Source organism: Cervus elaphus, chromosome 18, assembly GCF_910594005.1.
Source record: "Cervus elaphus chromosome 18, mCerEla1.1, whole genome shotgun sequence".
Lineage (NCBI taxonomy): Eukaryota > Metazoa > Chordata > Mammalia > Artiodactyla > Cervidae > Cervus > Cervus elaphus.
This window is the reverse complement of record NC_057832.1, coordinates 99,835,801-99,979,979: the sequence shown is the minus strand read 5'-3', so window position 1 is coordinate 99,979,979 and position 144,179 is coordinate 99,835,801. Positions and strand designations below refer to the sequence as shown.

The 144,179-nt window shown below is 41.1% G+C and overlaps 1 protein-coding gene and 1 long non-coding RNA gene across 3 annotated transcripts; one reads left to right on the top strand and one right to left on the bottom strand.

The window, feature by feature from the left end:
• Positions 1-40,319: 40,319 nt before the first annotated feature.
• UBE2H (ubiquitin conjugating enzyme E2 H) lies at positions 40,320-140,537 on the top strand. Its single transcript, XM_043873494.1, has 7 exons — positions 40,320-40,821; positions 95,831-95,907; positions 96,704-96,778; positions 113,978-114,017; positions 115,398-115,450; positions 131,796-131,924; positions 136,215-140,537. The coding sequence occupies exons 1-7, from the start codon at positions 40,769-40,771 to the stop codon at positions 136,337-136,339; spliced, it is 552 nt and encodes a 183-aa protein (XP_043729429.1). The 5' UTR covers positions 40,320-40,768; the 3' UTR covers positions 136,340-140,537.
• Positions 108,766-135,743, bottom strand: LOC122674887. Of its 2 annotated transcripts, none has more exons than XR_006335073.1 (3): positions 135,191-135,743; positions 115,894-115,997; positions 108,766-108,869 (listed from the first exon to the last, which is right to left on the bottom strand). It is a non-coding gene; the product is annotated as an uncharacterized LOC122674887 (long non-coding RNA). The 2 variants fall into 2 exon arrangements; XR_006335072.1 differs by lacking the exon at positions 135,191-135,743 and adding an exon at positions 116,522-116,625.
• Positions 140,538-144,179: the final 3,642 nt, after the last annotated feature.

The following is a 144,179-nucleotide window of genomic DNA, read 5'->3' as shown; positions in this document are numbered from 1 at the left end:
TTGCTCATGCTTAGGAAAATCGACTCCTTAAGTCAATTCCCTGGAAACTCAACTAGACTTCAGATGCACATGCTCAGAAAGCCTCCTTGAAAAACAATCTCCCTGGGATCCTTCACTAGAGATCACACCAACTAGTTTTTTGCCCTTCAGCTGCCTTTTTTTTCCAAATGGCAGGTGGACTTCCCCACACCTGCACTCTGTTGGACAGCCTGTCTTTAGCCAAGTTATCATTGTTCTTTAGTTGCTAAGTCATGTCTGACTCTCGTGTGACCCCATGGACTGTAGTGCACCAGGCTCCTCTGTCCATGACATTTCCCAGGCAAGAGTACTGGAGTGGGTTGCTGCTTTCTTCTCCAGGGGATCTTTCTGACCCAGGGATCAAACCTACATTTCCTGCATTGCATGGGAGGTCTTTACCACTGAGCCACCTGGGAAGCCCTTAGCCAAATTACAAAACCATTTAATTCACTTAAAAGCCCTTTTAGTTCTAAATCAGACTGTACACCCTTGAATGGCCCTCAGGGCTTCCCGAGTCTTCATCAGCAACACACTGAACCCCTGAAGCCACTTTGAGGGGAAATACTTTTGCATCTAGCAAATGTGTTCTTTTTCATTTCCCTGGGAAGGTAACCATCTCCAAATTCTGATGATACCCCACAGACATACACTGCCTACCGTCTTCCTTTGCTGGTTACAGCTCCTATTATTACTTGGTGCATCATTTCATTCATTCATCTAACAAGCATTTATTGAGCATCTCCTGTACATCAGGCATTGTGCTAGGTGCTGGAACAACAATAGTGGGCAAAATGGACATGTGCCTCCAGAGCAGACAACCTAGTCCGCTAGGAGTGGATGAAAGAGGACCATAAGGCAGTGAGATTGATTTTCTAACCAGCAAGGGTAATTGAGGCATCCAGCTCTCCTCCAATGGTCCAACAGGAGATGATACCTTCCCACCCACCTCTAACCAAGCTGCCACTGCTCAGAGGGTTTGATTTTGTTTAACTTGTCCCATGAAATAGCTTTTAGAGCCTCTGGTGTATTCTTTTGAGTAATCTCAGTGGTGGCAAAGCCCTGAACAGTTTACTGCAGATAAACAGATACTGCAGATCTGACTTTCAGAAATAGTTAAAAGGTATTCAGAGTTAAGTCTGGGAAATAACTTGTATGATAAAGTAGGGAATAACACTGTGTTTAGAAAAAAAAAAGTTTGTTTTTTTTTTTTGTTTAATGTAAGTCTCTGGAGACTTCTTGTCGTGCTCAAAAACTGCCTCTGGAAGCAACTCCAAAACGGGAAAGCCAAGAATGTTTGGAGCCATGGCAGCATCACTATTTGGCCTTCCAAAGGTGAAAGGGTGACACTTATTTGGATGTGAAGTTCCAGAAAATGGCTGGGTTGTTCACTCCACAACATTTGAGTTCCCTTTAAACTTGAGAGCCTATGGCTCTATTTTTATACCAAAAACAATCTCATTACTTCATCGTTATGAACTCCCAGGAGGAGGAAGGGGCCTTAGGTAGCATCTTCTTAGCCCCTGGGCTGTGGCAACCACCTTGAGGATCGTTTAGTGCCAGGGTGATGGCCCAGCCCCAGGTGCCGATTCAAATCCCAGCTCAGTCCCTTGCAAGTTGTGACCCAGGGCAAATAGCTTAGTCTCTCTCTGCCCCACTGTCATCTTTAGAATAGGAATAGTAATAATTGGGACTACCTTGTAACCACTGCATAGATAGCTGTGAAAAAGAAATGAGTTAGGACATTGTAAGGAATTGAGAATGGTGCCTGGCACACAGTCAGTCTCAGTAAGTGAAGGAGTGATTTCTATTGTTAGTTCTTCAGGAGCAGGGACCAGGCATGCCCTTTTGGGACTCAAATGGTTCCTAGAATGGAACTATCAACATCGTGCGTGCGTGCTCAGTCGTGTCCAACTCTTCGAAACCCCATGGACCGTAGCCCGTCAGGCTCCTTTGTCCATGGGATTTTCCAGGCAAGAATACTGGAATGGATTGCCATTTCCTCCTCATCAACATGGTACATGCTCAATAAAAACTTATTCCAGGATAAAGTGCGTGTATGCGTGCGTGCACACACACAGTCATGCCTCCAGGAGCTCTGTTTTCTGACATACACGTATATTTAAGCTCCCTTCATCTTGGATACTTTCACTGCAGTAATGTCTCCCCTTCTGCCCAGGTACAGTCAGTCCTCTGCTCCCTGGCAGACGGACAGCAGGTGGGGCTGAAAGCAGGGTGAGCCGGGGCAGGGTGGGAGCTGGAAACAGGACCCTCTGTCTTAAGCACTTGCTTCAGCTATTCCATAGGGCCCATCCTATTAGGACTGAAAACAAAGCCCTCCTGGAGTGCCAGGGTACCCTCTCAAGGACCACTGGGGCCCAGCTCATGGCAGTGAGGCTGAACCCTGCCAGCCTGACTGGCTGCTCTGGAGAAGAGTGGCTTTTTCTTGGGGTCAAGTGGTGTAGCTGCCTGACGCGGTGGGTGCTGCCAGAGGCAGCGCTGGAAAGGAAGCTGTGACTTACAGAGGACTCCAATGCCTCTGTGGCCTCTCTGTTGTCTCTGCAATGCCTCAGAGGCCTCTCCATCACCTGGAAGGGCCTCTGGGTCCCTAACCAGGTGGCTTCTCGCTGGCTTGGCTCTATTTTTAGACACTTGCAGTAGGCCAGACAATCTCCTGTTCTGAACATTCTCCCCAGCCACAGCAGAACTTACAGCAAGCAACTCAGGCCATGTCCATCTTTTCTCCCAGAAATGACCAGAAACCAGAAACCATAAAGGTCACACTACAGGGTGAAAGATCAAATGTCTGGCTGCCTCTTGGAGGGTGCGGGTCCTAAACAGTGGTGGTGGTTTGCTCTTTTTTTTTTTTCTTTTAATAATTGTATTTATTTTTTGCTATGCTGGGTCTTCGTTGCTGCCCAAGTGCTTTACCCTAGTTGCAGGAGAGCGGGGGCTCCTCTTCATTGAAGTTCAGGGGCTTCTCATTGCGGTGGTTTCTCTTGTTGCAGAGCATGGGCTCTAGGAGATGAGGTTTCAGAAGTCACGGCACATGGGCTCAGTAGTTGCGGCTCCCGGGCTCTAGAGCACTGACTCAGGAGTTGTGGTGCTCGGGCTTAGTTGCTCCGAGGCCTGTGGGATCTTTCCAGATCAGGGATGGAATCCATGTCTCCTGCAGTGGGAGGTGGATTCTTTACCACTGAGCCACCAGCAAAGCCTGACTGCTTGCTCTTCATGCTTGATCTGGTGCAACTGTACCCAAACAGAGATTGGCCACCATCTCCCAGGCCTCTGCCCCTTCCGGGCCCAGGCCTCAGGGCAGCTGAATCCAGCTGTTTTCCTCAATTCAGACTCCTCCCGCAGGCCCTAGGCAGGTTGTTCTCAAAACACAGGTGGCTTGTTAAAATCACCTGGGTGGCTTGTTAACAATTCAGAGGCCTGGGCCCCATTGTTAACCCATTAAATCAGAGTCTCTGCGGTGGAGCCAGGCGTCTGAATTATTGAAACAAGGTTCCAGGTGATTCTGATTCACGCCAAACTCAGAGTCAGTGCTCGCATCTGTCAGGTTCTCTTTGATCCTCACTTCCTTGTTTGACTGAAACTGGAAACAGGCTCTGACTGGACCCACATATGATTTCCACCTCTCTAAAAAGTAAGGTTTTCTGTTGAAATTAGGCAGACACCAGGTCTCCAACATGAAGAACTTCCTGACTGCCTAGGATTGGCATTTCCCGCATACCAGACTCTACTTTTTAAATATAAAACATGAGGGTGATTAGCAAGAGTGACAGAGTCAGGAGAGATGGCCTTGTCTGATTCACGTATACCAGAAGTGTAGCTTGAGCGGCTGTTCTAAGCCAGACATGATTCTATGCACGAGGGATCCAGCATTGAACAGGCCAGGCTGGGTCCCTATCCTCATGAGGCTGACATCCTAGTGAGAGACAGAGTCAATAAATGAGCAAATAAGTAAGCAAGATAATGTCAGGCATTATTGAATCAGGTTGTTCTCCAGCACAAGTAACGGAAGATCCCAAAGCACCGGGCTTAAATGATAAGGGTGATTTCTAAAACTTCCCTGGAGGTCCAGTGGTAAAGAATTCACCTTCCAACGCAGAGGGTGGGGCTTGATCCCTGTTGAAGGGCTAAGATCCCACATGCCTCAGAGCCAAAAAACCAAAAACATAAAATAGAAACAGTATTGTAACCAATTCGATAAAGACTTTAAAAATGATCCACATTAAAAAAAAAATCTTAAAAAAAAATAAGGGTGCTTTCTTACCCCACTGTTAGGGACTGAATTGGCCCCTGCCCCAAATCCTAACCCTCAGCACCTCAGAATATGACTGTATTTGGAGGTAGGGCCTTTAAAGTGATGACTGACTGAGCTAAAATGAGGTCTTTGGGGCAGGCCCTGATCCCGTGTGACTGGTGTCTTTATCAGCAGAGGAGATTGGGACAGACAAGTGCAGGGGAAGACCACGTGAGGACACGGAGACAGGGCGCTGTCTGCAAGTCAAGGAGAGAGGCCTCAGAAGGACCAACCCTGCTGACACTTTGATCTCAGGCTTCAAGCCTCCAGAGCTGTGAGAAAATAAATTCCCATTTGTTTAAGCCACCCAGTCTGTGTTACTTTATTATGGCAGCCCTGACAGACTAATACACCCACCCAACAAGAGCTTCTGAGGTCAGACAGTACAGGCTTGAAAAATGCAGGGGCTCGGAGCCTTCATCCCTTTCATCCTTTGGCTCTGCCTCTCTGCCTGGCCCTCAGCTCCTCACAGGGTTGTAAGCTGGCTGATAAATTTCCAGGCATCACACTCAGACAGGGCAACACTTCCCGGAAGCAAGGAGTGACTCTTCCAAGCCATGTGTCTCCCCTGCAGAAAAATAAAGCATTTTCCAGCAGCCCCCCAGTAGTCTCCCCTCACATTTCATTGGCCAGAATGTCATCCTGTGCTCAGTCCCAAACTGAGCATCAGCAATGGGATGGGAAGCAGTGTAATTGGCTTAGATGAATTAGGATTTACTCCTGAGATGAGAGGGCTTCCTAAGTGGCTCAATGGTAAAGAATCTGCATGCGGATGCAGAAGACTCAGGTTCAATCCTTGGATCGTGAATATCCCCTAGAGAAGGAAATGGCAACCCACTCCAATATCCTTGCCTAGAAAATCTCATGAACAGAGGAGCCTGGCAGGCTACAGTCCATGGGGTCTCAAAGAGTTGGATGTGACTGAACACACATGCACACAAGCCTGAGATGAGGGCGAGGGCAGAAATTATCACCTGAACAAGTCAGAGTTCTGTGGGCAAGGTGGAAGGAGAAATAGGCGTTGGGGAGGCAGTTAACAGTGCCTGCTATGAAGTGCTCTGCAGAAAAGGAAAGCAGACTTTCCCAACATTTTTATTCCTTCATTATTTACTTGGCTTCATCGAGCCTTAGTGGTGACACTCAGGATCTTGTGTTATGTGGGATTTTTTGTTTTGGCACTCGGAGTCTCTAGTTTTGGTGCACGGGCTTAGTTACTGCTCTACAGCATGTGAGATCCTAGTTCCCCCCACCAGGGATCAAACCCACGTCCCCTGAATTGCAAGGTGGGTTCTCAACCACTGGACCATCAGGAAAGTCCCCAAAGCAGCCTGATGTGATAAAGAGAGATGGAGGTAAGGGTTGAAGGTGACAGGGTTAGACCAGGAGGTCGGGCAAGGCCTCTCTGAGAAGATGCATCAGTTGATTTCCCGTTGAAAGGAAGGAGCCAGCAGCAAAAACCAGGGCTCAGAGCATCCAGGCAGTGGGACTGCAGAGGCCCGGGAGTGTAAACAAGCTGGCTGTGTTCCAGCGGCGGTAAGAAGTCACATTGCACTACCTCCAACAAGACCTTCCATTCCCTCCTCTCCTCCCTTTCAGCCTTAGTCCATCTACCTGAAGAGGGGGTTGAATGAAGATTATCACCACGTGCCTGGGTCATCACTGGGGTGGACTCCACTCTGGCTGTTGTCTCAGTGATTTCACAAGAGCAGAAAGCCCAGCAAAAACCACGTGGGTGTTTTCTTCCAAGGAGGATGGGAAAACTCCAAAAATGGAAGCCAGTCCAAGGATCCTTATGAGTGAGGACCTGGAGTTTTGAGCTTTCTTACTGGGGGAGAATTTGCAGAGTTTGATGAAGAAAAAGGCATATGCTTGGGTCCTTTGAGAAATGTGTGTGCGGGTCCTCCAGGAAGGTAAATTTCATGTGCCAGCTGTTCACATCCCCCTCTGTCTCGTTCACATCACTTCTGCCTAGGCAGGGAGCAGGAGAAAGCGTGGGGAGCAGACCACAGTGTCTCAGAACTCAGGGCTGTGCATCCAGCATCCGGGAAAAGGTATGGCCCTACCAGATATCAGGCTGGAAGGGATGTCTGGGGTCATCTCTCTGCCTGCTTCATCTGCTGTTTTTCTTTTTTTCACCAATAGTATGTCTTTATATTCTCACTCTTAAACAGTGAGCGTAAAGTAGTCATACAGAGTAAAAAAGGTAAAGTCCCATTGGCACATTGCTATGGCCACTTTGGAAGTTAACCTTACTTCATCAGGTTGGGTATGTCCATATCCTGTGGCCCAGCAATCCCTCTCCTAGGTGTGTGCACCCAGAGGCACTCATGTGCTTGCAGAAGATGTGTGCAAGGATGTTTGTGGCAGCATTGTTGGTAGGAGCGCAAAACTGGCCACCATACACTATACATGCCAAGTCACTTCGGTCATGTCTGACTCTTTGTGACCCTATGGACTGTAGCCTGCCAGGCTCCTCTGCCCATGGGAATTGTCCAGGCAAGAATACTGGAGTGGGTTGCCATGCCCTCCTCCAGGGGATCTTCCTGACCCAGGGATTGAACCCAGGTCTCCTGCATATATGGGAAACTAAAGAAAGTAGAGGAAAGAGGTTCTCACTGGGTGGAGGAAAAGGGGCACAAAGCCATGTGTGGTGTGCCCTTTGGTAGGTGGGGTGGAAGGTGTATTGGTAGTCATTTTGTAAAATTGTTCTCCCCCCCCCCCCCTTTTTGGCCACACCATGCAACATGTGGAATCTTAGTTCCCAGACCAGGGATTGAACCCATGCCCGCTGTGGTGGAAACTCAGAGTCTTAGCTTGGGATCACCAGGGAAGTCCCTAAAATTGTTCTTTAAGGAACTTCTGCTTCTGGCAAGATGGAGTAGACAAAATTTTATCCATTCCTTCCACCACTATAACTAAAAAGTCTGGACATTAAATAAAAAGAAATATAAAAAGACTTTGAAAGGTAGAGAAAAGAAGGCCAGCTTCATGGGAACATCAGGCCCCAAAGAAGGACACACCAGCATGCTCTCTGAATCTTTCACTACTTCCTGTATCCAAGACCAAGCTGAAGGAGCCAGCAACCAGCAGTGAGAATGGGCCCAGAGAAAGAAACTCCAGCAGATTCTGCTCTCCCTTGCTGCCCTTGGTTCAGTATCTAGCTCCAGTCCAATTAACTGTGGGCATGGGTATCATGGCTCCTTCAAAAACTATAATTCAAAAAGATACATGCACCCCAATGTTCATAGCAGCACTATTTATAATAGCCAAGACATGGAAGCAATCTAAATGTCCATTGACAGAAGAATGGATAAAGAAAATACAGTGGAATATTACTCAGCCATAAGAAAGAATTAAATAATGCCATGTGCCGTACCATGGATGGACCTAGAGATTATCATATTAAGTGGAGTAAAAGTCAGAAAGAGAAAAACACATATCATATGATATCACTTATATGTGGATCCAAAATATGATACAAATGAACTTATTTACAAATCAGAAATAGGCTCACAGACATAGAAAACAAGCTTACAGTTACCAAAGGGGAAAGGGGTAGGGGGAGGGATAAAAGAGGAGTTTGGGATTAACGTATATAAAATAGATAAACAACAAGGTCCTACCATATAGCACAAGGAACTATATTCACTGTAGTCAATATCCTGTAATAAACCATAATGGAAAAGAATATTAAAAAGTATATATACATACGTGTATGTGTGTGTGTGTGTGCTAAGTCACTTTAGTGCCCAACTCTGTGTGACCCCATGGACTGTAGCCCACCAGGCTCCTCTGTCCATGGGATTCTTCAGTCAAGAATACTGGAGTAGAAAAAAAAAAAAAGAATACTGGAGTGGGTTGCCATGCCCTCCTCCAGGAGATCTTCCCCACCCAGGGATTGAACCCGCATCTCTTATGTCTCCTGCTTTGGCAGGCAGGTTCTTTACCACTAGCACAACCTGGGAAGCCCACGTATATATGTATACATGTGTACATATATATATACATATATATATATATATATATACATGTGTGTGTATATATATATACACATGTATACACAAACACACACACATGTCTGAATCACTTTGCCATATACCAGAAACTAACACAACACTGTAAATCAGCCATATTTCAATTAAAAAAAAAAACAAAGTATGGCTCCTTCTCAGAGTTGGTGATGGACAGGGAGGCCTGGCATGCTGCAGTCCACGGAGTCGCAAAGAGTTGGACATGACTGAGTGACTGAACTGAACTGAACTGATGACTCCTTCAGCGCCTGTGAGAGCAGGCATGTTCCCAGAAGGGGCCAAGGGAGGGTGAGTCCTTAAAATATGCTAAGTGCAGAGGGAAACAAGTAAGCATGTAAATTATAGTTGACTACAGTTGGTACCAATGAGCCAAGGTCTAGGTGCACCCAGGCCAGGGAGTCAGGGAAAGTTTCCCAGAGGAAAAGGTCATCTGAAGGAGGAGTAGGTGTTTGCCAGGGAAATATGGGAAGCGGGCATTCCAGGAGAGGACTGTGTGGGCAAGTGGAGACGTCGTCAGAGGTCATGGCCTGCTCAGAGCATGGAGATGAGGGCAGGGAGACTAGAGTGAGCCTGGGGCGGCAGAGATGGGATGGAGGCTAGGCAGGATCAGACAGCAAATGACTTTGTGGAGCTGGGCTTTATCCCACAGGCAACGGGAGCCAGGCTGCATTTATTAAGCAGGGAGGTAACATGAACCATTGTTTTCTGGACTCAGGCTCCATGTTGCTCATAGGATCACCACTTCCTGCCATTGTTGGGCTCTGATACAGTACCAGGACTCCTGCATGGAGTTCTTTTTCCTATGGGGGAATGGTCTTTTTTTGGGGTGGGGGCCTTCTGTCCCCCTATTTCCAAACTCACCAGAAATATGTCTCCAGTTGTGAGTGGGGGTTCAAGTAGATACCCGGGAGTTTCCTGGGACTTCTGACCCAAGGAATGGGCACCCCGTCTTTAGGATGATGGTAACTAGCTAGGGCTTTCAGGTGGCACTAGTGGTAAAGTAACTACCTGCTAATGTAGGAGACCCATGTTCAATCCTGGGTCAGGAAGATCCCCTGGAGGAGGAAATGGCAACTTACTCCAGTACTCTTGCCTGGAAAATTCCATGGACAGAGGAGCCTGGCAGGCTGTGGTCCATGGGGTGGCAAAGAGTTGGACAAAACTGAACACAGCACAGCTATAGCTAAGCTAAAGGTTAGATTAGAGGAGAGCTCAGAAGAGGGGTCTATTAGGCAGCTGTCCTAATCAGCAAGGGTGAGATCTAATCAGAGGTTAGGAAGACCTGATCCAGGCTAGCAGGAGATGGAGGTGGGGGCGTTGTGAGAGACATCCTCTGGTGGGATCATCCACGGCACTTGATAATCTCTGGGGTGAGGGTGAGGCAGAGAGAGGAGACATCTAACCTGGGTGGGTGGGAAGAGAAGGGGCATAGACCACACCAGCAGGCTTGCAAGGTAGTCGCTGGATAAGGTTTTGAGCCTGCTATCTGGAGATTTCAAGTAGGCAGCTGGAAATGTGGACCTGGAGCTCAAGAGAAAAGTTTTTTGCCTTCACACTTCCTCCCCACTTCAATCTATTCTACGTGTTTAGCAAAGATGTTGTAAGTCATCTGTTCCATCAGTGTAACCACTGGCTGGTTTTGACGTCACTTCGGATCCTTCACTCAAGCTGATGTCTGGACCTGAAACTGTGGTCTCTGCCCAGACAGGGTTTGGTTCTGTAACTTATCTTTCAAAATCTGCCCCCATCTTTGAGTCTTTTCCGTTCAGTCAGCTCAGAGCACATCCTCCCAAATTGCCTCGGTACCTCTCTTTCCTGTGACCCTCTTCTTCAATAACAGTCTTGCAGCCCCGGTGAGGAGACCAGAGAATCAGTCTCACTCAATCCTGGGAAAAAGGAAAGGAAGGAGCTGATGGAGAGGGCGGCAGCGGGAGTGGCTGGAGCTCTGGTTTTCTGTCCCTCTGGATGGTCTTGCAACCTGTGTGTGGGTTCCCTTGCCTTCCTTAAACCCATGGTGGGGATGTCTCTGAGCTTAAGCATAAGTTCCACCTTGAAAGGCTTTACTCTACCACCTCTCCTGCCCCCAAGGGATTCACACACACACACACACACACACACACACACACACACACACACACACACACACACACACACCACCCTGGAAGGAGATGTTGCACCTCTTAGATCAGGTTCTCCAGTCAAGTTTGGGAGATGGAAATGAGCACTGCTCTCACCCTGCCCCCAGCTAACTATTAAATCTCTTGCTTCTATGACTTCTGCCTCTGGGGCCTCCCTGTGGCAGAGACAGTCTCCATTGTCCTGTCCTCTCCTCTTTCCTTGCCCTCTCTAAGTGTCTTCTAATCCTAGAGCACTACACCACACAACTGAAAAGCCTGGATGTCTTAGCTCAGGCTGCTGTAACAAGAAAATAAATGAGATGGCTTAAACAACATTCATTTCTCACAGTTGGGGAGGCTGTGAAGTCCAAGATCAAGGCACTGGTAGATTAAGGTGTCTGGTGAGAGCTGTCTTCCTGGACACCTTCTTGCTGTGTCCTCACAAAATTGGGAGAGAATGTTCTGGTTTCTCTATTTGCTTACAAGGGCACTAATCCCAACATGGAGTTAGTAGGCTCTATCCTCATGACCTCATCTAAACCTAGTTACCACCCAAAGGTCCTGCCTCCAGATACTATCACTTTAGGGGTGAGGTCTTCAACATGGCCTTGTGATGGACACAAGCTTTCAGCTTCTAGTACCCAGGCTCTCAGGTTGAGCATGGGAGAAAAGTAGGGTTGCAAATACTTGTGCTCTATTGTTTTTGACAATAACAAAAACACATTCTGTCACATTCTGCTTCTGAAATTTATCTCTGAATTTTATGTTTCTAAAACCATACCATAACCTGCCTTCCTTTGTCACCACTAGATTGCAAACTCCTTGAGCACAGGTAATACCTCTAAATTAAATACATTTGAAGAGCCTGGTATACAATCATCTCTCTTCGGGAGCCCTGACACCTAAGTGGATGGAAATCTGGGTCATGGTTTTGCTTGCCTCACTGAGTCAGAGGTGGTCTGCAGTGAGCAAACAGAGGTTCAAATCAGCTCTCCCACTCACTCTATGTGGTGAGCAATCCACTTCTCTCTTCTAAAAAATGAGAATAAATAACACCCGGCATGCCTTTTTTTTTTTTTTTTTACAGGATTCCTGTGAAAATCAAATATGGAAACACTTGCAAAAGCCCTATGTGAAGTGTGGAAAAATCCTATACAGTGTGAAATATTGTGATTATGTGGGGCACTGGAAAGGTGAGAACTCTGTAGATAGATACGGGGTTCTATATAGGTAGGATTGTATAGCTATCCTGTGTGACTTAGTCCTGACTCTGTCCAGCGTGTCTGTTTGCCTATTTTCTCAGCTTACTAGTGATCCAAAGCCATACCAGCTTGGCTAGTGTTTGACTGGGAGGCTAAGAGAAACAAGAGACAGGGAGGATGAATGACGCTGGAAACAGAGGTAAATGGGCAGACCTCACCTGGCTTCAGGACTGGCTGGGATTTTCCAGGGTGTGTATCACAAGACTTTCTTTTTTTTTTTTTTTTTTTACATTTTCTTTTTTTCACAAGACTTTCTTACCCTTCTTCATTCAACAAAGAATGACTGTCAGGGTTTGGGTCTGAGTTCACACAGAGAGAGCTCATAGCAAACTGGCATGCCTGCAGACTCTGTGGAATATGGGCTGTGGAACCTCTCTCTCTCCTCCTTCCCCGTACTCCAGCCATATTAAACTATCAGGAGCTCATTTAACAGAACTTCCCTGGCAGTCAAGGGTTAAGACTCTACCCTTCCAATGCAGGAAGTATGAGTTCAACCCCTGGTTGGGGAACTAAGATCCCATATGTCCCTTGACCAAAAAAAAAAAAAAAACAAACCGGAATTCTTCTAACATCCTGAGCTCTTTAGGTTTTGACACTACTATCTCCTTCCTGCTCTTGCTTTTTAAATATACACATTTTTAATTTTAAAAATTATTTTTAGGAGAAGGAAATGGCAACCCACTCCAGTATTCTTGCCTGGGAAATCCCATGGACAGAGGAGCCTGGCAGGCTATAGTCCATGGGGTCGCAAAAAAAGAGTCGGACATACTTAACAATTAAACAACAACAATGTCAACCAAAAAAATAAATAAATAAAGAGGGTGTGGTAAAAGAAAAAAAAATTATTTTTATTGGAGTATAGTTTACAGTGTGGTGTTAGTTTCTGTTGTACCGCAAAGTAAATGTTCCACCTATACATAGATCTACTCTTTTTTAGATTTTTTTTTTGCCCATATAGGTCATTACAGAGTATTGAGTAGAATTCCCTGTGCCATACAGTAGGTCCTTATTAGTTATCTATTATATATACACAGTGAAGCTTCCCAGGTGGCTCAGTGATAAAGAATCCACCTGTCAATGTAAGAAGCACAAGATACTTGGTTTCAATCCCTGGCTAGGGAAGATCCCCTGGAGAAGAAAATGGCAACTCCAATACTCCAGTATTCTTGCCTAGAATAACCCATGGACAGAGGAGCCTGGTGGACTACAGTCCGCAAAAGAGTCAGACACAGCTGGGCACAGCACAGTACCATATATACATATATATATAGCAGTGTGTATATGTCAGTCCCAGTCTCCCAATTTATCCCTCTCCCCTCTCCTGCCCTTTAATTGGGTTTCTTCTCCTTCTTCCCTAAATACTTCTTCCCATGCCCCAAATCCTGCCTTAACCTGGATCACTTGCCTGTTGTTAGGCTTTGGCCAAAGCGTCACCTCCTCCAGGAAGCCTCCCTGAATTCCTCACTTTGGGGTAGGGGTCCAGACTGAGCATCCCACACAGGTAGCAGATATGAACTGTTCAACAATGAGTCACCAATTATATTACTTTAAAAATGTTCTTGACATTAACTAGAACTACCTCAAACCCACACACCTAAATTGAAGAGAAATTCAATACCAGTTGTTCCAGAGATGGGTTCCAACTCCCTTGGCTCATTGGTCAACCCTGGAGTGCTTAGAAGGGGTCCCCCAGACTCCCCATGCTCCAGCTGGAAGAGGCTGGAGCTGCTCTGCTGCTTCAGGCCTGTCCTCACTGGCTGTCTGTCACTGCTGTCCCATGGATCCTACAGCCTCCTGCTCCATCTCCTGCTCAGACCTTAAGGATGTCCCCCATGGAGGCTGGCTCCACAGCATCTCCACCCTCCTCTAGACTCTGAGACCTCTCCCACGCAGTTCTTCCTAGTGCCTGAGGCTCTCCTCAGAGATGGGCACAATAAAGGACAGAAATTGTGTGGACCTAACAGAAACAGAAGATATTAAGAAGAGGTGGCAAGAATACACAGAAGAACTATACAAAAAAGATCTTCATGACCCATATAACCACGATGGTGTGATCACTCACCTAGAGCCAGACATCCTGGAATGCCAAGTCAAGTGGGCCTGAGGAAGCATCGCTACGAACAAAGCTAGTGGAGGTGATGGAATTCCAGTTGAGCTGTTTCAAATCCTAAAAGATGATGCTGTGAAAGTGATGTACTCAATATGCCAGCAAATTTAGAAAACTCAGCAATGGCCACAGGACTGGAAAAGGTCAGTTTTCATTCCAATCCCAAAGAAAGGCAATGCCAAAGAATGTTCAAACTACCTCAAAATTGCATTCATCTCACATGATAGCAAAGTAATGCTCAAAATTCTCCAAGCCAGGCTTTAACAGTATGTGAACTGTGAACTTCCAGATGTTCAAGCTGGATTTATAAAAGGCAGAGGAACCAGAGATAAAACTGCCAACATCCGTTGGATCATTGAAAAAGCAAGAGAGTTCCAGAGAAACATCTACTTCTGCTTTGTTGACTACACCAAAGTCTTTGACTGTGTGGATGACAACAAACTGTGGAAAATTCTTAAGGAGATGGGAATACCAGACCACTTTACCTGCCTCCTGAGAAATCTGTATGCAGGTCAGGAAGCAATATTAGAACTGGGCATGGACGTTAAAAAGAATTCATTTGAATCAGTTCTAATGAGATGGATGAAACTGGAGCCCATTAGACAGAGTGAAGTAAGCCAGAAAGATAAAGAACATTACAGCATACTAACACATATATATGGAATTTAGAAAGATGGTAACGATAACCCTATATGCAAAACAGAAAAAGAGACACAGAAGTACAGAACAGACTTTTGAACTCTGTGGGAGAAGGTGAGGGTGGGATGTTTCAAAAGAACAGCATGTATACTATCTATGGTGAAACAGATCACCAGCCCAGGTGGGATGCATGAGACAAGTGCTCGGGCCTGTTGCACTGGGAAGACCCAGAGGAATCGGGTGGAGAGGGAGGTGGGAGGGGGGATCCGGATGGGGAATGCGTGTAACTCTATGGCTGATTCATATCAATGTATGACAAAACCCACTGAAATGTTCTGAAGTAATTAGCCTCCAACTAATAAAAAATAAAAAAATAAATAAATAAAACTGCAAAAAAAAAAAAGGAACTGGGCATGGAACAACAGACTGGTTCCAAATAAGGAAAGGAGTACGTCAAGGCTGTGTATTGTCACCCTGCTTATTTAACTTATGCAGAGTACATCATGTGAAATGCCAGACTGGGTGAAACACAAGCTGGAATGAAGATTGCCGGTAGAAATATCAATAACCTCAGATATGCAGATGACACCACTCTTATGGCAGAAAACGAAGAAGAGCTAAAGAGCCTCTTGATGAACGTGAAAGAGGAGAGTGAAAATGTTGGCTTAAAGTTCAACATTCAGAAAATGAAGATCATGGCATCCAGCCCCATCACTTCATGGCAAATAGGTGGGGAAAAAATGGAAACAGTGACAAAGTTTATTTTCTTGGGCTCCAAAATCACTGCAGATGCTGACTGCAAGCCATGAAATTAAAAGACACTTGCTCCTTGGAAGAAAAGCTATGACAAATCTAGACAGCATATTAAAAAGCAGAGACACTATTTTGCCAACAAAGGTCCATCTAATCAAAGCTATGGTTTTTCCAGTAGTCATGTATGGATGTGAGAGTAGGACTATAAAGAAAGCTGAGTGTCAAAGAATTGATGCTTTTGAACTGTGGTGTTGGGGAAGACTCTTGAGAGTCCCTTGGATTGCAAGATCCAACCAGTCCATCCTAAAGAAAAGCAGTCCTGAACTGAGTTATTGGAAAAGACCCTGATGTTGAGAAAGATTGAAGGCAGAACGAGGAGGGGATGACAGAGGATGAGATTGTTGGATGGCATCTCCAACTCAATGGACATGAGTTTGAGTAAGCTCTAGGCGTTGGTGATGGACAGGGAAGCTTGGCGTGCTGTGGTCCATGGAATCGAAAAGAGTCGGACACGACTGAGAGACTGAACTGAACTGAACTGAGGCTCTCCTGGGGTCTGGCTGCTGCTGCTTTCCTACCCCCTGAACCTCTACCCTTTTCTTAGACAACGAAATCTAATTTCACTCATAGCTGATTACACAAATGACCCTCACCACCTCCTGTGGTCACCTTCTGGAGTTAAAGATTTCTCAGGAATCTGGATGGATTGCATGTGTGCTCAGTTGTCCGACTCTTTGTGACCCCACAGGCTGTAGTTCGTAGGCTCCTCTGTCCATGGGATTTCCCAGGCAAGAATACTGGAGTGGGTTGCCATTTCTTCCTCCAGGGGATCTTCCCAATCCAGGGATCGAAACTGTGTCCCCTGCGTCTTCTGCATTGTAGGCAGATTCTTTACCACTGAGCCACCAAGGAATCTGAATAGAGGCCTGCTTACCATCCTGAAAGGGGGAAATGTCTTCCATTCTCTTCTAGGGCATCCACAGAGGCAAAACCCAATTCTTAAGAGATTACTCTGTTTCATATGTCGCACATTTACATCTTATCCAAACCAAAAAGAAAAGAAAACAAGAAAAAGAAGGTTCACTTGTACTGTAATTATGTGTTTCAGTCTCCCTAAAAATAGCTTTATAACTATCTTGAGGACAGATACTCCAAATCTTTCTATTCTCAAGATGAGTACTTAATAAATAAATGTTGGGTGAACAAATGAATTGCCTGTGAAATTCAGAACTCAGTGCAATCTTGTACTCACCAGCCATGTTAAAAGCCTCAAACATCAAGGGCGATTTGGCATTCTCTTTTACTGACAGAGAACTCCTGCTTTTCAGAGCTTGAGAACAGCTTGTCTCCTAGACTAGGGAACAAGTTTGTCTGAGACAGAACACTTGTACAAGAATTTTATATCATGTGTGGCCAAGTCTTTGCCAGCTTGTGAACATCAGTTCCATGGTCAGTCAATAGACTTGACCTTCCTGATTCCAGGCAGTTAATAGCCAGTGTCAACAGTTCAGCAAATTACTTAGCAAAACTTGAGAACAGTTTCATCGGAGGAAAGCACTGGAAGGCCATTCATGTGCTTGGGCAAGTTTTTTGTTTGTTCATGTGTTTGTGTAAGTGTATTGGGGGGGGGCAGTTGTTTTGTTTTTGTTGTGCTTTGTTTTGGACTTGCTCCATCAAAACCTTGGCTTAGGGTGTTAATAAAACAGACCAAATATTAATAATAAACAGCTGAATCAGCAGTGCCCCAGAAACTAAGGTGCCAAGAAACCAAATGTTTCCACCTGTGCTGAAAAAGAACATAATAAGCCCAAATGACCACAGCAAGCAGAGTTTTCATTCCAGAAGGTAGGCAGCCTAAGGAGGGCTCCTTGGCACACTTTTCTCGGCACCTGTGACTCAAGACCTCCACCCTCCCCCTGGAAACAGAGAAGGGCTCTGGAAGGCACTTAGTTATCTCAATAACAGGCAAACTGTTATCCCTCAGTGAGAGAAATTTAATTCCAGTGATTTGTGTGTAAGAGCTCAAGGGATACCAATCAAAACCCAGCTGGTTTGGGAAAGTAAGGTATCTAGTAACCAACAAACAAGTTGGTTATTTCTCCAAAACAAGGCATACCAAACACATTTATAGACTCTTTTCTTTTCTCCTTGACTTAATTACTGATCTGGTAGATAGCTGGAATGCAGTGGGAAGCAAACCCTCCAACTATAATCAGAAACACTCCCTCCTCGATGCTAAAGCAGCCACACTCAGGTTGGCCGTGAGATTGTTGTACCTGGGTGACAGCAGGTAGGTGGTTGGGGGGGGGGGCAGCACCAGAGCACCAGCTGGGGCAAGTGGAGGGCTCCTCGCGGGAGGGGGCCCGTGGGAAACCCGTGCCCAGTGGGGACCCTGTGTATCTGCCACACACCGAATCCAACGAAGAGGGGGTTTCTCTGCAGGTCCAGTGGTTGAGGCTTCGCTTTCCAATGGGTGCAAGTTCTATCCTTGGTTGGGGAGCTAGACATGCCTTTTGGCCAAAAATCCAAAACATAAAACAGATGCAATGTAACAAATTCAACAAAGGCTTTAAAAATGGTCCCTATCAAAAAACAAACAAACAAAATCTTTAAAAAAAAAAAGAATCCAACGAGGAGTGCACAGAGCAGAATGGGGAAATGAAGAGGATGGGGAGTCACTGGTGGATTGAACGCCTCTCTGCTACGGGAATCCCCAAGGGTTTCCTTAGATGGTGAGGAAGTTGGGGAGGAAAATTCTCCGCGTCAACCCGGGCAGCGGCCACCTGAGAGAACTGGGGAAAAGGGCCTGGTGAAATAAAAAGGAAGGTGAAGGACTCCATCTAAGCATCAGTTAACAACAAATTATTGAGCACATGATTATACAGGCCAGTGACTCTGATGGGCGCCAAGAATAGATTGTAGGAGAGATCTGGTTACACCCTCATGGAGCTTCCTGTACTGTGAGAGAGCTGGACATCAGTTAATTAATTCCACAGAGACAGTCATGAACTTTGACATTCCACAAATAATTCTAGTCTCCTGGTACTGGCCACTTGCCACCAGCTGCTTTCTCTAATTATGACCAAAGACAGATTCAGCTCAAACACAACATTCTGAAGATACCACAGGATATCTCCTTTCTTCTTTCAACGCCCCAGAGAGGCAAAGTGTTCATGAACAAAATTAAGCTCATTTGGGATGGAGGGGGATGTCAATTATTTGTATAAATGTTATTGCTGGTGGCTGTAAATCAGCCACTTGATTTCTGAAAATCAAGACTCTCCCTGGTGGCTCAGATGGTAAAGAATCTGCCTATGATGCAGGAGATCCGGGTTTGATCCCTGGGTTGAGAAGATCCCCTGGAGAAGGGAATGGCAACCCACTCCAGTGTTTTTGCCTGGGAAATCCCATGGACAGAGGAGCCTATTGGGCTGCAGTCCATGGGATCACAAAGAGTTGGATACTACTGAGCAACTAACACACACACACACACATACACACACATAGAGTTTTGCCCAGGGGCTCCACTTTATTTGAAATGTAACTTAAATTCTTAAGAATTAGTTGTATGCATAAGCATGCAGTGCTAATTACAATTTTTTGTTGTTGTTGTTCAGTCACTAAGTCATGTCCAACTCTTTATGACCCCATGAACTGCAGCACGCCAGGCTTCCCTGTCTATCACCATCTCCCAGAGTTTGCTCAAACTCTCATCCATTGAGTCGGTGATGCCATACAACCATTTCACCCTCTGTTGTCCCCTTCTCCTCCTGCCCTCAGTCTTTCCCAGCATCAGGGTCTTTTTCAACGAGTTGGCTCTTCACATCAGGTGGCCAAAGTATTGGAGCTTCAGCATCAGTGCTTCCAATGAATATGCAGCGTTGACTTCCCTTAGGATTGACTGGTTTGATCTCCTTGATCTCCTTTTTGTAATAATAATAACAACAATAACAAAGCATACCAGTGCCCAGGAACCTCTCAACAGTTAAATACATCAACTTGATGGAATAGTTTGCAATAGCTAAAAACAACTGGAGCAGACAGTCATGATCTAGTAAGTGAAAAAAACTGAAACAAACTCATAAAAACAATATACTTCAACTATGTAAAAATATGTGAACATAAAAATGAAAATATGCCAAATAAAGGAAGTTTGCTCTGGGAAGTGAGATTACAGATGACTGCTATTTTTTTCCCCACATGTTCTAAGCTTTCCCCACTGGGAGGAAATCACTTTTAAAATCAGAAAAGGGTTATTACCAATGAAAAAGAATCATTTCAGGCCTATAAGCAGCTGTAGTTGAATTTGGAATTCTAAGTTTTTCTTCCGTTTTTCTGCTGCCTCCCTCTTTGCTTTGTTTCCATTTGAGGAACTAAGGGCCTGCAAGGTGGGGGTGAGTATTTGGTTTAGTAAGTTTGAGGGACCTCCTGGCACCCCTGGAAAACAGCCACTCCCCAGGGCTTGGCCACCCTCTGTGGGAGGAGAGCAGGTGACTCCACACACCACTGGTGGGGGAGGAGGAGAGGGAGGGGGAAGGAAGGGAAGGGGGAGAGGGAGTGGAAGGCAGAGGGGGAGGGGGCAGGGCAGCTGGGGCTGGGCAATTAAGTGTCTGGGGTGAAAGAGGCAGAGACTGCTCTGGGGACTTTGTCTAGCACCTTTGTGGCTCAGCCGGTAAAGAATGTGCCTGAAATGCGGGAGACCTGGGTTCGAGCCCTGGGTTGGGAAGATCCCCTGGAGAAGGGAAAGGCTACCCACTCCAGTATTCTGGCCTGGAGAATTCCATGGACTATACAGTCCATGGGGTTGCAAAGAGTCCGACACAACTGAGCGACTTTCACTTCACTTCACTTCCTTACACTAAAGACAAGCATTCCCAGCAGCTACTGACTGTGTTCATTTTCCTCCTTTTCAAGCTGAGAAAGGAACATTTGCGAATTTGAGGTAAAACCTAGAAATCAGGAGTGAAACAAGGGAAGTGTCAAGTATGATAGATAAATCCTAGCTGAGTCTGGGCTGGGCGAACTGTTGTACCCAACTGGAGAAAATGTTAGTCGCTCTGTCGTGTCCAACTCTTTGCGACCCCACGGAGCCCGCTAGGCTCCTCTTGTCCATGGAATTCTCCAGGTAAGGAATGGCTACTCACTCCAGTACCCTTACCTGGAGAATTCCATGGGCAGAGGAGCCTGGCGGGCTGCAATCCATGGGGTCACAAAGTGTCGGACACAACTGAGTGACTAACAATTTCACCCAAATGGTAAGCATTGGTAAACCAGTAACCAGCCTTCTCAGTAGAAGAAGCCAGGCCGGTGATTCTGAGACCTTCAGTGTGTTTCAGAAGCTCCTGGGTACTGGATGAGGGAGCTTTTTCCCCTGTTTATGCGCTGGTGGAAAATCCTGGATGAGGAGACAGTTTAGACAATGCAGCACATACTGGGATCCTTCCACAGTGCAAGAGTGTTTCCTGTCCTTAATCAGTGCCAGTGAATACCAGAAGGTTTTCTATTCAGGAGTTCAAAATTGAAGCAGCCCAGGGATGAACAGGGCTGCAAACAAAGGCACAGCCAACCACTGAGGGGAGGAGGAGGAGAAAGGTGAGCACCAGGGCCTCCTGGGGACACTGGGATAATCTATTTAGAGGTAGGAGGGAAAAGACGCTGGCCTCAGGGGACCAGAAAGTCTACCATCAACTTCAAGGGAGATGGAGTCAGAGCCTCTATTTGCGTCCAGAGGTGCAAATAAGGAAGGAAGGAAAGAGAGATCTCTTAGGGCTGGAGTGGAAAGACTTGAGGGGGAAACTCCAGACGGCCTTCCCCCCTTCCTCCTGCACGTCCCCCAGTTCCACCCACCCCACTGCGGCACCCTTTTCCAAATCATCTCTCTGTGCAGGTTAATCGGGTTTGTTTCCCCAGAGGGGATCATAAGAAGACACAGTTGTCTTCATTTTGTGTCACTGCCTCTCTGATTCATTCAGCAACTATTCCTCTGACCTGCTTCTTATATCAAAAATACCCAAACATTTTCAATTAGCAGGCCACTTCAGGAAAGGCAAAATAGCCCCTATGGAAGTGTGATTTATCTCAGTGCTGGCCAGATTTTTCCGTGTCACAGCACACGTCATGGTAAACTTTAATATTTATATGACAGGAACGATAAATTGATTGTGTAAGGCTGGAAGCTGTCACCAGGAGCCAGCTGCTCCAGGGCTGCAAGGGTTCATCTCCTCCACATGCCTGTAAGCCACATCTTGGCACACTATTGGGAATCCCCAGTCTAACACTTAGAGCCTGGCCACTAAAAAATAAAACCCTTAGAATTAATAAGTGGAAGACATGTCTGTCAGAGACACAATGGCCTAAACTATATGTCTTAAGTATTGAGTGTGTGAGTGCTCAGTTGTGTCTGACTCTTTGCAACTCCATGGACTGTAGCCCACCAGGCTCCTCTGCCCATGGGATTCTCCAGGGAAGGATACTGGAATGGATTGCCATTTCCAACTCCAGGGGAATCTTCCCAATCTTGAGATCAAACCCAAGTCTCCTGAGTCTCTTGCATTGGCAGGCAAATTCTTTAGTGCTGCGTCACCTGGGCACACATTTTCAATTTATGCCCAAAAGAAAACAAGGACATTTTAATAGGATGCTGAAGTCCCCACTTGTAGGCTATGCCTGGACTATGTTGGGAGGGCCCTGGTGGTCTAGATATCTGTTCTAACCTGCGGGGAGAACTAAGGGCTCATCATTATTATTGTAATATTCATAGCAGTATCTTTTTTAACCACTACTGGTTCTGAACCAAATGAGAACAAACCTTAGGAAAGAGAAAAACTGAAATGAAAATATAACTTTCTTTCTGATAAAGCTTGATTGGAAAAATGTGGCTGATCCCTCCATCCAAACGGGCTTCCTACTTTTTCCACTCAGATTTAAACTCACCCACACAAGTCTTCCGCCAAGCAGCTGTATCACCACAGGGCAAACAACCCCCCATCCTTCCTGCCAGGATTGGCTGCTTACCCCATGGAGTGCGGGAGGTCTCGAGAATTCAAGTTATTTTTCCAATACCATTCCCTCCCAGAGAAACCAGCAGAAGTTTCTATTTAATGGGGCAAGATAGGAATGCAGGGTGATGAAAACAGCCCAAAGAGCCCTTTGAGGGTTTATAAACCCTTTACCCTCAAGTACATGCTGAGTGTGACTTGGCTTCCTGGAAAACAAAGCTTGGGCAAAGCTGAAGGGTTAATGTTTCAGTGCAGAGGTTGTCAGCCCTGAGCAGCAGGAGTGAGGAAGAGAGGTGAGGTCGGGAAGGAGGGGAAGCAAACACAAGGTCATTCGTTATCTAACTGGCAGCGGCCTCACAAGAAAATACACTGAGCCGCTCACTCCTTCACTTGGGACGGCTCAGGGATTGGAAGAGTCAGCTGGGGAGAAAGAAGCCGGGCGAGCAACGGCCAGCCTCTCCTAGTCTCCTCTCCCCTTCTGGTCCAAGTTGGCCCCCTGGCTGTTAACTCCCCACATCTGGGTGGTATAAGCCCTCTGAACAGCAGCTGGGCAGCCAGAGGCCCTGGTGGCCAGCTGGGTCGGACTTGGATCTTGTGCCCTGGCTCCTGCGGGGCGGCTGAGGTCACACCTGACAGGAAGCTCAAGGACAGCAGCTGTGACTGCAGGGCCACAGAAAGAAGCCAGCCCTTCTCTGGCTGGGAGGCAGGGCAAGATGAGACAGAAGGAAACAAAAAGGTGGGGCTTAGCCAGTCTGGGAAGGTACATAAACTGGGTCCAGACAGTCCCTTAGGAAAAAACTGATTGTGAATTCGTTCAGGCCCCTGATGCTCTGGGAGGTCAGATGTCTTTTGACGGCAGCTTTGGAAAGCACCAGCTGAAAAAAAAAAAAGCTGTGCTCTCTCCTCATGATGAAATGATGCAACTGTCTGCAAGGACCGAGAGCCTTGCACATTTGAGCCCAAAACAACACAGGAGCCTGGACCATGGGTCCAACTGCTGAGCAAGTAGCCAAAAACACGGCATTGGTATGGCAGCATTTTTTTTTTTAAGTGGAAGGAGAATCTGCTTTATTGTGTCATCAGAATACGATGATTTTTTTTTTTTTAGAGGATCATTGCTTTATGATGCTGTGTTGGTTTCTGCCATAGAGTAGTGTGAATCTGCCAGAACTATACATATGTCCCCTCTCTCCCGAACCTTCCTCTTCCCCTCCACCATCCCACCCCTCTAGGTTGTTACCGACCACTGGGTTGAGCTCCCCGTGTCACACAGCAACTTCTCACTGAGTTTAGTCGTCTAGTCGTTCCGACTCTTTGCGACCCCATGGACTGTAGCCCACCAGGCTCCTCTGTCCGTGGGATTCTCCAGGCAAGAATACTGGAGTGGGGTGCCATTTCCTTCTCCAGAGGATCTTCCTGACCCAGTGATCAAACTTGCACCTCCTGAATTGGCAGGCAGATTCTTTACCATCTAGCCACCTGGGCTTCCCAACTACCCATTCGCTATCTATTTTACATATGGGTACAGCATCATTTTAAGTTACTTATTTACTTCAAGCTGTGTATGGTTTATTGTTTTTTTAGATAGAATTCTCATAGCTTAAAATTAATTCTTTTAAAATATACAGTTCAGTTGTTTTAGATCATTCACAAGATTGTGCAACCAGCAACACAATTAATTTTAGAACATTATCATTAACCCAAAAAGAAATCCCATACCCATCAGCCGTCTCTTTCCATTTCCCTTTCCCCCCCAGGAAATCACTAGTTGACTTTCTTTTTCTGTGAATTTGCCTATTTTGGACGTTTCATATGAGTAGAATCATACAGTATGTGGCCTGTTGTGACTGACTTCTTTATTTAGTCTGTTTTCAATGTTCATGCATGTTGTGGCATGTATCAGAACTTCAGTACTTTTCAATGCCTGATTAATAGTCTGTCATGGGCTTCCCAGGTGGTGCAGTGGTAAAGAACCACCTGCCAATGCAGGAGACATAAGAGACACAGTTTTGACCCCTGGGTCAAGAAGATCCCCTGGAGGAGGGCATGGCAACCCACTCCAGTATTCTTGTCTGGAGAGTTCCATGGACAGAGGAGCCTGGCAGGCTCCAGGGGATCATTCCAACTCAGGGATCAAAACTTCGTCTCTTATGTCTCCTGCAAGTTTTTTGTGTTTTGATTTCTCTTGGGTACATACCTAAAAACGGAACTGCTGGGTCATACACTAACTACATGTTTAACTTTTTGAGGAACTGCCAGACTGTTTTCCAAGTGGTTGCCCCATTTTACTTTCCCACCGGCAATCTATGAGGCTTCTAATTTCTATATATCCTCACCAACACTTATTGTCTGTATCTTTATTATAGCCATCCAAGTGCGTGAGAAGTGTTTGCTGTTGTTGTTCAGTTGCTAAGTCATGTCCGATTCTTTGCAATCCCATGGACTGCACCACCCTAGGCTCTTTTGTCCTCCACTATCTCCTGGAGTAGGCTCAAATTCATGTCCATTTAGTCAGTGCTGCTATCTAACCATCTCATCCTCTGCTGCCCTCTTTTCCTTTTGCCTTCGATGTTTTCCAGCATCAGGTCTTTTCCGGTGAGTTGGCTCTTCGTATCAGGTGGCCAAAATATTGGAGCTTCAGCTTCAGCATCAGTCCTTCCAATGAATATTCAGAGTTAATTTCCTTTAGGATTGACTGGGTTGATCTCCTTGCAGTCCAAGGGGCTCTCAAGAATCTTCTCCAGGACCACAATTCAAAAGCATCAATTCTTTGGTGCTCAGCCTTCTTTATGGTCCAGCTCTCACATGTGTACACAACTACTGGAAAAACCATAGCTTTGACTATACGAAACTTTGTAGGCAAAGTGATTTCTCTGCTTTTTAATATGCTGTCTAGGTTTGTCATAGCTTTCCTTCCAAGGAGCAAGTGTCTTTTAATTTCAAGGCTGCAGTCACCATCTGCAGTGATTTTGGAGCCCAAGAAAATAAAATCTGTCACTGCTTCCACTTTTCCCCCTTCTATTTTCTATGAAGTAATGGGACCAGATGCCATGATCTTTGGTTTTTGAATGTTGAGTTTTAAGCCAGCTTTCTTCACTCTCCTCTTTCACCCTCATCAAGAGGGTCTTTAGTTCCTTTTCAATTTCTGCCATCAGAATGGTATCATCTGCCTAGCTGAGGTTGTTGATATTTCTCCTGGCAATCTTGATTCCAGCTTGTGATTCAGCCAGCATGGCATTTCACATGATGTACTCTGCATATATGTTAAATAAGCAGGGTGACAATATACAGCCTTGACACACTCCTTTCCCAATTTTGAACCAGTCTGTTTTTCCACATCTGGTTCTAAGTGTTGCTTCATGACCCGCATACATGTTTCTTCAGTTCAGTTCAGTTCAGCCACTCAGTCATCTCTGACTCTTTGCAACCCCATGGACTGTAGCACGCCAGGCCTCCCTGTCCATCACCAGCTCCTATAGTTTACTCAAACTCATGTCCATTGAGTCGGTGATGCCATCCAACCATCTCATCCTCTGTCGTCCGCTTCTCTTCCCGCCCTCAATCTTTCCCAGCATCAGGGTCTTTCAAATGAGTCAGTTCTTTGCATCAGGTGGCCCAAGTATTGGAGTTTCAGCTTCAGCATCAGTCCTTCCAATGAATATTCAGGACTGATTTCCTTTAGGATGGACTGGTTGGATCTCCTTGCTATCCAAGGGACTCTCAAGAGTCTTCTCCAACACCACAGCTCAAAACCACTAATTCTTCGGCGCTCAGCTTTCTTTATAGTCCAACTCTCACATCCATACATGACTTCTGGAAAAACCATAGCATTGACTAGACGGACATCTGTTGGCAAAGTAATGTCTCTGCTTTTCAATATGCTGTCCAGGTTGGTCATGACTTTTCTTCCAAGGAACAAATGTCTTTCAATTTCATGGCTGCAGTCACCCTCTGCAGTGATTTTGGAGCCCCCCCACAAATAAAGTCTGTCACTGTTTCCACTGTTTCCCCATCTATTTGCCATGAAGTGATGGGACCAGATGCCATGATCTTACTTTTCTGATTGTTGAGTTTTAAGCCAGCTTTCTTCATTCTCCTCTTTCACCCTCACCAAGAGGCTCTTTAGTTCTTCTTTACTTGCTGCCATAAGGGTGGTGTTATCTGCATGTCTGAGGTTATTGATATTTCTCCCGGCAATCTTCATTCCAGCTTGTGCTTCCTCCAGCCCAGTGTTTCTCAAGATGTACTCTGCATAAAAGTTAAATAAGCAGGGTGACAATATACAGCCTTTCCTTATTTGAAACCAGTCTGTTGTTCCGTGTCCAGTTCTAACTGTTGCTTCCTGATCTGCATACAGATTTCTCTAGAGGCAGGTCAGGAGGTCTGGTATTCCCATCTCTTTAAGAATTTTCCACAGTTTGTTGGGATTCACACAAGTCAAAGGCTTTGGCATAGTCAATAAAGCAGAAGTAGATGTTTTTCTGGAACTCTCTTACTTTTTCGATGATCCAGCTGATATTGACAATTTGATCTCTGGTTCCTCTGCCTTTTCTAAAACCAGCTGGAACATCTAGAAGTTCACAGTTCATGTACTGTTGAAACCTGGTTTGGAGAATTTTGAGCATTACTTTACTAGCAGGTGAGATAAGTGCAATTGTGCGGTAGTTTGAGCACTCTTTGGCATTGGCTTTCTTTGGGATTGGAATGAAAACTGACCTTTTCCAGTCCTGTGGCCACTGCTGAGTTTTCCAAATTTGCTGACATATTCCAGGTTTCTTAGGAGACAGGTAAAGTGGTCTGGTATTCTCACCTTTTTAAGAATTTTCTAGTTTGTTGTGATCCACACAGACAAAGGCTTTAATGTAGTCAATGAAACAGAGGTAGATGTTTTTCTGGAAACCCTTGCTTTCTCTATGATCCAGTGAATGCTGGCAATTTGATCTCTGGTTCCTCTGCCTTTTCTAAACCCAGCTAGTACATCTGGAAATTATTGGTTCATGTATTGGTGAAGCCTAGTTTGAAGGATTTTGAGCATTACCTTACTAGCATGTGAAGTGAGAACAATTGTGCAGTAGTTTAAGCATTCTTTGGCATTGCCCTTCTTTGGAATTGGAATGAAAACTGACCTTTTCCAGTCCTGTGGCCACTGCTGAGTTTTCCAAATTTGCTGACATATTGAACGCAGCACTTTAACAGCATTATCTTTTAGGATTTTAGATAGCTCAGCTGGAATTCCATGGTGGCTCAGTCAATAAAGAATCTGCCTGCAATGCAGGAGACATGAGACCCAGTTTCAACCTCTGGGTTGGGAAGATTCCCTTGAGAAGGAAACAACAATCCATTCCAACATTCTTGCCTGGGAAATCCCATGGACAGAGGAGCCTGGTGGTTTACAGTCCATGGGGTCACAAAGAGTCAAATATGATTTACTGATTAAACCACAGCCACCACCAATTCCATCCTTATGCAAAATTCAAGAAAGGCATTTACATAGATTTTGTCAGATATGTGTTTGCAAATTCTTTCTCCACTCTCTGGATTCTCCTCCTGCTGTCTTGATATGTCCTTTGAAATACAAAACTTTGAAATTAAAAAATATTTTGAGGCACATTTTTATTACTTTATGTATGCATATATCAATGTGTACTGTATAAAACTCAGTTATAACTAACATAAGATTATATTCACTTCAGATGTACAACATAGTGATTTGATATATGTACATATTTCAATATGATCATTTTTAACCAAGAAGAATGTTGATTGAATCAAAGCTATCATACTAGAGTTTGGTAACATTCCCCTCACCTCTACCCCCCAACACACACCACCATCTGCCTTTGTGGGCCAGTCAGCTGAGGGCACCCCTTTGCCACGTGACCACTGGAATAAGACCCAAGCAACCAGAGTGCCTGGGGAAAACCAAACTGCCTCTTGAGACATTGGGAGAAAGTCAGAGGAGGAAAATTTAGGAAGGAGAAGGAACCAGGAGTCCTATTTTCTCACTTTTTGCCTTTTCTCTGCTCAACTCAGGAGATTCTTACGTCTCACTTTCCCCCAAGACAATTCCATTTCTCCTCTTGTATAGCAAAAGAGACTTGGCTGGCATTGAGAGGAATAAGAAAAATTTGGTTAAGTCCTTTCAGACTTAAAATTTTAAAGGTCCTAACTCAAAGTATGTGTAACCTTCCTGGTATTAGGCCATCTTCCCCTGGTCTATCAGGGTCCAGCAGATGAATTCCCAAGGTGCCCTGTGACAGCTGGGACTGGAATTCAGAAGCTCAGATTTTGAAACCATCTGCCTCAGGCCTGGGCTTCCCAGGTGGCGCAGTGGTAAAGAATCCACCTGCCAATGCAGGAGACACAGGAGATATGGGTTTGATCCCTGGGTTGGGAAGATCCCCTGAAGGAAAAAATGGCAATCCACTCTGGTATTCTTGCCTGGAAAATTCCATGTACAGCAGAGCCTGGCGGGCTACAATCCATGAGGTTGCAGAGTCAGACATGACTGGGTGACTGAGCACACACACACACACACACGTGCGAGCGCACACACACACACTCACACACATGCACACACACACACACTCACACTCGCACACATGTGCACACACACACACTCACACATACACCTCGGAACCAGAGCCTCTTCCTCCCTTCCCAGAGAGCCAGGTCAGGGCACCGGGTGGGGAAGCCTTGTCTCCACATGTTCTGCCTTTTAAGTGCAAATGTTTGTTTTAGGCACAGAAAATATAAAGAGGAATAAGACAACTCCTGCTCACAGGGCAGCAGGGAAGCTGCACCAGAAACAAGTAGCTATGCCAACCATGTGTCACCCACAAGCTAGAAGTGCTGGGCACACGGAACCTGGCAAGCTGCCTGTGATTCCAGTAGATGGTCTCAGATGGGCAGCTGTGTGTGCCCTTGCAGGGGACCTGTGCCTCCCACAGCCCCACAAACTGGAGGAAAGGGTAAGCCCCACATTTGGCAGGACAAAAATGGGGAGTTCTACCCCAGAGAGGGCAAAGTAGGACATTCAGTGAAAAGAAAAGTTGTGGCTCTTTAAGTAAAGCAGAGAACAGAGGATAGGAGAAGTTGAGAGAGGAGGGAAGAGGATGTTCGGTCAATAGTTGTTTCTGCTGTAACCCAGAGCAACAAGGAAGAGTAGGGTTTGGGTTTTGTTTTGTTTTTAAAGTAATACCTTTGTTGAGCTGTAAGTCACATACCATATCATCCACTCAAAGTGTGAAATTCAATGTTGTTTAGTATATTTACAGAGTTTTACAATCATGACCACATTTTTAGAACATTTTCATCACCTTGAAAAGACACCTCTTCCCATCAGTGGTCATTCCTCCCATGCTTCCTATTTCCCCAGCACTAGGCAACTATCAATCTACTTTCTGTCTCTGTACATAGTTCTGTTCTGACATCTGTTATAAAAGAAATTTTACAATGTTTTTGTGACTGGCTTATCTCTCTTTGCATCATATCTTTGAGGCTCAACCAGGGTGAGTTAGTATTTCATTTCTCTTCACTGCTGAATAATATCCCATTGTATGGTTATACCACATTTTATTTATCCATTCATCAGTTGATTGACATTTGGGTTGTTTCCACCATTAAGAATAATGGTGCTTATAAACATTCATGGACAAGATTTATATGAAAGAGTAGGACTTTTCAATTAGTCCTTATCAATTATTTACTGACTGCCTCTGTGTACATAGCATAGTGATAGCTGTAGGGGTGAGAGAAAGGATGTAGGAGGGTTGAAACCCAAAGAACTATGTTTTATTTTATTTATTAAAAAATTTTTTTTTCCTTATTCTTTGGCCATGTTACACTGCATGTGGGATCTTATTTCCCTGACTAGAGATCATACCTGCACCCCCTACAGTGGAAGTGTGGAGTCTTAACCACTGGACCACCACAGAAGTCCCCCAAGAACTATAAATATAAATATAATTCCCCAAATGTCCTCTGACTAAAGAGATATAAAATCAAAATACATCATATGACTCTTCAATGGATTCTGCCCCCCCCCCAAAAAAAAAAGCTATAGAGGGAACGGTTAGGAACATCTGATTATGAACTGGAAATTAGACAATATTAGAGGCAGTGAATAAAAGCATCCCAAAGAAAAGGAAAAGCAAGAAGGCAAAGTGGTTATCTGAGGAGGCTTCGTAAATAGCAGAAGAACGAAGAGAAGCAAAAAGCAAGGGAGAGAGAGAAAGGTACATCACATTAAATGCAGAGTTCCAAAGAATAGCTAGGAGAGACAAAAAGGCCTTCTTCAGTGAACAGTGCTTAATAATAGAAGAAAACAACAAAAGGGGAAAAACTAGAGATCTGTTTAGGAAAATCAGAAACATCAAGGGCATCCTGCCCCAAAATGGGCACAATAAAGGATAAAAATGGTAGAGACCTAGTAGACACTGAAAAGATTAAGAAGAGATGGAAAGGATACACAGAAGAACTGTATAAAAAAGATCTTAATGAACCAGATTACTATGATAGTGTGGTTATTCACCTAGAACCAGATATTCTGGAGTGTGAAGTCAAGTGGACCTTAAGAAGTACTGCTGTTAATAAAGCTAGTGGATGCGATGAAATTCCGGCAGAACTATTCAAATCCCTAAAGGATGATGCCATCAAGATTTTGCATTCATTATGTCAGTAAATCTGGAAGGCCCAGCTGTGGTCACAGGACTGGAAAAGGTCAATCCTCATCCCAGTTCCCAAGAAGGGTAGTACCAAAGAATGTGCTAACCATCGAAGTTGCACTCATCTCCACATGCTCATAAGGTCATGTTTAAAATCTTGCATGTTAGGCTTCCGCATTACGTGAACCACAATTTCCAGATGTCCAAGCTGGGCTTAGAAAAGGAAGAGGAACTAAAGTTCAAATTGCCAACATTCTCTGGATTAGAGAGAAAGCAAGGGAATTTCAGAAAAAGATCTCTCTCTGTTTCATCGACTACAATAACGCCTTTGACTGTGTGGATCACGACAACCTGTGGAAATACCAGACCATCTTACCTGTCTCCTGAGAAACCTGTATGCGGGTCAAGAAGCAACAGTTAGAACTCTGTATGGAACACGTGATTGGTTCAAGATCGAGAAACCAGTACAACAGGGCTGTCTGCTGTAACCTTGTTTGTTTAACCTATACCCTGAGCACATCATGAGAAATGCCAGGCTGAAAGAGTTACAAGCTGGAATCAAGATAGACAGGAGAAAGATCAACAATCTCAGATACTCAGATATGCAGATGATACCACTCTAATGGCAGAAAACAAAGAAGAACAAAAGAGCCTCTTGATGAGGGTGAAGGGGTAAAGTGAAAGAGCCAGCTTAAGAGTATTTAAAAAAACTGAGATCAAGGCATCCAGCCCCACCGAAGTGAAGTCGCTCAGCTGTGTCTGACTCTTTGCAACCCCATGGACTGTAGCCCACCAGGCCCCTCTGTCCATGGGATTTTCCAGGTAAGAGTACTGGAGTGGGTTGCAATTTCCTTCTCCAGGGGATCTTCCCGACCCAGGGATCAAACCTGGGTCTCCTGCCTTGCAGGCGGACGCTTTACTGTCTGAGCCACCAGGGAAGCCCTACTACTGCATGGCAAATAGAAGGGGAAAAGGTGGATGCAATGACAGATTTCCTCTTCTTGGGCTCTAAAATCACTGCACAGCTGGAATGAAGATTGCCAGGAGAAATATCAATAACCTCAGATATGCTGATGACACCACCTTTATGGCAGAAAGTGAAGAAGAACTAAAGAGTCTCTTGATGAAAGTGAAAGAGGAGAGTGAAAAAGTTGGCTTAAAACTCAACATTCAGAAAAGTAAGATCATGGCATCCGGTCCCATCACTTCATGGAGAATTGATGGGGAAACAGTGGAAACAGTGACAGACTTTATTTTGGGGGGCTCCAAAATCACTGCAGAGGGTGACTGCAGCCATGAAGTTAAAAGATGCTTGCTCCTTGGAAGAAAAGTTATGACCAACCTAGATAGCATATTAAAAAGCAGAGACATTACTTTGCCAACAAAAGTCTGTCTAGTCAATGTTATGGTTTTTCCAGAAGTCATGTATGGATGTGAGAGTTGGACTATAAAGAAAGCTGAGCACCGAAGAATTGATGGTTTTGAACTGTGGTGTTGGAGAAGACTCTTGAGAGTCCCTTGGATAGCAAGGAGATCCAACCAGTCCATCCTAAAGGAAATCAGTCCTGAATATTCATTGGAAGGACTGATGCTGAAGCTGAAACTCCAATACTTGGGCCAGCTGATGCAAAGAACTGACTCATTTGAAAGACCCTGGTGCTGGGAAAGATTGAAGGCAGGAGGAGAGGGGACGACAGAGGATGAGATGGTTGGATGGCATCACCGACTCAATGGACATGAGTTTGAGTAAACTATAGGAGCTGGTGATGGACAGGGAGGCCTGGCGTGCTACAGTCCATGGGGTCGCAAAGAGTTGGACACAACTGAGTGGCTGAACTGAACTGAACTGAAAATCACTGTGGACAGTGACTGCAGCCATAAAACCAGAAGACGATTGCTTCTTGGCAGGAAAACGATGACAAACCTAGACAGTGTGTTGAAAAGTAGAGACATCATTCTGCTGACAAAGGTCCATATAGTGATCACGTATGGTTTTGAGAGCTGGACTGTAAGGAAGGCAGAACACCAAAGAATTGATGCCTTTGAACCGTGGTGCTGGAGAAAACTCCCGAAAGTCCCTTGGACAGTAAGGAGATCAAACCAGTCAATCTTAACGGAGATCAATCCTGAATATTCACCGGAAGGACTGATGCTGAAGGTGAAAATCTGGTATTTTGGTCATCTGATGCAAACAGATGACTCATTAGACGTCTCTGATGCTGGAAAAGATTGAGGGCAGAAGGAGAAGGATATGTCAGAGGATGAGATGGCTGGATGGCATCACCAATGCAATGGACATGAACTTGGGCAAACTCTGGGAGATGGTGAGGGACAGGGAGGCCTGGCATGCTGCAGTCCATGGGTTGCAAAGAATCATGTATGACTGGGTGACTGAACAACAACAACAGAGAATCATTGCTTATTTTGTTATGTGTGATAATGATATGGTTAAAAAGGAAAATGTCCTTGTTTGCAACGTATGCATGCTGATGTGTGCAGGGCTGAAGTGTCATGGTGTCTGAAGATTAGTTTCAAAAAGTTTAGCCAAAAAACATACATATACATACATGCCTACATGCAAGTAAAACAAATATGGCAAAATGTTAACAGTTGTTAAATGTGGATGGTGGGTATTTGGGTGGTCATTGTTGTGTTTTCTCATATTTTCAGCATATTTGAACATTTCCAAAATAAAAATCCAAAAGAATTACAAAGCAAAAAAAACTAAAGCAAGGTAAGGAGATAAAATTTAGGGGTGTATCTTTTTTAAATTTATTTTTTATATATTTGGCCGTGCCAGGTCTTGATTGCACTGGACCTTCATTGGGGCATGCAGACCATGTGGGATCTATTATAGTTCCCTGACTAGGGATAGAACCTGCACACCCAGAACCCGGGCCTCCTGCACTGGGTGCATGGAGTCTTAATCCCTGGATTAGCAGGGAAATCCCAGGGGTATATCTTTTTACAAAAGGGGGTCAGAGAAGGCCTCTCTGAAGACAGACATTGACTAAATGCAGGAAGGAGGGAGTTGGCCACAAGGATCCAGGAAAGGGCACTCCAGCAAGAAGGAACAGCCAGCTCAGAGGCCCTGACGTGGAAACAGGCTTGGTGTGTCCCTGGACACAAGCACTAAGAGAGGCTGAGGGTGTGTCATCGAGGTAGGAAATGAGGTTGAAAAGGTAGCCTAAATCCAGATTATATAGCTTCACAGAATTGAGATTTCAGTCTACATTTAAGGATGACCTACTAATGAACCATGAGTGAGGAGTTCTTTGGGTCAAACTATATTTTAAAACATCTCTCTGGTTCCTGGGTGGTGAGTGTGGTGGTCAGAAGGGACAAGAGAGGAAGCAGAGAGGCTGATGAGTAGGATTTATTGCAGAGTATGGTGTCTCAGATTAGGTGATGGTACAGGGCGAAGGACTTAGTTTTGCCAAGTATGTCCCAGAAGGGGAGTTCTTATGGAGTTTGCTGATGGGCATGGGAATGAAGGGAAGAAACAGTTAAGGGAGACTCCAAGGACAGTCTGAGCCTCTGGCCAAATGGTGGTGCCGTCTGCTGAGATAGGGAACTCTGGACGGGAGGCACAGACTCTTCCTTCACAGAGGAACATTAGTTGGGTTTAGAATGGCCTGGAAGTCTTCATGGTCATGGAGGAAGTGGAATTGGGGTTGGACCTTCAGAATAAGGAGTTCATCAATACAGCAAATGAAGATTTTCATGTGAGTTAACAAACAGGGTTGCCCAGCTGATCTGAATCCTGGTGCTGACATTTACTGGCTACGTGACTGTGGGCCAATCACTTCTTTGAACTTGAGGTTCTTCATCTATAAAATAGGCAAAGTCACATCTGTCCTTTCAGGTGTCAGGCTGTAACACACCTTGGCACAGTGCCTGGCACAGACAAGGTGCTCAACATGCAGGGTTTCCTGTTACTCTGTAGAGAGCATTAGGAAGGACTAACTTTGTGAGCATCCAAGGGACTGCTTTAAGCTGCTTATTTTTGGTTGCCTTTTCAGCCAGAGTCATCCTTTCTTCCTTTTATTTATATGATATTTGAACACCGTGTGCCACATGCAGTTCTAGGCATTGCATGAATTGCAGTGAATGAAACAGACAAAATCCCTGCCTTCTTGGAGCTTACATTCTGGTGGAGGGAGAAGACAAACATAACTAAGTAATAGACAGAATGTAATGTATATATGAGATGGTGCTGAGTCCTAGGGAGAAAACAACACAGGGAGGGGGAAGAGGAGACGCTGGGGTGGAGCTGGGACTGTAATGTTAAATAGGATGCCCCGAGAAGACTCTACCGAGAAGGTGACATCTCTGCAAAGCCCTAAAGGAGAGAAGGGAGGGAGCCATGGTTTTTAAACTAAATGTAGAATGTTTTAGACCAAAAGTGGCAAGTGCAAAGGCCCCAAGGCAGGAGCATACTTGGTATGTCTAAGGAACAGCTAGAAGGCCAGTATGGCTAGAAAAGTGTGAGTGAGGGAAGAAGGTAGGAGCAGCTCCTATATGGCATGGGAAGCCTACAATGGTTTTGGCTTTAGCATGGAGTTAAATGGGAAGTCCTCAGAGGATTTTGAACAGTGGGGATCTGGTTTATGGTTTAAAAGGATCACTGGTTTCTATCTGTGTGAATTCAGTGGTTAAAGAGAGGAGGCCTGTTGGAAAGCAATTCTAGTAATGACAGTTTCAGTATTAGAAGGAGAGGTCAAGGATTGTAAAGTCCATGGCCTTATACCTCAGCACTGGAAGGATGTATTTGGTTGAACCAAATGAAGTTGCTGATATTTGATTGTTCTTGGCCTTAAAAAGTGACCATTTCATGTATTCCAACTTAATAATGGCCATTTACTGAGAAGGGAAAAACTATGTGAGGAGGTGGTGGGGAGAGTATCAGCAATTTATTTTTGGACACGAAAAGATGTTGAACAGGCAGCCATATATACATGTCTGGAGTTCAGGAGCGAGGTCCCAATCAGAAATGTACATTAGGGAGTCAGAGCACAGAGGGTAGTTACAGCTCTGAGACTGGCTGAAGTCACATAGGGATTAAACGTAGACAAAGGAGAACAGAGGCCTCTGCTCCCCAGAGGCCTGGGGAGCAGGCCAGGGGCCTCTAACATTTCCAGATCAGAGAGATGAGGAAGCAGCAAAGGAAACACAGGAAGCCACGACTGGCAAAACAAGGGTTCCAAACAGGGAACTGGCCTCAATGAAAAATGTAGGTGTGAATCATTTCCAACCTTGCTCTCTCTTTGAGCCTTGGCATTACAGAGTGTGTGTGTGTGTGTGTGTGTGTGTGTGTGTGTAAGAGGGACATGGCAATAGCTTATCCATGGCTAGATCTTTAGAGATTACAACATCTCTTCTTCTGTTTGATCCAGGCAAGGGTAATGCAGGTGCTATCATCCCATTTTACAGATGAGTAAACTGGGACATAAAGATTAGGTTTCTTGCGCAAGTTACATCAAGGTATCTGTCTCCAAGTTCCACATTCTCATTGAATCATGCTTGTTTGGTGCAGGTGGGGGGAATGTTGGTCTTTCCCTAGGGGGCCTGCTGTCAGAGGGAGTATGCAGAGAATCCCAAGGGAATGACAGCAGTGTAGGAGATGCAATTTTTCCATCCTGGCCACTGCTGGCTATTCGAGCCCTACTGACTGCTTCTGTGGGGACAAGTTGTAACAGGGTTACATGGAGGAGACTTGAAATGAGTTTTAAGCTTTTATTTCCTGGCAGCAAGAAAACTGCTGATATTATTGCCCTCTTGAGGGCTCTGGATCTGTGATCTCTGATACCAAGAGCTCAGGACTAAAAATGAGACTATTTCTCAATAGAAATGGTCAAACAGAATCAGAAGGCCTTATCTAGGGGACTTTCATATCTGGCGGGGACAGTGATAAATTCACTTTAGTTTTAGGGCCATTGTGTTAGTAGGGAACCTTCGGAGATAGAGAAGCTTCTGGGCTAGATTCTTTTACTCACTCCACCGAATGATGGGTTCATCTCTACTCTGTCTGAATGTCTTGCTCAAAGCAGTATATTCTCTGCAAACTTGTTTTCTTGCCTTTGAGAAGTTGCTCCTGAGATCAGAGGCTCCTTTGGTCAAGCTTGGCCCTGCCCTGGGGAGAGATAAACAGGCCTGAATACATTTCCCAGATTGCAACACTGGCGAGTCAGTCAGGGCGGAACAGCTGTGCCCTCCTAGTGCCACTGGCTGTCCCCGATAAGGAAGAACACGGCCCATTCTAGCGTACTGCCGTGAGCGCACACATATAAACAGACACTCCCAGGCCCTGGTGTTGTTTTAGAGTAAATTATTGACATTCTGAATAGCTGAAACCTAGGGGGAAAAGGTGAGCACAAACTTACTCTGCTCAAGAGGAGCTCCAGGTCCAGAAGCCAAAAAGACGACAAACCAGAGCCGTCACGTGGCACCCCTTTGGACCCACCTTTTGAACCTACCTGGTCAAGGGTGGGTTCAGAAGCCCTCTGAAGCTCCAGAAAGAGGAGGGAATGGAAAAGAAGTCAGAAAGGGGGCGGTGGGTTTATGAAGGAGCAGATGGCAAAATGCCTAGAGAGAAACTTGGTAAAAATGTGAACATTCCTTTACCGCAAAGATGGACCCTATGACATCCTTAAAAAAAATACCAGAAAAGGGAATTCCCTGGCGATCCAGTGGTTAAAACTCCATGCTTCCACTGCAGGGGCCACAGTTTTGATCACTGGTTGGGGAACTAAGATCCTGCATGCCATGCCTGACCAAATAAATAAATAAATATTGATAAAATTAAAAATATCCCCTAAAAGTGAATGCTTTTCTTCTTTTATGACTTACAGCATATAAGGAGTGGGGCAATGGGGGACTGATATTAATAATACCACCAGTAATATTGTCACACTTATAATCATGAAAAGCAATTTATAGTTTACGAGGGGCTTTCACATTCATCTTTTCCATTGACTCCACCAACCCACTCAAGTGGGTAGGGCATTATGAGCCACATTTTACAGATGAGAAAACTGAGGCTCAGGGAGGATATAAGCAATTAACTGAAGCATAATTGTGGTCTGCGGAGAGGCAGGTTTGTCCTAAGTAACCCAGAGCTAAGATGCTTACTAGGAAGGGTGATTCCTTTTCAAGGATTGCTCAGAGGCTAAATGCATTCTTAGGTAGAGCAGCTCCGCCTTCTCCAGAGTGATCCAGAGCAAGCCTCTCTAATCACTCCCCTGATGATTTTTGCTTAGTACTTAGATCACAGCAGCATAACATCTGTGAAGATTAAAGCATCCGGGGAAAATGTCTAGATCCACCCTATGCCCTTCTTTCTCAAGTGTTCCACCCTTGACCAGCTCTTAGGAAAAAATACCTTCGGGTCCTCTAAGCTTGCTACCTTCCTCTCAGGTGGGGAAGGAAACATCCTTATTTACATAGGACATTACGGAAGCGCAGGACCCACCTAGAGGGTCAGGCAGGTGTTTTGATAGTGCTGATGCCTATCGGAATCTTCCAGCAGTGGTTCTCAAACTTTGGCCTGCATCAGCATCATCTGGGGAGATTGTTAAAGACTTGGATGTCCAAGCCCCATCCCAGACCTTTGGAATCAGAATCCCCATGGGTGGGCTCTGGACATTTGTGAGCTTAACAAGCTCCCCAGGTGATTCTGAAGCACACCAAAGCTTGGGAATCACTCAGGTGAAGGGAAACGGGGAACCAGGCTGGGAGGGGGGGGGAGCAGCAACGGGAGCCTGGAGAGGCTAAAGGAGACACAGTCATGAACAATTCCCTGCTCTGGCCTTATCTCCCTTTAACAAAGTGGTCAAATAAAGGGGGTTAGCAATCTCGTCATTCAAACACGTGTTCCTTCTGACAGAAATGCTATGTGCAATAGGAAAGAGCAATACAGCCCTTTTAGAAGCAGTTAAAATAGCCTGTATTTGTCAGACAGAATAGAGGTGACTAGGTACTGCGGAGAGTGAGAAATAAGTAAGAAAAGATTGTTTGATGGGTACAGAGTTTCTGTTTAGAGTGATGAAAAAGTTCTGGAAATAGGTAGTAATGATGGTTGTAGAACACTGTGAATGTAGTTAATACCACTGAATTTTACATTTTAAAATGGTTAAAATGGCAAATTTTGTGTTATATATAATTAACACACACACACAACAATAACGGGTCTTTTGGGGGATGAAATGATAGGCGCAAACAACATTCAATTTTAGCTGATTGCTGCTGCTCCAGGTTCACGTGTGTGTGTGTGTGTTTGTGTATGTTTATGTGTATGTGCATGCGAGTGTGCATAGGAGGTTACATAAGGGGACCCAACTCACAGCACGTGGTTTGACAGACTACAAGTGTATTCATGGGGACAAAGGAATAGATAAAAATTTTGAAAATAGATGGCAGCGAAAATATGATATAAATACAGGAGTTGCCTGGAACACTCCTTCCTGCCCCCTTTGCCTGGTTGACTCCTGGATTCCACATCACTTCTTTTTGAGTGCTTTGTAGAGCAGTGTCTCTCAAACTTTACTGCACAAAGGAATCACCTGGGGACCTTGTTAAACTGCAAATTCTAATTCAGTAGGCCTGAGGTGAAGCTCTAGCCTGTGTTTCTAACAAGTTCCCAGGTGATGCTGACAGTCTAGATCTAGACCACATCGGGAGGGCTGTGTAAATTTAAAGTCTTTCTTAGCTCACCATGTCCAGCAGAATGATTACCACACAATGGATGATCAATAAATGCTTACTGAATGAATGATGAAGTTATAGGTTTACTCTAGGAGTTTGGAAGGCAGAACAAACTTTGTCCTAAACAACAGCATATTTGGAGTACTTCTGCTTCTTTCAGTCATTCACTTTGTGAAATCACCTCATACTGTGTAGATTAAAGATGTTACAACCAAATTGCCGCCAGGCTGTCTCAACTCTAATCCTTGAAAAAATGACCCTATCTATACACATGAGGGATAGCAAACCCTGATTTGCAAGCTTGAAGAAGCCTGGCTATTCTCTCCATTCAAGGTGGGAGCAGAGGGCAGGGAACCTGCTGGTGTAGGAATTTCTAGATTTTGGTGCCTGTCTGGGTTAATTGCCACCTTGGCTTCCCTAAATCAAATAAACACACTTTTTAACAGTGTATGTGGGAAGGAGGTTCATTACCCTAAAACACATGAATATGATGATTCTGCCATTATTTAACCATTATCGTTTTTGATGATGACAACGACGCTGACAGTTGAGCGATTAAGTGTGTGAGGAAGTTGGGGGAGGGGGCAGAAAGCTGGGCGGGCAGGAGAAAGAGAAACTACAACTCCCAGAATCCCCTGCTAAACCCCCACGCCGCTGCCGCGGCACCCCACCCCTTTCGCCAACTGGGCCCGCCCCGCCGATGACGTCACAGAGGTGACGTCACGGCGCCCAGAGCGAGGCTGGGGTAGAGAGGCCGATTGAGCAGGAGTCGTCCGCTTGTCGTGGAGGCGGCTTGGGAGCCGGCGAGAGGGTGAGCGGGCGAGCAGGCGAGAGAGCTAGAGCAGGCAGGAGGGAGCGACGCACGGCGCAGAGGAGCGCCAGGTCCGGGCCGCGGCGGAACCCACAGCCGGAGAGGGGCAGCCCGAGCCGTGCGCCGCGGGGTCCCCACCCCCACTCGGCCGGACAGTGCCCGGTGTTCCCCCCCGTGCGGGGGGCGGCGGCGGCGGCTGACGGGACCAAACAGGACCGCGGGGGTGTTGCCACCTCCATCGAGGAGCCGGGGCGGCCGCGGGCTCCTCAGAGCCGGGGCCCGGGGCCCGTGACAGGCGGGCCGAGGAAGGGCGAGAGGCGGCGGCGGCGCAGGCGACGGGGAGGCAGCGGCGACACCATGTCATCCCCTAGTCCGGGCAAGAGGCGGATGGACACGGACGTGGTCAAGCTGTATCCTTCATGGAGGGGGAGGAATTCGGGTTCTACGTGGGGGACGATATGGGGATGCCCGGGGCACCCCCTAAAACCTAAGCAGGGGCCCAGGGGCACTCCAGCCCACTGTCCAAGGCTTCCTCCCACCCCTCCCTCCTCCCAGTGCCTACGGAGGCTCCTTGGCACCTCCCAGGAGCCGAGATCCTTCTCAGCTCCCCCTTTATCTGCAGCACCTCGAAATGTGCGTTGTTCCACGCTCTTTCTGCACCTCCAGTCCCCGTGACTTTTCTCCACGACGTTTGGACTCCCAAATGGGCCTTTTTTTTTTTTTTTTTTTTTGCAGTACCAGCCCTCTCTCTCTTCACCACCAAGCCCACCTTCTTTTTCCTGTTTGCTCGCTCTGAATTTGGGGACTCGAGATAGAAATTCCCTAGAGCGAAGCCTTTCTCCTTTTCTTGAGATGCCTCCATTCCCTCCTCTCACAGTGCTTCTTGAACTGGGGTAACTCAAGTGACCTCCTTTATCCCTAATTCCTTTCTATATTAGGAAGAGAGAAGTCTGCTCAGTGCCCCCCTCTTGTATTAAAGAGCTCTGAGTATTTTAGATCAGCTACCTTTATTAAGCTTGCTGGTCCTTAGAAGAACCCCACTCTTTTCTTCCTACTGACAAAGCCTGTCCCACCCACAGTATGTGGTGAGGACCCCCAGGCCCTCCAGCAAGCCACCCTCCATATTGTGGCTATGACAGCTGAGGGGGAAGGAGAAAAAGAGGATCTCCTTGACCAAATAGCCCCTGCACTAGCCACTTAAGCAAACTCCCCGTATGAGAATAAGGTGCTCATAAAAACTGCCCTGTTCTTGCCAAGTGACACCCTTTATTTTCCTACTCCCCCCACCCCAACTTTATGTACTTTGGAGGTAGCAGTGGGAAAGCTCTAACTGATAAGAGTCCTTCAGGCAGTGGTTTTGGTTGGAGTCCAGACCGATTATTTCATGACCAGCTAGAGAAATTCGCGAAGGTTCCTGTGACAAATCGAGACATTTTTTGAGGGGTAACTTAGAGAGTGATGGGAGAGAGGAGCCCAGGGTTCCGAAAGACTAAATCCCTGGGGAGAGGGGGAACTCGGGGCTAGAGAGTGGTAGTGTGTGAAACGCAGTTTAAAAAGTCCTGTGTCCTGCTTCTGTTTCTCCTTCACCCCCATCCCCCCACCATTTCCCCCTGTTGCAGGGTTTTGTTTATATAACTCAAGTTGTTTGGCTAGATTCTTCAGGTGAATTCCTTCTTTCTTCCTTTTATTGTTACTGTTTTTGATTGGATGTTTTACCTGTTTGTAGAGATCGATGATTATTGTTGAACATTCACTTAAAGAATTCGCTGAAGTTTTAAAAAAGTAGTTTTTTCCATTTGGTTTAGAAGTGGGGGATGGAAGGGAAGTTGCCTGGGCAAGTGATTCTTTCCCCCCCCCCCCCCCCCCCCCCCCCCATAATCTTTTCAGGAATAAGATGTTTAAACTTCACTCAGGAAAACTTGATTAGAAATTAGGAACAGTACATGAACGTCTCAGTTTAGGGTTAGGAGTTTAGAATTTGGGAGAGGCGGGAGTGGGAATTAGAGAAGCAAGTAAAATAAAGTATATATTATGTACCAAATATATGTTTAGGCACAAGTGAAATTGACTTTATGAGCTGTTTGTGGCTGTGATTGAGTTTTGTAAATGTGTGAATGATACCAGTAATGTTGGCTTTTCGTAAGGTGGCAGGAAAACTTGTAACTATGGCTGTGTGTACATTTTACACAAAGCAGTTTCGGGTTTTATTTTTGTTTAGGAAATGACATGGTGGCAGAATCTTGAGTTATTTTTATCTTGAATTGAGACTTACTGTCACACCTAATGCAAATTTCTACCTAATGTTTAATTGGGATGGGGGTGAGAGAGAGAATTCCAGCTGTCTTTGATCAATGTCAGATTCTCAAATTATATACTTACATATATTTTTTTAGAAGGCTGAGGATAAAGAGGGTGAGGCCTTACTTGACCTGATGCCTTTTCCATACAGTGCCTTTTGTTCATTAGTAGTTGTGGCATCTAGAATGATTACCGTATTTAGGAGTCGGGGTGTGGGGGGGGTGGAGAGGGGGAAGAAAACAGACAAAGAACAGCAGGGTGTCTTTCTTTTTTTTCTTCCCCTAAGTGGCTTATTTCATAGCTTATTTTTAGTAGAAGATGAAGAAAGGCAAAGATGCATTGGCCTTCTGTTCTTTCCCCACCTTCCTCCTTTCTGACAAAAGAAAGCAGAGGCGCTTTAAAATTGTACATGTCTGAGATAGGAGGACAACAGTCTCGGGATTTAAAAGCCAGAGGTTATCTTTGTTTCATGTTTGTTATTTTCTGGTCTGAGTTAAATTTTTTGTATTTCCTTTTGTTGTGCATGTGTGTTGGGGCGGGTGTGTGAGAGATTTTGTGGCCTCTTTTCTCTGTTGAATTCACATTAGTAGGCCCAAATGGAGACAACAGTTTTTGAGCAAGGTATATTTACCATGAAATTTAAGCAAGGTATATTTACCAGGACACTGCTAAAATGAATACAATTGTGTGAAACAGTCGAGGGTTGAAAATGAAAGATGGTGTGGAGGAAGTAGGAAAGGTCTGGAGGAATGTACTTGCTTTTTGCCCCTCAGTGCCCCCTTGATTTCTTTGGTGTGTAGGCTGATAGCTGGTTTTGTTGAAATCTCCTGTTTCAGCCCATTTTTGGATGTCTCCTGAGTGTAATTATGCCACCAGGATTTACAGCCTGGCAGGGAATCTATATAGTAGGAAAGTAGTGCGTGGGGGTAGGGAAAGAAGAGGATGTGTAACTAATTGGCCACTGCCTTCCAGCACCTCGTTAGGTCCTTTCAGAGACACCGTCTCTGGTTGTTGTTTGGAGTCGGTGATATTTCTTTTGTGACGGGTTGGTAGGAGGAGAGCTGACTTCCAAGTTATGGAGGGAGTGAGTGTTTTGCACCAATGCACTTAATAGTCTGCTGGGCGATTATGTTCTGAAACTCTGACTCATTCATTGTTTCTCTTCTGATCCTTTGCTGAGGGTTGTGCAAACCTCTCCAGGAGCCTAGAAACTGATGTACATGACTTGGGCCCTATAGGAATGTGTCCCAATCAAAAAACTTGCAAAAAGCCCAAATCCTTTGGAATGGTGGTTGAATAATAGTGTTGCCATTTGTTTGCAAAGTGAGGTGGGTGGGTAATACTGTGCCGTTCTCAGCCTGGCAAGCTTTGAGGTTTCTATCTCAAACCGGCTGATTATTTAGATTGTCTGAGAACTGGGACTCTGGTGACCTTAAAGCGTGATTTGCCCTAAAGGAATATCGGTTTAAGTTCTCCTGGGTGGAGGAACAAACAAGCTCAGATTACACGGGTTTCCTTGTTGGTGGGGGTTACTCGTCTCACCCTGTTGCACAGCCTGGTGATCCTTTTATCTGTGAACCAGTGGCCCCTGCTGAAGGCTGGAGCTGCTTGTTTTGGAAAAGCCTATGCAGGCAAAAGGCCGTAGGCACAGCTCCTCACAGCTTATTGGCTGCTCTGTTACTACCCGGAAAAGGAGGAGGGGCGGAGCTACCAAACAGCTGATGGGAATGTGTGACCAGCGTGTTTATATACAAAAGAAGTTGGGGTTGGGGAGGCCTTGTGAGTGCTGTCACAGGATCAAGTGTATTTTCAAGGGGTAAAAGAGGAGAGGAAAACCTGACCTGTTAAGAGTACAAGAAATATTCAGGGTTAAATCAGAAAAGTGTATCTGATGCTAAGGAGAACTTGGCAAGCACTGTGTTTGTTATTGGTGTGAAATTTTGGAACTTAATTTTATAATACCAAGAGTTTTCAAAGAGTCCCTTTTTTCAGAGGGAGTGTGGTAGCTTAAAACCGGGTAGCCACCACTTTAAATTTATTTAACCGACTCCTGCAGGGATTCAAAAGTATGGTGGAAAAGTAAGCTTCCCTTATAAAAGCTTTAAGAGCAGTGATCAGAAAGGGCCAATGTCTTATACTAAATTCGTTGTCTGCATTAGTGAATCTTATAGGATCCTAGTTGTCTGCCTTAGGGTTTCAGAAGCTTTCAGTAACAAGTTCATCCCCTCAGCGATTTCTGCACCCTTCTCTTCCCAGGCTTGGGGCTAGATGCTGGGGGTTTAGTAGTGAAAAATTTGGTGTGTGCTTATGTAACTAAAACAAAAAAAAAATCAAAGTACGTGTTGTGTTATATCAAGTGAGGACTGTATGTATCACCTTTTTTTTTTAAAAATAACTCATATTTACTTTCAGAATTGACTTTTAAAGGAATAGAAAGTTTAAAGTGAATTTTATGTTATGGGATATATGGGGATCTCTCTTCCTGTTATTTAAAAGATTGATGTTAAAAACTGAAACAAAAACAAATATTAAAATGTGTAGCCATTTGTCATCAACTTTGGTGTTTTGCTGTTGATCTGTAGTTATTCTTTCCCTAAGTTAGTAGTGTTTGTTGCTCTTTTATTTGTGCTCAAAGTGTGGACGGTGCTTTTATCTTTTAACTAACTCCAGTGTCATTGGGAAAGTGTGGTTTGCCTGTGATCTCTGTTTTAGTGAGATGAAAAGATGGAAGGTGGAACAGTTTTATGGTCTTAAAGCTAAAAGTTAAAGCTTTGGCAACTCTCAGTGTTCTGAATTTGTCTTCTCTGCCTAGATTTTGGTGACAAATATAACATACTGGCACTTATTTTGGTTAAGCAGGAACCTACATGAGTAAGCATTCACAGCTTCAGAACATCTGATTCCTGCAGTGCAATTCTAGTAAATTACACACAAGCCTAAAAATTCAGCTTTTAGGGGAAAACAGTCTTTGCAGATGTGACCCATAAAAATCCCTTACCTGTTTTCGTGTGTGTGTGTGTGTGTGTATGTGTGTGTTAAAGGAACCTGGATTTGTTGGTTTTCTAGTATGCAGTTTCCCCAGCACCTTGACCTGTACATATCTACATACATTATAGATATATAATTATATGTAATTTAGTATCTTGTTTCAGTCTTACAAGATTTTAATGGTTCCAAGAATCACTGGATTTTTTGGCATATGATTCAGACCTGCGAAAGTGCTTATAGTAAAATAGTTTTTTAACTGTAGACCTGCAGTGCACATTTTAGTAAAATACCTAAATGAAAAAACTTTAATTGAATTATACAAGTAGTAAGATAATTGAGGAAAATATAGGTTACAAAAAGGGAGAGAAAACCATCTCCCATAAGCCTTTCCTTTTAAATACTGGTTCTCAAACTTCAGTGTGATCTTAACTACTTGGTGGTGGTAGTGGTTTAGTCGCTAGGTCGTGTCCGACTCTTGCGACCCCATGGATTGTAGCCTGCCAGACTCCTCTGTTCATGGGATTCTCCAGTCAAGAAAACAGGAGTGTGTTGCCATTTCCTTCTCCAGGGGATCTTCCTGACCCAGGAATCAAACCCCGGTCTCCTGCACTGCAGGCAGATTCTTTACCAACTGAGCCATGGGGGAAGCCTACTTGGAGGGTTTGTTAAAATGGGTTGCTGGGTCCCACCCCTGAAATAGTGTGATTCACTCAGTCTAGAGTGGGGCCTGTGAACATGCATTTCTGACAAGTTCCCAGATGATGGTGATGCTGTTCTGTCCAGCAACCACAGTTTGAGAACCATTGTCCTGAAATGTTAACATAAAGCTTTTTCTTATCAGTACTTCCCCCCGCCCCAGGATACATTATTTTCAATCTGTTGATCATACTGTATGTGCCGTGTTTTTGCTTAATATTTTTGCAACTGTTTTTCCCACTTATAAATATCGGATATAATAGCTCATGTAATAGGCTATTACATGAGCTAAACCATGACCTAAAGCATACCTGTGCCATTGATTTAATTCTTTGCCTTTTTTCTGTGATAAGATTGAAATTAACGTCTTATGCATAAGGCTTTTCTTACATTTTTGGATTATTTCTCTTTTCTAGAAATGATATTCTAGATCAGAGAAGGTAAGCTTTTGAATTAAAATATTTAATTAAAAATCTTGGGGTCCCACATGCAGTGGACTCTTACTTTGTTATATTCACTGAAGCAGTCAGCCTGGCATAGTAATGAAAAATGAGTTCTGATCTCTTTGTTTAAACTTTATGTTTTTGTGTGTGTGTTTGAAAATAGTGATTCTTACATTAGGGATACTTTTGTACTTCTCAAAGTGCCTTCTCTGAGTTGGTAGGTTGCACATAATATACTCATGAGCTATCTGATTGGTAAGAGTTTTAGTGACTTGATTATTTTTCCTTTTGTTATTTATTGAGGTATAATTGACATAAAATAACTATACTTGTTTAAAGTGATAGATTTTGTAGGTTTTCACATAAGTATCACTCATGAAGCCTATTGCCACAGTCAAGATAGTGAACATACTCATTTTCCCAAAGTTTCTCTTGTCACTGTAGATTATTTTGCATTTTATAGAATTTTATGTGAATGGAATCATATACTGTGTACTCTTCTGTGTGAATTCTTTCCTCATATTTTTTAGATCCACTCTTGTTATCATGTAGTTCTTCCCTTTTTTTTTTTTTTTTTAAGAAAACCACTGAGTAGTATTTCATTTTATGGCTCTACCATAATTTGTTTATGCCTTCCCCCTTTGTGGACATTTGGGTTGTTTTCTCTTTGGGGTTATTACAAGTAAAACTGCTATGGATGTACACTTCCTTTTCTTTTGGGTAAATATATTGGAGTGGAATAGCTGTATCATGTGGTAGATACAGATTTAACTTTATAATAGGTTGCTCGAATTTAAAAAGTTAAATGATGATGGTTGTGGCATTGAACTTTTGTTTCAGTTGTGTGTTTTTTAAAGGAGTCCCATTAAATAACATAAGCCTAAACACTGATTTCTAACCTAACTCTGTCAAAGCTAGTTCTGTGGCTGCCCTTCCCTTCCCCTATTCAAAGTTAGTTAAATTTTCGTTGTGAAATATTTTTTTTTTGTGGCCCTTTGAAATCGTACTTCAAGAAATATGGTCACAAATAACTTTTATTTTTGCATTTGCTAACAAGACTGTATTTTTGTGAGATGGTAAGCACCATCTTTGTTGATGGTACCCTTTTCTTGCTTTTTGTAAAGTATTGATAAGAAGTTTTTTAACATTAGTTTTACTTAGCACCTCCAGTTTACAAATAATTATGTAGGACTCTGTTAAGGTCTAAATTGCCATATGGACTGTGTATGCGTTTAGTCGCTCAGTGGCATCCGACTCTTTGTGGCTGCATGGACTGTAGCCCACCAGGCTCCTCTGTCCATGAACTTTTCCAGGCAAGAATACCGGCGTGGGTTGCCATTTCCTACTCCAGGAGACCTTCTCGACCCAGGGATCGAACCTGCATCTCCTGCATTGGCAGGTGGATTCTTTACCACTAGGGCCACCTGGGAAGCCCCTTCCTATGGACTAAATTCAGATAAAAAGAACCAATAGGAACCCAGTGGCAGAACTGGAAACAGATCCTAAGAGGGTATCCCTTAATATGTTTTCCTGGAATCTTTTTTAAAAAGTTAATATTTAGCAAAATAGTGGGTTTTTTTGTTTTGCTTTTTAACTTTTGGCATCCTCTATAAGTGATTTGATAAGTTAATTAATAGACATTGCCATAATAAAAAATTAGATGTTGCTTTACTATCACATTTTTACACATCACAAACATTTGAATGTATACTAGTTTATATGCGTGTTGCTCAAAAAATTAACATCTTAACTACTGACAACTGGAATTTTTAGCTTGGCTACCAAGAATAAAGACAACCTGTTTTATGTTGGAGTCAGTGACAGTTCATTCACTGGGTGGACTTTGGTTCAATCCTCAAACATGAGGATGGTGCCCTGAGCATATATATTAGTATTATTTCCAGATTGCCAAAGTGTAATTTAAATGCAGTGTAGAAATCTTTGGAAACACAGGCAAGTCAGTCTGTACTTTTGATAGGCTGTTGTTACCTTGGTAATTCTCAGGTGGGGTATGAGAAGAATTGTTATATTTTTATGGGGGTGCTATGGTTATTATAATTTTTTCTCTGTACCTCATCGGATGCTTTGGAAGCTGGCAGTTGTTTGCAGGCTGGTGCTTGTGGTGGCACCTGCCCATGCCCGACAGAACCCAAATCCTTAAGACCCAGGTGGTGGAAAGTCCCACGGGGCAGTTATATGTTCATGAGGGGTGAAGGATCCTTTTCGCCTTACCCTGCCTTTTAGGTATCTAGGGCATCAAGTGGGTGGTTTGAATAGGTGCTTACTGATCTTTTGACCTGTCCCTCAGAGCAGCCAGGAAGGCATAGGAAAGCCATGTGACGTGGAGAGGCTTGGCTGCACTTTTTCAGGAGGACAGGGATGATTGGTGGGTCTGTCTTTGGGCTCTCAAAAGGTACCTGGGCTGTTGCACTTGGAGAAACCATATTTAGGGATTCAGAATATTATTTAATTGATAGGAAATGGAATCTTTATGACTTTTGTTCAACTTCCTGGTTTCCAACTTGTAAACTACTTTTAAGAAGGCATTATGTATCAGAGTAAGAGATACTCCCTATATGAGAAGTTGTTATTAATATTGTAAATTGTGCATTTTGGTTTTAGTATTAGGCAAAATGTTTCTTTTTCTGTGTATTATGTTTTTATCATGCATGCTTTTCAAGGCTTCTTGGATGATAACATCTTAGTTGATGTAATATAAATAGAAAATTAGATACAGTGTGTGCCTGGTTCATGTTACTTCAGAAGCAATTGGGTTACTACTCAGCTTAGTGATTTAGTTGTTTCATTCAGATGGTTCAGTATAACTTTGGTTATCTGAATTTTGCTTTTTAATCAGTTGACTTTCTGTTGTATAAACAGTTTTGAAAGATTGATTAATTCAAAGATTTGAGTAAACATTTCCATTGTAGTGTCTGTCTGTAGAAAGTTGACTTGGTTAGAACTGTGTTCATAACAGATCACTAGGTGTAATATAGTTACCTACATTGTTTTATGGTTTTACAGACTACTGAATGTTTAGTACCCTTTGCTAATCAATTAATATAAATCTGTAAATAAATTAATAAGTCTCCTTGGCAACAAAGCTTGAAACTAGGTCATACTTTTTATTTCATTCCAAAGGAAAGAGACTGAATTTGCTTTTTTCACTAACAAATGGTCACCTTGAGAGTCCTACAAGTGGGATTTGGAACTTGGTCACATCATTAATGCAGATTAAGGCTCCTACAATGAAATCATCCCATGAATTTCTTAGACATTTTGGGTCTTTATTGCAAACTTATATTGAAATGTAACACAGAAGGGAAATGTATTTTAAATGCTTGTGGTGTTTTCTGGTGAGAGGAGTTTTAACTGTTTATCTTAATTTGGTGACCCATCTCAATGTTGCTTTTGAGTATATTTAAGTATATTAAAATGTAGAACATAATGTGTATTTGATAACAGAATCACTGATCTTGACAACTCGATTTTGGCATTATTAGCATCTGTTGATTTTACCAGTTAATTCATTCAGTTCACCAGAGCCACCATCTTAATAATAAGAAAAAAACAAACCCTGTATTTTGCTTTTCTATTCATTTGTATCTTCAGAAATTAAAACAAAAAACAAAATACTTTTCTTTTAAGTCAGGTTTATTTTATGAATGGAAGGGGGAGAGGAAGTAGACCTTTAAGTGTGTTCTTTAGTCTCATTACCTGGATTGCTGCCCATTTCTTCTGGTAGTGAAGAAAGGCCACCCTTGAATGCTGCCTTTGATTATCAAATGATGTATATTTGAGTATACCTGTATTGAGTCTTTCACCTCCTTGTGAACATTTACTTGCTTTTTTCTTTCTATAGGCTCTTAAACTAGAATAGACAGATTCTATCAGTCTTTGAGTAATTAATGTGGCTTTTCCTTTGAGTTTTAGCTAAGAGTTTTATACTATGTTAACAGTGACATAAGGAAGACTATTGGTGACTGAAAAAGACTAAATTCTTTTCATATATTTCATTTTGTATGTCTGTTTTCTATTAGTGTGCCTCTCTTATATTGTGACTGATTTCTAGAAATCAGACAAAAGAGCTGAATTTACTGGCAGGAAAGTACACAAATAAGCCTTTGGAGAGAAGGTATTTCCTTAATTAAAAGTAGAAGTAAAGTCAGATTCTTTTTTCTAGAAGTTGGAAAATCAGAATATAATTGGCCTATTTCACTTTGTGCAATTTGGCATTTATTTATCAAACTTGAACTTACTTATGCTAAAAACATATAGTAGTTTACAACTTTGATAGCCGTTCTCCGGTAAAAATAGGCTGTGCCTTAGATTTGCCCTAACTCTGTTCAGTGAAGTGAGACATGGTGGAACTTGGCACCTTAATCTTGAGTTCTTATACTTTAAAGATCTTCATCTCTCATCGGTGTAGAGAGTTTGGTTTTTCTAACTGGTTTTATGCAATCTGGCCCGTGTTTCTGAGATTCAGGAGCTGCTAACTATTTAAGTCCTCAAGGTAGGAAGTCTAGAGGTCTCTCTCAGCATCCTCCTGTACTCTTCAGGCAAGGTAAATGGGGGTCTCCTGCCCCTTGGGAGCTTACTCCCAGGATTAAATTTTAGCGCTTTTACATCTTTTCTTTTTTGACCACACCACATGGACATGCAGGACCTTAGTTCCCCAACCAGGGATCAAACCCATGCCCCATGCAGTGAAAGCATGGAATCCTAACCACTGAACCTCCAGGGGGTTGCCCCCTTTGCATCTTGTAACTCAAAGAATGACTAAGAAAATACCATATCTGCTTGTGCTTATTCTCCGTTTTGGGGGTTGGTCTGATCTGTGTGCTTAAGCCTGTGAACTGGATTATCTTAACTGACAAGAGATACATGTCTTATTTTTCTGCTTAATGGGAAATAGAAATCTTTTTTATAGAATCAAAAATTAGTGTATGATTTATGCTTTTAAATTGGGGCTTATTATTTGAAAGAATTGAGTAAAATGTAACAATGTTAGTCTGTCAGTTCGGGCTGTTTTAGTTCTCAAATGTCATTCTTAGGGTGTTTTGTCAGCTCTGATGAAGTTCTGATGGCATTTTATTATTTGAAGTTAAATTTTAGTAGATGTTACACTTTCATAGATATTTTAACCTGTTTTTCTACTTGGAGAAAACTTGGAATGCAGATAATAGTATCCAAAGCCCTTTTTAAATATGAGGGCTCCTTGTAATTGAAAGTTGAAAGTAATAATTGTATTCTTTTTAGGCAATATCATTTGTGGCCTTAGGTAACACTTTGAGAAATACTAATGCTTGGCTATACTTCTTTAGACTAGGAGAGTAAATTTGGGTAACTTTGTTTTTGTTATTGATAGAAAAAATAGAAGCCAAAGTTGACATAAGGAATCTGCTTTTCATCTGTGACTTATAAAATCAGTTTTGCTACTTATAGTCACATTTATTACATGAAAAATAGATTTAAAGCAGTATATATAGCCCAATGCCTCAGTTAATCCTATTTATGAGTATATCATAAAGAAAAAATTGACTTAAATAGGTTTTAATATAAATGTTCTGATACCTCTTTACAACGGTAGAGTAGATGGCGTTGTATTTGGTATTCTTGAAATGTCTGAATTGTATGTGCCCTGTCAATAATTTTAGAAGAAAGTAAGCCTTGTAAAAAGTACCTGATTTATGGAAGCTTTTATCAAGATAGAAAGGCAGCATGCTGTTCCTTTCAAAATTTTATGTATTTAATTACCTAAATTATATTTCAGATTTTAAAAGGTAAACTTAGGGAATGTGGGTATAATTGAGTAAAAGAATATGCCCAGAGCCACAATAGGATCCCATAAGAGTTTGAGACAGGTCAGTATTTAAGCATTTAAATATCTTTTTACCTTTGTCCTTTATTTATTTATTTTTTTCAGATCATAGTTTAAATTTTGACATAGAGATATTTCTGTTATAATGCCACAAATGCATTACTGAAATACCTTGCATTCTGCAAAATCATGAAGTGGAAATAATAGTGCTTATAGACACCTTTATGTCTTAATACTCTCCAGGTATTGAAGATATGTCTATTGAAGAAAATTTAGTTGCCAACATTTTTATTGATACTTAAACTGAGTGTCTGTAGTCATTCAGTTTTGCTTTGTGTTATGGTAATTTTAATTATTAGTCTCAAGACGGTCAAGGATGTACAAACACTTTAGATGCTTAGTTTTTTTATAAGTTGGGGTGATTTTAACAGAAGACTTGGGATATAAGCTGCCCTTCTTATTTTCTACTGATTTGCCTTAATGTTTTGATAGCTTTTTTATTTTTAAAGATAAACTTATAATTTTAGATCTACAGAGAAGTTGCAAAGATCAGAGAGTTCTTAGGCCCCACCCAATTCTAGTTACCCCTGTGTTATTTATATTACTGAGGCACGTGTTTCAAAACTAAGAAATCAATGTTGGTATGTTACTATAAACTAAACTCCAGGCTTTATTCAGATTTCACCAGTTTTTCCATGAACATATTTTTTTCTGTTGCAGGTTTTCTGTATTAGTGGTCACATCTCCTTAGCCTTCTCTAGTCTGTGACAGTTTCTCTTTGTTTTGCATGAACCTGACTGTTTTGGAGCACTGGTCAGGCAGTTTTTGGAATGTCCAATTCCAGTCTATCTGATTTTTTTCTCCTCATGATTAGACTTCATAATACTGAGGTATTAAAATTTAGCCAAACTTCTTGTGGGGTTTGGAAAGAATACGGCAGAAGTGAAGGGCCCTTTTTATCACAGTGGGGTGTGTATGTGGGGTACCTGTGTCCTCGTGACCTCACTGGTGGTGTTAACTTTGATCCTTAGGTTGCACTTGCCAAGTTTCTCCACTATAAAGTTACTGTTTTCCCCTTCTGTATTCTATTCTTCAGAAGCTAGTCACCAATGTGAAAGTGAAAGTCGCTCGGCCGTGTCCAACTTTTTGTGACCCCATGGAGTATGCAATCCATGGAATTCTCCAGGCCAGAATACTGGAGTGGGCAGCCTTTCCCCTCTCCAGGGGATCTTCCCAACCCAGGGATTGAACCCAGGTCTCTTGCATTGCAGGTGGATTCTTTACCAAGTGTTAGCTGACTGTCAAGGAGGCCAGAGGAGTTAGGCTTCACCTCCTAGAGGGAGTAATTGTTTTTGACTTTTGATTGTAACACAATAGTGCATTAATCTCAGTTATTGGTGGATTTTGTACAGAACTTACTCTTGAGTGGAGTATAAGTGGTACTGCCTTTTTCAAAAAATAAAATGGGATATAGATATATGAGAATGTGGTCTTGGAGCACACAGATTTAGTGGGTTTGGTTATTTAGCAATTTGCATGGCAAATTTATCTTTCAACATTTGGCTGTTTTTAGATCTAGAATAACATGTGGAAATGAAGATAAACTTAGGATGAATTGCAAAGGTGTTAAAAACCTTATAACTCAAGAAATTCTATCATCTTGAGTTTTAGATCAGAAAGAGAACTTGGGTGTAAGATAGTGATAAAATGTTATTACATTCTGTATATCTTTTTGTTGTTAACTAGTTATATAGTTAACTTAGAAAAAAATATGTTATTAGCTGTGAATTCTAGCAAAGGGTCCTTATTTTGACCCATTGAAACATTTTATTCTCTCTGAAAGGGGTGTATTTTTCACCATTTCGATCTTTTTCTCTTGTTTTTGGCACTTCTATTTGTAGTTTCAATGAAAACTTTGATATAATTATAGTTGGCAGTTTTAACCCAGAAATTAAATTATTATGGAAAGATAAACTGCATAGAACTTCTTGAGAATTTTCAAAGCAATCGAAGCTTTACTTCTTTAATTAAGAGAACTTGTTTACTTTGACAGTTTTTGGTGTATTTTGACTGTTTTCTTTTTTGTTGTTGCTGTTTTCTCCTTTTCCCCTAGGAATAACACTGATTTTCATGTGATAAAAGTCTTAAAGTATTTACAATACATTGTTTTCTTGAGCAGAGTATATTTATAGTTGAGGTTATTGGGTAGGTGACTTCTGAAAAAGTAATAATGAGATATTAAAATTTGACCAAACCCATTTGATTTCTAGGCTCAAAAGTTAAGCTAAAGTATTTAGCTCTCAGGGGCTTCCTTTGAAGATAGTGAGGAAGAATGGTAGAAACTGAATGTTAATGGTAAATATCTTGCTAGTTATAAATATTGTAATATTTGTAGTGGTAAGAAATTATTTTAAGACTGTAGAAAATAGTTCAGAATTTATGTTTCAACTCATGAGGACGCCTGGGTTTTTGGCATGTAAGTCAGAAGTGTTTGTAACCAGCTGCTTATTGTTTCAGTAACTCTGGTGGTGCATTTTTAGACCTTTGACCTTAACGCCAGCACCTGCTTGTCATGTCAGTGCTAAGAGTCAGTGGTGTAGCACTTAGTGACATCTTACTGGTTTGATGACTCTGGGCAGATGTTCAGCTGGTTCTTTCTTTTGTACTCCTTTTTTCTTTGCTCACTTTCTTAAGTTTGAGTACCCTGGAAGGCCTTTTTTTTTTTTTTTTTTTAAGTTTCTTTGTTTGTTTATTCATTCATTTTGGTCATGCTGAGTGGCTTGTGGGATCTTAGTTCCCTGACCAGGAATTGAACCATCACCCTTGGCAGTGAAAGTGCAGAGTCCTAACCACTGGACCAGCAGGGAATTCCCAAGAATATTTTTTTAGACCAGTTTTAGGTTCACCGCAAAATTGAAGGGAAAGGTACAAAGATTTCCTGTATCCCCTTGCCCAACTCATAAACAGCCTCCCCTCCTATCAGTATCCCCTCCCAGAGTGGGGCATTTGTTACAGTTGATGAACCTACACTGACACATCATTATCACTCAGAGTCCAAAGTTTATACTAGGGTGCACTCAGTGTTGTGCATCTGTGGGTTTGGACACGTGTATAACAACATGTATCTGTCACTGTGGTATCATACAGAGTATTTTCACTGTCCTGAAAATCCTCTGTGCTCTTCCTGTTCACTCTTCCTTCCCTATCCCAGCCCCTGGCAAGTCCTCATCTTTTTACAGTCTTAGTTTTATCTTCTCCAGAATCATACAGTAGGTAGGCTTTTCAGATTGGCTTATTTCACTTAACAATTTGCATTTAAGTTTCCTTCATGTCTCTTTTTGACCCAATTCTTTTTAGAGGTGAATAATAATCTGTTGTCTAGATGTACCACAGTTTATCCATTCACCTTGGTGAGCCATTTTTTTGTGACCAGAGCTAATAATAACTTAATTGTTTTTCCAGTTTCGCTTTTGTACTTTAAAAAAAAAAAAAAAAAACTCTTAGTAGCAAGTAGCTGAATTTTATACAGCTGCCCTGTTCTATCCTCAGTTCTACCTGTCTTATCCCCTGATACTTGTTTTATAACGCGTTACTTCTCATTCTAATATATTTCACATTTATTCTGTTAGAAGCATTGCGTTGAGATGTTATGACCCACTTTTTATGAGCTGCACAGATTGGTTGAAAGTGCTGAGATGATAGCATTAAGTCCTTCTAGTGACAGGTCTGGAGCCCATGAAAGTTTCTCATGCTTTCGTCCCTTCTAGCACGTATTCAGCCTTGCATATGAAGTAGATGCTCAGGAAACACCTGTTCAATGAATTCTGATAAGTAATATACCACAGGTTTCCACCAAGTCCTTGCTTAGATCAGTTTTAGACTAAACATTGTTTCTATATAGAAACAATATGGAAATCTCAGAGGAGAGAGGCAGATCTCCTTCACATGATGAGGACTGAAGTTCTTTTATGTGCAGGTGCCATCTGCCATTTCTGTACACTGTTCATTTTTCCACATATAATATGTATTTGTGTCCTGAAATTGTCCCAAATGGTAATACTTTAGTTTATTAAATGGCATTTTCCGAGGAGTTCTTTTTAAAAATTCTTTGATTGCTGGTTTTATTTAAGATCAAAGGAAATTTTTAAGATTGGGAAAAGAAACAGCTGAAACTTTGGTTTCTCCATTTGTAAAATAGAATACCTTAAACTCATCATATCCTTTAGCTTATTAGTACTCTTATTTTGTACTTTATAAACTGTCTCAAGTTCTCCCTTACAAATTAGTAGTTCTAGAGATGACTTTTACTGTCTTAATATTTGATACCATGAACTTGTTGGTCTGTTCAGGATTTCGTTGAGGACCTTTATTTTGTATTTATTTTTACCTTTTACCCATACTCTGTGAGGAAAGAGAAGATTTTAAGAAGTGCTTTAACAGCTCACGCCTGCTGTAAAAGTTATATGTGGCCTATTTTTAGTTAGGCAGGATCATGGAAGGAATACTTTGTAATAGTTGGATTTAAAAAAAATCCTTTTTATTGAGGTATAGTTGATTTAAAATGTTGTGTTAGTTTCTGTTATACAGCAAAGTGATTCAGTTACATATGTGTGTGTGTACTTTTTCATATTCTTTTCCATTATGGTTTATCCCAAGATAGTTTTCTATGCTATAAAGTAGAACTTTGTTGTTTATCCATGCTATATATTGATATGGCAGTTTGTATCTGCTAATCCCAAACTCCTAGTTTATCCCTCTCTCACACCTTTTCCCCTTTGGTAACCTTGTTTTCTATGCCTATGAGTCTGTTTCTGTTCTGGAAATAAGTTCATTTGTGTCATATTTTAGATTCCACCTGTTAAGTGATATCATGTGTGAGTACATGTATTAGTATCATTGTTTTGTATGATGATCTCTAGATCCATCCATGTTGTTGCAGATGTCATTTCATTCTTTTCTGTGGCTGAGTAGTATTGTGTTATGTATGCCACATCTTCATCCATTCATTTGCTGGGCATTTGCTTCTATGTCTTTGTTATAATGAGATATTTAAAAGCTCATTTTACAAATGCAGAACTTGAGGTTTAATGGTATGTTTAAACTGTATATACACATGAGTATACTTTTTTTTCTTTCTGTGTGCACGCACAGGCTCTTAGGGAAGAACAAATTTTTGTTTCTTAAGTTTTTGGTAAGTTCTGCAGTCGTTTGAATTCTCTAATACAGAGGTTCCAGAGTTGCCTGCCTGGGGATCCCCAGGATACTTTCAGGGAGATAATAAAGCAAAAACTTGTTTCATAGTTACATTAATTAATTTTTTTGCCTTTTTCTGTTTTTTTCAGTAGTGGTGTTTTATACTGATGATGCAAGGCCAAAACCAATAATGGATTAAACTATGAAAGGCTTGGAACTTCTCTAGCAATCCAGTGGGGTGCAGATTCAGTCCCTGGTGGAGAAACTAAGATCCTGCAGGTCACATGACACCACCACCCCGCCCCCACCATCGAACCCGTAGCACACCAGAACTGTATTAGTGGTTGGCATATTTTTCGCCGCCATACATCTACAGTTTTTAAAAAAGGCATTTTCACTTGAACATGCTCTTGATAAGGAGTAACTTATCAAAACAGGTACTCGAAATTTTGACAATTACTCAGATTTTTTAACTCTCAAGTACCTGTCTCTCTAGGTGGTGTATTCTGTTGTGTTATGGGGAGCACTTTTCCTGCATACTGAAAGTATGGTGGTGGTTTCCAGAAAAAGCACATAGGTGACTTGCCAGCCAAACTACCTGCTTTTTTTTTTTTTTTTTTTAATGGAACACCATTTGAACTTGAAAGTGTGACTGACTGACAAACTGGTTATTCAGACTTGAATGTGTGGCATATGTTTTCTCAGAAAGGAACAAAGTGAGCCCATCACTTTAAGCAAAGCTGATAATGTATGTTGCCAGTGATAATAATATAGGCTTTAAAGTGAATATCAGAATTTGGAAAAACTTGTATCTGCACCACATGCTTGACAGTTGTCGAATACTTAGACATTTCTGATGAGATCAGTGGTGATAGTAACGTGATTTTTTTTGATGTTGTGTGATGAAATGTGTCAATGTTGAGAAGATTTATAGAAGTCAGTAAACCAGTATTTTCTAAATGGCCAGTGCATGATAGAAAGTCATGTGTTGGGTAAAAGATTTGTTTCAAATGCAAAGTAGAGCAGTGGATTTTAATGTAACTGAAAATTTCATTTGTACTCTTTCAGATTCCACATTGCAGGTAGCCTTTAGGAATCTACCACTTGTCAAGTTTAGGTGTAATACCAGAAGAATGTTCAGAATTTTCTGAAAAATCTGTTAAACTACTCTTCTGTCTCCTAACTACATTTGAAACATACTGTACCAAGTTGAATGCAGAAGCAAATTTGAGAATCCAGCTCACTTCTATTAAGCTAGACATTAAAGAGATCTGCTAAATTGTTATTTTTTTTGAAATTTTTTTCCATAAAAATGATGTTAACATCCATAAGATTTATTAGTAGTTTTAAATGAATTAATGTTTAAAAATTTTTTAAATGATAAATATCAGTAGATATACCAAAAAAGCTCTTTGGGGTCATCAGTTTTTTTTTTTTAATTTTTAAAAAATTTTTCAATTTTTTTGCCTGCGCTGAGTCTTTGTTGCTGTACAGAGGCCTTTTCGAGTTGTGTTACGTGGGCTTCTCCTGTGGGAGCTTCTCACTGCAGAGCATGGGCTCTAGGCCGCACAGACGTTAGTATTTGCATCAGGCAGGCTCAGTATTGGTGGCACACAGGCTTAGTTGCTCTGTGGCATGTGAGATTTTCTGGGACCAGGAATCAAACCTGTATCCCCTGCTTTGGCAGGCAGATTCTTGACACTGAACCACCAGGGTAGTCCAGGGTCATCAATTTTATAAGTGAAAAGGGTGCTGAGAACAAAAAGTTAAGAGAACTGCTACGCTAACAGATGTGTGTCAATAGAGAAGTTGTCATGTTGTTGTAAAGCCTAGGATGCGTTTTATTTGTACCTAGTATAGCGTTGGCAAAATAGTAGGTTCTTTAATAACATATTTGAATCAGATTGAATTGAATTATACAGTAAACCATGTAAATACACATTTACCCAAGAAGGAAAATAGGTGTGTGAAGATGGCAAGTGTTTTTATATTAGCAAAGAATGTCAGGTTTACACCGTACTTCATAGATTCTAAGGCATTTTTTTCCCCTTAACATCTTTGAGATGCCTTAGAATTGGTTGTGAGTCAGTTTGTCAGCTCTTTCCTTTCTTGGTGTCTCATAGATGTCATGAAGTAAGATAGTGCTTGTGTGGAGATGAGGAAACACATTGGGTAGCAGTTTACTTCTTGGGCTTCAGGGTATGATGCATTAAATGTTTTTATCGGGCAGAGTTGACTATGGGCAGTTGACAATGGGTCCATTGTCAGAATATTCCATTTGTAAAGCAGGTATCTTTATTCCAAGCTGGAAGACTATAATCCTAGAATTCAGGCTTTTAAAATAAAATGTAAGACATGGTGCTAATTTTGTTTTTTATATATAAAGCTTTTTGTTTTTCTATTTAATCATAATGTTGGACCACAGTGGTGAGTATTGAGTTATTTTCATTTCTGTTGTAAAGCAGGCTTTGGAAGGTTTTACTGTGTAGCTCTTAAAAATGACTGAAGGAGAGTAGCAGAATTAAGGTTTTTTAAAAAATTTTTTCAATTAAAAATTTCTTAATCTATTTCATGAAGCTTGAGGAAGTTTACAAGTTTACTTTTGGCATCTGTATTTTTTTAATCTACATATTTATTTATTTATTGGCCGTGCTGGGTCTTTGTTGCTGCGTGGGCCTTCTCTGGTTGCCGTGAGCAAGGGCGACTCTAGTTGCCATGCACAGCCGTCTCATTTCTGTGGCTTCTCTTGTTGCAGAGCACAGGCTCTGGAGTGTGGGCGTCAGTAGTCGTGGCGCACAGACTTAGCTGCTCCTCAGCATGTGGAATTTTCCTGGACCAGGGATTGAACCAATGTCCCCAACATTGCAAGGCAGATTCTTAGCCACTGGACCACAAGGAAAGCCCTGGCATCTGTTACTCTAAGTCTGAAGACTGTTAATATGTATTCTGCATGATTTCATGAGGACCTGTGAGGTACAGATACTCATTTCTTCATCTTTAGAGCATTTTCTGTTCTGTTAAATAATTCTAGTAAAAGATAAATTACTAGGTTCTGTTATTAACCTTGTGCCTCTGTTTGTGCTGGTTTCGTTGCTAAGTTGTCTGTGACTCTGCGACCCCATGGACTGCAGCCGGCTAGACTTGTGTCCGTGGGCTTTCTCAGGCAAGAATACTGAAGTAGGTTGCCATTTCCTTCTCCAGTGCCTCTGTTTAATTCTAGGTCTATAAATAATGAATAGGACCATGATATGAAGATATAAAGGTATTTAGAAATAGGTATTCTTACAAATAAGTGTAAAAAGAGAGTTAGAGCCTAGAAAAGTGAGGAGTTAAGTCTGTTAGAGAAGGAGGAAGCTGAATGTCATAGAGACCGGAGGTAAATAAGCAAAAAGGCGCCTGTGAGGATGGCAGGTGGTTGGTGGCTTAGATTGATGAAAGGATCAGAGGCTGTACATTTGTCACTATAAATATGTATATATTAGAGTGCAGTGTGTGTGATCAGGATTATATGAGTTGCTATAAGGTGAATTCAGTTCAGTTCAGTCGCTCAGTCATGTCCAACTCTTTGCTACCCCATGAACCGCAGCACGCCAGGCCTCCCTGTCCATCACCAGCTCCCAGAGTCCACCCAAACCCATGTCCATCGAGTCGGTGATGCCATCCAGCCATCTCATCCTCTGTTGTCCCCCTCCTCCTGCCCTCAATCTTTCCCAGCATCACGGTCTTTTCCAGTGAATCAGCTCTTCCCAATCAGGTGGCCAAAGTATTGGAGTTTCAGCTTCAACATCAGTCCTTCCAATGTACACCCAGGACTGATCTCCTTTACGATGGACTGGTTGGATCTCCTTGCAGTCCAAGGGACTCTCAAGAGTCTTCTCCAACACCACAGTTCAAAAGCATCAATTCTTCGGTGCTCAGCTTTCTTTATAGTCCAGCTCTCACATCCATACATGACTTCTGGAAAAACCATAGCCTTGACTAGACGGACTTTTGTTGGCAACATAATGTCTCTGCTTTTTAGTATGCTGTCTAGGTTGGTCATAACTTTTCTTCCAAGGAGTAAGCATCTTTTAATTTCATGGCTGCAATCACCATCTGCAGTGATGTTGGAGCCCAAAAAAATAAAGTCAGCCACTGTTTCCACTGTTTCCCCATCTATTTGCCATGAAGTGATGGGACTGGATGCCATGATCTTAGTTTTCTGAATGTTGAACTTTAAGCCAACTTTTTCACTCCCCTCTTTCACTTTCATCAAGAGGCTCTTTAGTTCTTCACTTTCTGCCATAAGGGTGGTGTCATCTGCATATCTGAGGTTATTGATATTTCTCCTGGCAATCTTGATTCCAGCTTTTGCTTCCTCCAGCTCAGCGTTTCTCATGATGTACTCTGCATATAAGTTAAATAAGCAGGGTGACAATATAAGCCTTGACGTACTCCTTTCTTGATTTGGAACCAGTCTGTTGGTCCATGTCCAGTTCTAACTGTTGCTTCCTGACCTGCATACAGGTTTCTCAAGAGGCAGGTCAGGTAGTCTGGTATTCCCATATCTTTGGCTGAGCTTTTTTTTTTTTTTTACCTTTTATCATCTAATGGACACTATGGAACCAGTAGGGTACACCTGATATTTGCTAGAGGTATGATCTCTCATCTTTAGTCAACCCAAGAAGGACTCTTGGTAAAAAGAATTTACACACATAGGTTGTTGAAATCTGATCATGAATTGGCAGGATTTTAATGGTGTTAGAAGGGAATGCATGGATTTTATGGCATGTTATATGAGAATGATTAAGGTAATGTTTTGAAATGCATATACTTTTCCAGATATGTACTACTTTTGAAAAATTACAGTGGGATGACTGTAGGTTTCAGTGACATACTTAGATTTGCATCTGCATTTGGTTTCCTTATCCAAAAAGTGAAGAAAATACCACATTATAGAATTGCATGAAGGATTATTTGAAATAATGTTTGTAAATGTGTTTACTGTGTATTTGCTTAGTTAACTCAGGAATTGTAATTGTCTAAGGTGGCGCTAGTGGTAAAGAACCCGCCTGCCAGTGCAGGAGACATAAGAGATGCAGGTTCGATCCCTGGGTCTGGAAGATTCCCTGGAGAAGCGCATGGTAACCCACTCCAGTATTCTTACCTGGAGAATCCCATGGACAGAGGAGCCTGGCAAGCTACATTCCCTAGGATTGCACAGAGTCAGACATGACTAAAGCGATGTCGCATGCATGCACGCTAGTAAAAGATCTAAAATAATGTATCTGTAACATAGAGTTAGCAGGTTGGCAGATAAGGACAGGGTTGATGTTGGCAAGGATCCAGCTTCCTTCTGTTTTTTTTCCCCCAGCCGTCTTTGTGTGTGGCTCACTTCCTTAAGGGGTCTTTCCTATTGTCACATTAATGTTTCATGCAAGAGGAGGAAGAAAGGGGTGAACAAGGTGAAAGGGATATGAACTAGGTAAGACAGCTCTTCCCTTCCCTCGACCTCCAAGGAGATCTTCTGAACATCCTTTCCTACAAATTGTACTTCTTATATCCCAGGCACAACGTGTCAACTGACCAACCTTAGCTGCAAGGGAGGCTGGGAAACACTGCTTTTTGACTGCTTTTTTTTTTTTTACTACACTTTAATTAAGTCAGAATTTTATTAGTAAGAAAGAAGGGGAGAATAGGTATTGGGTTGGGAAACCAGCAGTGGTTGGCACAGTAAATGCTAAGTTTTTTTTCTTTCATACATATTTGAGAGCATTATCATTTTAGGCTTGGTTTTCCATACCTTGAATTTTGGTTCACAAAAATTGATCTTTTAACCCTTATTCCATGTCTTCTAGGTTCTGCTTTGTTGGGGGACTGGGATTGTATGATAAATTATTTACTTGGGCATTAAAGGAGAAGAAAAGCCATTCACTTGACACTTTTCATTTATAATTTAGCTGGTATCTTCAAACTTTCACTCAGAGGACCTAATTTGGGAGTGTGGTCACGGGAGGTTGGTGGAGGAGATGCAGCACGTTAGTGTGAAGGATGACTGCCTGAAAGGCTCTTGCCCTTGGCTCCGCTGCTTCTTGCTGTGAAATGTACCTTTCGTGCTCTTCTGGGGTATATCTGTTTCCTCACCTATCAAATAAGGAGTTGGCTTAGACATTTTGAGTCTTTGCAACTTGAATACTTTGATTTTATCTGAAGGCATTTTGTGTATAACTCTTACTGTGTGTGTATGTATGTATGTATATATATGTATATATATGTATGTATGTATATATATGTGAAAGACCTTCACAGCCGTATGTATACCTGGCATTGCCTTTTAGGGACTAGAGAGTTGAAAATAGCTTTACAGCATAAATTTAAAATCTTATTTTGAATCTTACTATTTTTGCAGATATGGGTAGCAAAAATAAGTAAGTTTTTTCAGTTTAGTACTTTCTTGGTATGAATTTTTACTAGGGCTTTTAGAAGTATGAATTAGGAAACCCTGACATCTTCATTTCTGACTTTGAAATACGGTAGTAAAATGTTGCTTCATATTTAGAAACCTGCATTTAATGTTAAGTTTGTGTAGGAAAAGCCTGTTAAATGCTCTTTCATTTCTAGAAATGGATCCTTGGAATTAGTTGAAGTATTATGAAAATGTAATTATTCAGACTCTCTTCAGTGTTAACTCATCACCTATTTACCTGAGAATACAAGTGCTTTGTTTACCATTTTTAGGTCAAATTTTGACCAACTCTGTGAATGAAGCAGCTGTTATCATTATTGTAGATGATGAAATTGAGGCAAGAGGTTATGCTCCTTCATTGACGATGGGCGCAGCCAAGTTAAGAGAACACTCATTTTGTCCAGGGGGTGAGTGTGTCTTTCATTGTATGTTTTAGGAGAGAAGCTTGTGGTCACCTCATGTCTTGTTTCAGTTTTGTTTTTTGTGTAGAGTATATTTTGAGAGGTGATACGGTGTAGCAGATGGGAGAAGGCCTGTGTTAGAATTTCTTGAAATAGTTAATGTAGTTTCAATCAGTAAATTTCTTTCATCTTTGTTCTCTGATCCTTGGTGTTATGAACAATATTTAAGAATGCAGCCGTGTTTTAGAACCAGTCCTATCTAATATAAATCAACTCATATCTGTAATTGCTTTTAGGAATATTTTCACTGATAGGTGAAACCAAGGTATTAAATTATAGATCCTTTTACCAAATTTTGGCTTATTGGAAATGTGATTGAGAAAATTGGTTGTCAGTTTTATGATTTTTCTAAATTGCTACATAACTTCTAATCACATAAAAAGAGTCTAAGCTTGTCCATGCTGCCTTAAATAATGACTAGTAATACTATGGAACCAATTCTAGGTTGTCAGTAATACTTACTGGTTAAAATAGACTGGTATGCCTTGAATTTAGCTACATTGTAGATATTTTTTCTTTCAGCTATACATTTTTGTGAATAAAACTACAAAAGCAGGTAAAACTTCATTATATTCTGGTTGTTAATTGATAACGGGTAATTCAGATAGAATTGCATGATGTTGGCAGGATTAAGTTTGCACAGCAGGTATTGACTGGAAATTTTTCATTGTAGTTTACTATGAAAAATCTCAGATAAACAAGAGTGGAAGAATATAAATAAATTCTGTATACCTTCCCACTAGACTCAACAATAAGTGTTTTGCCATATTTGCTTAATTATATATTTATAACTAATAAATATATAATTATATGTTTAATATAGATATATAGCATATTTTATAAAAATATATTTATATATAAATATGTAATTATTGGAGAAGGAAATGGCAACCCACTCCAGTGTTCTTGCCTGGAGAATCCCAGGGACGGGGGATCCTGGTGGGCTGCCATCTATGGGGTTGCACAGTCAGAGACGACTGACGTGACTTAGCAGCAGCGGCAGCAGCATGTAATTATGTATATTTGGTTGAATCATTTCTAAGTTGCAAAAATAATGGCATTTGAGCTTAACTACTTTTAACATACATCTTCAAAGAGTCATGACTTTTCCTATATAACCATAGAACCATTATCACATCAAATAATTTTAACAGTAATTGCACTTAAATCATGTAACTTCCATGGAGGAAATATTCAAGTAATGAGACTGTTTATTCATTTTCAGAGTAAGAAGGCATATTTTTTTTCTTTAAATAATTTAACAGTATTAAAAAGACAAAGTGCCAAAAGATTACTTTAAAACCAATGCTATCCTAGTAAGGAAAATACTTTTCAGACATTCTAATAATTTATAAATTCAACATTTAAATTAGAATTTAAATTGGCTGTTACTGCTGCTTATCTTCTAAACATTTAGCAATTTACATAGAATGAACTTGACGTGTACCTATATTCATTGAATTGATTTTTTAAAGCAAAGCAACCAAATGGAACCTAGATTAGCATTCATTCATTGTACATATATTTATTTTTTACAAAAAACTGCAAAGGTAGGATACATTTTAGTAAATTTTCGGTTGTGTATGATTTTGAAGTAGATTCTTTGAATTAACTGAAAGTTGAGCAGAAGGAACCCTTTTGATTTGTTATATATTAAAATCTTTAAGAAATAGATTAATCCATTTTTCTGCCCTCAGAAAATGTGGAATGGTAAGTACAGTTGGACCCTCAAGATTAAAGGCCAGAGGCAGTGATGCGGTCATCCTAATAAAAATTAATAGTGACTGCCGCAGAGGCCATTGCATTAGTTAAGTGAGGCTGTACTTAAGGCTTAATGCAGTGTCTGATCTGTAAGCATTCAAATGCTAGCTTTAAGGAAAAATGTGGAATGTGTATTGATTTGAAGCTGTAAACACCAGGACATTTACAAGATTGCCTTTTTTTTTTCCTTTTGATGTATTCTATTTATTTGCTCATTTAAGAATGTTTTTAAAATGATGAAATCTTTTGAGTACCATAACAAATATGAGGAATAAGAGAATGATAGTAAAAGAGGATCTGTTACCCAGTTTTGTCTGATCTTAACATTTTGCCTTACTGCTTCAGAAGGTTGATTGATAACTTGGAGGTTCTTAGTTTCCCTGACCAGGGATTGAACTTGTGCCCTTGCATTGGAAGTACAGAGTCCTAACCATTGGACTGCCAGGTAATTCCCCAGAAAATTTATTTTTTAAAAAGAAATAAGATCTGATTACTTTCACTCCCCCTTGGAATCCTCCTGGATTTCGCTTCCCTGTCTCCATGAAATAGAGGTAGCAACTTTCTTGAATTATCTTTCCAGTCATTTTAAAAGACTTTCTAATATATGTCTATGTCCATAAATATGTAGCATTATCTTGCATGTTTAAATAAGTGATATCAGTACTTACTACTTTTGAGATTTGGTGTTGACAGGAGTAGGTCTACTTCATTCGTAACTCACTTTTTTTCCATTATGATATTTACTACTAATCATCATTCTCATTGTTGGTACTTTTACTGCTGTTGCAGTGGTCAGGGAGAGGCATGCGTCTTTGGTGGTCTCTGGTAACTCATTTGTAAAAGTTGCATGCATTTACCATATTTTACTTATCCATTTTGTTAATGTACATTTAGGTTATTTCCAGTTTCTCACCACTATATATAGTGCTGTAAAGAACATTTGTGAGAATCTTTTTGACCACATATGTTTCTCTAGGGCACTATCAGGCTTTTTTGTTTATTGAACACAGTAAGAAATGTACTTTGCAATGAGATGCAGCATGTATATAAATAAATGTATATATATATATATATATATATATACACACACATATATAAAACAGAAACTTTCCTTTTGTAATAATATTTACCCTGAAAAAGTGATTACTCACAAAACCTTGAGATACCTCTCTTAAAAAATGCTAATCAGGCTCTACATTTGACAGATAATGGCTCAGTGTGTATAACTTGAAGCAGAATTGCTGCTCTTAGTGGTGTACATCTTCAGCTTTGATAGAGATGAAAAAATTGCTCTTGGAAGTGGTTGTACCAAACTTTACATCTCAGCAGCCTGTGAGACTTCCTGTTTATTCATACCCACACCAGCACTTGTCTGGCTTTCTAACGTTTGCCAGTCTACTGGATGTGAAAGGGTATCCCAGGGTTTTCTCAGCCTGTTTTCTAATCAAATATTTTGAGTTCCTTTTCTGTCAGACCCTTTGCAAAGGCAGTAGAGATGCTACCAAGAGAAGAGACATGGCCTCTCTGTTCTAGGGGAGAGAGGTGAGCTTTGCCAGCCTGTGAGTGGCAGAGGCGCGCAGAGGAAGGAGCAGCATGCAGCCCACTGGCTGCTGTTGCAGTACAGCAGTCTGCATGGTCTTGAAGAAGTTTGACCTTGGTCTTGAAAGATGAGCAGGCATTTTCAGACAGCACGTGAAAGTTGAAGGACATTCCAGGTGGAGAGGAGGGAACTCGGCAAAGACATAAGAGGTGTAAAACCAGTCATTCAGAGAATTGACTGAGTGTTCATGACAGTGGAGAGTCCCAGGATTAGGCGGCCGAGGGAGAGGAGAAGCTGTGGACACGTGGGCAGGCTGAAGGGGCTGAGCACTGCCTGCATTCACAGGCGTCAGTGAAAGTTTTAAGTAGGGTATTAAATAGGAGATTTTTTTTTTTAAGTCTAAAATGAATTTTTTGTATTTTAAAAGTTAATCTGGTTTTTGCTTTTAATTTCAGTTTCAGGCTCGTTAGCTTGGCTCTTTATTTATTACTGCCTTTTGAAACAGATGATAGAAAGTGGTATTTTTCCTCCGAACTGGAATAGGTCATTTGCTTTCCAAAATAGAAATATTTGTAGCCTAGCATGTGATGCATTTGCTCTCAACCACGCTGCTTGGTTTTAAGTGGGACAGCAAACGGTCTTCATGGTATTTTCTTTCTATCGTCAAATGGGTATAGGTTTGCATAGAATTGGTAGCTTTAGGAATTTGTGGTTCTGGACAATCTTTCATGGTGATATTTTCAGTCTTCATTGCGCTCGCTACTTCATAGCAAATACGAGTACAGTTGAAAGAACTTCCTTAAGAAAGCTTGAGTGCTTTCTGTCAATCAACTCTGTGCGTGTATAGATGATATGAGAGGTCTTTCTGAGGTCCTGTCTGCTTTTGGCATCCCTCAGCTGCCAGTTCTTTTTCATAGTAGCATTTCATAGGAGCATTTGTCTTGCTTTAAGGCGTGAAAGTTGAGGCCTGCCAGCACCTAGTTTAAATAGGACAATTTTAGAGACCAGGTTGGAGAGAGCAACTGTATTTTAAAGTTCTCCATCCCTTAAAAGAATAAATGTTAAATATCTAGCATAGAACAGTTAGCACTCGTAATAAATGTCACACTTGTGTTTGTTTTAAGTAGAGGTATGTTCTTTGAGATGCTGGGTCAACACTGACTACTGCGTAGATGTTATTTTTAATTTAGGAAAATCATATGCAAGTAGATACCTAAAATAACTTTTCTAAACTTTACAGTGCAAAGTCTTTGTTGTTTTTCCTAGCTACTTGATACTCTAAAAATACCCATTTCCCTCCATGAGATCTCTAAAAAAGGCTTTTTATTAGTTTAGGACTTAATCCAAGGAGAGCTCTAATTGAGGGAATCATACCTGGGACTAAAAGAACTAGACAGAAGTTTGTGTTGCCGGGTTATCCTGCCTGTGTCTTTCGTCTCAGAACCCCCCAGTGTTGATTCTCTCAGCCTCATCCTCCTATCACCCACCCAGCCTGTAACATGCGCGTGCATGCGCGGACACACACACAAACACACACACACACACAGTTTAATGGGTGAGGGAAGAGAGGGGTGTGAGGGTCTGTCCTCAGGATGGGGGCTGGGCCTATCCTATTTACTTACTGCCTTTAGCAAGTGTAATACATGTTAATACCTTGGCAGCAGAAATAGGCTGGATCAGTTGGATACAAGGTGACTGTTCTAAAATAAACAAAATGAAACAGTGTAATGTTGAATTTGTGGGCAACATGTGAGAGTGAGCAAAGGAGACTTTTGCAGATGGTTTGGCAATTAACTCTAAGCATGCTAGGAGTATGTTAGGCAAGTGGACAGGATGTACTCTGTGTGTACTGTATAACCTTGAAATCTTGCATCTATTTCCATTCCCCCAGGAATGAAATCTAAAACAGAAAAGCTACTTCCCTTTAGCTTTCAAAACAAAAGTCAGGTTAATAATCTGAATTAGACTGTTTGCTTAGTGCTGGAGATGATGGCTCTGGTCCTAGGTTTGATTTTGGTGAGGATTTCTCTTTTTAAAAAATTCTGTTGAAACTTGAGCACAGATGAATGGTTTTGGAAGAGTGAGATGAAAGTCCAGGACTTAATCACTGTTCTTATTCTGTAGGAATGGCTGAGAAATTTAAACCAAATCTTTTGAGAGCTGTAAAGGCTGAGCTTGTTGATTTCTTTGTTAGATAAAGCCAGTGCTATATCTGAAGACTGTTTTCCCAATTTTCTTAGATGCATTTGGAGTTGGATATATTTAATGGCAGAGGATTTCTATGTTAAGCCAGTTATAGTGCCCATTGAAACTTTATGTTTAGAGTATGAGAGTCCTGGACTAAATAAATGTGATTATCTGCCTATTTAAAAAAACAGAAGTCATTTGAAGAGAAATGAACAGGTGCAGCACTATAAGCCATTTGAAAATGTAAAGTGCATATGAGAAAGCCTTCTGAGAGTCAGAATGTTTTATGGATTTCTTCTGTCTTGTCATTAATAATTGAACTTGGTGTGAAAGACATATTTTAGCTGGATGGACTTACAAGACTGGTAAAGGACAAGGAATTTTTTAAAATTATAGATTATCTTTGCAGTTCCTTTGATCTGCTTCTGTATCCTGAGCTAATGATTGAAAGAAAAATCTGTGGAACTGAGTATTTTTATGGCTTTAGAGATGGGGTGGGGCCTGAAAGGGACTGCGTGTCGGGGCGGGGGGTTCTGGGCGGGGCCGTGGCCCACTTAGCCTGTGCTTCTGCTCTGCCCACAGGTGCACGCAGACTGTTTTACAAAGAGTTAAAGTTCTGCTTCTAACAGATGCCTTTCCAGTGTTTCTTCCCGGTGCTCTGAAAACCATATGTGGGGGAAGAGAGTCTTGTTCTGTTTAAAGGTTAAGGGCGTTGGCCTGCCTGAAAGCACCAGTAGTATTATTTAATATTTATTTTTAAGGTTTGAGGCAAGAGATGAAGAAAACTTCCCAATATTTAACAAAATGGAGCCAAGCCATCTTTTGGTTTTTTTGGGGGGTGGGGGGCAGTGGCAGTGTTTTTTCTATGACTCCTTTAAAGCTATAAAAGTTAATGTCATATCCTCAGGGAAAGATGTTGCCTCCCTTAGAGATCTGTTCTAGGAGGGTTGGAAGCTGACTTGTCATTTGGTAAGTTAAAGTGATAAAAAGTGGGTTTGGGGTTTTTTTTTTTTTGAGTGTTTACTACATGCCAGGCATTGTGCCTTTGGCACTTTGGATATCTTAGTCCTCAAAATAACCCCCAGAAGGAAATCCTGTTGTCAGTTTTCCTGTTACACAGCTAAGAAACCTGAGGTTTAGGCTCCAGGCTCCCCTGGTGGCTCAGTGGGAAAGAATCTACGTGCAATGCAATATATGCAGGTTTGATCCTCTGGAGAAGGAAATGGCAGCCCACTCCAGTGTTCTTGCCTGGAGAACCCCACGGACAGAGGAGCCTGGTGGGCTGTAGTCCATGAGGTCTCAAAAGAGTCGGACATGACTTAGCGACTAAACAACTCACGCCAAGTTAAGCTGCAGAGCTGGGTGATAAACCCAGTCTCTGACTCTGAGCCACTCAACTCTATAGTACCGGTATTACCCAGACCACATGGAGAGATGGATGGTCTTTTTCCCGGAGGGAGTCAACTCAGAAAAGATAAGTAGTTTACTGTCATGAGGCTGGTGTTCAAACCAGAATTCAAACCTGGGTCAGTTTAAAGGGAACACCCATGTTCTTTCCATTAAGTGTATTGTATTACTTCTTAGAGTACATTGGTGGCTCAGACGGTAAAGCGTCTGCCTGTGATGCGGGCGACCCGGGTTCGATCCCTGGCTTGGGAAGAACCCCTGGAGAAGGAAATGGCGACCCACTCCAGTACTTTTGCCTGGAAAATTCCATGGACTGAGGAGCCTTGTAGGCTACAGTCCATGGGGTCGCAAAGAGTCGGACACGACTGAGTGACTTCACTGTAGTATCTGATTTACTGAGATCTTTTTATTTCTTGTGTTGGCTGCCCTAAGTATATAGAGAGAGTTGTTTAAAAAGTTCATTTGTGAGATGGTGGTTTGGAACTCAGTATGTTGTTTTCTGGCAACAAGTGTTGTATCTGGTTGTCGTTCAAGGCCATAGCCCCTTAGGGCAGTCGATACATTTCACCTTCTTATGCCTGTGATACCAACCTGGGTTCCAAGATCTTTTGAGTTTCAAGAGAATAAGAGAAGCAGATAGGTATGTGTTCCTGGTTGTTTCCAGGTTCCGTTTGTCCCTTCACAGATTTTATCTCCCTTGGTGTGGTTAACAAACTGAAATGAATGGGTTTTAGGATAAGTCCAGAGCCTCTGAGGTCAGACCTGGTTCTGAATGTGGCTGCACTAGTTACCAGTTCCACCCACTCTCCACTCGGTGACTGAGATGAGGCTTTTAACCTTTCTCAGGCTGAGTTTCCTCATCTGTAAGATGGATAGGGACCATCACTAGCACTGGAATGAGAGACAAACAGGCATTGGGTGCTCAGCATAGTATCTGAACATGAAAGGTGTTCTGGAAATGACGGCAGTGGTGATGGAGATGGTGGTGTTTTATTCTGCTTCTGTTAGCATCTCTTCTGTTACCAAAGGTTTTTGTAGCGGTGAATGCTTTCTGGAGTAGACTGTGCTATAACCTTCTGAATTGGATTTAAGGTACAGTCTGGGATTCCGTTTATTTTGTAGTCATGGAAATCAGTAAATTGCTTTGTAATTTAAATACTGTGTTCTTAAATTATGTTATAAATTTTTATATACTTTAAAACCTTGATTTTAACTGGAAATACATTGGTTGATGAAAGGCTTTGATATTAACAACTTGCATGAGCCTTTTAAATTTTTGCTGCATTTAAAAACATAATGTACTTTTTTCAAATGGAGAAACTGAGGTAGGAAGTAGGGATGGACTCTTGCCCAAGGGCTATTAACTAAAACAGGGATGATCCAAATAGTAAATATTTTAGGCTTTGTCAACCAACAGTCTTTTTTTGCAACTCTGCTCAACTCTGCTGTTGCAGCACGGAAGCCACCATCAGCTATTTATAAGTGGATGGGCTTGGCATGGTAGAGTCAAATTATATTTGTAGTAACAGATGATGGTTCATGGTTTGTGGATCCCTGGATTAAACAAAAATGCTTGGTTCAGTCTCATTTTAAAGCTCTGTCTTGGTCCTACATCTCTCTTTATAGGTTGATGTAGATTTTTTAAAGGTTGGTTTTCCCAAGGTTGATGCTCATTCTTCTTTTCACATAACACTTTCCTTAGCGTAAAATCATTCATATACACACACATATTGGGCTTCTCTGGTGGCTCAGCAGTAAAGAATATACCAGTGCAGGAGACATGGGTTCAATCCCTGGGTTGGGAAGACAACCTTAAAGAAGAAGATGGCAACCCACTCCAGTATTCTTCCCTGGGAAATCCATGCGCATGCACACACACACCTTCAGCTGAATTGTTTCCCAAACTCTAGATTAGTATAGCTGCCTGCCTTCCAATTTCTCTCCAGGAATAAATATCCCAACGAACCCCTTAACATTTCTGATACTGATTTTAGTACTGTATTCTTCAGAGTCAGACTGTAGTCTTTTTATGTGTGGTCAGTCATCTGTTTCCAAGTGGGGAACCGGAATGTTCCTTTAACTCCTTCCTCATCCTGTTTATTCTGCCCCCCTTGAAATCTTTACTGCCGTGCTTCTCCCCATCCACATCACCACTGCTTTATTCAGCCTCCCATCATCTACCTGGACTGTTGCAAATTACCTCACTTCAGGGCTCCCTGTGTCTAGCCTCTGTCTCCTTCCAGTCTGCCTTTCATTTTGCTGCTAGAGTGATCCTGTTTTTAGTATTACATCTGATCATACCACTTCCTGCTTAAAAACCCTCAGTTGTTCTTCAGTCCCTGTGGTTTAAAGCCTACCCTTGGTGTAAAGGTCATTTCAGTAGAGAGGTATTGCCTTCCTACCGTGAGAGTCTGAGATGCGGTGCTGCACCCACTTTGCAGCACGCCAGCCTTTGGAGAGGACAGTTCCTAACTTGTCTGTGTAGTTCCTTTCTCTTCTTTTGGCTAACTTTGGTTTATTCTTTTTTTTTTTTTCTTTGAATTTTTATTTTAATGACTAATCTTTTTTTTCCCCAGGATTTTTTTCCTCGATATTCTCTCAAAAATTATCCAGTCTGTGAATTCTTATATCTTTACTAAGAAGTCCTTTGCTGTCAATTTCCACTCCTCAAGTCTTGCGTCTTCCTCAAACGCCCAAACTCCGTATTTGCCTTAGATGCTTTCCTGCCTTCTGCATTATTTTAATAGCACCCTTAGTGTTCCCCTCAGCAGTTACCACTTTATAATCAGTTTGTGCTTGTATATCCAATTCCCACCTCTTTCAGGCTGCTCCTTGGAGAATAGATTCTGAATCTTTTATACCTTTGTCCCCCGCTGCTAGAACTGTACTTGGTACACCTGGGCTTGGACATTGTGAAGAATGGTAAATATTCATTAATAAAGAGGTAGGGACACATGTACATTTTTCTTTCCTTTTTGGGGAGTTCTTATTTCTACTCTTCCAAGGGAATTAAAAGCCTAAGGAAAGTGTCAAAAGGAAAGTTTCGGCTAGGGTCTGTGGTACAAAGAATGCTCAGTGAACAGGCCTGGGACTTAGAACCATCCCCTTGTATGCTCTTCATGGCCTTCACTCCTTAGAGCAGTGGAGCTTCAAGGAGTGTGTGCACATGTCTGATGAATCCCTACCACCCACTGTCCCCACCCAATTATCAGTAGGGGCAGAGGATGTTAATATCCTGGTAATTGTTATTTCTCCCACCTGATATTTTCTCCCTGCTCCTTCCATTTATTTCAGAGTTCTTCATGATGATGATTCTTTTATCCTACTTCCCTTCTTCTGAGAGAGGGCTTCTAGATACAGTGAGGTTCAAATAATGTTAGCATCTCAGTATGGATGCGTATATACTTTCTAATAGGAATGTTGGTATAGATGAGGACTAACAATTCAAAGTAAAATAGTGTGCTTCAGAGATGAGTTTCAGTTCAGTTCAGTTGCTCAGCCGTGTCTGACTCTTTGTGACCCCATGGACTGCAGCATGCCAGGCTTCCCGGTCCATCACCATCTCCTGGAGCTTACTCATGTCCATCAAGTCGGTGATGCCATCCATCCATCTCATCCTCTGTCTTCCCCTTCTCCTGCCTTCAATGTTTCCCAGCATCGGGGTCTTTTCCAATGAGTCAGTTCTTTGCATCAGGTGGCCAAAGTATTGGAATTCAGCTTCAACATCAGTCCTTTCAATGAATATTCAGGACTGGTTTCCTTAAGGATGGACTGGTTGGATCTCCTTGCAGTCAATGAGACTCTCAATAGTCTTCTCCAACACCACAGTTCAAAAGCATCAATTCTTCAGTGCTCAGCTTTTTTTATAGTCCAGCTCTCACATCTGTACATGACTACTGGAAAAACCATAGCTTTGACTAGATGGACCTTTGTTGGCAAAGTAATGTCACTGCTTTTTAATATGCTGTCTAGGTTGGTCATAGCTTTTCTTCCAAAGAGCAAGAATCTTTTAATTTCATGGCTGCAGTCACCATCTGCAATGATTTTGGAGCCCAAGAAAATAAAAGATGAGTTTAATTGGCTTTTATTTGTGAGAAAGTAACATTCTGAGTTTTAAGTAATGAACTAAAGAACTTTTGCAACAAAACTTGTCTGTTCGCTAAAGGGCTTGCCTGCTATAGTGAACATCATCCTTTGCCCTTTGTTGTACCCCACCTCTGTGGACCCTGACTGCTTAGCTTTGCAGGTGACCTAGGGGCTCTATGGGGCTTCCCTCATAGCTCAGTTGTTAAAGAATCTGCCTGCAATGCAGGAGACCCCAGTCGATTCCTGGGTCGGGAAGATCCGCTGGAGAAGGGATAGGCTACCCTTCCAGTATTCTTGGGCTTCCCTTGTGGCTCCGCTGGTAAAGAATCCTCCTGCAATGCAGGAGACCTGGGTGTGATCCCTGAGTTGGGAAGATCCACTGGAGAAGGGAAAGGCTACCCACTCCAGTATTCTGGCCTGGAGAATATCATGGACTGTATAGTCCATGGGGTTGCAAAGAGTCGGACACGACTGAGCGACTTTTCCCTTTCACTAGAGACTGTATAGAAAGGCAGCCTTTCTTGGGAGGAACTCCAGGTTGGCTCCTGGAAGGTGGGTTGGAAAATAGGAAGGGGGTGCATGTTTGTACTTTCTGCAGTTAAATCAGAAAGGTTCAAACAATTATTTGCTGTCATATTTAGAGTACACTTTGCCCGTTTTGAATGTGAGCCTATGCCAATAGTTAGCTGGAGCCTCTAAAGAAAAAATCTCTTTATTCCTAAGTGACTGCTTAGTAATCTACATAACAAATGAGCCATTTTGCTTCAGAGATGTGAAATAGGCATCTATAAGTGAATAGTTTTTGAAACTAAAGTTGTTAAGACAAAGTTCATCTTTTCACAGTAGGGTTTCCCCAGAAAACCCTCTGAACTCTATTGAAATGCAACTAGTTTGAACTTGGAAAGCATATTCCAATAATAGGCCCATGCAATTAGCCTCTACTATATTGGGGTGAATGCTGGAATTTTTTGTGTATTATCATCATCAATTGGTGTTAGTCCCAGGGCAGCCACATAATAGCTATAAAACCTTGATTGAGAGATGCAGACAAAGGTTTCTGTCTTACTCATAGGCGTGCTTTAGTTCTTGAAACTAAATAAATGTTAGGCTCTTAAAATCTTAATACTTTTTTGGTAACCATCTGTCGATGGTAAGATTAAGAAATGGTGCTTCAGAACAATGTCATTATTTTGAATTAGACAAAAGTGTCGAGGGACTCTTCATTTAGTGCCATATTCATATGAGACCTTGTGTAGAATTGACACAGTGGTGTGCTGGTGAATGCTGAACAACCACCCATGGGGGGATAAAGCCCTTATTTGTAGCAGTTACTGATTTTTGAGGTATAAATACTCGGCCATGCCTGATTTTAGACTACAGATGGGAGGTCACTGAACTTGAGAAGAGATGCATGTGATCAGCAGGCTTTAGCACACTGCTGAATTCACCTCAGTCACTAAACATTTGGAGTTTTACAGCTTGTCTCATTCCTGACTTGGCGATTGTCCTTTGCTTTCCAAAAATTAGCCTTGGAGATGTATAATGTATTAATACATACCATAAAATTTGGCAGTTTCAAGTGTAGATTTGGTGAGTTGTGACAAATGTATAACACACGGCGATCTTGTTACCTTCTACCTCTTCTGCATGCAGTTGCCAGATTGATTTTTCCAAAAATCTTGCTTTGCATCCACCACCGATCTGTGCATAAAACCACTACTGGCCATATACTGTCCATAGGATAAAGGACAAAACTCCATGGTCTTGTGCTCAGCTGTCTAGCTGCTTGTTGGCTTCTCTGGCCTTGTTTATTACAGCTCGACTGCATGAATCTCTTATTAAAAACAGAACCAAACAAAACCTGTTCGGCTGATTCCTGGCACAGTTCCTGCGTCCGTCCCGTTGCTTATATCTGTACTCTGCTTGTAGCACTGCTGGAACTTCACGTTGCCTCTTTTCTTGACTGTCTTGCCTTTCTGTAAATCTGGCTTAGACCCTATTTTCTAATATACAATCAGGTCTTGAGTAATTACGCCCTCATCTGACTTGAGTGTACTGCTGTTCGGCCTTTTAACTTTGCAATCTATATTGAAATCTCAGGTTTTTTATGGAGTAATTTGGTCTTGTCTAGTAAACTTGTTAACTGCTATAGGGTAGAAAATGTTCTACAGCTCAATTTTTAGCACATGGCTTTGCTTTAAAAAAAAAAACAAACAAGACTTAATAAATTGTTCTTGTTGACAGTAAACTTTTCATTGGCTCTTCAGAATCAGTCACCAACTCAGTGACACTGTTGGGGTGAATAGTACTGTGCTATATTATAGTTCTCTTAGGGGATGAAAGTTTGATTTGTCAGAGTGAAAAAAAAATGTATGAATGGACAGTCAAGTTTCTCAAAACCAGTGTTAGTCATTAAGATGCACATTGGTGCTTTTATCTCTGCCTCACACATTCATCCAAAGGTGGTTAGCATCATGGACTTTGAACTCTTGGCAAGACTTAAACATTTAAAGTAGGTCCCAAAAGAAAAGCCTTTGTTCCTTTCAACCAGCCTTATTTCACTTTTTCAAGTCCTAGTAAGAAGTCAGTAGGGTGTATCTCATTGATTTCCTTCCTGTTCCAGGAAGCCATATTATGGTATTCTGAAAGAACTTTTGTGTCTTTTTTAGCGACTTTACTATAAGCAATTTGTTTTTCTTTTACTTTTTCTGTTAAAAAAAAAAAAAATTGCAGATGTGCTTGTTGAAATCTGACATTGAAAGATAACCTAACAAATATTTAGGACAATTATAGGTGCCTTTCTCTGTTTCACAGCCTACCTTGCAGATTTCTTTTCTTCCATCCTTTAAATAATGGATGTATTCAGATTCTTCATCTTTTGGTAGTTGGCATGCCTTTCTTGGGTTCTTTCATCTATGATTGCTCAAATACAAATGTCTCCAAATTTTAAAAATTCCGTGTCTCTGGAGTTCCAGTCTTGGATAGCCATATGCCTGCTGGACATCTCCAGTTACCTACCCTTCAGAGACTACAGATTCAACATATCCTAAATGGTACATCGTCTATAAGTCTTATGCCCACTCTCATTGCTGTTGCTTTCTTGCTGAATGGTATCAACCATCCCAAGATAACTAAGCCTAAAATCTTGGATTCATCCTTGGCATGTCCCTCTTCCCTCACCTTCCCTATCAATCAGATGCACCTCAACATTTTCCTTAAATCCTTTTCCTTGACTCTGTTTGAAGATAGGCTAACCCCATGCTTTGTTGGGAGAGTCTTTAATTGGGGGGTGAACTAAGAGAAGAACCATTTCCCTAGCCTCAGGCTAACCAAACTCGTGAGTCTGAAATTGGAAAGCTAGTATATAATTTTCAGTGTATTCTCTGCTAGACATAGCTAGAAGCCCATACCATAATTAGAACGTTATCCGAGAAGGAGTCAGAACAAAAGCGATGCTGTGAATCAAGTATTTAATGGCTTGTCATGATCGAATGATGCTACCGTCCGTCTCATAACAAACAGGGAGATCCTTTGTGACCAAAAAACTCATCCGTGAGCAAAAGGTCCTCCTCTGCTGCCCAGTTACTTCAGTGGCCCCTGCCAGCCTTTCTCTTTTCCATTGCTCTTCAGTGCTTGGAGGGCAGACCCTTGCTGTTGAATACCTTCTTTCTTTCTTTAAAAAAAAAATACTTATTTATTTGGTCTTGCTGGGTCTTAGTTGCAGCATGTGAGATCTAGTTCCTAGACCAGTGGTTGAACTGGGCTCCCTGCATTGGGAGCGGGGAGTTTTAGCCACCAGACCCCCAGGGAAGTCACTGAATACCTTGTATTGTATATACCTCTACGTATATAAATACATTCTTTCTGGCTCTGCTTGAATCTTGTTATGCAGCAAACCAGGCTTTCTGTTTTAGATGGCTTGTGCCTCCCTCTTATTAGCCATTATGTGTTGATCTTGAGTTGAACTTTGAGGGCCTTCTTATTTCTTATGTTTAGAGAAAACTTCATTGTAGCTGCAAAGAGCAAAAGGCTCATCTCCCCTTGGGTTCAGCTGGCATCATTACCTCCTGAAAACACCCTCTCCATTCCCCACCCTCCTGAATTTAGAGCATCCTCTGTACTCCTCCGTAGTACCTCTGGGTAACCCTTACCATAACACTCACTTATTTCACTACTTGGTAGTTGGTTGTCTGTCTGTTTCTCCACACGAACTTGAGCTCTCTGAGAGCAGATCCCACTCTGTAGCCATGGTGCCTGGCACTCACTTTATTTACTTTAACCAGTGTTTGTTGAGCACCCACCATACTCCAGACAAAGAATAAATAAGTTCCCTGCCATCTTGGAACTTACATTTTCTGGAGGTTAGGGAGAATGAGATTAGACAAAATAGTACTTTAGTAAGACCTAGAAGGAAACAGACCTTAGGCTGAAGTAAAGAATAGTTGGGGGTCTGTTGGGGTATATACTCCAAGTGATGAGAAAGGTCAGTGAGGAAGTGGCATTTAAGACACAACGTAAAGGATAAGAAGAAGCAAGCTATCTGTAGAAACAGGGAAGTCAAGGCTAGCCAGAAGTAGCCATTGCAGAGGCGCTGAGAAGGGCAAGAGCTTGTATTGCAGGGAAATGAAAGACCAGCATAGCTAGAAAGGCAGGCAGAATAGGGCATGAGTGTGTCGGTTATATTATGGGTTCAGATGAGTAAAATAAGACAACTGTTGATACCGTGATTCACACAGGTTAAGATTTGTTTGCAACTGGATTCATCATTATTTGTTATAACTTGTGATTCTAGATGTTCTTTTTGTGTATTCTTTCCTGGAAAGTTAATTTTCACAAATAATGATTGAAAGAGAACTGAGAATTTCAGTCTCATGTGTGAAAAATAGCTTACAGTTGGCCAAACACTCATAGGAAGTTCCTTTTTATGCCTAAATTTATCTCCCTAGGGAACCTATAATATAGACAGTTTAGCCTTCTGTATCATTGAGAATTTTTCACTTTGTCTTACTATCGTATTTTCTGCTGGTCCACCTACTATTTCAGCACCAAGTCCTCTCTCCCCTCACGTATAATTTGTCATAAAGTTCATTCAGCTCTTAGAAATCTCTTTGAAACGTGGCTTCCTCTCTATCCTCCTGTTCCCTGTCAGCTCCTCCCTGTTTTTGCTGATCAGATCCCAGCTGGCCTTCCCATCACTGGCTCCCAGACGTTTCTGCAGCCTCGCCGGAGTTAATCTTCCTAAATCAAGACAGGACGGAGCACGCTCCACCCTTCTCCAAAAGCTCTGATCTATATAGACAGTGTTGAGTGGCTGAGAGCACAGACTTGAACTAGGCTGCCAGGGTTTCAGCCCCAGCTCTACAACTTGCTGGCTGTGTGAGCCTGAGAGGGTTACTTAGCCTGTCTTTTTGTAATAACAACTTGTCTCCCTGGGCTGTTGTGAGGGTTGTAAGTTAGTACGAAAGGCTTAGAATGGTGCTCAGGGCATTGTAAGTGTTGAAGGGCTAGCTGTTAATATTTGTGACTAAAGGGGAATTAGCAATTTCTTAAATTGGGGAGGGGCTGCATCGGCATAGAAATTGGGCTGAATGCTATCTTTGGAACAAATTATAGGTTAATAATCCCCTCATTAGCAGTTGCTAACATCAATATTATTAAGGACGTAGGCATATTAAAGGTAAAAAGTCATTATGTGCTTAACTCTTCTCAAGATTGAAGAGCTGTAATTTCAGCTTTGTAGGTTAGTAGCTAAGGTAGATTAGATGAATAGATGTACCTTGTTAAATCTGAGGTCACTGTCTTGGAAGTATTAATGATAATAGCAAATACTGAGCCTTAACCTTAATCCTACGATATATTTGCTGTTGCTTTCTTTGTGCATTGAGGCAAATGAAGGCACAAAGAGGTTAAGTGACCTGCCCAAGACCCGTATGGCATCTGGAGATTCACACTAATGAGCCCACTCTCTAACCACTAGAATTCCAGACAGTATTATTGTGAAATCTCTATTCCTGGAAAAGAGCCCTCTTCCTTTGGGGAACCAGAACTCTGCAACCCAGTGATGTGGTGAAACTGAGTGGCAGAGGTTGGTGGGAATTCTCTGCTGTCCTGTCAGCCCTGGATTTTACTATCTGCATAATGCTGACGCTGGATATTGTCTCTTGCTGTTAAAGTAATCATAGTGGTTTTAACAGAAAAATTCTTCGTTACACTCGGCAGAGTATAGTCAGGTATTGATCCCTGGGCGGCTTCCTTTCTGTCAGCTGGGATATTCATAAGTCACCTTCCTTGGCTGTCTAGCCAGCATATACTTGGGGAACACATACTACCTGATCAAGCCCAAAGTGTGGGGAAGGTAAATTTTTGAGGGAAAACATTCAAATGCAGATACTCAGATACTCATCTTGATGGGTTTGATCATCAAGAGACAGTCTCTCAGAGTTGAAGGACAAATAATGATAGATACATTTATTTCTTGTTTGCTTAGTTTTTTTAGGGTGGTGATTATTTCTTTGGGGAAAAGAAATCCTGAAAAGAAAAAATCTTATAGTACTGTGTGGCTTCAGTTCATTTCAGTCACTCAGTCGTGTCTGACTCTTTGCGACCCCACGAACCGCAGCACGCCAGGCCTCCCTGTCCATCACCAGCTCCCGGAGTCCACCCAAACCCATGTCCATTGAGTCAGTGATGCCATCCAACCATCTCATCCTCTGTCGTCCGCTTCTCTTCCCGCCCTCAATCTTTCCCAGCATCAGGGTCTTTTCAAATGAGTCAGCTCTTCCCATCTGGTGGCCAAAGTATTGGAGTTTCAGCTTCAACATTAGTCCTTCCAATGAACACCCAGGACTGATCTCCTTTAGGATGGACTGGTTGGATCTCCTTGCAGTCCAAGGGCCTCTCAAGAGTCTTCTCCAACACCACAGTTCAAAACCATCAATTCTTCTGCACTCAGCTTTCTTTATAGTCCAACTCTCACATCCATACATGACTACTGGAAAAACCATAGCCTTGACTAGATGGACCTTTGTTGACAAAGTAAGGTCTCTACTTTTTAATATGCTATCTAGGTTGGTCATAACTTTTCTTCCAAGGAGTAAATGTCTTTTAATTTCATGGCTGCAATCACCATCTGCAGTGATTTTGGAGCCCAAAAAAATAAAGTCAGCCACTGTTTCCACTGTTTCCCCATCTATTTGCCATGAAGTGATGGGACCGGATGCCACGATCTTAGTTTTCTGAATGTTGAGCTTTAAGCCAGCTTTTTCACTCTCCTCTTTCACTTTCATCAAGAGGCTCTTTAGTTCTTCTTCACTTTATGCCATTGGGGTGGTTTCATCTGCATATCTGAGGTTATTGATATTTGGCTTAGCAGTGAATAATATTTATATGCTCATTATTACGAGATCTTTTGTTTTTTGTAGTCAGGGGTAAACTGTGTCTTTTAGTAAGCTGGAGACTAACATAGTTCTTTAAATGTTGAATATCTGTTGTTGAGGGATTCAGTTCTGTAATTCTTTTGTGAGAATTCATTATTTTGTATGCTGTAACAGCAAAAGTAGTTTGGTCTAAGGGGAGCTATTTAAAATATCAGAAGCACCCAAGAAATAAGAAGTTAACTTTACATTCTACTTGAGGGGATAAGTAAAAGTATAAATGATTTAAGTATTTAGAGAAATAAGTATTTATTTAACTGAGTGATGCCATGTCAGACCAAACTTTCCTTGTTTTCAGTTTTTTTGTCCAACACGCTGGATCCTTTTCCTCTGGGTGATCCAGCCAGGGCCACACTTGAATTGGTGAGAAAGAGCACTGGCCAATTTAAGCTCAGATGCAATTGGGGTAGTTTTTAAAGATTAACTTTGTTTCACTTTAAAAGCTTGAGTGCCAGTTCTGGTGAGAGTATCAGGAAAACAGGTTGGCTCATATGACGGTGTTATAAAGTGATTGTACGCAACCTTTTTTGAAGGACATTTAGGCACCAGCAAAAGTACAACAAGATTCATGTATTGAGATGTTCATTATAACATTATAATAGCAAAATACCATCAACAACCTACTCTTCACTAATAGATGCTCAGTTATTTAATGTATAGTACAGGGGTACTTCACAGGCATTTTTTTAAGGGAGCTTAGGTCTATATGTACTAATAAAGATGTTCTCTGTGTATAACCCAAAGGTGTTTATAGAAGAGTTTACACCTGTGTGTCTGGGTGTACATGATGATGTTAGTGTGTGTATATATAAGCATTAATATAAACAGTAGTGATATCTGGGCAGTGGCATTAGGGAGGGGAATGGGGACGCTGCTTTATGCCCCAGTCACATGTTAAAAGACAAATTTTTAAAAGCCTAAAACTCAGTGCTTTACCACAAGAGATTATTTAGTGGTACTATAAGGTGTTCTCAGAACTGCACTCTGCCCTGTGATTGTGGGACCAGAAAACCGTCTCACTTAGTGGCACCTGAGCCTATCAATCCTACTTGTCCCCGTGGTATAAACACAGGAGAGGGAAACCTAATAGTTTTGTCACCTTTTCAGTGCCAGATTTTCTTACTATATATACACCCACTGTTGTGTATGTCTGGGTTTATTTTTTCTTGTTTTGCTAAATAACTTGGTTTTTTTTCCCACATTGTTTAATTATCCAGGAAGTAATCCTTATGAGAACCTTGACTTTTTAATTTCCTAGCAATGACTCATAGCAATATAGCCTTTATTCTCTTTACTGTTTGTATACATTTAAATCTCAAACTTCTGTTTAAATTATTATTAAGCTAGCTTCCATATCACTCACTTATCATTCCCATGTCTCTTCATTGTACGCAACAACCCATTTCTTACTATGCACTAGTCATTTCTGTTGGTCTAAAGCTAGCAAGCTCACTAGCACGGCAAGAAAGCTTCCTTTCTCAGCTCTGTCACCTGTTACTTGTATGGTGCTTTAAATAGCTGCAACCTCCCTTGTTGTATCACATTGCATACCTAGTTTACAGTTCACTTTCACCTCACATCTCTTGACTTTCCAGGGTTTTCTACTGTTCAGTCATATTGGGGTTATTTTCTTATGGTAGGATGTTTCTCTAAAAGCGGCTCCCCCCCGCCACCCCACCATTTCCACCATTTTAAAGTTTCTTTTGCTTATTTTCAGTATGGACTTTTTTTTAAAGCAGCATTCCAGTTTCTGTTGAAAATTTTTATCCCAGTTTTTTTCATTCTAATTATGTATAAAGGTAATAAATGAAGGCAACTTGTAATAGCTACTTGATCTTATCAAATAGGATATTTGCCTACTCAATATCTTTTTATATACTATAGTTTTTAAGCAGAATTTCAAGTCGAGAAGACAGTGCTATTTTCTATATTACTTTAGATTACTTTTCAATCCTTTTCTTCCCCACACTTTATCTAAGCCTTTATTAAATTTCCAACAGAGCTATTACCTCTCATAAGTCTTCCAAATGGGCAGTGGAGACTGGGCTCAACTGAATGAAGGCACATTCATTTGCTTTGGAATGCAGAGTTCTCTGCATGGTGGATTGAACTTTAATTTAGCATCCTATCCAGTGTATTTATCTGTAGTTTTGCCTTTTTCAGTGTAAAATCTTGACAATGATCTTGAACGTGTTACTGATTCCCTTGTACATATATTGCTTTAAAAAGCCTGAGTCTGTGCTGCTCACTTCCAACTTATAATTTTTATGAAGTCAAGGTTGTTGTTAACACTTGACACCTGCTTTGCCCAGTGAACGTGGGAGAAGTAAAGTGAATGGCAGGCGTTGGTCCTTCATGTTCTGGGAAAGAACCATGGGGTGAGGAGGCTCTGAGACCAGGCTCTGGAGCAGTGATTTGTAAGAGCAAGCCAGTTGTGATCTTCCCCTCTTTCGTCTGGGTTTACAGGCATTTGTTTTAAAGAGCTTGCTTTAAGAAATTTTCCTTGAGATTATTGAAGTCATAAAATTATGATGGGGAAAAACTGGTCTCCAGAGACACAAGCTTGTAATTAGCCAGTGCCGAGAGGGAAGGAAGAAGAGCCATGGCCTGGGTTACACATCTAGGTCTTTCCATCTGTAGCTCCATGACCTCAAGATGTGTTGACTGTTCTTTTTTCTTTTTTTTTTTTTTAAGAGGATGACTGACTGTACATTGATACCTAAGATCTTCTCCTCATTTCTGTGATCCACTGTTTTTCACTTGTCTGTAATCTTCATCTCCTGAATGGGTACCACTGCTCAGTATTAATTGTTGCACATCACTTTGCAGTTGTAATATTCTATATGTCACTTGGAGAGTGCAGAGAAAATATTTCCTTTAAAATGTTGCTGCTTACTGTGAATGCATATGCCTTGATTAGAATATCTGTGGGTAGGGATTATCAAACACGTAACTTAATTCTATTTTCATTGATTGGCATTGTAGTCTATATGTCAGGTGTTAGGGTAAAAACTGCTCTGCTACATTTAAAACCAACAGAGGAAGTAGGTTCTCAAGGATTTTCTGAGAAGAGAAGAATGCTGGAAATATGAATACAAATATACTGCATAGATATTCCATAAATCCATATTAACTTCTTACTGAGAAGTTGCTTCATGATGTACATTGCCCTGTACTGTGGATGGCTTGGTGAAGTAGCATACAGCCCAGAAGAGAAGGTGGAATGTGTTTTAAATAGATGTTTCCATTAAGATTTTGCAGATGACCACTCATGTTTCTTTGTCATCTCTGGGGAAATTGCATGTTGCCTGTGACTCTGAGGTGTTCAGGTACGGTTGTCATCTGTAAGGCTCTGATTCAAGTGTTTCTTTTCCAGCCTGCTGTGATTAGGTAGTATGCCTTTGCAAAGACAGGGTTCTTTCTGTTTCCTTCTGTGGCATGTGGAGCATGGTTTCATGGGCCTCCATACTGAGGACAGGAGAACTGGAGATTGTAATTAAGTACTGGTGTCTTTCAGTGCCTGCCAAGCAGAAGATGCGGGTTCAATCCCTGGGTCGGGAAAATACCCTGGGGAAGGAAATGGCAACCCACTCCAGTATTCTTGGCTGGGAAATCCCATGGACAGAGGAGCCTGCCGGGCTACAGTCCATGGGGTCAAAGATTCAGATACAACTTAGTGACTAAACTACAACAATAGCAATCTTTCTGTGTCCTATCTCTAAAATTTTTCCCAGTTTTTTTTTTTTTTTTTAACAATTTCTCTAGATCATTGGTTTTGATTTTCATTATGGACTTGATATCTCAGGAATGTTCTGTGACTTGAGAATCTTGCCAGTCTTTTATTTTCTTCTCTGCAGTTCAAAGGTGTATTCCAAGTTTGCAGATTTAAATTGGACATTTGACCTGCTGATTTAGTTCTTTGACAGTAGTAGGAGTAGAGTACCCCTTTCCACAGAAGTAGAGTGTAAATATATATATATAGTCTTCTGATTAAAAAAAAAAAGATAAGTATTGGATATTAAAGAAAAATAATTTCATTAAGATGTTCAAGTGTACACAAAACTAAAGGTTTAATGAATGCCCATCACCCAAATTGAAATTTTGTTAATTATCAGTATTTTCTCCCACATCTGTTTCTCTTCTTTCTGAAATATTTTAGGGCAAATTCCAGACACTGTTACCTGCATCTATCAGTAGGCCCTCTTAAAAATACGAATATTTTCTTAAATAACTGTAATGACATTATCACACTAGGACAGTGATTTATTTTTAACATGCTGTGAATCAAGCTGTAACAAACCAAACTATGAAAAATTTTGTGAGTTATTTAAGAGTAATATACTATTAGGTAGTACATTATCAATTTGTATGCATGGATTTATACATTTTTAGTTAATAATGAAAAATGTGTTGTTGCCATAAAATAGGAAGGCATCAAAATTTGTATATTAAAGTGCTGTTGCAATTTTATCAGTAGCCTTCTAAATATTTTTAGGTGGTTAACCTGAATTTGAACTCTTTAGAAAAATTTCTAGTTTTTCAAGCTTTTTAGAAAATGTAAATCTTACTTCTGTTTTGACTATATTTTCTTGGTCTCAAGATGGCATCATTGTTTTTCCATATTTCCCTTTGCTTTCTCTCACTTCTGCATCTGGGTCATCTCTGACTATGTGACTTTGTAAATCTGCTGTATAAAAAATTTTGTGGAGTTGAAGTGGTGCTTAGATTTCTTATGTGTCTTTCTGATACACTTCCTTTTCCTAAAACCCACCTGAAAAAAATTATTTTCCATAACATATGACTCTTAATTTTTCTTTTGAGTTTTTTCCTTTATTATTTGGGAACCTCGTAGCAGAATAATGCTTCTGGGGAAGAGCTAAGTTATAATGATTTTCCCATTAAAAAAAATAACATTTACTTAGGTCTTGCCAGTGTTTGCTTTGGTATCTGACATGGAAGCTTTAAGTAAAAGCATAAACTTGAGAAGAAAAAAATACCCACACACAGAAAAACTGCAAAGGATAGTGTAATTTATAGACTGCTGTGTGGTAAGGAACATGCTTGGTTTTTAACTTAATTTTTGGACTATCTTTGTTAAATTTAAGAAATCATGCATGCTACTTTTTGCCATTTAGATAACGAGTCTTTCAGTGTTCAGTATATCATAGTAAGTTGCCAAATTTTTTGCTTTACTTACTTCCAGACAATATATATTTATTTTGAAGAAGGTGTTTTTTTTTTTTTTTTTTTTACATTTTGGCTGCACCGTGTGCCTTGTAGGATCTTAGTTCCCCAACCAGGGATCAAACCTGTGCCCCCTGCACAGGAAACACAGACCTAACCACTGGGCTGCCCGGGAATTCCTGGAAGAGACTATTGTAAAGTAAGCCATGTCCCCGCCGGTACCACGCGTCAGGCTTCCCAGCTGGCACTAGTGATAAAGAAACCGCCGGTCAATGCGGGAGACACAAGAGATGTGGGTTCAGGCCCTGAATTGAGAAGATCTCCTGGAGAAGGGAATGGCAACCCACTCCAGTGTTCTTGCCTGTCACATCCCGTGGGCTCAGGAGCCTGCTGGGCTCCAGTCCGTGGGGTTGTAAAGGTCAGACACAACTGGGCACACACTTCCCTCCAGAGTTGTCTGGCTTGCTTTAAACCTGAAAACGTACAGCTAAAAATTATGTGTTGGAGAATGTCTTACTTAGAATTACTTACCCTTTTTTAAAAAATAAAATTTCATGAACTTTGGTTATCTGATTTTTATAACCTACCATAGATCCATTTTAAGGAATGGTAGCCCAGTGACAGCTCTCAAATGTGGCTAAAGAAGGAAGACAAACTAGGAAAAGAACCTGCCAATCTCTTCAGCTAAGAGTATGGGAAATTTCTATTTCAGGAAAGAAGTATATTTCTTAAAGGGCATCATTGTATTTTGTAGTGCTGTATAGCAGCAATCCTGCCTTTCCATAGCAAACCATCTCTCTCTGTCTCTACCTCGCTGTACTCTTTCTACTCTAAACTCTAATATACTTTATGCAAACTTTTTTTGCATTTACTTACACAGATCTTACGTTCTTTTGCTAAAATTTAAGCTTCTTGAAGGCAGGTTAGTTTCAGAGTGGTTTTTGTTTGCCTTGTAGTATGTGTGGGACATGTGTAGCATAACATTTCAGTAGAAATTAAAGCCTGTGATCTTTGTGAATTTAATAGATGTTAACATTATTCTCTCCATAGCCCAGCTTATAGATTTCTGTTAAGTCATGTAGAAAGCATAAATATTTCATGGGGGGTGGAAAATACAAGGAGTAAAACTGCTGAGCTTAAGAGATAAGGCACAAATATATTGTTTTGGTGATTCCTCTTGACATTGTATTACACATTGTATTGTACATTGTGTGTGTATATTTCCCTCTTACTACCTTTCATCTTTTTTGCCCTATGCTTATTTTCTCAGTAGCTTTTATTTCTGCTGTTTTTATTATTTCTCCTTTGAATAGAAGTCTCCCTTCCTCTTAATACAAAGAACACAAACATTTAAAAACTTTAAAAAAAAATTTAAACTTTGATCTCAACAAGGAGCCTTTTTGATATTACACATGACCAGTTTTTTTCTTATAATTTAAGCAAAGCCATGTCTGTAATTATTATTTTGCCCCAAGGCTGTTTGTCATGAATATGCAAAAGCCATGCTCATCTTCCTTCATTGTGGTTAGATTTTTCTTAGACATCCTTTTGAATTAATTTAAATTTGATTCTTCTAGAATTTGACTATCTTGACACAGTATTCTTCTCTTTCAATATGAAGTCTTTGTTTTCTTAAGTACTAGATCACTTGCTAAATTTTTTTGTTTTTGAGCCACACCACACAGCACTCAGGATCTTAGTTCCTTGACCAGGGATCCAGCCTGTGCTCCCTGCAGTGGAAGTGTGGAAACCTAACCACTGGACTACCAGGGAAGACCTGATCATTTGCTAATTTTTTTCTTCCTCAAACTAAATATTGGACCTCAGGAAAATGTTGGATTATTTTGTAAGCTCTTAAGAGAGCTACAGTAGCTAAGTTCTTCTAAATTGTCATGCTTGTTAAATACTAAAGTTCTGATAACTGACTACATTACCTTTTCAGAACTTATAACAAAATTTCAAATGAGAGAGAACGTATAATGAACCCCCATGTACTCATCATCAGATTCAGTAATTGTTGACTCAAGGTCAGTGTCCTTTCTTCTGTACCTCTCTCTCCTAAATGAGTTATTTTGAAGTAAATCCTACACATATATTTTAATTAATATTTCAATTTATATCTCTAAAGGAGAAGGATTCTTTGTAAACATAACCCCCAAAGTGTTATCTTTGTTATTTTTTAACATTACTTGATTAGTAGACATACCATATTTTTATCAAGAAAGCTAGATAGAGAAAGCTGCCTAGTTTCTTCAACTTTCGTAATGTAGTTAATCTCAAGGAGAGTTGGAAGCAGACTGATCTGAACATGTAGATAGAAAGCCATGCAAATAGCTTTTACCTTCTTCACAGAAGAAGCCCATTCTTTATCCTGGTCACTTAGTGCCATAGACACAGCTCAGGGAGGTCACCATCTTTTATCCTAATAACTCACTATCAGCAAATTTAGGAAACAATGCTGTCTGAATCCCCTTGGCTCGCTTTCTGGAAAATCCCGGAACTACATAAAAATCATTTCTAAAATCCCAATAGACACATTTTGCCAAGAATGTCAGTTGTCTCTTGACAGTTTGGCATTAACCTTTAAATATTAGATTGTGTAATCATAATGCCATTCAGGGAAAATAAAGTGGTGGGTGGCTGGCATTTTAAAAGTGAAGTGAACTTGGGTTCCTGGGAATGTTGATCATTATTCTACTGAAAATGCTGATATTCCTTAATAGTGAAACACTAAGTAAAAAGCAATATTTTACAAATAACTTAGAGGTGAGTAAAATGCAGGTTTTATGGATTTAACATATTTTTACCAGAACAGTATCTGAAGGGTGTCTTATATTTTCAGACTTTGAAAGTGAGACAGTAATGAAGGAACCTTCTAGTGAGTTCCCGCCAGGCTACTAGTCTGACCAGCACATATCCAAAATAGATCATTATTTTTGTCATTGTAACCTGCCTTCTCATTTGCCTTCCTCGCCCTTGACTTTACAGCAGAGAGCAGAAAGAAACTCATGGCCTGTACTGTAAATACACATGGTAACAGTAGTCAAGTAATTTTACAGTTTTTGTGGGCAAGTCATTCATTCATGGTGATGGAATGACTTATTTTTAACACAGTGTTTTTCTTTCAACTGAACTTAAAAATTCTTTTTTTTTTTTCCCATCTGATTTAGTGTCTGTACCATTGCAAGGCAGCATAAATTTAGCACGGCTTCTTCATTTTACCAACTTTGTAGAAGTGTTTAAAGATTTCTTTCAGTTTACTTTTAGCTTTTCATATGAAATGGACTATAAGAACTCTTTAATTTGCAGTATAAAATGTAATTAAAGACAGACACAGTATATCTGGAATGTGGGTTCTACCAGGGATCCTGGGAAAGAGGAAATTTGGAGCATCAATTTCTAATCTCATTTTAACATGACGTTTTCGAAAGGAGAATCTTCTTTGGAAAATAGTTAAAAGCACGGACTAATCCCAGACAGATCACAAAATGGAAGAAACTCACATTTACTGCATCCACCTAAAGGGTAGAAAAGATATCTTCAATTTTCTAGAGGGGACATTCATGTAGATAACTTACACTTTTAAATGATTAATTAACTAATTGCTATAGATCAATGTCATTCATAGCAAATTAGGTCTGGTAGGGAATGCTGCTTCTATGGATTTTTATATTGTAAAATTAGTTTGACTTCTTTTGTTAAACTCATTTAATCCTCTACCTTATTCCATTATTATCCTTGCAGTTTTTTTAGTTTAATATCTGAGATATCTATGTGGCACTATAATATATTCATTTTGACTACTTCTGGATACCTCCCAATTAAACTGAAACATATATTAGAGGAGCTCTAGATGGTGAAAAGGCACTAGTATACACTAATAGACACTAATAACAGCCTCTTGTATAAATGGCTTATAATTCTTTCAACCAGTTTCCTATTGATAAATACCTAAATTATGGACTTCCCTGGCAGTCCAGTGGTTAGAACTCTGTGCTTTCACTGCTGAAGGCCTGGGTTCGATCCCTAGTTGGGGAACTGAGATCCCACAAGCCACGTGGCATGGCCAAAGGAGAAATTCAAGACAAAAAAATACTCAAATTATTTTCATTTTAAAAATTTAAGGTAAAAAATATTGTACATGCATCAGATAGTCTTACTTTTAGTAAACTTTTTAATTAAATAGATACACAGAAAGTGCACAAATCATTTTTGTAGCTCACTGATAAATGGAACTGTAAACGTGTAATCCGCACTCTAGAAGTCCCCCTCAAACCGCTTTACAATGACCACAGTCCCCACTAGGGGGTAGCTGTCCTAATTTCTAGCATCTTGATTCATTTAGCCTGTTTGAACTGTGTGTAAATGGAATCATACTGTATGTGCTCTGGCTTCCTTTACTCAACTGTAATGTCTGTGAGAGTTCATCCATTTACTTGTAGTGGTCGTTACTGTTTTTGTTTGTTTGTTTGTTTTTCTCACTATACTGTAGGGCATGTGGGATCTTAGTTCCCCCAGCAGGGATCAAACCCTCACCCCCTACGTTGGAAGTATAGAGTCTTAGCCACCGGACCACCAGGGAAGTTCCAGGTTCATTTTTATTGCTATGTGATATTCTGTTGGGTGACTGTACCACTGTTGTTGTTTAGTCGCTAAGTCGTGTCTGATTCCTTTGTGACCCCACGGACTGTAGGCCACCAGGGTCCTCTGTCCCTGGGGTTTTCCCAAGCAAGAATGCTGGAATGGGTTGCCATTTCCTTCTCCAGGGGATACTCCTGACCCAGAGATCGAACCCACGTCTCCTTCATTAGCAGGCAGATTCTCTCTCACTGAGCCACCAAAGAAGCCCAGCTGTACCATAATTTATCCTTTTTATTGTTGATGAACTTTTGGGTTGTGACCTAACTTTTGGATATTACAAATAGTGCTATGTGAACATTCTTTTTTAAATTGTTTTTAATTTATTGACTGGGCTGGGTTATTTATTGCCTCACGGGCTTTTCTCCAGTTGTGGCAGGTGGGGACTACTCTCTCGTTGCAGTGCAAGGGCTTCTCATTGTTGCTGAGCACAGGCTCTAGGACAGCTGGGCTTCGGTAGTTTTGGTTCCTAGGCTCTAGAGCACAGGCTCGACAATCTTGGTGCATGGGCTTAGTTGCCCAGTGGCATGTGGGATCTTCCTGGACCAGAGATCGAACCTCTGTCTCCTGCGTTGACAGGCGGATTCTTTACCTTTGACTAAGCCACCAGGGAGGCCTTATATGAACATTGTCAAACGTGTATTTTGGTGAACATAGCTCTTCCTGTCTACTAGCAGTGGTGCTGATGGGTACAGGGCATATGTGTGTGCAGCTTACCATGCCAACAGTTTCCAAGTGGTTGAAACTGTATCACACTCCTGCCAGCAGTGTTGGGTTTTGTTTTTTTTAAAATAGCTTCAAAGATGTGAAATTTGAGTGAAAGAATAAATTCATTTTGAGTTTTAGAGTATAGTGCTTAAATTTTTTTCTCAGGAATGCTAATATATACTCCACTGAACACTGGGTTTTATCTAGCTCTTTCATCTCTATCAATTAATAATGGAAAATATCTCATTTTTCAACTACTTTAATGAGTTGGGCTTTTTATAGCTTAATTTCAGTTTTCTTAACTTGGCTGTTCTGGCCTTTTCTACCTAGTTTGTGCTTTGTCCTTTGTTTTTTATAATGAAGAAGTTTTAAATGTGTATGTGTGCTTGCATCGGCTAATTTTTCCCTCTGTGGTTTCTGCCTTTGGTGTCATTCTTAAGCCTTTTTATCTCCAAAATTTTTTTGTTTGTTTTCTTTGAGAACTTAATTGTTTGTATTTAATTTTGTTTACTGTAACTAGATTTGACTTTTTCTTTCACTAATGCAAGGGAGCTGTTTTGGCTGTTTTTGTTTTAAAACAAGCACTTACTTTAACTTACTACGTTAGCATTAGCTTTGGAATATTTGTAGGGGGATGTCAGAGTGTGACTGGCCAGGAAGATGTTAGTACACCAAAACTTGCATTCATGTGTCATCTGACCATGAGAAATGAAGCCAATTTTCCAGTGTGGTTGCTTTTTGAATTCTTTCAGTGTGCATGTTATTAAAAGTAGTTAGTTTTTGTTTAGAAAAGAATGAGATCAAATAGACTACATTATCTTACTTAATATCTCTAGTTGCTCTTAAGCAAGGACTTTGCCAAAAATACACCTGACCTGTGTTCTGTGACCTACAGGACAGAGGATTTGGAGAGTCAAATTTCAAGCCTTAAAAAATAACATTTTTCTCTATTTAAGAGGTTACTTAAAATTTATTTGGCATTTTTCTTTTTGTATAATAGTACACATAATTAAAATGTAATTTGTACTTCTGATTGAGAAAGAAGAGTCCAGTCTGTCATATCTTGTTGTGGTGGGGTTTTTTTTTTTTTTTAATGTTCCAGTGGGATTTGAGAGTTCCCCAGAGCCCCCACCACCTAAAAATTTTATCACTAAAGTCATTATTGGGTTAGACCACAAAGCACAGACAAAACAGAAATTAGACCAGAAGCCCTATCATCTAGAAATGGGTTGTTTTGGTTTCTGTAATTGAATCTTAGTACCTTAAAGGAATGATTCCCAGGACACATAAAATTGATGAGGAAGAGAACACAGAAGTGCCAGTGCTCTGTGATTCGAGCCCCTGAACACATAAAAAACTAGAGGCCAGTGTAAGGAGGATAGAGTTTTGTGAGCGAGGAAAAGAGTAGCTGAAAATAAATACTAAACACAAAGTTTAAAAAAAAAAAAAAAAAAATATATATATATATATATATATTTCTTTTTGGTGTTTTTTTGCATTTGGCAGTGCTACTTAGAGCACAGTTATATCACTAGTCGTTTCAATTATTCTCTAAGCCAGGGAGAAAATTATCAGGACTTCCTTAGAAAATCTGTAATTTTAGGTGCGCATTTCCAGTTCAGGAAAATCAGTGTTTTTCCTGAATGCTTGAATTTGACTAAAGGGAACACTGGATTTATGTTAAAGGATCATTGGGGAGAGGTTGGGTGGAGAGAAAACAGAGGGGAGAAAAGCTAAAATTAAGTTCCTGTTTTTCATTTACTTACATATACAATGCAGTCTTACATATTACATACTCAACCCATTTATTCTTCACAGAGGTCTGTAAAATGGTGTTTTCCTGATTGGCCAAAAACTAAAGGCTCGAGGAGTGAGTTTACATTTTTTTTGTCTAGGCTCAAACCCATCAAATGGCAGTCCTGGGATTTGAACACCAGTCTCTCTGAATCTAAAGCTCATTCATATTCTTTTCACAGGAGTATATATTGCCTTTTAAACTACCAGACTTATTATCACAGTTGATTGGTTTCTTGTAAGGTGTTGGTAGCACTTTGATTGGCATGTCTTGGGGGCGCCATCTTTAGTTCTGGGTAATAAAGCTGGTATAGTTTCCTTTACCTTCCACCTTAGTATTGAGAGTAAGCATGAGGTCACTATCCTAGGAGGACTCAATGAATTTGTAGTGAAGTTTTATGGACCACAAGGAAGTAAGTATATGTGTTGGTATGTGTTTTTCTATTTTACTTATATTCCTTAATAGACAGTGTGAATATCAAGATAGATGGTGATATGTATAGTTCTTGAAAAGTAAATTTAATTGAATTCTAAAAGCAGTAAGGAAATCTTGCTGTTAGGATAAATATATGCTTTTTCTCTTATCTCTGTGTTAGTGTGACTTAGTATTAGTCACTTAGCCATGTCCAACTCTTTGCGACCCTATGGACTGTAACCTGCCAGGCTCCTCTGTCCTTAGAATTCTCTAGACAAGAATGCTGGAGTGGGTAGCCATTCCCTTCTACAGGGATCTTCCCAACCCAGGAATCAAACCTGGGTCTCCTGCATTGCAGGTGGATTCTTTACCATCTGAGCCACTAGGGAAGCCCCGTGAGACAGTATTAAACATAAATTGTGAATTCTGGGTTTTGTGGAAATGTTTTTTGTTGTTTGGGGGGAGGGGTGGTTTGGGCACAGGATAGACTGAGGTAGTAAGCTATTACTTACCAAATAATTGAACAGTGTTTGAAGAATTAGGTAAAAATCAGGTAAAGAAGCAGGTAAATTTGAGAGAGAAAATGAATCTATGCTAATTCTAGATTTTTTTAAAGGAAAGTATTACATTTGAACATAGAGTACCTACTAGTTACAAGAGTTCCCTGACTCTTGAAGGAATTAATTTGCAAGATTCTCAAAAGAGATTAGAATTTAATGTTTAACTTATAGTCAGATTCTGTTTTCTAATTTGGAGACAATTCTAATGTTTTAACATTTTTGCTTTTATTTCAGCACCGTATGAAGGCGGAGTATGGAAAGTTAGAGTGGATCTTCCTGATAAATACCCTTTCAAATCTCCTTCTATAGGTATGTAACTACCTAGTTTCTCTCCTTAGAGAATTTTGAAATGGAGGGGGGAAAAAACAAAAAGAAAACAAGCCTACATTTTATGGGCGATAATTAATTCCAGAAGTATTTGCTCAACTGAATTTCCCCCCTTTTTTTGCTCGGGTTATTTAGTAATTTTAAGGAGGGACTTCCATAGTGTGATAAGAGGTGTTTAAATACATCCTTTGCATGCTTATAATGACTGTAACTCTAGATTTTTCTGTCTTTTAGGGTAAGATTAAATAACTTTAAGACCCACTGTCCATTCAGGCTATTAGCAGTAGAATAATAAACATCTTAAATCTCATTTTAAATGCCAGATTGTTGAAATGAATATTATATAGTGCCTATTCTAGTTCTGTCATTTAAAAATCCTCCTTATACCTTACTTTTGCTTTTGTTCACTTCAGCTCTATGTACCTTTTCCCATTCTTTCCACTCCAAATCTTTTTAACCCTCTAAACAGCTAAAGAAAGTAGAAACAAACCTTAGTTAGGGTTACATAAAATACCCTCAGTGAGGTATTTTTTCCTCACCTTCATCTTCTGCAGTAATTTGGTGATACTAACTTATCACCCCCATTAAGGCATTAGTGACAGTTTAGGTATTAGCATCAGATGCTGCGGAGGTATATTTTGGTTGAGCTTGATACCTTTAAATATTTTGAGACTGTAGTAACTTAGCTAACTTAAGCCAGCTTGTAAAATTTTCATTCTGTAGATGATTTTTAGATGTTACAAAGAACTGGCCAATTTTAAGAAGGAAGAAGAAAATAAAATTGGAATATGTTTAGAGCGTTCTCTGTCACAGTGAATCACTTATTCAGAATTGTCAGAGCTAATGCCAAAACTCTTGGAATTTACACTTCTCCCTTGCCCCCGAAAAAGGGTTTTTTAAAAGAGGTGAACCAAAGACATTCCGAGCTTTGTGTTTTAATTCGAAGCCCCCATGTTTCTGTCTGGGATAAATAAGGTGAAAATGTTAGTAATTCCCAATCAAATGCAGTGGCCTGTTCCCCTGACGTCTAGCTACTTCATATGTTTTACAATTTAAGGCTATAAAAATACTATAGAGCATCTATAATTCCTTTTTAGTCTGGGAACTCTTAATGTTCATTTTAAGAATAAACTGGTAATTTCCTCTGAAGGGCCCTTAGCTGAGTTTTAAACTTGGTAATTAACAAGGTGGGCTTGCCTCCCAGGTGGCTCAGTGGTAAAGAATCTACCTGCCAATGCAGGAGATGCAGGTTCAGTCCCTGGGTCAGGAAGATTCCCTGGAGAAGGAAATGGCAACGCACAGCAGTATTCACACCTGGAAAATCCCAAGGACAGAGAAGCCTGGCAAGCTGCAGTCCATGGGGTCGCAAAAGAATCAAACATGACTTAGCAACTAAACAACAGTTGAGGAGATACTTCATGGATAATTGAATTGGAAATCTCCCATTGCTATCAGAACCTGCAAACTGTAGAGTTATCAGATGGTGATATAGGAAGGGTGCTCTGAGGTGTTGAATCTTTGAGACAGTTCCTGACTGTATCTGACTTAATACCTTAGCACAGGTGGGACAGCAGCTGTTTCTCAGTTCCTGGTGTGGTGGAATGTAGGTAGAATTTTTAAACCTTTATAAACAGAATCTCCAAACCATATAAATTGATTCAGCTATATTTCATAAGTAACTATTTACCTATAGGACTAAAAATTTGCTTGCTAAATCTAGCAGTAAATTTAGTTTTGTTACCCTAGATTCCTAGTCAGAAAAGAAACAGTATAGCTTGATGAAGCTAACAGTGAACCAAGACGTGCAATTACATATCCTATAGAAATGTAGTTATTTCTCAAATCTTTTTTTTTTAAAATTTCTCAAATCTTAACATGTTTCCAGGTAACAATTATTTCATCATAACTTTCAAAGTAAAACTATCTGAACTTCAGACATTGTTTGTTAACTAATGATGCAACAGAAGCCTCTGTACTTTCTTAAGTTAATGATGTAACATGAAATTGGTTAGGACAAATGACTAGGCTAACTTTACTTCTTGATAATTTTTCCTTTCCCTTTCTGTGTGCTTTTAGAACTTGATAATACCTACAAATGTGTATGTACCATCTTCTCTTAGGGAAGTAGATCTAGTTGAAGTATTTTACAAACTGTCCTTGTTTCCTCCAGAGGAAGATTGCATAAGAGTTTTAATCAGTGTGGGGTGACCCATTTTCGGGTCATCAACAATGTAATTACTGTTGCAGTGTGCTTTAAACGTTTCGAGAGGTAGTAGCTCCTGCAAAGTAGGCAAGGACTTGTTTTTGAATTGTATAGACGGCTGCAGGAGTACACAGAAGAGGGGATAAGATAAATCCAACCTAACTGTTCTTTTTAAACCCTGCCTCAATAGTATATAAGCGAGCATGCCCTTCTTTTCGAGCCAAATATTGATCTCTTAAATATTAAGATGTGTAAATTTAGATTAAGTGTTTTGATGATTAAGTCTTGGGATTTTAAAATATATATCTATGTATACTTTTTTGTTTAATGTTGCTATGTATATTTTTTAATTGTATTAATAATGCTCCTTATCCATAGGAATGTAAGAAGGTCCAGGTGAGCAAAACTAAAGAAAAATTAAAATATCTTATAATCCTGTCCCTCAGTGGATATTATTATTTATATAAAGTACATAAAAATGTACTTTAAAACATTTTTCTCTAAATATTTAAGTGTATATGCAATGTACTTTTACAGGTAAACTGTAAACTCCAAACACAGTTTAAGGGAGTTTTCAATAGTTACCTGACTGCTTGACATGTAACTGAAAAAGTCCTTTTAAAAACAATTTTCATCTTTAAGTAAGTAAATTAGCTCCTTAATTTACTTACATCTTAACTCCTCTTTGGAAAGAGAAGGAATATTGACAGCCTCCTGGGGAAGTTACCAGCTTACTCTTACAAAGCTATCATTGTTCCAAATATCTTAATAAGCTCATCTTTTGGAATTTTACATTCTCTTTGAATATCATGAGTGATGGCGAGTCTTGATGCTTTGAAGCTGGATATAAATTTTTGAAATGGCTAAAGGTCATTTAATTCCAGAGAATAAGATGAATTGAAAAACCAAGTAACATCAGTTGAAGTCTATAATGATATATGATTATGAAACTGACTGAAGTTTAAGAGTTACGATTTCCTTTTTAAACTGGCCCTTTGGGCTCTTTCAGAAAGAGATTCTAAAACTCCTTTAATCAGTTGTAACATCATTGAGATATTTGCATCGTTTTCCAGAGAGACTGCTTTGATATAAATCATATTTGAATCTCTTAAGTTCTGATTTATTGGAAGGCCCACACTTTATCTCCCCATTCAGAAACTAGAATGAGAGCAGTGCTGCTGGGCGTGTCACCATGTAGGTAGGAGGGTCTGATTGGTCAGTGGACTGGTTATCAGGAAAGAATGGTTCTGGCCCCAGTTCTCCTTGACTCTGATGATACTTATCTGAATTGTTTCCCCTTCTAGAAAATGAGATAATGTAATTAAATGGACTGTGCATGTTTGATATTGAGCAGTGTGTTAAATATTCAGGATGTATGATATGGCATTCCACCAGATACTTAGGAAGGCTGTATAAGGCTTTCACCAGTTGGGAGGGAAAAATATCAATGTGTTTAAAGTACTGCATTTGCTCTAGTGACAGCATTTCATTGGTTTTTAGGAGAAGTGTGACTCAGCACCTCAATTGAGGAAGAGAGTATATGGAGGAGATAGATGTTTACACGAATTGTATCTCATGTATTGAGAATAGAGTCTTTACAAAGCTTCAGAGAGGTGAAGCTGAACGCAAGGACTTCATAAATACTCTTTCAAAACCCCAGGTGATACCCAGTCCATAAAGGTTTTGTTCTATGCAAAGAAGTTGCTGCGGAGACTGTCGTATTCCGTACTTCTGTAGATTCACACTTTTCTGCCATTACACATGTGCTCAACTAAGAAAAAGCTTTTACCCATCTAAGGAAACAGACTTGGAGTTTCTGCCTGGGGGGAAATAAAGATGAGTGATCCCATATATAAAGAGGTCACATAGAGCGATCTTTTCATAAAAATGAAAAGTAACCAATTAGCATAGGATACAAAATAGTTTTGTGTCCAATCCAAAGAATGCAAAGATTAAAAAATGAGAAAATATATGACTTTCTAAATTGGCAAGTTAAACATTGTTGGCAAAGGTATTATGATACAGCCAACCTAGCAGTATATATTGATAAAATTTTATATCCTTTGAGTGATTTTACTTAAAATAAGGAAATATTCAGACCTGTATACTAAGATTAATGCACAGGAGTATGTAAATTGCAGTGTTATTTTTAAAACTTAAAAGTTGGAAGCAACCTAATGATTCAATTGATAAATAAAGTAGTTAAATTATGGTTCCTTTTATCCCCCCTCTTTCTTACACCACATAGCATGTAGGACCTTTAGTTCCCCAACAAAGGATAGAACCCATGCTCCCTGCAGTGGAAGCATGGAATCTTAACCACTGGATACTGCCAGGAATGTCCAAATTATAGTACATTTTAATAAACAATATGTTTTACCCTGTTTGAGTTTCCTGAGCCATACAGCAGATTCCCCTTGGCTATCTATTTTACATATGGTAATATAAGTTTCCATGTTACTCTTTCCATACATCTCACCCTCTCCTCCTATCTCCACATGTCCATAAGTCTATTCTCTGTTTCTCCATTGCTGCCCTGCAAGTAAATTCTTCAGTACCATTTTTCTAGATTCCGTATATGTGTTAGAATACAATATTTATCTTTCTCTTTCTGACTGAATTCACTCTGTATAATAGGTTCTAGGTTCATCTACCTTATTAGGACTTAAATGCGTTCCTTTTTATGGCTGAGAAATATTCCATTGTATATATGTACCACAACTTCTTTATCCATTCATCTGTCGATGGACATCCGGTTGCTTCCATGTTCTAGCTATTGTAAATAGTTAACACCATCTTTAATAAAAGAACACACAAGAGGGAATCCTGTAGTGGTCCAGTGGTTAGGACTTGGTACTCTCACTGCCAGGGGCCCAGGTCAGGGAACTAAGATCCTGCAAGTTGCACACAGCGCAGCCAAAAAAAAAAAAAGATAAAATAGTGTAACTATAATTTTTTTCTATGCAAATGCCAAGTTTGAATACCAAATTTTGGCTATAGTTATCCATGGCTGTTAAGGGAATTACAAGCCATTTTCCTGTAATTCCCAAATAGTCTACAGTAAGTTCCCTTTTATTATAAAAGTAAGTGTTTAAGAAACTTACACAAGTGTGTGTCTTTCAGATGTCCTGTCTGCATCTTTGTCTGAGTCTGTGCTTTTCCTGTCTGTTGTTCTAGAAAGCCGTCAAGCAGCCCTTGGTCAGAATTCTCAGTTTGCTAAGGCTCCCGTGTTTCCCACCACCCCCCTTAATTTTTTCCCTTCAGTTTTAATTACTTGTGCATGTAAGTGTGGCACGACTGAGGCGACTCAGCAGCAGCGTGTAAGTGTACATTCTGTGTCCTTTGTCTCTCTGCTTACAGTTTGGTTTGCTCCATCTTGGAGCATCTTTGCACCTTTACATGTAACCATTCTCCACTCCTTTCTTCTCCTTTTTGCCTTCCTCCTTTCCCGTCTCCTGTCCTGTTACTTTGAGCAATTCTTACCTGCTTTTTTCAGTCTGACTCTTCCACTTGTTCTCCTTTGTTCCATTTTGCTCTTCATGTGAACCAAAAAGACCCCTTTGTAGCTATTAATAACAGTAATCCTTTTGATAAACCTAACCCAAGGGGTAAAAATTATGTCTTTAATAAAATGTGACATAAAATATTGGATTTAAGGCTTTCAGCCTCTAAAGGTCTTGAAAGTACCTTGAAAAGTTCGCTTCAAGATCTGCAGTAGTATCCATCAGATCTACCTATGTTACCTGAACAGTAGCATTCAAGACAAGATTTTAAAGTTGTCATTGAACCTTATTTTTAAATGACTGCTGGCTAATATATTAAGACACATGCATTCTACTAATTTCAGATAGAACTATAGAGTATTACAGAATCTTTTGTAAGTAACCTTAAGACAAGCTCAAGAACTCTGTCACCATTGATACTTTCTTAAAATGGAAAACTGTTGCAAAAGCCAGCTAACAAGTCTAGAAACTAAGTATGAAGTACTACATGTGTGTATCTCCATGTGAACAGTGAGGAGGACCTTCTCCGAGAAACAGGCTGCATGCGCTGTGTGTCTGGGACTGTAATTTGATGATACCAAAGCTGACTGTGTAAAAGGAGTGGTTGGTTGAGAGCATGATTCTGGAGAGACCATGTCATGGTTTGCCAAGTGTTGATAGAATGGCTAGGGGAAAACCAAGCTCATTCCACAGTATAATTGATGTCAATAGCATATGGCAGGAGGTAGTCAAATCCATTTAAGTAAATAGAAACAAAATGAAAGTCATAGGCAGTAACAAAAATTAGAATGCTATTTTGAGCCATACTACTGGCCTTTACTAGTTCAGACTGTCATCTAAATAGAATGGTTTTAGGTCATTCTGTTCCAAAAGGAAGCTAGACTACATAACCTCTCAGTCTTCCTTCTGAATTTCACAGTCTGCCGCCAGTTCTTAATTAAAAAGATATTCTGATGATCAATGGCAACCCACTCCAGTACTCTTGCCTGGAAAATCCCGTGGATGGAGGAGCCTGGTAGGCTGCAGTCCATGGGGTCGCTGAGAGTCGGACACAACTGAGCGATTTCACTTTCACTTTTCTCTTTCATGCGCCCAAGAAGGAAATGGCAACCCACTCCAGTGTTCTTGCCTGGAGAATCCCAGGGACGGCAGAACCTGGTGGGCTGCCGTCTGTGGGGTCGCACAGAGTTGGACACGACTGAAGCGACTTAGCAGCAGGAGCAGCAGTGTACCATATTCTTTTTACTTGTGCCAGTGGTTAAGGGGAATGGTTTCACCTTTTTCGTTGACAGATTTAGCAGACTTTTCTGGCATAATACACTTTTTATTTCACCATGGCCAGAAATTACCTCATAGTATTTTTGGAATAGAGTTCTGTAATATGGTGTATGACTAACTCTAGAGCTTAGAATACTTACCATTTTCCTTTGCGTCTTCCTGGTTGGAAACATTGTATAGTTACTCCCTCAGGAACTAGTGTGAGTGACTTTAGGTGAGTGGTGTTTAGTCAGGAGTGGACCAGGATTTGAAATAGAGAGGAGTGTCATTCATGAGAGGTTTGGGGTCAGTCATTTAACAAAGACTGATTTGAACCACTGTATTTCCACAAAAAGAATGAATTCTTAGACTGAGGAAGCTAAAGTCCATTAAGATCACCAATATACTTCTCTATTTTTATAACTTTGGGTTTGAATGTAGTTCCTGTTTAAAAATAGTTACTTAAGTGCTGTTGTATAGTGATCTATATTTTTTGAATTCCGACAAGGCTCTAGTAGAAGATTTTCCTTAAAAAAAAAAAAAAGATAATGCTATGAGATCATAAGCCATTGTTAAAAGCTCTCTTTTTACTGGTGTTCTGAAAATGAAATTTTTGGGATATGATTTTGAAAAGATTATGTTTGGCAGCTAAGGTAGAACCTACTTTCTCATAACATGGATACAGCTTATATTATTTCTTCAAATCAGCTCCACAAATTTATCAGCTACCAGCTGTGTGCAGGGTGTCTTTCTAGGTGCTAGGGACACAGAAGTGAACGGATTGGTCTCTTGAGCCTTAAATCCTTTTGGGGTAAATGGGGATGGGGGGCCGATAAAGCAAAATTTTTAATGTCTTGATAGCTTTATTCAGAGAATTGATGTAATAGAATTGACCTGATAGCTGTCTTAGATGAGGTGTTCAGGAAGGGGATCTTTGACAAAATAAATTTAAGCTGGGGTTTAAATGAAAAGGGGAAAAAAGCCAGCCCTGATCTTTCAAGGTCAGGGATAAGAGCGTTTTAGGCAGAAAAACTGAAGACAGACACCAAGGCAGGAACTTAGCTGGCATGCTCAGGGAACAGAGATGAGGCTGGAAGGCTGGGTAGAGAGTGAGATACGAGAAAGGGTCCAAACTGTAGGCAGGGCGAGGCCCTATTAGGGCTTTGTAGGCCAGATTAAAGGGTTGAGTTAAATATTTAATGTAATGGGAAAGATCACTGCAGTGTTTTAAACATTTTCAGTGACCACTCTGCTGTTGTGGGGAAATAGTAGAGATAGTAGTGGGTTGGGTCAAGGTGCCAAGGTTGAAAATCTGTGGTGTAGATCCACATTACTTTGAAGAAATCTGTCTGTATTAAGGAAAGCATACAAAGGAGGCTAGTACCTAGAGGAAGATAAAAGGAAGGCTTTGCTTTCTATTTCTTGGAGATTTCAAAGGATGTTTATATGCTCATTGTAGGGAGTTGTCTAGAAGAGAGGGAAAGCTTGGTGATGTTTGAGGTCAGGAGGAGGATGAAGGAGTGGTGCCTTCGACACTGCAGGAAGGGACAAGATCGGAACACACGCAGAGGTCTGGTACTTGAGAAGACCATGAACATACGAGCAAGCTGTTCAGGCAGGAGAAATTAGCATTGGGGGGGTGGTTATTGGGGACAATGAGGGGTCCTGCTGATTAGCACCCATTTTCACATGGAAAATACACAGGGCTATTAAGTCCTACTAAGTGAGAAATGGGGGACCAAAGGGAAGGAGAGATTTGCAGCATACTGGTAAAATGTCCAAGTCATTGGAGAATGGGGGAGCAAGCTACTACAGAAAGGAGAGAGGAAAATTATAGGGAATGTTGAGTCCACAAAAGATTATAGAGCATATTTTTAAAACCTGGTACATTTGTTTCCTTAATGTCTCTTCTCCCTGCCAACCCAGTAGATAACAAACTCCACAAAGACAGTCCCTTGGTGTGGTTCACTAAAAATCTATCTCCCCAACTCAGGACTTGGTGCATTGCCTGTTCTGCAGAAGAATATTGTTTGAGTCAGTGAGTGAATGCCTATTCAGTGGCATTCTCAAGTCCAAGTACAGAGAACTGTGAATGATTGGTTTCCTTCAGTTGTAGATGGGCATTTTGGAGGGGATAGTGCAGGGAATTAGTAGAGGAGTGCTAGAGAATGGTGATGGTGATAGCTCTTATACTTAGTATGGAGAAGGAGTGAAAATAGGGTGGTAGGTAGGAAGAAGGCTACAATCCATAGGGTTGCAAAGAGTCAGAGATGACTGAGCATATGTGCATGCACGCACATACACAGGTAGGAAGAAAAAGGGGGAGGATCAGTGGATTAGAGTTCACAGGTGAAAGAATTGTTCATGGGGGTGGGAAGCGCTTTGACAAGGATAGGAGACTGTCATTGGAGAGGGGATGTCTGAATTTGTGATTTTGAAAGTGAAGCTGTTTATAGGGATAACAGACTTCAAAAGCATGTCCTGGGAGTGTGAATGAGGTAGAACTGAGGAAAGATCATTGAGGAGAAGCTGAGATAACTGAAAGGCTAGGGTATGAAGAGGATGGTCTGTATAGGCAGTTATGTCACTAAAAATGACCGGTGTTGATGGGGGAGAAACTTGGGGGCCAAGTGCTAAAGTTCTCAGTGATGGAGTAAGTCAGTTGCCAAATTGGCCCATTCATTGAAAAACCTGTTGTTCACAGTTTGTAATAAGTACTCTTAGCTTCATCTTGCTATATAGCCAGAGTAAAAATAGTAGTCGGTTTCATTTCCCTTCCCCATATCACCTCTGAGGGGTAGCTTTGCTTTTATTCATGCTTGCTTCTGTGAGAAGATTCACCCGTTTCCTTCCTGAAACTGGCTGATGTCAGTTTTAATTCTACCTTTGGCAATTTATGATTATACAGTCTTTTCATTTGCTGCATAGAAATCCTACCTAACTCACTGTTTAGGTTAGTTCCTACTTTAACTATAGTAGATAACCTCTAGCTTTAGAGCTGATTAGTTATTCTGACGTTTTCTGGGCATAAAATTCACCTTCCCTTTAGGACTGGTGGTCTAATGAAAACATATAGTCTTAGCTTCATTTTTCTTTAGTTAAATGAAATTCATTTAAAACTTAAAAAACTAAGTAATATCTTGGTTCCCTTGGAAATGCTTGTCCATGCAGTTGAAGATTTTGTTCATATTCTTGTGAATACCATGGTTGGTGAAAACCATATTGCTAGAAGGAACTTTGGAGATTTATACCGTCCAGTTACCTTATATGAAGGATGATAAAAATGAGACCTAGAAAGGCAGAGATACAGTACTGCTGACTAGTTGCAGAGTCTGCCTTCTAGCTTCCATTCCAATGTTTTTTCCATATGCCAAATGCAATCAGAACAGTCTTTTTAATAATAAATGTTAGAGTAGATGTATTTTCCATTTCCAGTGTGATAGGGTTATTAAAAAAAAAACTAATATCCCATAATCAAAATACCTTCTAATGTGCTTGACAATTCCTGAAGGATTAAGAGAAGGTTATATTGGATCAGATATTTTCATTTTTAGGACAAGGAAAGTGATATGAAATTACGTGCCTGAACTCTATCAGCTAATAGTAACATTACTGAGTACTTACTGTGTGCCAGTTACTGGTCACATGCTCTGCATATATTCATTAAATCTTGGTGACACTCCTGTGATGTGTGGATACCATTATTTAACCCAGCTTTATGAACAAGGAGACAGAAAGACTAAGAGATACAGTAGGTCTAAGTGGAACTTCGGCAGCCTGATTGGGGCCTGATTTTTTAACCCCAACTTTGTATAGTAAGTGGCAGAGACTTGAAATTAAGTCTCAAAATTTCACATCCAGGATGTTCTGCTCATACTCCCCTGTCTCTGACCATGAAAATAAATCCTGCCTGATTGAGTCAGTGTGGTTATATGAGTGACCAGGAGAGTGAAAGATAAACTGTGGAGACAGGAAAGAGAAGGCAATCTTCTAAAAAATGGAACTGCCAGAGAGTAGGTTTTGGTAATCTGCTAGGCTGGTAGAAGAGTTGTACTGTTGAAGGATAACACTTCATCTTTTCTTAGTTATAAATAAACTTTTCTTATCCATCCAGCCCATTCCTCAGATTCCATATTATCAGAGAGAAAGGAAGAAGCAGAAAAGAGGACCCCTGGTTGAGTTTAGATCTCCTGAACACATACAAGATCAGTTCAGAGGTTCCCATGACACAGGGCAATGAGAGTGAGCTCCTTGCTTGGTTCCTCACCCAAGAAGAGACCGGCCCAGGTCCATCTCTCCTGAGTAGGAAAGGCTCAGCTCTCGGAAGAGACTTCTGCCCGGGTGCAGGCTGCCATGGGCTGGGCCTGGCTGTCCGAGGTAAGATGAAAAGTCTGAGGGTGCACTGATGCACAAGACTGGCAGCAAAGCTGTCGCTGTGAAGCTGGCGGCATCCACACCCCTTTTTCAGCTGGAGCATCCTAATTCCAGTCACCTCCTGCTCGCTAGGAATGAAGACCCAAGTTATTACCCTTAAAAATTTATAGTCTGAGACACTGCTAGGGAAGATAGGATTTAATCTTTAATAAATATATTTTAAATAATTCTATCTACTTTAAAAATAGAGAATTGATCATTTTTATTCTGAATGGTCTACTTTATGTGGGTATTTGTGTTGAAGATGGAACACCAGAGTAATTTAATACTTTCTCACAGAGATTTATAAGCTTATAATTAAATTGTATCAGCTGCAGCTGCCCCAGCCATCTGAAGTCCAGGTTCATTTGTTCTCTAGGATAAAGTTCTCATTTCTGCCTTTCAAGCTTTTCACCCATTTACCTTAGGGTGGATTTACCTTGTTTCATGGATCACCTTGTTTGACCCCTCATTTCTTCAAGATTTTTCTGGATGCAATTTCTGGATAGGTGACTGGCCCATGGTATTTCATTCTATCCCCAAATTTGATCACTAAAAATATCCCCACGAATAAAAGGAACAAAGATGGAAAGTATGATTAATTTCTGCCTTTTTTATATATTGATCCAGTATCAGTTATTCAAAAGTGTGTACAGTTTTGTACAGATCCCCTCCTGGGATTGGATACAGGAACAGTCTGAAATTAAAAAAATAAAACAAAACAGTTTTCAGCATGACTTGGCACGATATTATTTACTTTTTCTGCTTATTAGCCTGTGGGTCAAGAGATTTGTTAGTCTAGAGCAGTTGAGTGTTGGAGTGAAACAAGCAAAAGCATGGCATATTTTTCTATTTTAATAATCTGTGCTTTTATTTTCTAAGATGTGTAGTTTTGCATCAGCTTAGCATGGTTTGGATTCCTCCTCCAGAATTACAGATCTTCTAATTTCCTTCTGATAAAAGAGGACAGAGGTGGTAAGCTGTTCAGCTAAACCTTTGTACCTGTTGCCCCCCTTTTTATAAGTGCTTGAGCCATACCAGAGAATAATTGTCAAAAAAATTGAAATGAGTTCCAAATTTTATATGAACAAATCACTGAAATGTATCATTAGAACTTGTCTGGTAGTGAATAAAATCTTATATCATGTGGATTAAAAATGACTTGCTGCTTCCACTTGTCATGTTTCCATAAAAGCAGTTTTCAAAACATGTTCTCTTAAAATATCTTCAAAATAGTTCCTGGTCGAATGGAGACAAGCGTTGGGAAAATTCTGTTGTTGCAGACAAATTCATTAGTGTGGTGATAGCTTTGCCAAAAGGAAGGAAAACGTGCCAGGGCAAACACGCTCAGTCCTGAGAACGTTCCTTCCCTGAATTCCTAGCCTATTCTTTATCCGTCTCCTCCCCTCCTTGTGCAAAAGTTCCACTGTTGCCATCATTATCCAGAATGTAAATAGCTTTGCCAGAAATGCTTCCCACAGCTTGTCCAAGAACAAATGTAAAGGACGTGTGTGTATATATATATATGTGTGTGTGTATATATATATATGTGTGTGTGTATATATAGACACACACACATACCCCTTTCCATTTATTTGCATCGGGTAATTTTTCTAACAACAGAAAAAACCTGGTGTAGGAAGAGATGACTGTGCTGTGGAAATTGTTTTTTTGGTAGAATTGGTCTGGCTGTGCTTGTTTCTCAGTGGCAAGGTTATAAACTCCATTTCTGCCTACTTTGGAATAGTCAGCAGATTTTTGTGTCTCTTTGTGGTATTTTAGCATGTTAGAAGCTTTGTATTACATTCTCCAGAATACTTCTGTACCTAAAATGTGCCCTCACAGAATTAATTTCCTTAATGGACTTAACCACTGGCCATTTCTCCTTAAGGTTCTCTATTCTCAGAGCTCTGGCCATTGTTATTAAAACCTAGATTTTAGAACTGACCGTCCTTTTACAGAGTAAGAGTAGGGGGTTTGGAGATCATGTCGTCCAGCTTTCCCTCTTTGCAGGTGAAGAACAGGCCCAGAGAAGTGTAGTGACCTGATCAAGGCCTGCAGTTAAAAGGCAGAGCTGGGAGCCAAGCCCCTGTTAGCACTTTGACCCTTGCAGTCAGGTCCTGCTCTCCACCTCACAGCCAGTGGGGTTCAGCAGGGACAATGGGGACAGGGCTCCAACCCACTTGTTATTAAAGAATATGTTTACTGAGCCCTTTTTGGCTCTTTTTTTATGTAGTTTTGGACTCAACCAAGCCAAAATCTAGATTTAATTGAAAACAGTGTGGAAACTGTGTTGATGCCACATGTAATCTCCAGACCTTTTACAAGGAGTCAGGCACCTTATTCTTTCAGAGACAGTTTTGATAAACATTTAAGGCTTGTTTCACGATAGCTATTTCCTTGGCTTATACTTTTGAGGTCCCCTGTGACATCACATTATTGAAGCTTTATTCTTTTATTTTTATTATTGAAATATAGTTAATTTACAATGTGATGTTAATTTCTATTGTACCAAAGTGATTCAGTTATACATATATTTTCTTTTTTTAATACTCCTTTCCATTGTGGCTTATCATAGGATATTGAATATAGTTTTCTGTCCTATACAATAGGACCTTGTTGCCATCCATCCTGTGTATAAAAGCTTACATCTGCTAATCCCAGCTTTTCCCCTTAGCAGCCACCCGTCTGTTCTCTACATCCATGATTCTGTTCCTGCTTCGTAGATGGAATCATTTGTTCATATTTTAAGTGTCACTTATAAGGGATATCATGTGGTATATATTTGTCTTGCTCTTTCTGACTCACCTCTCTTAATATGATAATCTCTAGTTGCATCCATGTTGCTACAAATGGCATTGTTTTGTTCTTTTTTATGACTGAGTAGTACTCCATTGTGCATATATACCACATCTTCTTTACCCTTCATCTGTCAGTGGACGTTTTATTGTTTCCATGTCTTGACTGTTGTGAATAGTGCTGCTGTGAACATAGGGGTGCATGTGTCTTTTTGAATTAATGGTTTTGTCTGGGTATAAACCAGGAGTGGGATCCCTGGATCATATGGTGATGCTTTATTTAGTTTTCTGAGGGGTCATTCCTTCTAGCCCATTTCCATGGGTACAATCCTACTTCTAGTACAGAGGTGGAGGTATTTTTCTTTTTTTTTTCCTTTTTATTTGGAAGATAATTGCTTTACGGTGTTGTGTTGGTTTGTGCCATTAGGAATTAGCCATAAGTGTACATATGTCCCTTCCCTCTTGAGTCTCCCTCCCACTCCCCATCCCTGGTTAAGTTCCCTGTGCAATCCAGCAGCTTCCCGTTAGCTGACTGTTTTACTCTCCCAATTTGTCCCACCCTTTTCCACCCTCTGCTGTGTCCACAAGGACATTCTATTAGCACAAGGACATGTGCCATTCTCTATGTCTGCGTGTCTATTCCTGCTCTACTAATAGGTTCATCAGTACCACTTTTCTAGATTTCATATATATGTGTTAATATATTTGTTCTCTTTCTGACTTACTCACTCTGTGTCACAAGCTCTGGGTTCATCCACCTCACTAGAACTTGTGGAGAAAATATCCTCACCACTGAGAACTAAGCACTGTTAATATTTGTACATTTTTGTTTCCAGTTTTCTATCTATGTGCACACTTAAAAAAATAGAACAAATAATATGTAAGCACGTTATCTCTTTTTAGTATATGTGCTGCCAAAGCAAGCACCATCTCTTTTTTAAAGGAGTACAGTTCTGTAAATTAAATTCATTGTTAATCACTATTCCCCATTCTGTTCCCCATTCCCACCATGACCTTGACCCTGCACCCTCTAAAATCATCATTCTTGTAAATGTGGTATATGCTGGTCCAGTAGTTTTCTCTTGTTAGCGTAGAGAATAAGCAGTGTTGCTTTGTTTTCATTTATCTGAATGGTGTCATGATACATATATATATCATCCTGCAGTTTTTGTTTCCCCTCAGCCTTGGCTCTATGCTAACTGATACGTGCTGACCTAGTCCACTACCTCAGCTGCATAGCACTCCAAGTACAAGGATGTGCAACCTCTCTCCAGTCCCTTGGTGATGGGGTTGAACTTGGTTCTTGGTTTTTATAAACACTACATCAACAGGTATCCTCACAGCTCTTGTTGTACACATGTATTAGTAATTTTCTACAGTTAGGTAGAATTTCTATCCTGCCTTCTCTTAACATTAAGGCATGAATGTTTCCATTGGCTTAATATAATCTCCTTATAAACACAGACCTTGTGAATCTAGACTTTGAGACATCTTTAATGAAAAATTAATATGATGTAGTAATTGGACACAAACCCTTTTGCATCAGAGTAATTTAAAGATTGCATGGACTTTCTTAATAGTAGGTAGATAAAGCATTAAGCTATGTTAACACCGAAGATTAAAGAACAAAAATCGGAAGCATGATTAGTACTTGGAGTGGCTTGAGCAAGTAAGGGTTGGAGTGCCTGGGACTTCATGTAGTCTAATCTCCATTTTCTAAGTCTAGAGAAATGTCTTAGATTTTTGGAGCTGACCTCTGTCACTCCTCCTCCCTGAGAATCCTCCTTTGGTGCCACGTGTCTGCCTCTTTCCTGAAATCTCCCTCTCCTCATGCATGCTTCCCTGTTACCTCTTTATGCATCTTGCAGTTATTCTTCATGTCTCCTGTCCCATTGCTCCTGTCTCGTGACCTCCTCAAGAATAGTGTACTGTCTTTGTTTGGTTTTGTACCCTAAATAAGCACAGTGCCTGATACACAGATGTTGAACAAATATATTTTGAATGAATGAAAGAGGTGAATGTGGAGGTATGGGGGTGAGAGGGAGGGTGGGATTGGAACATGGCAATGCTCACCTTAATAAAACAATTTATTGAAACTAGGGAACTGAATAAGGAAGTCTTAAAAGGAAGTTAGGCAGTAAAGATGACAAAAGGACAGCTTTGACAGTGGATCTCTGCTTTAGAGGACTGTCATTTGCTTGTATACAGACTGATTAAATCACTGGTTTTGTGTTAGGAAATAATTTCTTTTCAAAGTTAAATACCAATACATTTGTTTAAAAGTCTACACCTGCTTGTTTTTCTAGGAATAAATCAAAAAACTTGAATCCCCGATAGATATAACCCACTTACAGAATTTTTTTAAACACCTTGCTCAATTTCTTGGTTGCCCCAATTTTAATCAAAACTGGGTTTCCTGGAATGAGTAGACTAAAGTTAAAGGAAATATTTTGGTCACTGTTCTTATGAAATCCTTTGTGGTTTGGAAGCAGTACTCCTTCAGTGTTTCAACAGCTTCATTCATGTTCCGCACACAGTGTAGCACAATGATGCCAGTAACTGAGCTTCAGAAGGAGAAGTTCAAATGCAGAACCTCCACATTTAGAAATTGAACAATAAACCTTTGGGGGAGGGAAGTCAGAGTAGCTTTCTTAACTTTTATCATAGCACTAGTTATAAACCATTTAATACTATAAATTTTCTTGGCAAGTTCAATCATAACTCAGAAAATAATTCTTTTAATGATTATTAGACACTTCATTAGATTATTCTAATAATCTAATGATTATTAGAAGCTTCATTGCTCTCAGAGTTTGCCCATTTGATTAATAGAACGCTGATATAGTTTAAGTAATTGACACTGTCAGGAGAATATCGTTTAATCAGTAACCCAAGATCTAAGATTGAAAGTAATGAGTTATCCTAACACTGAGATTATTTCCAATACTGAAATACTTTCATTGTTCTCTGGATACTTTTTGCTGCTAATTAACATCTCTCTTTACAGGATTCATGAATAAAATTTTCCATCCCAACATTGATGAAGCGTAAGTAACTATTTTTATTTTTATTTTATTTTTTTTTTTTTTCGTAAGTAACTATTTTTAAATGTTTAAATCTTAGCAGCAACTCTCTTGATTACAGTTTATGTATTGTAAAAAAAAAAAAGTCTCAATTATCTTTTTGGATTTTATCAACAGATAGGACTATGAGAAAGGTCACTGACACTATAGAATCCAAGAATACGATATTCTAAACCACTTAGTTCAAAGTCTACTATTGGACTACTTGGTTTTTTCCATTGTCACAAACGAGTCCTTCATTTCCCTTGGTATCCAGCTAACATTTGTACTATTCCACATCTCCATCTCTTTGTATAGACACAGTTCAGAGATCGGTCTCAGTGTACAGAGTGTATTATTTTCAGCCCCTAAAGTATTTCTCAGTTCTTGAGAGTAAAGCAAACAATGAATCACAATTACCCCTTTCTTTCCAATATTTTCTTAGTGGTATTTTAAAATGTGCTAGAAGTGCCTCCTATTTTGTACTCCCAGGGCAATTTAGAATACTATTTGTCCCACAGTTTTTCCTTCTCATAGCATTAAATTTTGATATTATGTATATACACACATGTGTGTACATATGAAGTATTCTGAACTCTGAGAGGTTGTATGTATATATGTGTGTGTGTGTGTGTGTATATCATGCCACATTATCTTTTAAAACTGTCAGTCATCCTAATAAGGATGATCTCTTATGTAACTGCAATATAGTCATAGGATTCAGGAATATGAATATTAATGCAGTACTTTTCCATCTACTGCCATTTTCTGGTAATGTACTTTTTAGCACTTTTTTCATTCATTAAAGGATCCAGTTTAGTATCATCTACTGCATTTAGTTGTCATGTTTCTTTTCTTTAAAGTAGTTCCATCTGAAACCGTTCCTCAGATTTGTACAGAATGGACATTTTGGAAGAATAAAGACCAGTTGCTTCATAGACTATCCCTCAATTTGGGATTGTCTGATTTTTCCCTTATCATTAGGTTCAGAGTATGCTCTTAAGACCAGAAAACCAAAAGGTGTGATTGTGTCCTCCCCAGCGTATTCCATTTGGAGGCACACAAGTCTGTCTGCCCTGATTACAGAGTTAATTCTCATCACCCAGTTAGGGTGTTGTCTGGGTTCTCCATCGTATAGTTACTGGTTTTCCCTTTCAGTCTGCAAAGAGACACTTAAGACTTTGTGTATATTCTGCTCCTCATTGTGTTTTTACCAATTGGGATTCTTTGGGGTCTTGTCTTTTTTTTTTTTTCTCAATGATCTATTAAAAATATTTCTGATGATAAAATTAGTTGCCTGATACATGCAACTAACTATCTGATTTTTTTTTTTTCTTTTAATGCCATTCTTTCCATCTGTTTCAGGTCGGGAACTGTGTGTCTAGATGTAATTAATCAAACTTGGACAGCTCTCTATGGTGAGTTTGGCCATGGAATATTTTTTAGAGATATTGAGACACTGCCTAAAAAAATGTTGTTTGGATTTTCTTCTCTGGTTTAAGATGTTTTGTTGGGAATGTGAAGGGAGTTTGAAGGCCTGGTGGGAAAGTTTAATCAGTGAAAAAACACATTTTCTCACGAGTACAGACTTTGGTTTAGTGGTGAAAGTTTGAAATAATCTTTAAGATTCTGAAATGAAGGTATACTGATACACATATGCAGATACACAAATACAAACGGAAACGTATATGTGTTATTCTGAAGCACATTGTATACATGTTTATCTGTAATGCCTTTTAGTTTTGGAAAAAACTCTTAGGAATGTCCCTTTGAAATGAAATGATGTAATTAGGAGGTTTGGGAGGTCATCTGTTTCAAAAATCAAAACTTTGTTATGAAGCAAAGAATCATTTAGCCTTACCTTCATTGCTGAAACTGACATCTCTTACAGTGAATCTACACGTAGATTGAGGTCACAGAGAGTATCAGGTCTTATTTCCTTGAGCTTGTAACTTGGTTGGGGAGCTAAAAATATTTTAAAATATATTTAAAGTTAATTAGGGATACAACAAATCAGTCTGTGTGTTCTCCCCACATGTCCAAGTTCTCAGGCTTCCCAGAGTCTCCCTGTTCTCATGCCCCCACTTCATTAGCATCCCCTGATGCTCCAGCTGTAAGTAATCTCTGGACATGGCTCAATTTTACAGCTCTTTTTTTTGTGGGGGGTCGGGGTGGCTTTTGCTTTCTCCTTAGTGTTTGTTGTCTGTCTCTACATTGTCTGTGATACTGGATTATTTACTGCCCTAAGGGCTGGCAGGGCACCCGTCCGATTGGTCTTTTAAGTCCTGGCATGCCTAGCATGGTGCCTCGCACCAGTGTGTTTGTAAGAATGAATGGTCCAGACAGCTGAGAGGTGCAGAGAGGGAAAGATCACGTCAGGCAGGGGTTAAGCAGAGACGGCTGCCTGTTGTCATGAGACCTTCTGGTGGTCTGAAGGTTCACAAGACCCCCTTATTCCAGCCTCCATCTGCGAGTCACCTTGCACTGACCTGGTGATAAGAGCCACAGAGGTTGGTCAGCAGCAGTGCAGTTAATCCTTCTTTCTCCCTCCTCCCGATTCGTTCAGAAATAACTTCCTCTGCCTGGAGCTGTCCTCCCTGATGTCTCTGTGGTTGGCACCTTCTTTTCTCATCTCAAACATGCTTCCTTAGAGAAGCCTCCTTTCCTGGCCACTTCATCTAAAACAACGTCCACCCACAGCGCTGCACCCTCTATTTTAAAAACCTTAAAATTTGTTTATTGTTCATCTTGTTCTATCAGATTGTAGGCTTCACAAGACCAGAGACTGTCTCGTGTGTGTATGTACACAGGCACAAGTGCCTAAAGCAGTACCTCATGTACAGTGAGGGTTCAAATATTTGTTGAATTAATAAGTGACGTTACATGCCCGGTACTGTTTAACATGAGAGTTTAGGGAAACGGCAGCTTATAAGGAGATGAGGCAACAGGAAAGAACATATACTCTGAGGTTTATTAAATGAATTCCTTTCAAGATGGTTTTTTTTGGTAAAAATGTCTCGTGGCAGGCTGCCTGGAATATCTGATGTAATGATGTGTTGTCTTAAACTGCATTCACATTTTAGAAATGTACATAACTAAATACTGCAAGCTGGTTCCAATTACAATAAAGTAAATTGGACTTCAGTTTGACTAATTCTTTTACTATTGACCAGAGGAGCTTTGTGGGAGAGGTTTGCTGATTCTCAAGCATCTCACATCTCAGAACAGATTTTTTTTAAATGACTGTTTTATTGAACTTTAACTCACATACATAAAATGCACACATTTAAAGTGTATATTTTGATAGTTTTTAGTATATTCACAATTATTCACTACACCATTGCCACATTTTTATCATAGACTATTTCTGTCACTTCAAAAGGCAATCCTGTACCCTTTAGCTATCACCTGTTCATCTACCAGCCCCTCCCCCAGCCCTAGGCAACAGCTAACCTACTTGTTGTCTGTATAGATTTGCCTGTTCTGGACATTTCTTATAAATGGAATTATATTAATATAATACGTGATGTTTTGTGACTGGCTTTTTCACTTCTTACAGTGTTTTCAGGATTCATCTATGTTGTAGCATGTATCAGTATTTCATTCCTTTTTATGACCAAGTGATGTTCTACAGCACAGATACCATTTTTATTTGTCAGATGATAGACATTTTAGTTGTTTATGCCCTTTAGCTATTATGAATAATGCCTCTATAAATATTTGTCCACACATAGTCTATATGGACATGTTTTCCTTTCTCTTGGGTATGTACCTAGGGCGATATGGTAACTTTGTTTAACCATTTGAGGAACTATTTTCCAAGATAGTACCATGTTACATTCCCACCAACAGTCATAATATATGAGATTGATAATAGACTTTCAAGCATAAGGCCAAGATGACTAGGTTTCATCACATCTATAAAAATTTTAGAATATGTTCTTGTATTACCTTGCAAAGCACTTAGTAACAAGAATTAAACCACATTGATCAAAGTGAATTTTGATTTCCCAATTACATGTGTATGAGTTACCTTTAAGTGTTCCATAATACAAGAACATGAGCACATAGGTAAGTGTGGGAAACCAGGAAGAAAATATTTTTAGAGTATAGTCAAAATTATACTCATCATGGGAGCATTGTTTTGACATTTTTCTCAAATCAAAACTATTCCTCAAGAAAATGCAGCATTTCTTCTATGAAAAGTCTTATTAGGAGCAGGTAACTACAATTTATATATTTAAGAAAAGTACTGGTAGAAAGGATTGGTTCAGGTGACCTTGAAGTTTCTTTTAGACTTAACTGATCTTGAGATCTAAACTGAATTTTTATTAAAAACTGCTAAACCCTCTGGCATTGAGGGTTAATTCATAATCGGTAAATTTTGAATCACTCAGTTTCCTGCTGTGATTCTTGAATTCTAGTTCAAAGGACAAAAAAAATCTAATCTAATATGAAACAATTAATAGGAGAAAGTTGGCAAGTTAACGTGGATATTCAACTGAAAAGCAAGAGGCTTAGCTTGGTAACCAAACCTTGTTTAAGCACCTCTACTATATAATATGGTAAGGAGCAGGGAGGTACTTGTGAAATTTCCTGCAATTAACTTTGCCCTGGGTATGTACTGTGCAGTATGTATAGATATTTTTATTGTAATGGCAATTCCTAGTTGAAATTTCAGATTTATACTCATCATTACCTGATAATAAACAGTATTTGTGTTTGTAGCAAATTTAGCCCTTTATTCCTCTACCGCCGTCACTGCAAATAATTTAGTTTGCAGTTCATGCAAAAGAAAATTGATATCTGGCAGCCCATTGACTCATCGCCTCTGTCCTCCTGCTTTTCCTTTACCCAGTGTGCATGCAGTTTGTTCATTCAGAAGCTCAAAATTGGTATAGCTGTAGTTGACTCACCCAGTAATTTTAAATTTTATGTTTTACTTTACCAGAGAATGAATTATAGTAGGTAATATGGTTAAAATTTTGTAAAGATGCTGCTTGTCATCAATATGAAGTTATCCGTTGGGTTTGGAGTTACTCTTGTCACTCTTTGCAACATCAAAAGGAAAGTAGCAGATGCCATCACAAGATTGATTCATTTTGGCTTCCTGTATGATAGCATCTTTTTTTTACATCCCTTTCTGCTCTTCCAGGCAGCAGTGATAAAAGCTTGGAAAACTTAGAATTCAGCCAAGGGAATCTGGATTTCAGTTTCAAAAACAACTGTAATTTTAAAGACTGGTGAAAGGAAAGTTCATTAAGCCATAGGTAGCTTTCTTAGCTCCTCTTCTGTTTTCCAGTCTTCCTTTTTACTCCAAAATATATTTTATCCATCAGTGTATTTTCAACCCACACTCCTGGAAGGTCAGGTACCTTCACTGCATTATACAACTTCAGTTTCCCTCTCACTCTCCTGGGCTGTGCATACCTGACCCTTGCAAATTATGTTTCAGTCTCTAGCCTTCCTTTTACTCATTTCTCAACTGACTTGATAAATTACTTATTTGTGAAGTAAGTGTGAACAAGTAATGTGGAAGAGAATTTTCTTATAAAATTGGGCAGTTAATAATTTTATTTTCACCCTTAAGGTTGCTAGCCAATGGACTGGATACTCCTCTTATTTTGCTGGTGAGAAAAATCAACATTTGGGAAATTACTTCACCTGGAGTCATTTGGAGAGTCAAAAACAGACAAATGAAGTTGACTACAATGAAAGGAGTACTTCAGGGACTTTGAGATTAGAATTAGGCAGAAGAAACAATGCTTCTTTTACTAGGCATTTAGAAAAATTTTAAGTCATAAATTTGCTTAATAGTACTATGCTATAACTTAATGACTTTAAGCTGCTAAGTGAATTTAAGCCTTTCCATATTGGACGTACATTGTTATTATACCCCTATTTTCAATCAGGTAGTCTGTGAATCTTTCCAAACAATTCAGATTGTACCTGAGGGTAACTTTATCTTACAATAATGCTTTAGGCTGCTTTAGAGTTTTGCTCGGTATGTTTCTAGACATTTTAGTGTAGTTGTAGAGATAAGGTATCATTTATCTGTCTGCATGGATGATTGACTCACCAACAACTACTGTTTGAACAGGCTTGAGAGCTCAGTATTGATCCATGTTAGAATCACAAATGTCATCCTGCTTTTTGGAGCAGCTGGATTTCATTATGAGTCTCCTAGACTGAGGCCAGGTAGAGCAGTTTGTTTCTCAGACTAAGGGAGAGATGTCAGCTGCAACAGATAAAAAAGAAATATGCTGGAGTTTGGGATTTGATGGTTTCTATAGTGCTAGCTTCATGATCCACCTCCTTTGTGTGCTTGTAGATATTTAGATTTGGTGTTGGCCTGTGGCCCAAGAGTTTAATTAGCTATGCACAGAAAAATGGGGCCGCCTTGGGTTGAACAACTTAGCAGAAATTCATTAAAAACATCACATTCACATTTGCTGATGGTCAGCATTAGAACCATGGAGTGTAGTCCAGGCTTTGTGGATCATGGGACATGAACCAGGCTATGGTCCTGAAAGATAGCCACAGCCATGTTCTTTCTTTGGGGTTACAACTGCAAAGAAAGTGATTGTGACTTTATAGATTTGTTTTTGTTTGCTTGTGATCACTGTGTCTAGGTAAAATTTTTCCCCACCCATGGCCACTTATCTTATAATTCCATGAAGTTATCTTATTCTTTTCTGAGATTAAAGACAAACTAAATTATTGCCTAGTAATTTAAAACTTTAATAATGAGTTTTAGTATGACTGTAAGAATATCCAACTAGCTAATTATACATTAACTGCCCTCATTTCTAGAAAGCTAATAACAAATCCTATTACCATGTTTTAGCTTGCAATCTTTTAAGGTAAGCAGGGTCATGCCAGGTTTAAACTAGGATGAATGACCTCTAAAGAACACCTAGGTAAGGTGGAAAGTGTTTCGAGATTGATATGACAACAAGGGGAATGTTTTTGTTGAACAAGGGTCTCTCTTATTCCTTCTGATCTGTGTAGTAGCATTCATTTCATTCTGCAGATCTCCACAGTCTAAAGACATTATTGGGAGGGAGATGCAATTAGGCAGTGGATGAAAGATGATTTTCTAAGATGGCGGAATACTTTAAAACATTCCATGTTATAAAACTACACCTCTGATCAGTGACCTGGTGATCTGACACTTGGCAGAATGTATCCGGTATTCCTCCAGGTTTTAATTAGCACCCTATGTCTTTGACATTGCTCTTTCCCACATATGACAGGAATACTTATTTTTAGCTTGGAATACTTAAAAAAGTATAATGCTTTCAGTAGTGAGATTAAGTATATTATGAATATTGCAAAAATTCTTCAAGTGTTTACTAATTATTACCAATTCCTACTAATTCTGTCTAGAAGATGTGAGGAGGGAAGAGTTGCTTTTTTGCATGCATGAGACCTTATTTTGTCTTTAAAATATCCCCATGGACTAACATGGGCTTCCCTGGTAGCTCAGCTGGTAAAGAATCTGCCTGCAGTGCAGGAGATCCTGATTCGGGAAGATTTCCAGGAGAAGGGAACAGCTACCCACTCCAGTATTCTGGCCTGGAGAATTCCATGGACAGAGGAGCCTGGTGGGCTGCAGTCCATGGGGTTGCAGAGAGTCGGACATGACGGAGCGACTTTCATTTTCATGGTCTAACACGAAAACATAAATCTAATGAGTTCATACCTTTCCTATATTTTATCCATACAGAAGACCCTCTCAGTAAAGTGATTGGATACATTCTTGAGTATGTCATCTAGCATTTTGGTGTGCTGGATATATTATTCCATTATAGCATGTTAGCATTTGGTAAACTAAATACAAGCCTTGTGGCCAGCTGGTTCTGTATCACGGTACCACAGCAAGTCTTTGTAGTAATCTGCTTCAGCTTGCCACATATATGCCCTCAAACAGCTATAGAAATAGGCTTTCCCTATTAAGTTAGATTCATGTTAGTTAGAGAATATTTCATCTCAAAGCCACTTCTTTTTTCAAGTCCTCCTACCTATCTGAGGGCATTCCTCCTGATTGGCTTTAGTATTCACAGACTGTAAGCAGGAGAAAATTAAAGTTTAAAAAAACTCAAAACCATCATTAGTGGTACAGCTTCTTCGGAACTGACAGGAGTAGAAAAGTAAAGCTCTATTAATTAACCCCAAATTCTTAAATAACCTGAGGAAACCTGGAAATTGTATTTGCCTTGTTTCAATCTTAACAAACACTGACTACATGTATATTAGTGTGTTTTTATACATACAGATACCACCCACCTACCCCCCCCCCCAAAAAAAAACTTGAGTAAGCAAAATGGAATTTTATGGTTGGCTTTATTTTGAACATATAACTGTAAATTAAATCCATAGCTTACTTAGCAATATGTTGAATTAATTCTTCATAAGATGAGCGGAGTCAATCAGTGGGATTTTAAAAGGTCAGCTGCTGATTTTCTCTGGCAAATTAAGGATAACATAGCTTTAATTCCCCAGTGATCTCAACTTATTTAGCCATCAGCTTCAGCTATAATGGCCTGAAGCCATGGAAAGAGGAGGTCACAGAGTCAAGAGTCCTAAGCCACTGGAATCTACTGCTTGTGGCTTTTGCCCATCTTTTTACCTCTCTGATTGTAAGGGGGTACTTTTCCTTTTTTACTCTTCTTTTAGCCCTGCTTCCTATTGAATTACAAAACAGTTGAACACCTTAGGGAGTCATGGCTAACTCAGTGACTTTCAGCTTGGGAAACCAAGGGTCCTTCTCTTGGAGGGAGAGGGTCAGTAAAATATAAGTTTGTTTGGATAACATGCTTCTGGAATACAAAGTACTGTAGGAAAAACGAGAGGAACTTGCTCTTGATGGGAAATAACCTGAGTGATTGTTTTAAGGACATGTTCTCTGGTTCCAAAGGCTAGCGTTTGGAGACTGGAAGGTTGAAGCCAGAGATGGTTGTCCTGATGCAGATCTAGAAAGATAGACTGGGAGACTTCCCTGGGGGTCTAGTGGTTAGGACTTGGCGCTTTCACTGCCATGGCCCAGGTTCAATCCCTGCTAAGGGAATTAAGATCCCAAAACTGTGTGGTGCGGCCAGCAAGATATATTGGACTTGATATAGTTACACGCCAGGGGAAATAGAAGAGGAACTAGAGGCATTTCACTAAGGTAAATAGTGAGTCTGGAAAATTGACTGAGTACATGGAATAAGGGAGGAAAGCCTAACCAAGGTCCTTCCAGAGGTTTGGAGCAGTCAATATAGGTGTTAGGAGAAAGGAATATTTAGGGAAATAATTTTAGGCCATGTCGAGTTTAAGACCAGAAATGTAAAAGACTGGTTTGGTAGTTATCAGCATAGACTTAATTTCTTTTAAATTGTGAGATGATGAACTTTCTGGAATAAGAGTATAAAACACACTCTTTATAGTAATACAAAGACCACAGAATTCACATTGCTGTGCAGGTGGCTGATGTCTTTCCAAACACGTTTTTCTGTATGTTGTTTGTTTAGCTTTAATAAGAAGGAACCCAGGGCCTTGGGCATCTGAAGGATGGTGAGAAAAGAGGGCATGAGAGGTGGCATTGGAGAATGGAGGAGGGCTCTTATGGTTGGTGGTACCTGTCCATGACTGTGCCATACAGTGGTGGTATTTTCTGAGTCACAGTATTTTGGATGTTAAATATGAAAAACAAATGAAGATTATGACGTTAAGGTCTCTAAGAGGACTGCCTGCTTGGTAATTGTGGTTCCTGGTGGGGCTGACCACGTCAAGCTTTGGCGTCCACAAGGTTTTAACCTGAAGATAGCAGCATGCTTTACAAAAGTTTCCATTTTAATGTTCAAAGGAAATAGAGGAAGAAGAAATAACTTACGGTCATTGGTTCATAAACAGCCAAGAATAAAACATGAGATACGTGATTCATCCTCTCCTATGTGTCTTCTCCCTTAAGCCACGTACCCATCTTTTTGTGAGTCACCTGGAGTAGGGTGGCTTTACTTTTGAGAATTGGTACATTTTTGTGCATGTGATTCATTTTAATTTTTAATACATGTCACTTGAGGGATACAGGTAACTGAAATTTCTTCTGAGAAGATTGCATATTTGTATTAATATTTTAGTCTAGTCCTTTGGTGCAGTTCAAAGACTATTTTACAGTCATTTTTAGAGATGTATATATCTTGTAAGGAATTGCGGTATTATACTTCTCTTTTTGCAGATGAAGAAATTGAGATGCAGAGAGGAGGAGACTTGCCTTTCCTACTTATAGTTTGGAATGCTCCCCCTTGGAGGAAGTGATGGTGGTAGCAGTGTGCAGGAAAAAAAACGTGATGAAAGGGTCAGGGCGGGCCCCTAAATTAGAGCCTCTGCAGCAGCTTAACTGCCAAGACCTGAACATTTTCTTGAGCTAAAGAACCCACCAGCACATAACTCTTTTCATTTGGTCGTTAGGGGTAGGGTAGGTGGTGCATTTCTATACACATATCATACACACGCTGATGCCAACCAATCCTAAATCAGAATCCCTAGGGTACGTAGGAAAAACTCCATGGGTAATTCTAATGGATGAACATCCAGGAGCCAGACTCGCTGAAGAACCATTGCTCTAGACCGAGTTGGGTAACTACTGCTTTTGGTGAGAGATCAGTATGATTTGAGTGTTTTTAATAATTCAGTCACTCGGTCATGTCCGACTCTTTGCAACCCCATGGACTGCAGCACACCAGGATTCCCTGTTGATCACCAACTCCCAGAGCTTGCTCAAACTCAAGTCTGTCCTTCAAGTGGGTGATACCATCCAACCATCTCATCCTCTGTCATCCCCTTCTCCTCCTGCCTTCAATCTTTCCCAGCATCAGCATCTTTTTCAATGAGTCAGTTCTTCGCATCAGGTGGCTAAAGTACTGGAGTTTCAGCTTCAGCATCAGTCCCTCCAATGAATATTCGGGACTGGTTTCCTTTAGGATGGAATGGTTTGATCTTCATGCAGTCCAAGGGACTCTCAAGAGTCTTCTCCAACACCACAGTTCAAAACCATCAATTTTTGGTGGTCAGCTTTCTTTATGGTCCAACTCTCACATCCATACATGACTACTGGAAAAACCATAGCTTTGACTAGATGGACCTTTGTCGGCAAAGTAATATCTCTGCTTTTTAATATACTGTCTAGGTTGGTCATAGCTTTTCTTCCAAGGAGCAAGCATCTTTTAATTTCATGGCTGCAGTCATGATCTACAGTGATTTTGGAACCCAAGAAAATAAAGTCTGTCACTGTTTCCATTGTTTCCCCATCTATTTGCCATGAAGTGATGGGACCAGATGCCATGATCTTAGTTTTCTGAATGTTGAGTTTTAAGCCAGCTCTTTTGCTCTCTTTCACTTTCATCAAGAGGTTCTTTGGTTCTTTTTCACTTTCTGCCGTAAGGGTGATGTTATTTGCATATCTGAGGTCATTGATACTTCTCCCTGCAGTCTTGATTCCAGCTTGTGCTTCATCCAGCTTGGCATTTCTCGTGATGTACTCTGCGTATAAGTTAAATAAGCAGGGTAACAATATACAGCCTTGATGTACTCCTTTCCCTATTTGGAACCAGTCTGTTGTTCCATGTCCAGGTCTAACATTGCTTCTTGGCCTGCAAACAGATTTCTCAGGAGGCAGATCAGGTGGGCTGGTATTCCCATCTCTTGAAGAATTTTCCATAGTTTGTTGTGATCCACATAGTCAAAGGCTTTGGTGTAGTCAATAAAGCAGAAGTAGATGTTTTTCTGGAACTCTCTTGCTTATAATTAAATATAGATATAAACCATTAGTTTATATGCCTAAACTGAGCTATATGGCTTCCCTGGTGGCTCAGAAGGTAAAGAATTTGCCTGCAATACAGGAGACCCGGGTTCAGTCCCTGGATCTGGAAGATCCCCTGGAGAGGAGAATGGCTACCCACTCCAGTATTCTTGCATCAACTCAATGGACATGAGTTTGAGCAAACTCCTGGAGATAGTGAAGGGACAGGGAAGCCTGGTGCGCTGCGGTCCATGGGGTCACAAAGAGTCCGACATGACTAAGCGGCTGAACAACAGAACTGAGCTATGAGTGTTGTAATATTGTTAACATTAATACTGTAAGATCAGGCTAAAGACTCAGTCCTAATGGACTGCGTTTTGTTAAGTGCTGATTTAGTTCAAGGGAAAAGGAAAGCTGTTTGCTCATCATAAACCATACTTCTCAGGGATCTTGGGACTTGCTTTAAAAATTAAGGCATCCAGTAATGGAGTCAGCTGACTGTAATCTCTAGATTGGGTGATCCGTGTCTGGCTGTCTCCATTTCAAAAAGTGAAAGGTTAGTGTTTTTTAAAAGACTTTGGAACTGATCAAAGTTTTTTATTATTAACAGTTCTAGGGGAAAAAAAAATATTATGATGGATTTTTCCAAAGATGAGTATCTTTATTTGATACTTGGTTTATGGTTTATGTCTCTCCTGCCAAAATATTTATCTTGAAAGAAGATATTGTGCACATCTGCATGTTTGAGAGATGTTTCTTTGGGGAGGACCCTCTCAGTGGTCAGCCGTTCTCAGGAGTACTTTACTGCTTTAAAATGGCCATGGCCACAGCATCTTGGCCTTCAAAAGCTGCCATCTTCACCCAAAACTGGGCTGCATACTTTTCTTTTTCTGTTCTTCTATCTTTAGAGGTGTGACTAAGCACCTCTGTAAAATGGATCAAAAGTATATTACTGTAGGAAGACAACAGACACAAGAAGGAAAAAGCAATAATTGAGGGTTCCTTTATTTGTTTGGAGCAAATACATAGGCAAAGCCATCTATTGATAGCTTGAAAAACTTAAAAGTAGTGGGGAAGGGTATAAAGTCTTTTCCTGGAACACATGAGGCACTTAGTTATGAGACATGTTGTCTGCAGTATTTCTCAAGTCCTGAAACACTTTTGAACTTATAAAGAGTAAAATCTTCAAGTTTTTTTTTTTTTTTTTTCCGTTTCATGGGAACATTCGCTGTTAATCTTCTGGGGGCAGCGCCTAGAATGCTCATGTGGCAGGAGAGGCCCCCCAGTTTACTATGTGTGTGTATCTGTGAATGGCCGTGGGCTCCTTCCTGGGGTTGGGCTACCTGAAGAAACACCTGAACATTCTCTGCTTAGAGACCATCCTGTTGGCCTTGAACACACAAGAAAGAAAACCTTCGGGGAGAGGGATGGCCAGAGATGTAGGGAGCTTGTGCCATCATGGTTGAGAACGGCGTCCCTTTAATCCACTAACAGAAGCAGCATAGTGCAAAAGCCCAGGTTTGAAACCCAGTCCCATGGACACTTAACCCCTCTCTCTGCCTCATTTCCCTCGTATGTAAAATGGAGATAATAATGGTGCCTACCTCACTGGCTGTAGTGAAACGGAAGAGTGTGTATGTAAAAGTGTTTGCTGGGCCTGGCTTGTAGTAAGGGCTGTGTAAGTGTAAATTCTTGCTGCCAGGACTATTACTGTTACTATCATTAGTGTTGTTGTAACTCTTCTCTGTGCTGGGATCATGTTTAAGCTGTGAAACTCGGAGTTCACACCCCCTTTTTTTCTCCATTTGCTTGTGTGCTAAGTCACTTCAGTTGTGTTCGTCTCTGTGCGACCCTATGGGCTGCAGCCTGCCTGACTCCTGTCAATGGGATTCTCCAGACAAGAATACTGGAGTGGGTGCCCTCCCTCCAGGGGATCTTCCTGAACCAGGGATCAAACTCGCGTTTCTTAAGTCTACCTGCATTGGCAGGTGGGTTCTTTACCACAAGCGCCACCTGGGAAGCCCAGTCCAGGGGATCTTCCCAACCCAGGGATCAAACCCAGGTCTCCTGCATTGCAGGCAGATTCTTTACCATCTGAACCACCAGGGAAGCCCATGAATACTGGAGTGGGTAGCCCATCCCTTCTCCAGGGGATCTTCCCATTCCAGGAATCGAACCAGGGTCTCCTGCATTGCAGGTGGATTCTTTACCAGCTGAGCTACCAGCGAAGTCCCTTAATTTGCTTACCTTTTAACATTTTCTACCATTGCCTTGATAACCCACCCACTAAAGGATAAAGAGAGGAAAAGAAAATTTTTTTCAGACTTGTCATGTTTTATTAAATGTTTCAAACATATGTAAAAGTAAAAAGTACATACTTATAGGCAAATGGCTATTTTTAAAGGTTAAAAAAAAAAGTAAAGTGTTATTTGAAATGTGAAAAGTCGAAATTACAAGCCTGTTGCTTTGACATAACTTTAAAAATGTTCTTATGCATTATACTGTATACATCATTGTAACCCTAGAGAACGTAATATTCTACAGACTTTATCTATTCAGCAATAGAACATAAGCATTTTTCTCTGTCCCTTAGCTTTACAAGTAGTTTTCAATGATTTCATACCATCAATAATTATTGGTTTGTTAAATATGTTGCTTCCTTTAAAAAAAATAAAACAGCAGTGAAAAATCCTGCTGGACGGTTGGGGCTATCTTGGAGGATCATTTTTGTTTTCTTTTTTGGTTAAGGATATCCACATTTGTTTTCTGGTATGTGAGAATTTTACTGTAATGTGGTTCTTTGGAAAGTTAGCCTCATCAGTAATACTGAGTCCCTAACTTGGGGTTGAAGGTAAACCTGCTCTGCGTCAGTGTCTGTACATGAGAATAGGACTGTGCTAGGGGTCCCTGGTGGCTCAGATGGTAAAGAATCCGCCTGCAGTTCAGGAGACCCCAGGTTCAATCCCTGGGTTGGGAAGATGCCCTGGAGAAGGGGATGAATGGCTACCTACTCCAAAATTCTTGCCTGGAGAATTCCATGGACAGAGGAGACTGGCGGGCTACTGTCTATAGGGTCTCAAAGAGTTGGACACGACTGTGTGACTAATACACTTGGCCATTGTGGGACTCTCCATAGATCACTCTCCAGACCTGAGTTGTCCAATATGGGATCTACTAGCCACATGTTGTTATTTAAATAAAGGAGCATTAAATAAAATGAAAAATTCAATCCTCACAGTCAAACCAGCTGTATTTCACGTGCTTAGTAGCCACATTTCTAGTGGCTACCATATTAGTAGCAGATACAGAACATTGTCATCATTGCAGAAAGTTCTACTGAATAGTGCAGTTATAGGCTTTGTTTTGTTTTTCTATTTCTTGTTTTATTGAAGTATAATTGACATATGACATGATTTCAGACGTACGTGATTTGATGTTTTTATACATGTTGAGAAATGATCACTGCATTAACCTAGTTAATGTCTGCCACCATACATACTAAATGAAAACTTTTTTTTTAACTTGTAATGAGAACTTCTAAGATCTACTCTCTTCAGTTCAGTTGCTCAGTCGTGTCTGACTCTTTGCGACCCCATGAACCGCAGCACGCCAGGCCTCCCTGTCCATCACCAACTCCCAGAGTTTACTCAAACTCATGTCCATCGAGTTGGTGATGCCATCCAGCCATCTCATCCTCTGTCGTCCCCTTCTCCTCCTGCCCCCAATCCCTCCCAGCATCAGGGTCTTTTCCAATGAGTCAACTGTTTGCATGAGGTGGCCAAAGTATTGGAGTTTCAGCTTCAGCATCAGTCCTTCCAGTGAACACCCAGAACTGATCTCTTTTAGGATGGACTGGTTGGATCTCCTTGCAGTCCAAGGGACTCTCAAGAGTCTTCTCCAACACCACAGTTCAAAGGCATCAATTCTTTGGCACTCAGCTTTCTTCACAATCCAACTCTCATATCCATACATGACCACTGGAAAAACCATAGCCTTGACTAGACAGACCTTTGTTGGCAAAGTAATGTCTCTGCTTTTTAATACTCTGTCTAGGTTGGTCATAACTTTCCTTCCAAGGAGTAAGTGTCTTTTAATTTCATGGCTGCAGTCACCATCTGCTCTCTTAGCAACTTTCAAATATGCAATACAGTATTATTAACTATAGTCACCGTGCTGTACATTACATTCCCAGGATTTAATATTTATTTTATAGCTGAAAATGTATACCTTTCGACACCCTTTCACCCGTTTTGCCCACCTCACATTCACTATCTCTGGCAGCCACCAGTCTGTTAACTATTTGTTTCTTCTTTTTTTTTTTAAAAGATTCCACACGTGAGACCATACAGGATTTCTTTGTCTGAATTATTCCACTTAACATAATGCCGTTCAGGTCCATCCATGATGTCATAGAGTTTTTTTGAGTGCTCAGTTTTTTAACCTTATAGCGATAAGGGCAATCTGCTTCTTGTAGGATTTTTCTAGAGCAGAAGTCAGCAAAGGTTGGCTGCCTGATTTTGTATGTAAAGGTTTATTGGCACACAGCCACACCCATTTGTTTATCAGTTATCCATGGCTTCTTTTGTGCTGCATGGCAGAGCTGAGTGTTGAGTAGCTGTGACCGACCAAGTGTGGCCGACCAAGCCTCAATTAGTATTTGCTCTGGCCCTTTGCAAAAGTTTGCTGACCCCTTTTATCTAGACCAGGGTGTTCCACTGTTGACATTTTGCTCCCAGATAATCATCGTGGAGGGCTGTCCTGTGCACCGTATTGTCAGATGTTTTAGCAACGTCCCCGGCCTCTGTCCACTGGATGCTAGTGGCACCCCAGCCTCCCCTACTTCTTCCCCCACCCAGTTGTGACAACCAGAAATTCCTCTCGATGTTGCTGAGTGGCCGCCGAGGGGCAAAATCTCCCCGGCTGGGAATCACTAAAGTGACGTGGCTTGACAAAACATTCACTTATAATACCGCGTGAGAACACCCACTCTAAAACACAATCCGTGAAAAGAGCAGAATAAATAGAAAAGTAGTTCCTATGCTGCTATTCTTCAGCATTCCCTCCAGAAACAGAAATGTTCTTTGTAAAACATGGTGAGTAACTTAGAGTGGGCAGAGAGATGGAAGCACTGAGGTCCCACAGTTCACTGTCTGCTAGCTGAGCAGCAAATAGGATGGAAGTTAGAGCATCTCTGAAGCTATGTGGCTGTGTTAAGAGGTTTCCAAGGCCTACTTCCTTCATAAAACCCTAGGTAACTGCAGGGTTTTGTTGTTTTTGCTGTGTATATAGATGTCATCTGTGTACACCCAGCACTTTATGCTGAATCTAGCAAGAAGGGAGTTAATAATGTTTATTTAAATGAGTATTAATAAAAGGAGTAAGTTGATACTTATCTGTCTTACGATGGTTTATGATTTTAAATGGTCCATATAGTTTCTTATTCTCATTGCCCAGAATAATTGAAAAACTGATTATATTTACCTCCATTAGAAGGAGAATTGAATTAAGTGTCAAAGCCCATAAAATTGTATTCAGTTCTCATAAGACCTGGTGCTTGAATACTTTTCAGAATGGGGATTTCCAAAATCATAGAAAATGTCGATGCTAAGAAATTAACTGCTCACTTTGTAAGAATATAGAGTGCTTATACAGTGTTGGGGTACAAGTTTTAATAAACCTTGTAGTATTTCTGAATTCACAGTTTACAGAGTGGAGTGAATTAAAATTGGGACAATTGCCTTTCATAGAGAATATCAAGTGTACCTTTATCTGTTTCTTCAAATTAAAATTACATTTTAAAATTGGTGTTGAAACAAATATGTAATATAAGTCACATGTAATAGACCACAGTTTTATGGAAAAAGATCCATGTAGTTAAATATGTTGGAAGGTAAGAAGCTTTGACTACTGAAGTCAAATGAATTTTAGGTGAACTTGACATACATGCCACACATGACATACTTCTGTTTGTTTTTCAGATCTTACCAATATATTTGAGTCCTTCCTGCCCCAGTTGTTGGCCTATCCCAACCCCATAGACCCTCTCAATGGTGACGCTGCAGCTATGTACCTCCATCGACCAGAAGAATACAAGCAGAAAATTAAAGGTAAGGCAAATAGCTTAGCCTGGAGATGAAAGAACTAAAGTCTGTTAGGTGTTGATCATTAAAAACCCTTCTTAGTTACTCATAATTTTTCTCAGGCCTAAAAAGAGACAGCTCTGGGCTGGAGCAGAGCTCACTAACCTAGCTTCAAGGGCCAGAGACACCTTTAGAAAGCTGAAGGTTTCGACAAAAAAGAGGAAAAAGCAAAAAAACAAAGGATGAGGAAATGGAGACTTACTGGTTGGGTAGTAGCAGACATAACCCTGCCAGAAGTCCCTGTGACCCCCTATCAGAAAGAACTTTTGCCTTCACTTGCTTCCTCTTGTCTTGTAATTTAGAAAATTTACTTGAGAGTAAAGTATTAATTGAAAGGCATAATCTCACATTTTTGAAATAAATGAAATCATCTTGGCCTTTCAGGACATCAGTTAACTTTGAGAGTTGGGAAATAATTACTGAATTCATCATTAAATTTTTTTTTATTATATCATTTTACCCATTGAATAAAAATTACCCAACTACCCAAGAACTCTTTTCTTGTTCCCATACTGACTTGCTTACATTTGGGGAAGTTTACATCTAAGGTACTTTCCTCTTCTGCTGCAGGTATTTGTCCCAGTGCTTTGGTGCTATGGATTTTTCTATTAAAACTTGAAAATGTGCTATTGAAACTGAGATATGTGCAAATGGTAGTAGCGCTAGTTAGCTTATCCTTTAAGATTTAGAATCCTGTTTTCCCATTCTTAAGGGTACGTGCGAATGGGATATGAATCTCATTAAAATGAAAGTGGGGTTGTGAAAGAGCCGCTAAAGCTACAACACAGGCTTACTGGCATTCATCACATTCTTTTACCTCTGTAGGTGTTTGAGAACTGTCATAATGGAAGGTCTAGATACATAAAGTTCTACAAGAAAGGAGAGGCATGCAAAGTCCAGGAAAATAGGCTCTTCTTAACAAATGGCGGTCATTGGTATTTACCCAGGTTTTAGCTTGACTTGTTCATCTGCAGAGCTGCTCAGAATAGGAGCTTCTGCAAAGTGGCCGGCCCCTCTGAGTACATTTGCAAGAGATGGCAGTAGCAATAATTTATGAGAGCCCAGAATGCATAGGTCTTCAGTCTCAATGTGAAAGTATGAGACAGACGGGGTCATCTGGGGCTGTTTGTTGAACAGTAGTTTTCCTTCATTTTCTCATTCTTCCCTAGTCTCTCAGGGTATTTGGTACTTTTTGTTGAAATAAAATACAAATAAATCTACTCTAATTAACTTACCTAGGTCTCAGGTGCTTTGCCAATTAATATCTAATTTATGTAGCCAGAATATTGACATAGCCAAATAAACATATATTTCAAGAAAACATGTATTTCATTTTCAATCAGATAAAATTCTGTTACAAGACTATATTACTTTGACATAAGAATCACTTAGTGTCTGCAACCCACAGATATCTCTATGCAGAGCATATTTCTATAGTTCTTATAGTCATTATGCCTCTCTATTTAGCACTTTTCCTGTTTTAGTACATATCTGCTACAGGAACCTAACCTCCATTTTTATCTTCGAGCAGCAAGCTCCAGCTTAGGGGGCTCTAGATCCAAAACATTAGCTTCACTTTGTGTTTCTTAGTAACCTGAGAAGATCATGACTACCAGACCTGAGCGCACCACAGCTTCCTACTGTACCTTTATATATATATATATTTAAAGGTATACATATATATCTATATATATTTAAAGGTATGTGAATATACCTTTATATATATATATATCTCCCCATCTTTTCTGGTTCCTCCTACAGGAAATAGGAGATCCTGTCTTATTTCTCAGACCCAGTCCCCCCACCAACATGATCTTGTTCTCCATTTATCCCCTTCCTCTTAGCATTGTTAGTCTTCCTCCTCCTCCTGGTTCCCCACCATCCCCAGACTGTCAGAGGTCTCCCCATGTCAAAAGCCTTCATTTGCTTCTGTGGACTCCTTTAGAAGTCCTGCTGTTTATTTCCCTTAATTTTCAAACTTCTCGGTTCCTTCCCTTAAACTCATGGAGTCTAGCTTCTTTTCCCCTTTTCTGCTGAATCTGTGACCCCCTCTCTCCTTAATCATTTGGGTTTTTCTCAAGACCCATTTTCCTCCCTGCAGCTGTGGTGTTTTTACCCCTTGCCTTTCTGAGAACTTTTCCCGTCCCAGAGTTCGGTTCGGTCTCTCCCTTCACCGCCCCAACTCCACCTACCCATTAGGAAGCTAATTCACCCCTTACTGCTTCAGTGTCAGCGTAGTTAAGTGTAACCTTTCTTACTGTGCGCATGATTCATAGTTAGTTGGTGCTGTCTTATCTTGTAGATAGTGAACTGTCTGTAGGACGGGACACCACTGGAGCTTTCTAAAGAGTTTCAGATACCCAACTGTATCTGCTTCCTTCGCTGGTCAGGGAGAGTTTTCAACCATGCAGAAAAGCAGAATAACTTAACTATGTAGCCACTATCCAACTGTAGCAAAACCTGTACCTTTTGCTTTGTTTGCTTCAGATTTTTTAAAAGAAAGAAAACAAACTTAGTTCTGTCTGAATGTGTCTCAACATCCCAGCCACTTCCTCCTCCCCAGTGCTTGGGGCGGAGCTGTCTATGCCTTTCCCCTGGGGTGGCATCTCCTGTGCCGCTTCAAGGAGCTGCTTGAAGGTTCAGGGCAGATACTGCCTTCCTGGCTCCCCCTCCGGGACCACAGTCCCTTCCTCCCACATCCCTTTGCTGGCACTTACCCCCTCACTGCTTTTGTGTGTGTCTCCTGCTCCTCAGTGACCTTGCTTTTCATTTCTCTGTCTCCTGAAAAGCCTGCTCCCAGTAAGCCCTTAATATAGGATGGTCTCCTTGAATGCACTGATAGTGTGGAATTACAGCCTCCGAGAGCAATGTCAGTATGCAACAACTTCTTTCTACAAAGAAACAAAGTAGCCAGCCCATCAGAGAGTAAAAATAAAATTTCTAAGACTTCAGTAAAGGTTTCTCTCACACTGAGAAGAATTAAGGCAGATTCCTACCTAGCCAGGGGCTTTTGAAATCGTGTTTTCAGAGTAAAACTTCATTGTAATGAATCCGCAGGGGTGTAAGTCAGAAGCCTGCAAACTTTTTCTGTTAAGGACCGGATTTGGTCACATACTCTGTCACATCCTCTTCTTTCCTTTCTTTTCTTTTTTTTTTTTTAAACAATCCTTTGAAAATATAAAAAATACTTTTCACTGACCCTGCACCGAATCATTCAGACTTGGCCCATTTACCTTCTCTTCTCATCGCCACCACTCCAGAGGAGGAACAACCAGCGGAAGGACACGAGGATCTGTTTTTCTGGGCGGGAGTCTGTCCTGTCCTTTCATATCATGCGTAGGCTATTTACTTGAAAACCGTCTGCACCTGGAGCTCTTAGGAAAAGTTTAATTGTTTATTCAGCAGTTCTTAACATTTTTTGAACCAGCAGATTCAGCCTAGGCTACAACAGCGTAAATCTTCAAGTAAATAAATGAATAGGTGGTGAAGTCACTCTCAGGCTCTCTGTGTCCCCAGATAGCAGCTCATTCCTGAGCAGATCGAGAGACTGTTTTCACCCACTGCTTCAAAACCTGACAGGCAGGATCTGTTTAGACTAAAACCTACTTCTAAAATGATAGATTTGGGCTGACTGTAATTACATAACTGCAACCCTAAAAAATGACTGGGGATTTCCTTATACATGACTATGAAATCATAATTAGCCCTGTTCTGTCTGGGGAGGGCGGGGGGAGCAGTGAATAGTTTTATGAACATAGGAAGTAAAAAGAAAGTGTGGGGTTTGCATTTCCCTGGTTCATCAAGTGTGGAGGAGTGCAGCTATATCAGTAGACAGCAAGGAGAGCGGGAGAGCGCCCTAGCCAGAGGACTGGGGCCTGGACGTCTGCCAGCTGTCCTGAGCCTTGCTGCTGATGCCAAGGGTGGTCAGCTCTCTCATACATGCCCACGGGGGAGGTGATGGCCCACGGGAGATTTGAGGGTGGTGTTGCAGTGTCTCTGTTCCCCTGCAAATCAAGTGTCCAGCTCTGCCTCTCTTACCAAGGGGGCAAAATGCATAACATCCAAAGACATCTCCCTGTGCAGTTTCCCCCTTTGCTTACACTCTCGTGACTATAATAGCTCATCTTTGTCAGTCTGTCCCCCGACCCCTGCAGCACAGGGAGACTGTGAAGCTCCCTTGGACTTGGCAGCTTTGGGGGTCACTGAAGCACATGCCCGCCCGCTTACTGTGTTTTCTCTTCCCCACCCCCCATGCAGAGTACATCCAGAAATATGCAACGGAGGAGGCACTGAAAGAGCAGGAAGAGGGCACTGGAGACAGCTCATCGGAGAGTTCTATGTCTGACTTTTCGGAAGACGAGGCCCAGGATATGGAGTTGTAGTAGAAAAAGCACCTGCTTTTCAGAAAGACTATTATTTCCTAACCATGAGAAGCAGACTATAATATTCATATTTAAACAAAGCAATTTTTTTTATTACTAAACAAGGTTTTTATGAATAATAGCATTGATATATATATATTATATATCACCCTTTAGATTTTGATTTCTTGGTCATTTCTCAACCTGAGGTGCATAGCATATTCCCACATTCCATTTTGGTAGCAATATGCGGTCCGAATGCATGCATTGATAAGTCCATTTGGCCAAGTCAGCCTGTGTGCTACTGAACTGTAAAAAGGAATAGCCGCTCTGATAGATAGGCCTGAGTCAAAATAACAGGAAAAAGTCGCTTCTTTTATTGATGGTTCCAAAGAAACAAACCAAAACCAACCAGCTCTCGGACATGAAGATAGAATAGTGCTTTTTCAAAACGGAAAGGAAAAAATTGGGGAGGAAGAGGCCTGCTGTGGGAGCATTCAGAGCCTGCCACGTCAGGATCAGAGCTGCTCCTTCCTGTGCGTCCCAGGTGGCCCCACTTCTGTGGAGCAACAGTATAAAACAGGGAGCTCTTTGGAGTATGAAACTTAAAATGATTTTTTTCGACTTGGATTTTAAGTACATTTTTATATGTAGATTTCTGCCCTTCTTGCTACCAGGCCCTGCAGCCACAAGTGTTTTGTTTTGTTTGTTTGTTTTTGCTTTGGAGAACCTTTTGGAAATGGTTTTGCTGAATCTGATTCTTTTTTCTTGGGGGTAGAACTTATATTCCAGACCATTTTTTGAGAGGACAGGACAGGAGGAGAAAAGTGACTGGGAAGAAGCTTCCTCTCACGCGGCAGAGTCCGCCCTCATCGTGCTGTTGGCCACTGTGAGACCGCTGCCCTGGACTGAGAGCTTTAACTTTGAGGATGCTCGTGGGGGGTTTTGTTTCGAGGTTTTGGGTTGTTGGTGGTGGTTTGTTTTTTTTTTTTTTTTTAAATTTTGGTGTGTGTGCGTGTGTGTGTATCGTGCTTAGGTTGCACATTTAATCTTCACCTTCCAAGAGATGGCCTCCCCCTTGGACAGCCGCTCAGCGGACCGTTAGACTTGGGAAGAAGACCCTGCTGGCGGCTGTGCCTTCTGGGTCCTCTCACTCACGTTTTGACTGTGTGTTTCCTTCTGCTGGCGCCCTTGACAGCAGCCTGAGTCATCACCTGCCTGTGGAAATGGGAAACGGGTATTGTAGACCCAGCACACATTCTAAATTTATAATGAGTAATAATTGGAACAAATAAAGGTTCTTGTACCCAAAGTGACTCTCCATGGGAAAAACAGCCTTTTTTTTTTTTTTTCTGAGTGAGACTGAATAGGAGGAAAGGATTCAGAAATACGATGTAGAAGAGGTTTTGAAGGAAGAGAATTTTCTCTCCTGTGTATGTTAAAAGGAAATCAGACAGTTTCAATGCCTGCTAATCAAATGTTTACTCAGCTAACCATGTGTCCAGGTTGCTGGCAGAGTTTCTTTCCGATCTGAGTGTTGCCTGCTGAATTTGGAGAACTTCAGACAGTAGCTCTGGGGAGTTTTGCTTTTGTTTTTTGCCACAACCAATAGGACAATAGCAGAATTAGCCGATCCTGAAATCTCCTGAAGATCATTTTTGAATGTCCTACTGGGAGAATTTAATCTTTCTTTTTGATGTGTGTTTTTAGTTTAGAAGTGCTATATTCCACAAGATATGAGTCACTGAAGTTGGAAGATACCCTGTCTTTTTTACTCAGAAAGCACAATCACTCTTTTCTTTGAAAATCTGTATAAAGTACAACCTGTTTTTAGCATGATTATTTTCCTAAATAAAAAGCAAATAATTTACTTATGTTAATTACGGGCATGAAGCAAAAGGTTTTCTTAAAAAAAATTAAAAGTGCAGTTAAGTAGGGCTGTGGTTAGTTCATGTACTGAGTTATCTCTCTAGCATTTGTGGCTTGTTGGAAGGGTAGTATTAACTATTTAACATGTAATGGTGTACTTTAACTCTTATCTAGCACGTTGTCTTCTCATTACTTTGGGGGAGGGAGGGTCTCTGCTGGCACTGTCTAACTTGCTTACCTGCTGAATTAGCAGTTTGCTTGTGCTATAACCGTAATCTGTAGGTGCGACTTAGGGTAGGCTTAAAGTGCTGGGTGGTGATTTGAGTTCAAACAATAAAAAATTGTATTTTTTCAATATTGTATAAACAATAGTGTTCTAATTACCTTTCGGGGAAAAAAAATAATGTCCAGATAGAAATTGCTTTTAATCTTGTCAGAAAACAAACAAACAAAACTAGTAGAAGCAAGTTTAGGGAAGGTACGCGAGCAGTGCACAGCTCTACTCCCCAACTTCAATCCATGTTGATCTGACAAAAAGACACCAGCCAGCTCGCCTGCACTGGAGAGCACCAGCGCTAGGAGTCTGGTGGTGCAGAATTTCCCAGCTGGAGATTTGTCGGGGGCAGTTGCAGGGGTTCAGAAGCTGATATGAGTGTGGCTGCAGTGTGTGTGTGCGTGCGCACGTGTGCGCGCGCGCACGCCCACCCAAGTCTGTGTGGTGACGGTGCCTTTAGGCCTCTCTGTGAGCACTAGAAGCCCCTGGAATAGCTGCCCGCGCAGGCCTGTGCTTTCTGGGCGCTCACCTTGGCCCCGTGCATGTATGTGTTGGGCTCTGTGTGGAGTTTTCCTCTCCACGGGGAAGCTGACTTTTGATAAGTTGAAGAGACTCCCTTTTTACACTAACTTTTGTCCCTTCCCTGTGCCTGAGAGGGGTAGGAGAAGAAGCTGGAAGAGGGCCTGGCTGTGATTCTGAGGCCTCGACTGACGGTCGAGTGAGTCTGCAGCAAGGAGTGGTGTGACACCAAAAGCTTTTTTCCACGTTGTCCCATCACAACACTCCTGAGAAGCATCCAGAGCCCCTCAGAAAGGCTGCACATTGTTAAATGTGGTAGTGGTAGATCAGAGCTGCTTCCGGCAGTTTCCCTTCTCTTCTTTAGTACCCCTCACTTTTGAAATCCTACCTTGCGGTTTATCAGCACAAAGCATTCTTTGCCCCTGTTCAAATGACCGAGCTCCATCTCTCACCGAACACGACAAACGAGATGGCTGCACCACGGCCCACTGCCCCCCAACTTCCCCAGCACCGGGGCCTCACGGGGTGCATTTAATGGTAGCCAACCTAGACACTGGCATTTATGCGTTTTTGTCTTCAATTGTATCACCCTCCTTGAAGTTACTGTGCAGGTTACCAGCGTTTCGTATTAGATAATTATCAGAAGTTGCCATATATCTCTGCAGTACCTAACATTTTTCTTCCACTCCAAAAGCGGTTCTAATTGCCAACAGGCTGATCTAAGCTCCAGAAGAGTGTCTCCCTTCGAAGGAATCTTTCTTTCCCCCTCACAAGGCTCCCAGAAGCCCCACTTGGCCCTGACCTGACACTTGTTTTTTATTAGGCGTCCTGTTGGGATGGCCGAGAATCATGAAAAACAGATCCTCTGGCTAGCCTCCATGGTGAAGTTGTTAGACACCAACTTTCTGGGAACTAGGGTTTGATTTTTAAATGGCATGTGATCCTTCTGTGTTCTAGGGACTCAATCAGAAAAGTGAAAGCCATTAACAAAAGTTAGAGTTTTATTCATCTCATCAACTTCCTGCCTGGGTTCACAGCCTTACTGACTGAAATCAAATCATTTCCGATCGGACGCAAAGACCTGCGTTTCTTTGGACTTCTGAATCCATGTTCATGTTTTCTCTGGCCACTGAACACCTTGGAGATTCCATTAGGGACTGGATGGAGTGGAGGCCCCTTGGGGGAGGGGGAGTAAGTCCTCAGGTGTTCAGGCTCTCCACTCACCTGAGGAAGGGCCCGGACTCTTAAGTCAGCAAGTAATCGTCTTGGCTGTGGGCTTGGGAAGAAATGGCCATTATTTACTGATTGTATTTGGTACATATTGTGTGATACTTGAAGAGATAAAAGGGATTTACCAGCCCTTAATTGAAATCTAAGCTTTTTATCACTTATTTTTTCCTTGCCCCCTCTCCTCCCTTCCACCTTTCTCCTTGCATTGTGATGATCTAGTGGGCACTTCTGTCAACAGGACAAATGCCTCTTCTGACTATAACCTCTTAATAGTTGTGTATAATGAAAACTGTAAACTTTTTTTAAATAAAATGTGTATATACCTTGGCAAATGGCTGGACCTTGATCAATAAGATAATAGCCCCTGTAATTACTGATCCCAATTAAAAAAAAAAAAACATCCGCCCTGTTCATCTGGCTCCTTTGAGCAGCAGACATTGACTTTTTTTTTTAACTGAGAATTTCTTACAAGGCAGATGACTGGGTTAGTTTGGGAAGGGAGGGTCGTGTGTAGGCAGTAGAAACTGCCTACAGAGCCCTGTCCCTACACCTGGAGTGGCAGGTGACTGCCGGCTATAAACAGGGCTGTCTTTGAGGCTTTTCTACTAACGCCTTGAAAAACCATCTGTTCTGTAGGCTGGAGGACCTGGCCTAAACCCATGTGATTCAGCAGGTGTGGCTCCAGCGTTGTTCTTCAGCCCAAACCTCTAAACCCGGTTAACTAATGCTGAGCAAAAGGCACCCCCTTGGCCTGGAGTTCACAGGCAGCAGGGCTTCCTGCCAGGGCTCATCTGCCTCAACAAGGAAGGGAGGAAGCAGTGGGTGTTGGGTCCGAAGCTGATCACTGGATTAGCCCGACATTTCAACTCTTTTTCTAAAGCACTTGTCCGCATCGGCCAGCAGGTGGCGATGTTTCCTCGTTAGTCCTATGCTGGATTAAGTTCAAAGACCCTTTAAAGGGTCTCTGGTGACATGCCCTCATTCCCCCAACTCCCTTGCACTGTTTTCCCCTTACTCATCTCCCCCACACTTTTTTTTCCTAACTGCATCCCAGTGCATTCAACTGTAGGCACAGCTTTTTATCTACTAGAGAGGAGGGCAGGACCACCTAGGAACCCTGCTCTGGTGCCAGCAAGCATCTCAAGCTCCCCTGGCTGCCCGCAGTGCTCAGAGACAAAACAGTCGACAGCAGGCTCTGACAGCCCGCTAACTTCTCAGCCAGTAGGGGACCGAAGAACTGGGCCACCACCGTGAGTCCTGGTCCCATCTCGTCTGTTGAAACCAGCTGTGTGGTCTTGAGCTCCGTGGACCTCAGGTTCATCTGTAGCATCAAGTTCCTAAACTAATAGGCTTTGACTGACACTTTATGACTCAGAACTCCATCCAGGCTCTGAAATGATATTATATCTTAGTATCCTGAGAGAAGAAGATGTATCGACCTGAGAAAACACCAAGGTTTCAAGACCAGAGGTTAGAGGTTTTAGACCCAAAGACCTTCAGGAGTTTAGAGCACCCATTTTCGAGCTGAAAGAATTAAGGTTCATGTGAACCAGCATCCTGTTGATAACCACACAGGCAGCTGCTGTAAAAAACCCCATGAGGAGTCTCAGTGCATCCAGTGCTTGGGTCCCCCACCCACCATAATCTCACCCAGCATCACTTACCTCTCAGCCTCAGTCCAGTTGCTTCCTGAGTGGCAGGGGGCTCTTTGCTGCCTGCCTGAGGCACTGCCCCTTTCCTGAGAAAGGGGAATGCGGGGTTTCTGAAGTATATTGTCCTGGAACAGAATGTTTCGGGCTCAGAGCCCCTTATGCTCACTTTAAACTCTTATCTCCAAAGGTTGCTCTCTACCTCAGGGAATAGATTTCTGTGACTCTGGACCCTGATGTTTTCTGCTCCCCACCTAGTACCACGGCAAAGGGCATTGGACTGGCTCCCACAGTCCTTGGATCTGCAAGGTCCTGGTGGCCTGGGAGCCACTTGACAGACCAAGCAGCCTTGTTGGGGGGAGCTCACAGGCTTCTCTGGAATCCAAACACCCCCAGTGAGCCTGGGACAATCTACCTGGGGCCAAGCCTGCTCCCCAGTGCCTCACATTGTAGGGTTTGTGCACTCAGAACTGCTTAGAACCGCAGTTACACATACTAGGGATTTGTTAGGAGGTAAAAGGAGCCGGAGCATGTCCCCTCTCACTGTGTGTGCGAGTGTGTGTGTGGACCCATATAGTGAAGGATGTTTATTTTTCAAGGGGTTGGGGCACTTGTGTGAACCTGGACTCCTCAGAGCACTTTGGGGCTCAAATTTGGCTTCTAGTGTCAAATGACTGAGGTGGCAGGAACAGACTTGGCCTCCCTAAAAGAAAAAATTGGCCCTTCTGGCCGCCCCATCATTGATGATTAACCTGGGAAGGGGCAGCTGGGTTGCTGGTGGGTTCTGGCCGTCCGCTCTCGCTCAGCTCCCCTTCCCTCGGTTCCTATCACCCAAGTCAGCCAGCGCTGAGCAAGCAGCTCGCTTTGAGAAGCTTCACGCCAAGTTCCGTTCTCTCCAGCTCTGTAAACAGTGGGTCAGGTGCCTGCAAATGCGCATGTAAAAGTGTACATTAAAGTTAAGCTTTTAAAAGATGCACTTCGACAGATTTCCTCCAAAGAATTCTGTGCTGCTGACAAAAGGACATTCCAGAGACCCGTGGAGGTCTTCCACAGCGCCCTCCTGCGGAGGTAACCACCATGAGCCGTGACCCTTGGGGGCTTCCCCATGTCATCCTCACACTGGCCCTAGAAGTCCCTCAGGAAGTAAACCAGCCCTTGGCCCCACTTCCCACTAACTCCTTGTGAGGTGCCAAGAGACCTGGGCACAGCACACAGTGTGTGGCATGACCCATGCTGGACCCACATCTGCAGGTCATAGACAAGTGTTCCTTCTGTGCTCGGCTGGGTCTGTGGGCACCTGGGTCTCTGTGAGCCTCATCCTGCCACCTGGGGCTCCTTCAGGATGCCTCCTGGTTGACCCCGTGAGCCTAGCTGGCCTGTCCAGAGACCCTGTGGGCTTGATCTGTGAGGGTCAGGGCCTTTCTTCACACACATCCCCATTTCCACTGATAGCAGAGTCCCCAACCTCTGGGCCCTGCAGTGGAGTCAGAAAACTCAGACTGAAACCTAGAGCAGAAATATAAAAATAGAGTACCATCTACATCAATAATTTAAAATTTTCTAGTAGCTACATTTCTTAAAAAAAAAAAAAAGTAAAAGTAATGTTTTATTTAACTCGATATATCCAAAATATTATTTCAATGTGTAATGACTATTTAAAAATGCATGATATATTTTACATTCTTATTACGGTGCTAACTCTTTGAAATCCAGTGGGTTTTACATAGCACATCTCAATCTGGACGCTTACATTTGCAACATTAAAAAAAAAAGAGTCCTGCCAAAACAAAGTTGGGTTACAGAAAAATGTACCCTGCTGGTTTTGAAATAGTTAATTACAATCAAATAAGATGAAAAATTCAGTTTCTCCGTCACCACCTGGCACGAGCTCAAGAGCCACAAGTGGCTGGTGGCCACCCACTGGACGGCGCCCCTGGACGGCTCCGGGTGGAGCAGGAATTTTTAGGACAAGCGAACAAATCACAAGAGACTTCACGGGGCGCAGAACCCAGACCCGCACACCCAGAGCCGAGGAGAGTGTTCTGGGATCGTGCGGACCCTGCAGCGGAATCGTGAGCGAATCATGGCAGCGGCCGGGGTGGGGGGGGACCCTCGGGGTCGGGCCCGCGGCCACAGGGTCGTGGTTTCCAGGACGCAAGGGCGCCCCCGGCCGTTCGCCCCGCCGCGCGCTGCTGGCTGGAGCCCGCGACCCCAAGCCACAGTCACTCCGGGGGCTCTCAGGTGTCCCCTTCGGGGACAGAAGTGGCTCCTCCCTCCTCCTCGGGGACTCTGCCGCGGGCCGGTTGGGGCGGGGTCCGAG

What these genes read in the sequence shown, in the direction of transcription:
- UBE2H (XM_043873494.1), top strand. Translation starts at nt 40,769, where the DNA reads ATGTCATCCCCTAGTCCGGGCAAGAGGCGGATGGACACGGACGTGGTC. An exon ending in GTTTTATGGACCACAAGGAA is followed by an intron (nt 95,908 to 96,703) that starts GTAAGTATATGT and finishes CTTTTATTTCAG; the next exon opens with CACCGTATGAAGGCGGAGTA. An exon ending in AACTTGGACAGCTCTCTATG is followed by an intron (nt 115,451 to 131,795) that starts GTGAGTTTGGCC and finishes TTTGTTTTTCAG; the next exon opens with ATCTTACCAATATATTTGAG.